Source organism: Coenobita brevimanus, chromosome 46 (assembly GCF_032717465.1).
Source record: "Coenobita brevimanus isolate Jiangsu-jjx chromosome 46, ASM3271746v2, whole genome shotgun sequence".
NCBI lineage: Eukaryota > Metazoa > Arthropoda > Malacostraca > Decapoda > Coenobitidae > Coenobita > Coenobita brevimanus.
In genome coordinates, this window is record NC_136999.1 from 47,814,628 (window position 1) to 47,958,806 (window position 144,179).

At 41.2% G+C, this 144,179-nt stretch overlaps 1 protein-coding gene across 1 annotated transcript; it reads left to right on the top strand.

Annotated features, from left to right (window-relative positions):
- Nucleotides 1–46,682: 46,682 nt before the first annotated feature.
- On the top strand, nt 46,683–93,869 carry LOC145398719 (uncharacterized). Its single transcript, XM_080271519.1, has 6 exons — nt 46,683–46,691; nt 47,689–47,924; nt 53,739–53,867; nt 65,684–65,842; nt 68,863–68,953; nt 93,729–93,869. Exons 1-6 carry the CDS (start codon nt 46,683–46,685, stop codon nt 93,867–93,869), a joined length of 765 nt encoding a protein of 254 aa, XP_080127645.1.
- Nucleotides 93,870–144,179: the final 50,310 nt, after the last annotated feature.

The window sequence follows — 144,179 nt, forward strand, 5'->3', positions numbered from 1 at the left end:
GGCAGTACACTTAGCACCCTCCCAGAGCAGTTCCTTGCCCAGCCGCTCTGGGATCCACTGGGATATTTTCGGTGCTTGTGAAAACAGTGAAGTGTTGTTGACGTTTGTATATCATCAGTACTTGCGAAAATAATAGTGTCGTCAGGTATTAAGTGTAATTGCTGCTAGTAAAGTTTGTATAGCCGCAGTGCTTGTGAGAATAGTGAAGTTGAAAAGCATTCAATGTAGTTATTAGTAAAATAAATACAATAAACTTAAGAAGCCAGTGTTTATTTACAATGCCTCAGCTGATCCTGTGTACTGTACACTGAAAGGAAGAACAATTCACTGGGCAACGTCCTTCCTATAGTGAACTACTGCTGTTGGAGCCTGTAGCAGTGTGGGATGGGGACATCACAATATCTTTGGCAGCACAGTGCGACCCAGATTTGTATCAAATGACTACTATCAGATACCGTCAGTGGCTGATGTGGATTGATAGTCCATTTTGGTGTAGAGTGGGTTGATGCAACGAGTACTTGTAGCATGGACATGTAACCTGGTGTATATACTGCAGCCACAGTTGAAATAATGATAATGGGAAATTGGGGTTCCGTACAAATTTTATGTATTTTCATACTTTTGTGTATATATATATATATATATATATATATATATATATAAGGCATGGGAGGGAAGGAGGGGTGGCTTTGATCCCATTTTCTGTCATACGCTAAGGGGAGACTTGAATAATTTGCGCAAATGTGCGAAAAACGGTCCGTATATATATATATATATATATATATATATATATATATATATATATATATATATATATATATATATATATATATATATATATATACGGACCCGTCAATATAGTGTACTATGAGTTAGTCCTAACTCGGCATTTTTGGACACTATAGGTTTGTCCTATATATACGGTCACGGCACAGAGCTAATTGGTATATGTAACTTGGGTTATGGTATATCATCCCCTGACTCTAAAAGGTAAATAACTTTAGACCATACTGGGTTCTGTCTTTGTGCCTGTGAGAAATCTTCACTTTTGGGGATTGTTTCCTCACTGTTAGCGGAATGATTCCCACAGACTAACCACAGTGCCATTCGTTGATAGATTTCGCGTTAAGGCATCTGCTGCCAAATTTATCATTCCTGTTATGTAGTGAATATTTACATTGTAATTCTGGACTGCACATTTGCATCGTGCTCTTCTCCCAGAGAGGAGTTTTTCTTGGTACATGCCAAAGAAAGCCTTATGATCAGTACAGAGGTGAATTTCGTAACCATATATTAGATAACGAAAAATTTGTAGTGCAAATATTACTGCTGGAGCTAAGTCTGTAAGTTACTACAATCATTTTTCTCTGTTCCTTTTGTCTACTGGCAAATGCAATTGGCTGGTATTTTCGACATCTATCTCCTTGCATCAGTACAGCAACTAAGCCTTCAAGAGGGGAATCTGTACAAATTATGAATGATTCATTTAAGTTGGATATGTCAAGCAAGGTACACATGTATGTTTATCTTTTATATTGTTAAATGCAAATTTTTGCTCCTTTCCCCACTGAAATACAGCTTGTTTTTTCAGTATTGGAATAATGGCTCGGCTATATTGGCAAATCCTTGTACAAAAGAAAAGATCCTGCAGGTGCTAAAAATTGTCATACTTCATCCACATTTGTGGGTTTGGTGAAATCACTTACTGTTTTTATTTTCTCGTCAGAGGTGTGGATACCCTTTCCATCAGGCCTGAAATTTAATTTCTTTAAAGCAAAATTTACATGTAAATAGCTTAACTTTTAAACCAGCATTGGCTATCTTGTTTAGGAGCTGATCTAATTTCTGTAAACGCTCTTCTGTTGTTTTTGTTGAAATTATAATGTCAGTCAGATAAACAAAAATGCCATCACCTACCGTGCCTGATAACACAATATTCCGAAATCATTGGAAGGTGCCTGGAGCTCTACGAAGTTCCATTGGCATCCTTCGGTACTGAAAATGACTCTTGCAGAAAATGCTGCGTAGGCTATTTGTGTGGGTCCTCATCTGTTTGGTAATAGCCAGTGAGTAAGACGACCGTTGAAAAGACTTTTTTTTTTTTTTTCCCGGACCATTGTTTTGTAAGACATCATTTTAACAACGGCATGGGGAAACGTTCTGGAATGATTTCATGATTAAGCTTGTGACAATCAGTGACTCCCTGTACTTCCCCGTTTTTACTTAGGTACTGTACAAAGAAAAGTGGTGCTTTCCACGGGGACACTGAAGGTTCAGTGATATTCAAAGTCAACATTTCAACCACATATTGTCTAACTAATGCACACTGCAAATGTGCAACTCTTCTGTATATGCTGGCATGTAAATAAGTTTGGTGTCTTGCTTTACGTAAATCTGGTGTTGTATTAAATTGGTAAGATACAACCTACGTTTTCACCGGATAGTGCGACTAACTGTCGATGTTTCTCTTGTAAATCTAGTAAGTCATTCTCTGCCTCAAACTATTCTGAGTGAATCAAATGATCTTTTATGCCTTCTCTGTCTGACGATTTTACTTTGCTTGATGCCCCAACTACTGTCACTTCATGAATAGGAGCCTGATAAGTCGTCAAATTGCATATACAAGTTCCCTTTTTGATCTGCACACCTCCGTTCATCAGATTCATTAGGAAGGTATTAATTTCTCATCTGCTATTTATAATTTATCCAGTATAAAGCATTTTCAATTGAGAGCCCTTTTACCTTACAAGATTTTTCTAATAAAATAACATTACAGTTCTTCAACTTTTAATTGTGACTTTCAGTGATTTTGGTGGCAAATTTATGTTGCAGTTAATGCTAGCTGGGTGAGTGAGTCATACTGTAATTGGGTTGTGGGTACGTGGGTGGGTGACGTGACCTTGGCTGAGAGATGTGGGAGACTGGGACTGAGTGCCCGTTTTCTATGGTATATTCTTACGTCCCCACTCCACCATGCCACAGGCTCCATCAGCAGTATACGGTATAGGAAGGGCGTTGCCCAGTGACTCGTTCTTCCTATGGTCAGCCTTTCGATGTGCAACAAGACCAGCTGAGGCATTGTAAATAAACACAGGCTTCTTAAGTTCACTGTCTTTATGTTCCAAATAATTACACTTTATGCCTTCCAACTTCACTTCACTATTTTCACAAGCACCGAAGACACACAAACTGCAATAACACTTCACTGTTTGCCAACTACACTTCACTACTTTCACAAGTACCGAAAATATACAAACTATGCTAACGGCCCTGCACTGACACAGAACTACTATTTAACTGAACTGAAAACCAACTGAACTCGCTCTAGTCTCTCTCTCATCCTTATATAAGCTTCCTATATTCTAGAGTGTTTTACACTTTTCCAATTTCTCGTACATTCCTCAAGGGGGTAACGGTTACAACAGTTACCAATTCGGAGACATCCAAAACATGCCAGAGTTTTCATGTAGTGCATAACACTCTAAATTATTTAACCCCACAACCCTGGGTTCAGAGCTCGGCTGCTTACCCTCCCAACCTGGGATAATCAGCGATTTTTGCCCCGTTTTCAAAAGTTTGCCCCCCCAAAAAAAATAATAATAATAATAATAATAATAACCTAGAGTCCAAAACTAAACTGGAGATAAAAGCAGAAACCTTTGGCTATGCGATGACGTTATTAATAGACCGGTAGGTAGACAATCGGCAGTGGGGGTAGGAAGGGAAAACAAGTGACCAAAATTCACTTTTTTCGTCACTTCTCCACCTGCCTGGACGTACCGCTCTCCTCATAAATTCTTCTTTGTTCCTTGATTACAGTGAATTTAGACAAATGAGCAAAATTATCTCTTTTTATTATGGCCACACGTAATATATGACTTACACGAACCATGATATATATATATATATATATATATATATATATATATATATATATATATATATATATATATTATGTCTGCAGTCTCCACACTACCACAGGCTCCAACAGAAGTAGTACAGTATAGGAAGGACGTTGCCCAGTGAACTGTACTTCGTATGGTCAGCCTTTAGGTGTACAGTACACAAGATCAGCTGAGGCGAAAAAAATATATATAAATAATTGGCTTCTTAAAGTTCACAGTCTTTATATTCCAAATAATTCTACTTAATGCTTTCCCACTTCACCACTATTTTCACAAGCACTCGAGCTATACACACCTTACTAACTGTAAGTACACTTAATGCTTGACAACAGTTCACTATTTTTCACAAGCACCGGTGATGTACAAAACTTCAGTAACACTTCACTGTTTGCCTCTGTTTTCACAAGTACCAAAAATATACACACTTCACTGACACTGCACTACACTCACACTCAACTGAAAACCGACTGAACTTGAAATTGACTCCTCATCCTTATATAAGCTTGCATTGTTTGAGAATGATCTACTTCTCCACACTTTTCGTGTATTCCGGAGAGCACAGTTACCAACTCGGAGACAACCAATGCCAGCTTTCTTACATTACATAACACTAAATCATTTACCAGACAAACTTAATTTCAATTACATAATTTACATGCAATCACTTAAATAAAACATTATAGAGAAAAATAACACAAAATTAATGCACAACTTACAAAATAACTACGGTCACAAACAGCAGGCAAACTGGCAACTCTGGCTCGTACCGGAGCTAGCTACCATAAACACTGAGAAATACTGAGATGTTTATCGAGCACCTAAATGGCAAATCCCGCTTCTTAACACTACCCCCTCCCTAGTTCTTTGTTATCCCAACAAAACTACACAGTATATACAAACATAAACCTTAATCCTAATGAAACATCAAACTGTACACGAAATAATCCTTCAACTCATCAGATCTTCTTCTGTGCCACTTCCAATGACGACCTTGGTCCTCCACACAGTCCACTACTCCTGGAAGGTCTTGGTTCTCTTCCGGATGCACTTCTCCTGGGAAACTGTCACCATCCTCTTGCACTTCAGCTCCTTGGCCCTCTTCAACATCCTCGGCTGTGGGAGAGCACGATTCATCCGAGATGCCCCAGCTGTATTGTCCTTGACCATGGTACTGCCATAGACAGTTCACGTGATCCACCTTTGGGGAAAACTTTCTGCTTCCCCGCATCCAAAATGTTAAGTCTGATAGGCAGTCCGACACAATGTAAGGCCTGTCCCATGAGCTCTGCAGCTTCGGTGACTGCCCCTTCTGTCACTGAGGATTGTTTAACCAAAATTGGTCACCATCCTTGAAGCTCACCTCACCTGCCTTGGCATCATACTTGTACTTCATCACCTCTCCTGAAAACTTTAAGGCTCTTCGCACTTGATGATGTACCTCAACCAGCCTTTCCTGAAGATGCTTCACGTAGCTGGAGGTGTCTGTAGGCAGCTCTACACCAGGTGGTCTTCCCATTAACAAGTCAAGGGGTATACGTAATTCGTGGCCCAACATCAGTTTTGCAGAGGTGTATCTGGTAGACACATGGGATACAGACCGATAAGCCATCAGCAACCCAGGTAAGTTCTGGTCCCATTCTCTTTGTCCATCTGTGCAGTACATGGCCAGTTCTTATCCCAGGGTCCAGTGAATTTATCCACCATCCAATCTCATTGTGGCCTTTTTCGGGTCATCCTGATCTTCTTGATCCCCAGTAACTTGCAGCATTCATGGAACACAGCAGACTCGAAACTTCTACCCTGGTCTGAATGTACTTCTTGTGGGATCCCAAAATGGCAGAACTGGTCAACCAACAACTGAGCAACAGGAACAGCCTGTTGATTGGGGATGACATAGGCTTCTGGTCACTTTGTGAAGTAGCCCATGGTGACACATACATTTTATACCGGTTTCCTCTTTCAGTGAGTGGCAGAGGTCCAGCAATGTCCACCATTACTCCTTTCATCGTTGCACCCACTTGATACAGCTGGAGAGTGGCGCAACCACATTTCTTGGGTCCCTTCTTGGCACAACACATATCACAGGCCCGACACCACTCTTCAATATCCTGACACATGCCAATCCAGTAGAACTTCTGTAGTAGCCAGCTTAGCGTTTTCTTTACTCCCAGGCGCCCACTAATGATCTGGTTATGGGATCATCCAGGATCTCAGACGTCATCTTCTTCGGAACCACCAGTTGCCAATACTTGGTGAGGCCATCAAGTGTCTCCCACTGATGCTCCAGTAGTCCGTTGTTCAAGTGAAGACGGTCTTACTGACTTCAGTAGCTCTTGGTTGTGGAGCTTAAACTGGAAACTTCTTCCCAAGATGGACGCACTGTACTCCACTGCAGCCACTCTGGCACTGGTTGTAAATCTGCATCCTCCATCTGCATCTTCTTCAGGTCTTCTACATCTGATGCTGGCCCTGTCACAACCATACAGCGGCATTTCTTGGCAAGATTCCCATTCCTTCTGCACTCCTTGCCGTCTGCTCTTCTGTCTTCTCGCACACTATTCATCAAAGTTCTCCTGCATTTCTTCAGTGGTGGGGTTTCTTGGGAGAAATTGGCTGGTTGTTGCTTCTCATCACCAGCCTTCACTAATTTACCCTCATCCTTTCCAACTGGACACTAATATCTGAAGTGTCCCACCTCACGACAAGTCCAACACCCATTTGTTGCAGTCGACGGTTTCCTTGCACTGTTCCATGCTTGCTCCTTCCATTTGTAACAATCCATCTTCTTGTGTCCCAGCTTCCTGCAGAACCAGCAACCTCCTCTGATCTTCTCCTGTTCTCTTTTCTACTGTTGCAATCCACTTCCCAATGTCCTGGCTTTTCACAGTACCAGCAACTTCCTTCAAAATGTTCCACTTCCCATACCTGCGCCTTTCTTGCCTTGAATCCTACACCATGACCTGTCTGAAAAGTGGCTGTACTGGACCTGACATAGGATTCAAACTCTAAAGCCCTGGCTAGTGCTTCTTGCATGCTTCTTGATTGTGCCTGCTTCACTTGCACTTTTAAATCTGCACTGTCAAGAGCATCGATGAACTGGTCCCTCAGAAGAATAGCCAACAGGTTAGGTGCAGCCTCAGGGCATGCTTTGTATGCCATACTCTCCAGGTCATGAGGAAGCTGCTCTAGGGATTCTCCTGAAGCCTGTAGACGGCTCTGAAATCTTGCTCTGTAAACCTCAGTCCCGTGCATGGTCCCATATCTGTGCTCCACCACTTCTACAAGGGACTGATAACTGTTCCTTTCCATCATTAACATCTGGCCCAGAATTTCCATTGTGGCACCCTTAAGGCTAGTAGCAAGGTGCACTGCCCTCTGCCCATCATCCCAACAATTCTGATCCGCAAGTAACTCAAACTGTGCACGAGTAAGCTTCCCAAGATTCTCTACCATCATATTCCTGAGGTTTCTTTTTACTTGGACCGTCATTATAGCCATGCACTTCACTGGTTTGGGGCCTAAAAACTGGGGCATCATAATTAAGCCCAGGACTTAAATCTCCTACATTCTGATTATTCAACCCTGTAATGCTACCTTTAGATGCTTGGGATCCATCAAAATTCAACATACACTCTCCAATCTCTTCATATGCTCCCTTTATAGTAAACTGAGGTTCAGCAGTGCAATATTTCTCGACAGCCCCCATTTTCTCATTAATTATCTTCACATGGTCAACTACATGCTTCAAGTGGCTATCGACATGCCGTCTGCACTCCATCACTATTTCTTCACTAATTGTCTTCAACTGGTCGTCTACATGCTGTATACACACAATCATATTATTGCTTACCTCTTGCTTCTGCTGCTATAGCTTGGCATCTACTCCTCCTTAAACTGTTGCTGCTCTTCCTTCATTTCCCCCATGAATGCTTTAGCTGTCCTTGCACCCTCAGTTGTATTCCCTCTGTTGCTCCCGTAATGCTTCTTGAAGTTCTTCATTTTCGTATCATTCTTTTTGTTCTTCACATTGTGCCTCTATTTGCTCAATCTGTGCTTGCAGTTGGACACTTTGTGCTTGTAATTGGACAATTTCTGCTTGTAACTGTTCTTTGAATTCTTTTGTTTGTGCCTGTATTTTTTTTCTTTTTTTTTTTTGTTCTTCACTCCGTGCATTCAGTTTTTTTTTTTTTTTTTTAATGCAAGGAAGAAGGAACCAAAGTCCAAGAGCCCGCAGTAACAGTTCCCTCCAAGAGAAAAACAAAATACAATAGAGAGCCAAATTCAAGATCCGATCATTTTGAGATGCCTGGACACACTGCGTTTGAAAGACTGGAGATCATAGGCAGCAGGAAATACAGACAGAGGGAGACAGTTACAGAGCTGACCTGTTGCATAAATGAAAGACTGGGAGTAACGGTTAACTCTTGCATTAGAGAGTTGGACAGAAAAGGGATGAGAGTTTGCTGCCAGACGGGTGCTACACACCCGTCGTAGAGGTGGAGGAATGCAAGCAGACAGTTCAGAGGAGCAGTGACCATTAAAGTAGCGATAGAAAAGAGATAAAGATGCAACAGTGCGGCGAAAAGACAGAGGTTGAAGGGAGTCAGTAAGAGGAGGAGAGTTAATGAGACGAAAAGCCTTTGACACCACCCTATTGAGAAGAGCTGTATGTGGGGAGCCTCCCCACACATGAGAGTTGTACTCCACACAGGGGCGGATAAAACCCCTGTATAGAGTCAACAATTGTGCAGGGGTAAAGAAAGAGCGGAGTCGGCTTAGCACACCCAATCTCTTGGAAGCAGATTTTACAAGAGATGTAATATGATCTTTCCAAGATAAGTCCCGAGTAAATGAAACCCCAAGCATGTTCAAGGATGATGCAGGATTAAGCTGAATATTATTAAACATTAGTGGGTATACCTGTGGAAGATTTTGTCGGGTTGATAGGTGTAAGAACTGAGTCTTAGATGCATTAAAAATAACCATATTATTTTTACCCCAGTCAGAGATACGAGCCAAGTCAGACATTAGGTGTGCCATAGCCTCATCCCTTGTTTGTTGAAGTAACTGCTGAGATGGGCGTTGCGGGAACCGAATGGAGAGGTGAAGGGTGGAGTCATCAGCGTATGAGTGGATAGGGTTAGATGTATAGCTTAGAAGATCATTGATGAATAAAAGGAAGAGAGTTGGAGATAGGACAGAGCCCTGAGGAACACCACTGTTGATAGATCTAGGAGAAGAACGATGGCCATCCACAACAGCGGCTATAGAACGACCAGAGAGGAAGCTAGCGATGAAGGCACAGATAAAAGGATAGAAACTGTAGGAGGGAAGTTTGGAAATTAAAGAGTTATGCCAGACTCGATCGAAAGCCTTTGAGATGTCAAGTGCAATGGCAAAGCTTTCACCAAAGTCCCGAAAGCAGGATGACCAGGAGTCTGAAAGGTAGGTGAGAAGATCGCCAGTGGAGCGTCCCTGACGGAACCCATACTGATGATCGGAAAGAAGATTATGATAGGAAAGATGCCTTAAAATTTTCTATTGAGAATTGACTCGAAAACTTTTGAAATACAGGACGTTAAAGCAATTGGACGATAGTTGGAGGGTTGGGAGTGGTCACCCTTCTTTGGGACTGGCTGAATGAGAGCAAACTTCCAGCAAGAAAGAAGGGTACAAGTTGACAAAGGCGAAAGAGTTTGCCTAGGCAGGTTGTAAGCACAGAAGCACAGTTCTTGAGAACAACAGGAGGGACCCCATCAGGCCCATATGCCTTGTTAATATTGAGGCCAGTGATGGCAGAAAATACATCAACTGAAGACATTTTAATGTTAGCCATGAGGAAGTCAGAGGGGGGAAGTGATGGAGGAACAGCACCGGAATCGTCTAAGGTGGAATTGGAGGAGAAAGTCTGTGCGAAGAGATCTGCATTATCAGTAGAAGAAATAGCTACAGAACCATCAGAGTAGAAAAGAGGAGGGAAGGATTATGAGGTAAAGTTGTTAGAAAGTTTTTTGGCAAGGTGCCAGAAGGAGTGGGAAGAATTCGAGTTGGAGAGTTGAGAGCAATTAGTATGGATGAAATTATTTTTAATAGTTGTACACTTTGTGCCTGTAATAGCTTCACAATTGTCGCCAGGGACATTTGCTCCATCTGCCCACCTCGAGACCTTGTTTGCACACCTCCTGCTTCCATGTCTAAAGTTAGACTCACTGCAGCACTGAAATTATCCATACTCCTGACACCAGTGTTACGTCCACAGTCCCCACACTGCCACAGGCTCCAACAGCAGTAGTAGCCTACAGTATAGGAAGAACGTTGCCTAGTGAGTTGTTCTTCCTATGGTCAGCCTTTAGGTATACAGTACACAAAATCAGCTGAGGCTAAAATAAACACTGGCTTCTTAAAGTTCACTCTCTTTATTTTCCAAATAACTCCACTTAATGCTTTCTAGCTTCACTATTTTCACAAGCACTGGAGCTATACACATCTTACTAACTGTAATTACACTTAATGCTTCACAACGCTTCACTATTTTTCACAAGCACCGAAGATGTACAAACTTGAAAAGCCCTTCGCTCTTTGCCTCTGTTTTCACAAGTAACGAAAATATACACACTTCAGTGACATTGCACTACACTCACACTTAACTAAAAACTGACTTAACTTGAAATAGTCTCTTCTTCATTCTTATATAAGCTTGCAATGTTCGAAAATGATCTACTTCTCCGCACTTCTGGTGTATTCCAAAGAGAGAGATCACAGTTGCCAACTTGGAGACAACCAAAACTTGCCAGTTTTCTTACATTACATAACACTAAATCAATTACCAGACAAACTTACTTTCAATTACATAATTTAACAAGCAATCAAATAAATAAGACATATAGAGAATAATAATACAAAATTAATGCATAACTTACGAAAAAACTTCGCTCACAAACAGCAGGCAAACTGGAAACTCTGACTTATACTGGAACTAGTTACCGTAAACATCGGTTAACATCGAGATGCTCTCGAGCACCTAACTGACAAATCCCGCTTCTTTACAATATATATATATATATATATATATATATATATATATATATATCTATCTATATCTATATAAACACTCTTGTAAGATATCTTACTTTTCTGTCCTGTGTACCTGCTTTATAAATTTGTGAATATATACAGTAGGTATCAGACACTTTCTGATAACGTTTACCCTTATTATCTAATAAATACCAAGTCTTTATCTGGTTTTTCACATATTATCTATACACACAGTCACTGTCTGGTATTAGTACTTGAGGAGTGTGTGGTACTCCACGAAGCACGGGTAGATACGGAGCGGCACTGTAATATATGACTTACACAAACCATGTTTTAGTAACCATACAGCACCTACAACCTTCCTCACTCCTCCAGTTCTCTCTCTCTCTCTCTCTCTCTCTCCTGCCAGAGGGCCAGATGAGTTACCCTTGGAAAACCATAGGAATTTGCATTTTGTATATATATTTTATGGTCTCATAACCAGTTTAAGTATTAATGGATTAAGATAGGATTCTCTACTATACCAGTGATCCATTATTTTATCACTGTAAACGATAAATCAGCAAAACAAGGGAGTACGTCAGCGTTTGTTGACATTTATGACACCAGGAAAGTTTTGCTACTATTCCCCAACATTTTTTTTTGTCCTTTCTACATGCACTAATTTTAAGTGAAATATCTCATGCACTAATTTTAACAGTGAAATATCTCTCCCATTTCTTTACAGGCAAGATATAATTGTTATCTTCATATGTTGTGAATTTTCAGGAGATAATAAACTTTTTGTGTATTGTATGACCGTATTGTGACTTTATTGTTATATTTCAGATTGTAGTATAATTTTATTTCTCCATTCGAGGTAATGGTTAGCTGTAACAGATTGCTGATAAATACTCTGCATGTACAGTTGCGGACATATCAATCAGAAACACCCCGTCCACAAGCGAGGTGGTGTAATGCTTTCTGCATCTGGTAACACTGATAGGTATGGAACTTCACTAGGTTTCGTTCGGTCACTAGGATGAACCGAACGCTCTGATCATTGCCGCTGTGCGTAGTTATTGCTGGTAATAATATTATAATATATAAACAATGTTCTGCCAGTTACTATACTGATAACAGCATGTCATGATTATGGTAAGTTCTTTATAATTATGACACGGAATTCATTTGTGTTTTGGTTTCGAGTCATGAACCGTGCAACAGTTCACAGTTCATCATAAAATTCAGTTATCAGCTTCCCCACAGCCACCAGTGAATAGAGAATTATCGTGACCTCCATCCTCCCTACCGTGAACCTGGTATTTGTAGACCTCTGAAATCGAAGCAAATTCACTACATACAGGAGGTGGCATCACAGAGGGCGGCAGGGTGGAGGTGGGGGACCTGGGAGACAGGAGGAGAGAGGCGGGCAAGGAAGGGGGCAGTGATGGTCGAACCGGAGGCTAGAGGAGAGGGATGATGGGGTAGGGGACTTTGGTAGACGACAAGAGCTACAGTGGGAGGGATAGATTACAAGGTGGTGAAGGCCAGATCATTGTTTGATGGAGAATATGAAATTTTACAGTCAGACCATGAAATGCTATGTTGACGTTGCCACGTGTTGTAACTGACTGACATAGTTTGTAACAATTCACGACTCAGTTTCCACTGGGTGGCTCAATACACCTGTATTAAAAGTATGGTGACTATTTGTTAATGTGCAATTAAATGACACGTCCCCACAGTTTGTCAGGTGTTACAGCTGTTTTCATATTAATTGGAAATGACTCTTGTAGCCAATTACGTGGTATCATCCTGAATGACGACTGATATCGCAGACAGAGCAGGGATAGGCCTATATAGATTTTTCCTTTATCGCCAATAAATACGAACAGTCTGACAGTAACGATGGTCCCTATGATTTTCATTAATATCTGTATGGCACCAATGTAAAATAAAGGTGGATTTACTTAACCCAGGCTTATGTTACAGTTTTCAGTATGCAGTGTTTGGCTCTTGATATTACACATTGCCAGTGGTTATTAGTCATTTAGGTTCATAGTGAGCAACTGTCGTATGCCCCAAGCCTTCCTTCACAAATCCTCGAGTCAACAATGGTGGAACAAGCTTGTAATGTCTGCAGTTATCCAGTCTGAGCACGTGCATATTACATCAACTATCCCATTAACTACAGAAATCGCTTGTATTAAATGCAGACACATACTTTATCTGTAGTGTGTTTTGATATGGTAAACAACCGAGTAGCGTTCACACTGCATGAAATTGACAGGATAAAGATAAATACGAGGGCCATTGCCCTGTTCACAAGACCAACTACTTAGCCACACATCTCAGCAGTGTTCGAACATGGAGCTGTTGCCTTGGCTGAGTAACGGTGTACAGTATAATACAGTCCATTAATCCGTGTTTCCAAACTACGACCCGTTTCTTCTGTGAAAATTAGTTCACAATCTTTGCAAGGAATTCTATATATGCTTGCTTCTGAATATGTTGTACATTTGCTCTTTACTAACATTGATCTGATGGTGGAGGTAAACCTAAATGCTATATTTTCATCACTATTGCAACCTATTAACTTTAACATATCTGCAACATAAGGCAAAGTGAGGAAGCGTTTCTTCTCTGTGGTGGGGTCTTTAGGTACGTAGTAAGATTGCCTAGCTTTAAGGTATGCTTTTTAAATGAATCATTTGGGATACCTTAAGTTTTGGAAGATTTCCCAAAAGAGATTATTTTCTTCTTGTATATGTTCTGGACTGCAAATTTTAAGGGCTCTAAGGAATATTGATGAGATAACAGACAATTGTGTGGCAGACTGATGATACGAAAAATAATGAATGAACAAGTTACAACTGGTTGATTTTCTAAACGCCTTAAAGCTAAGTGAATGATTTTTCTTCATCACCAGTACATCATTCATTCATTATTTTTCGTATCATCAGTCTGCCACAAAATTGTGAGTGACGAACTGAGTGGTTTTACGCAGTGGTAGAGGATCTGTTAATTCGATATGGGCGATGATGAAAACAGTGGATAAAGCATGTGAGAAGGAATGGAAAATACTTATGGAATTTATGGTTCAGAATGAGGGAGGGCAGGTTAAACGGAGTGGAAGTATGGAATAGATGGTTTAAAATAAGGGACAACATGTCAAAAAGAATGGAAACATGGAAGGAGGTATGTACCGTACTGTATGTATGTATGAATGGCAAGGATGGTTTAGAATAAGAGAAAACAGGTTAGACAGAATATACAGTGTGGAATGAAAACTGCTCGATGTATCACTGAAAGAAATGACAACTTTTAATGGCTTATTCTCGCTACATCGAGACAATTTTATCCAACTTAAGAAAGGCCTCTAATTGAGGAAGTTAATGAGGGCTATATCTAACCCTTCTAACTCGATGAGTTTTTCTGAGACATAACTAAATAGACTGGAGTGGCATCGATAAAATATGGATGACGGCACTGAATTGATGAGGTTAAAAGTTATGCACCGGAAAGCGATGCATATGTAAATATTATTTTTGGTATGTATCTTAAATGAATCCCTGTAAAATATGCTACTGTGAACATGTATTTTTAAACAGACATTTCTTGCTACAGAATCTTGCCGTACTGGTGGTGGTATAGTGTTGATGGCAGCCGCTTTGGGAAAATTTTGGCTTGGCCTGTGGGTGTCCTGCGTCATGATCCATGCCCGCCTGCCCGGATGCTGTGGTATGTTGTTCGCTTGTAATTAATTGTGATCAGTACCATCACACATCGGATGTAATAAAATACGCAAAAATTTTGTTCCAGCGCCTTGGAGTATTAAAGAGGAATAATTATACCCATATCGAGGGAGTCAAGGGCCTGCCATAGCAGTTTTATCCAAATGCAGGTAAAATTCTTCCGCTCCTTTAAAGCTTTGTACAAGGTCACCATAAAGAAGGAAATGGCATTATTGTTACATCTCACTAAAATACCGTATATGAAAAAGGAGACAAAGTATTACACGAATTTAAGTACCTAAATGGGCAGAACATTTACGATCCCTCGAGCATAGAAGTATAAGTTAAAAATTGCAAATGGTAAGAGCAATTTAATATGGTAGGTTTTCTGTAAAGATATGGAATATATTTATCTCGGGCTATGGTGTGTAACAATATGTAGAATGCAACTCATTTTCTAATACATAATAATTGCTCTTAAAGACTGATGTATGTTAAGTTAGTGCTTTCTTTGTACCGTTAGTTTTGGTAAGCATCCATATACACTTTCCCATAAAACGGAGGAGGTTATGAGGATTAAAAAAAAAAAAAAAAAAAAACATTAACAGCATTATAAAAACACCGCGAATCTATAAGACTTCCACTGAAATGAACTAGCGTCTGTTCACCCATCTTTAAAGTTTGAACTTCAAAAATTCATGGCAACACCTTACTGGCTAAACGAATCACACAAATATGAGCTTCGTAATGCGTTGTAGGTTATGAAGAGTGGTACACACTTCTCCCACTCTGCTGGTCGATGTTTCGTGTGTTGCGGGGACGGCTTCTTCGGTGTTATCACTGTCTATACTGCATAATTTATTCATTCCCTACCCCCACCGTTATACCCATGACCACACCGACAAACTGAGCCGTCCATGCAATACATAACATACATCCAGGTGAGTTCTACTGGAACGTTATTTACGGATCGCCCTACGCAGGATACTAAACTATGCAATTTCGTGATATTCTTTTGTTCAGGTACCGGACAGGAACGCCTTCACGTGGTGGCACCGATATAGCTGAGCGACCCTGCCTGCCAGGTTGTAAAAACGTTACTCATCCCTCGCTATCCCCTGAGAGGAAGAGGTGAACTGCAGGAGGAGGACAACTTAAGCCTGCAGTCCACTAGGGTCACGTCTCACATGAATCTGGGGCATGAACTACTATACCGCTACTACTACCATTAGTGCTTCTTCTACAACAACAACAACAATAACAACAACAACAAAAACTACTATTACTACTACTACTACTACTACTACTACTACTATCACTATTACAACAACATCAATTACTGCTACAACCACCACTGTTACAACAACAACCACAACAACGACACAACTTCTACTACTGCTACTACTACAACTACTACTACTACTATTATGCTTGTTCCAGACCTCAGCCAATCTGTGGGCGACCTCCATGCTGCACTGGACGCCATGTTGGCCACACAGTCATGCAGTCGCTCCTCCGTGTTTGTGCTGACAGATGGCTCGTACTGGACCTCCATCGTGTCCAGGGTTAGTATTATATTATCTGCTATTCCCTCTTTTTTATATACTGGAATCTGGGCATAGGCTTAACAGTCAGTTCCCTTAGGACCAGCAGTCCTCCAACGTACCATACACCTCCACATGACGCTACCACCCACCGTCCATACTGATCACATCATGGTTTAAAATAAGTGTGCAGTGATCAAAAATTGTGCAGTGATCAATCTAATTTCTAAATTAATCAATCTGATTTTATGTAGTGAAGAAATTGATTATCTGCAGTCAAAAATACTTGTTTGGGTTCATGGAAAACGCTTTACAATATAGCCTACTCAGAATTTCTATAGTAGTCTTGCAATTTATTTACAAAGAGATAGCGATAAGTTTAATTTTATTATTTAAGCTTTTTTATTTTATAAAAGAAAAAAAAAAAAGGCTTTCCTAAGTTTCCCGCTTTTTAAATTTTTCTTGCCGATTTTTGCAATCTCAGGATAGGAAATGGGGTTTGGGAGTCTCACAGACCAGTGTATCTAGCAGTCTTGCTGCGCCCGATTTTATATCCTAAAAATCAATAAGGACTGTGGAGATATATACTGTATATATTCTAAATCCTACCTCATTCACTTTGCTTCTCTTTCTCACCCAGCACCCTAACTTTAAATTCTCTGTTAATCTTGGGTAAGGGTGAGAGCAGGATTCATGTTTGAAATATGATTTTTTTTTTTTTTTTGTAAAATAACTGTAATTTTTCCATTGGTTAAACCAGAAAATTATAGGAACAGTGTTCTTTTCAGGTGTTTTAGAACACAATTTCTCAAATTATTTACTTGTACAAATTTCTACATTTACTTCACAATCAAGTTTATGGAAATGTGTAAGAATATATATATATATATATATATATATATATATATATATATATATATATATATATATATATATATATATATATATATATATATATATAATTTTACGTGTCCGGAGTTAATCTTTTACTTATTTAAATAAAATCTTATTACTAAATATATTTGGTATGCGAAACTCAACATTGTAATACTGCGAAATATTATCCTTTATATATATATATATATATATATATATATATATATATATATATATATATATATATATATATATATATATATAATCATCATCATCTGGGCTTCCTTTCCCATCCAAGGGCAGGGCGAGGAGTAGCAATGTCCAGACAGCCCAAATTTGCCCAATCCAATGAGCCACGCTTCCATTCACTCATCATTCAAGCCCCCGGCATCCTGGCACTATCGGATACGCCAACAACATTCACCACATTCTGTAGCTTCACACAAACGTATCCAATTGAGTCAATCCGGACTCTGCCACATTAGAAAGGGGTACCAAAAATCTCTGATTATGCACTTCTCCTCACAACATTCATCCAGCCATCTCGATCTCTTGTCAGTTCCCTAGCCTTACCGACTTCCAAACCTCTTTTCCTCACACACTCATCCACCATATCTTTCCACCTTCTCCTTGGCCTACCTCGCCTCCTCCCTCCTTCTAATTCACTCAGATATACCTTTTCCACCACTCTATTGTTATCCATTCTCTCCACATGACCATACCATCTCACTACACTCTCTTTGATTCTGGTGTCCACCAACTTTCTCACTCCACATCTTTCAAGAATCACATTATGTCGTATCCTATCCACCCTCTGTATTCGGCATACATTCCTCAGCAGTCCCATCTCCACTGCTCTTACTCTCGACTTTTCATTTTCATCCCACACCATAGTCTCATCCATATGTTAAAACTGGCATTAACACACCCTCAATGTAAGCCTCGTGCAGTGGTAACCCTCAAGAATCTGTTTCTTATCAAGGCCTTCATTGCACCAACTACTTTTCTTTCTTGTGTCACTCTGCTTTCAACTTCTTTTGCACATTTTCCTCTCTTTTCTATCACTGTACCCAAGTATTTGAACTTTCTCACCGATTCCAATCTCTCTCCATTCACTTTAACATCACACTGGGAATCACCTTCTCTCTCAATAACCATCACTTTACTCTTTTCTATATTTACTCTCAAGGCACAATGCTCACAGACATCAGCGAAACTCTGCACTAGCCTACCAAGTTCATGTCCGGTACTTGCAAGCAGTACTACATCATCAACATACAACAAATTTGAGATATTCCATCCATCACCATTCATTACTAACGCCATCCCTCTCTCCATTACTCCTGTTTTTACTTTTCTCATCACTCCATCCATATATATATACAGTAGGCTCGCCCAGTGCGCGTCATCACAGTGCGCGGATCGCATTGAGCACAAGTGACCAAAAATCATAACGAAATACCTTGAATGCGCGAATTTACCCCACAAAACTCGAGGTACAGGCAAGAAGTGGCTTAGAAACCATTTTCCATCAGTACGCGACCCCCCCCCCACACAACGCGCCAATAGTGACCTAGAGGCTCATGGGGAAGGTGCTCAAGAGGAGTCTACAATAAGATATCGCCAATAACAGCTTCAATAATAACGTTTTCGGCAATAACAGTAAGTTAGAATAGATACCCAGTTTCTATCATAATGATGTTTATTTCGTGAATACCAAGTTATTATACCTGCCAATACGCCCATAACAAGATGAGGAATGAAACAAACAAGCAAGAAGAGATGAAGGAAATTGCCGAAAATGTTAGCAGTAGCGAGGAGGAGAGGGAGGATCCTCCCCTCACCACCTTCCCTGACTCGCCCACTGCCGTCCTCCACTGACTCACCAGCCGCCTCCCTCTCCACCTTCACAGCCCCACCTGACTCACCTGCTTCACCTGGCATACCTGCAACCCCCACCATAATGACTGTTGCTGCATTCTGGAAGAAATGTAACATTCAACAGGCCGTAAATTTCTTCGTCAAAGCCTGGAATAATACAACATTGGCAACCGTTTAACAAGCATGGTGCAGCCGGGGTGGTGGGAGGGGCACTGTAAGTGCGATGGCTCTCCTCAGAACCCCTGTTGTTTAAGTCCATCAGGCCTGTTGTCTACTGTTGTTAAGGTGACTGCCCATATTTTTGTTATTTCAGCTATATCTGTAGTACAATGTCTGAAAAATTTGACCTTTTTTATGTGTCTAAGGGCCAAAAAATGTCCAGGTATTAGGGGGTACCGCCCATATGTAATTTTTCCCATAAGATTATGTATTCCCAGTACACGAATTCCCAGTACGCGAGGTCGTGGACCGCCCAATCTCTCGCGCACTGTGCGAGCCTACTGTATATTGAACAGCCATGAGGACATTACACAACCTTGTCGCACGCCCACACCGATCGCGAACCATTCACTTAGATGCCCATTAACCCTTACACATGCTTCGTTACCATCATAAAAACTGTTGACAGCACCTAGCAGCTTACCATGTACACTATACATGCGCAAAACTTTCCACAATCCCTCTCTGCCTACTTTGTCGTAAGCTTTTTCCAGACCCATGAATGCCATAAACACCTTATGGTCTTTCTCACAAGCCTTCTCTGCCATCTGTCTCACTGCAAATATTTTATCCACACATCCCCTGCCACTCCAAAAGCCACCCTGTTCATCACTCACTAGGACTTCTGATATCTCTCTTACTTTCTCTATAATAATTCTTCCATATACTTTCACTGCCACACTCAATACACTTATGCCACGATAATTCTTGCACTCACTTCACTCACTTCTATTTTTGTACAGGGGTACAATCACAGCCTTTTTCCACTCTGCAAGTACAGTTTCACTCATCCATGCCTTCTTACATATCTCCAACAAGCACTTCATTCCACTCTCTCCACTACACTTAAGCATCTCTGCATACACCTCATCAACCCAAGCTGCTTTCCCATTTTTCAGCAGTTTCACAACGCTCTTTACCTGCGTGAGTGTCAAGTCTCCTGGTACTGCATTCCTTCTCTGCACACCCCCAAAACCAATCATGTTTCCAGTTGCTCTTCTCTCTCCATTCCCATTCATCAGGCTTTCAAAATATTCTTCCCATCTGGTCCTTACTTCATCTCCATGGGTTAATAATCTACCACCTTCATCCTTCACACCATCACATTTCTTTCCGTTTTCACTTCTACATGTCCACACCTTTTACCAGAATATCTTCCTATTTTCAGAGTAATTTGCATTCATATTTCTTCCCAGATTATCATTTACCTCCTTCTTTTTCCTCTTTACTAGTCTCTTTACGTGCTTCTTGCTCTCAATATACTTAGTTCTTATTTCAACTGAACCCCTATCTTGTAACCACTTTAGCCACTTCCTCTTTTACTCCACCGCTCTCTTAACCTCCTCATCCCACCATGCCGTACCATTCTTCTTTGTTGTTGCTCTTGCCACACCACACACTGCTCTAGCATTCCTAACTAAGCAATCCCTATATGCATTCCACAGGCTGTCCAAATCCATTTCATTCCAGTTCACTGATTCTAACTCCTCTACTTTGGTCCTGTTACCATCTGTCATTTCTTTGATCCTCAGGTTCTCAACTTTCTGTCTTTTTCCCTGACTGCTCCTCTCTTTCTCGATCAGCCTCACTCCTTTCATCTTGATCTTGCATACCACAGTCATGTGATCTGACTGACCTCCACATCATTCTCTCACAGTCCTCGTATCAGCAATCATTCCCATCATCGACCTATCTAGGAGCATGTAATCAATCAGGCTTCGCTCAACATGATCCCCGTTTCCTCTATACCATATATAATTATGTGCATCTTTGTGTCTGAAATATGAGTTACAAATGCACAACCTCCTCTCCTGATACATATCCTTTAGTCGCTTCCCATTATCTTTTTCTCTGGGTACTCCATATGAATGTGGTAATTGGAGGGGAATCTCTTTGTCACCGATAGCTTTGAAAGTTTTCAGTAGAGTGTTGTTAAATAGGTTGGAGCCGGTGGTTGAGGGTATTCTGAGGGATGAACAGGCTGGTTTTAGAAAGGGACGTGGTTGCAATGATCAGATCTTTATAGTTAGGCATTTGATGCAGCAAGTTAATGAAATGAGAATACCGTTAAGTCTTTGTTTTGTTGATTTTGAAAAGGCTTTTGATAGTGTTTCGAGAGAGACTATGGGGAAGATCATGAGACATTATGGAATACCAGAGGAGTCTGTGAGGGTCATTATGAACATGCATGAGGACACATTTTGTAAAGTGATGGTTGATGGTTGTCTGAGTGATTCGTTTGAAGTCAAGTCCGGAGTAATTCAAGGTGGTGTTCTATCGCCTTTACTATTTATATTGGTCATTGATTACATTATGAAACGTGTTGGAACAGAAACCGGTGCAGGTATACTTTGGGGAGAGAACAGGAAACTTTTGGATTTAGATTATGCAGATGATATAGTTTTGATTTGTGATGGGCCAGAAGAGATGCAGAGAGTGTTGGACTGTTTGGTGAGTGAAGGTCGCAAGGTGGGTTTGGTTATTAATTGTGGAAAAACTGAAATAATCAATATGAATATGGAAAATGCGCAGGAATGTGTAATTGGAGGTATGGTTGTAAAGCAAGTTGATAGGTTTAAATATTTAGGTACTTATTTAGCCAAGGATGGTTCTTTGAACTTTGAATTCGAGGAAAGGTTAAAGAAGGCTAATCAGGCAATGGGAATGCTTAAAAATATTTGGAATAATAAAAATTTTTCTGTGCATACAAAAATCAAACTTTATAAGGTAATGGTTAGGAGTATCTTAATTTATGGACACGAGTCTTGGTACAGCACAGTGACTATGGAAAATAAATTCTTGGTGTTTGAAAACAAAGCACTTAGAAGAATATTAGGAGTTAAGTGGTGGGAAAGGATACCAAATAGTAGAATTAGAGAAATAACGGGAGTGCAGCCGGTCGATGAATATGTTAGGTTCTCACGATGGAAGTGGCTAGGACATGTGTATAGGAGACAGGGAATAGTACGAGGTACACCAGGGTGGGTGGCACTTGGTAGGAGAGGTAGAGGAAGGCCTAAAGAGACGTGGGTGAGGACAGTGAGACGGGAAGCTGGAGATGAGTGTTGGGGAGATCTTGGGGAGTTAGCACAAGATAGGATGTGGTGGTGTGAGTTCATCGAGGCCCTATGCATCCCCGAGGGTGCTACAGGAAATGATTGATTGATTGATTGACTCCATAACAACCCATTATGTCATGCTCAAGACCAGTGCCTACCCTTCCATTCATATCGCCCATCACAATCACTTTATAGCTCCTGGGCATTTCTCCCACTACTTCACCCAGCTCATCCCATAACCTGTCTTTCTCACTCCTGTCCTAACACGGAGCATACGCTACAATCACTGCCACTTTCACCTTTTCAAACTTGAACTTGACATACATACATCTCGAACTGACACATTTGTAGTCTCTCATTCCACTCTGCCACACCTCATTCATGAAAAAAGCAACTCCTTCCTTACATCATTCTCGCCCATTAATTCCCAATCTTACACATTCACACCCCTCCACTCCTCCACTTCGCACCCTTTCATCTTCGTTTCACACAGTGCCATCACAGCATATCTCGCACTCTTGAACACATTCACCACTTTCACCCTCTTGCTGTCCTCATTCACATCTCTCACATTCAACATGGCCAAGCGAGTCTGTCCATTTGGTTGTGGCCCTGGGCAGGTATTGGACCCTCCGAGGTTCTCTGAAACGACTGCCATGATTAAATGATTTTGGATAGAGGAATCTGGGGGACACTTAACACTGCCAGAAACCCCGGTTATATGGTAAACACCCAGCGTAGTAAATGGTTTTCTGGGTAAAGGAAACCATTTGGCTTGTCACTCAGTGTAGAGCTCATATAGTATCATTCTACTTTGAGTGAGTGGATGATGGGCACCCCCAACCACCACTGTATATATCTATATATATATATATATATATATATATATATATATATATATATATATATATATATCATCATCATCATCATCATCATCATCATCATCAGCCGTTTGAGTATCCACTGCAGGACCGGCCTATCCCGACCGAAGTCAAGACGATACAGCCAATTTATCTCTACCAAGTGGCCTAGGCTGTCTGGTAGAGGTTGTTGTAGGGTGTGAAGTGCTTGTAAGTGTAATTGTTGTGTTGGAATGGCTTTGGATGTGTGTTTAGTCTGTGAACCAAGTGTAATCGGCCCGTGCAAGCCGACTGGGTGCAAGCATACTTTCTAGTAAGTGATACTGGTTCAACCACAGCACCCCTTGTGTCCGCCAGTGCAGTACGTGGCCGGGTGAAGACTCCCAATGTTTATTACCCTGGCAGGGCGCGAACCCTGGTTCACCCGTGTACTAAACGCAAACTTTACCACTGTACCAAAGAGGCTTCATATCTATCTATCTATATTTATATATATTTGTGTGTGTGTGTGTGTGTGTGTGTGTGTGTCCGACTCTGGGCATAGGCTTCACAGCCTGCTCTCAAGGCCCAGTAGTCCTCCATACCACACCTCTCTACATGTCAAAACTTCAGTGCTATTACCAACCGTCCATATTGAATACATGCTAGGGCTGTCTCATACAGGACTAGTGTATTGGTATTAGCAGGAGTATTTTTACGACATGTCGGCGGGTCTTCTGGTAGATCAGCAATGTCTAATTTCATGAAATCCCTAAACTTACCGATTGAGCCACCATATATATATATATATATATATATATATATATATATATATATATATATATATATATATATATATATATATATATATATATATATATATATATATATATATATATATATATATATATATATATATATATATATATATATATATATATAATGCATTGCGAAATTTTGCTTTAGATGTGCAGTGATCACATTTCCCTATCTTATACCCTCGAACACATGCTAGGGCTGTCGCATACAGGACTGATGTATTAATATTATTGGGGGTGTTTTTTATGATATATCGGCTGTCCTTGGGTAAATTAGGAAATCCTACCTTACTGAGATTCAAATTATTGAAACTGTTCCCTGCCCTAAACAGCATTAAAACCTGCGTCCAATGGAACCGTAGACCACATCTCTACTGACTCGTGCTAAAATTATCATGTATCTATCAAGAATGCTGAGTTAAAACTGATTAGCACAGAACGATGTCTGTCACAAAAAAGTGCCGTGGGGAGGTGAAGAGTCATAGTAGCCTGTTCTGCCACTGATATGCGTGACATAAACTGCAAAAGGACGAAAACCTAGGCCAAGTTAGAGTAAAAAGAGCAGAGTATCATTCTTTCTTGTTAGTCCAGTGTACAAGGAGAAATAGCAGGGCAGAAGGAAACGGTAGATCTTTTATTGCAGGATGAAGAACTGATGGAAAGATTTCATATGCAGAGACAGAATAAGGAATTTAGTATGGAATGGTTGACCACTACTAGTCTTGTCTAATTAAAAATGATAAAGCAGAAGGAAACTGTTTAGCTTTTATTGGAGGATGAAGGACTGATGGGGAGATTTTAGAAGCAATAGCAGAGAAGGAAATGCTGTATGGCATGGTTGATTAGCAGAGAAGGAAATGCTGTATGGCATGGTTGATTAGCAGAGAAGGAAATGCTGTATGGCATGGTTGATTAGCAGAGAAGGAAATGCTGTATGGCATGGTTGATTAGCAGAGAAGGAAATGCTGTATGGCATGGTTGATTAGCAGAGAAAGAAATGCTGTATGGCATGGTTGATTAGCAGAGAAGGAAATGCTGTATGGCATGGTTGATTAGCAGAGAAGGAAATGCTGTATGGCATGGTTGATTAGCAGAGAAGGAAATGCTGTATGGCACGGTTGGTTAGCAGAGAAGGAAATGCTGTATGGCATGGTTGATTACTTCGCCCGAACAGAGTTCGATGAGGTATTGTTTTTGATGGAATTTTGTGTGTTTGCTTGTTTGTTTGTTAGCAGTATTACGAAAAACGGCTGAATGAAATTACATGAAACTTTTATATGTGGAAACTGGTACGCCAAGAAAATGATTAAATTTTGGAGGTAATTGAGTCATCATGAAAGGTCAAAATCATGTTCACGGATTTTCATAGAGCAATTACTTGAAAACGGTTAAGGGTAGAGATATTTACTATTTTTAACATACAGAAACTCGTAATATGGGCTTTCATTTGGCACCAAGACTTTGACCTTAAACTAAATGAAAGGTCAGACTCAAGGTCACGGATATTCAGGGGCCTATAATTAGAAACTGATTGGAGATAGATATTTACTATTATCAACATATAGGAAATCCCATGTGGGTGTTTTATTGGTACCTTGACCTTTGACCGTAAGCAACCTTGATAGGTCAAACTAAAGGTCACGGATATTTAGGGGGTTATAACTCGAAACTCTTTGAAGATAGAGATATTTACTAAAAACAAGATATAGGATGTCTCCTGTGGGCTTTAATTTTGCAGCATGACCTTTGACCTTGAATGACCCTGAAAGGTCAAATGCAAGATCATTGATTTTCAAAGGAGTTAACTTGAGAACATCTGTGCCATTACCTTAGATTTTAATTTTCCACTGACACTAAATTGCATAAACGAGTCAGTATTTAACAACAATAAAATACCTGCTGGACAGCTCAGACTGTGGTGGCCGTGCATCACAGTAAACAACTCTGTCTCTACGCAATTTTACGCATGGCACTATGCAGAGATGGAGAGAGAGAGTTTTTTCATTTCACCAGATGATGCTCTGGATGTTTATCTTCAAGTTTATAATAAACAAAAACATTTTATTTTCTTTTTTTTTTCGGTACTCCTCTACGTAAACTTACGCATGGCCCTGTGCAAAGACAGAGAGAGATATATATATTTTTTTTCACCAGATGATGCCCTGTATGTTTATTTTCGTTTATAAAAACAAAAACTATAAAATTTCCTTCATTGTTTGCGCACCTCTGGGTGGGAAAAAAAAAAAAAAAAGTAATTGCACAACCCAAGGGTTAAGGAAAAAGAGGTAAATATTACAGTCACACCCCAAATCAAGTACTTCTTGATAGTACGTTCTTTTTATTTCATTCATAAAGTTATGTACAATATCAACTTGAAAGATTTCACTAAAGTCCTCCTAAAACGTCCTGTGAGCATTCGTTGCATACAGATTGGGATGCAGAGGGAAAAACTCACATGTAACAGTAATTTAGCTGAGGTACTTACCCGTCTAAGCCCCGGAGGGGCTGTAGGCCCAGAAAATGTAAAAACAGGTATGGGTAAAAAAAAAAATCATTTTTTTACCATGACTCTTCAAATTCATCATATCGACGTGAAACCAAAACCTGCATGTGCATCTTTCAAATCTGCATCCTATAACATGCCTCATTACATCATGGGGGTTACCCCTCCAGTCAGTGTCAGGTGGGTTGGGCCTAAAATTCGGATGGGCTAAAAATCGTCAATTTTCACCTGATTTTCTCCATATTTGATATGTGACATCTCTGACTAGATATACTGTTATGTTTATACGTCAGCACTAAAATGACTGCCGGGGACAGGTTTGCAGTGCCGTTTCTTGTTTGGGGCTGAGTTACGTGACAGTGGATTGCTGTCACGTATCTTTGCTCAAACATACTGACTTAAATATTCTTTGTCATGAACGTCTGTAAGTATTTTGTTTTTATAATTTTTCATTCAAGTGTTCGATGATTAGTCGTCTAATTTTTGTTTGCATTATTAATTTTCCTTCACTTATTATACATATATATATATATATATATATATATATATATATATATATATATATATATATATATACATCATCATCATCATCATCATTATCAGCCATAACTAGTCCACTGCTGAACAAAGGCCTCCCCCAGCCTTTTCCACGAATTCCTTGACTGAGCCAATCTTTGCCAAGTTTTCCTTGCAAATTTCTGAATCTCATCTCTCCATCTCCTATCTGGCCTTTTTCTGCTATGCTTACGATCTCTTGGTGTCCAGTCAGTCAGCCTCTTATTCCATCGGTTACCCTTTATTTTATTTATATGGCCTGCCCACCTCCAGTTCTGTTCTTTTATAACTTCCATGATATCTTTGACTTTAGTCTGCTCTCTCACCCAAGTTGATCATTTCCTGTCTCTTTAAGATATTCCCAACATTGACCTTTCCATTGCTCTCTGAGAACGGATTAATTTATTTTCCAATGATTTTGTCAGTTTCCAGGTCTCACAACCATACGTCATAGCTGGAATTATACATTCCTGATATACTTTTCGTTTCATACAAACTGGCAAGCTACTTTTCATAATGTCTCTACGTTTACCAAAAGCTTTCCATCCAATTGTAATGCGTCTTGTTATTTCGCTATCATGATCTTTCGTTAATTTTAGTATTTGTCCCAAGTAGCTGTACTCCTCAACTTCTTCAAGAATTTCATCGCTTATTCTGATGACGCTCTTTGGTGTTTGTGGATTAAACATTACTTTAATTTTACTCCGGTTCATCTTCAGTCCTACTTTCAGACTTTCTCTGTTCAGGTCATTTAACATTTCTTGCAATGGCTTCGCTGTTTCAGAGATTAGGACAATGTCATCTGCAGATCTTAAATGGTTTAGCTTTTATCCATGTTCACTCCATTGTTTTCCCAGTCTAGCTTTCTGAAAATACTTTCTAGGCATGCTGTAAATAATTTTGGTGAAATTGTATCTCCCTTACGCACGCCCTTCTCAATCTTAATTTTTTCCGAGTCCTTATGTAATTTAACTGGAGCAGTTCCCTCTTTATATTATGTTTTCACGCAGTTTTACGATGTTCTCATTCACTCCTTGTTCTCGCAATGAATTTATAATTGCTATGTGCTCCACTGAATCAAAAGCCTTTTCGTAATCATCAAAACCTAAGCACAGTGGTTTATTATATTCCGTAGTCCTCTCAATTAGCTGATTCATTGTGTGTAGATGATCAGTGGTCGAATACCCGCTTCGGAATCCTGCCTATTCACGAGGTTGGTTCTCCTCCAAAATTGTTGTTATTCTGTTCGTAAGGACTTTAGTGAAGAGTTTGTAAATGACTGACAATAAGCTAATGGGTCGATAGTTACTAAGATCTTTTGCGTCACCTTTTTTGTAGAATAAAATAAATATTTCATTGCACCATGTTTTGAGAATTTTCTTCTGTTTTATACAGTGGGTAAATAAGTGAGCAAGCCTATTTTGTAATTCTACACCTGCATCCAACAGTAAATCTGTTACTATTCCATCTTCTCCCGGAGCCTTCCCTCTTTTCATATTTTTAAGACAATTATTTACCTCGTGTGGTGTTACCTCATATATTTCACTTGTGTCAACTGAAAAGTTAGCTATTGGTACTTCTGTCGTTGATGCATACAGTTATCTGTAAAATTCTTCAACTCTCTTCACCATCTTATCTATGCATTTAATGATTTCACCGTTTTTTTCTTTCAGTGATGTCATTTGTTGCTTTCCTATTGCCATTTTACGTCGGACCTGTTTCAGACTTTTTCCATATTTGATGGTTTCTTTGATCTAATCCATGTTTCTCTTTCTTTTTTCTTTTCTTTGTTGTTTGTTGATAAGTTTATTTAATTCCTCTTGTTCTGTTTCGTCTGTCTTTGTTTTTACTTTCATTTCATTTCGTTTTTTCATAAGCTCGAGTGTCTTTTCTGAATATTTCTTGCTTTTGGTTGTATTAGGTTTTCCTACTCCCTCCGCTGATTCTCTTAGCACTTTTGTTAGTCTGTCATTCAGCTCATCAATGTCACATTCAGCATTACTTAGAGTCTGAAATCTGTTCCTTATTTCCAACTGAAAGGCAGCTATGTTTTTGTTTACTGTTAATGGGGCATATCTTTTTATCTTTAATCATTTTCTTTCTCTCACATCTGAAATTGAATCTGGCTGTGCAACCCACCATTCTATGATCACTTCTTATATTTACTGTGTTGATAACTGTGACATTTGTGATCGTGTTATTCTTATCTGCTATAATGAAGTCTATTTCATTCTTTGTTTCTCCATTTGGGCTTCTCCAGGTCCACTTTCCCCCTGTTCTTTTGTGGAAGAATGTGTTCATTATTCTCATGTTAAACATTTCAGCAAAATTTACCAGCATTTCTCCTCTTTCATTCCTTTCTCCCACTCCAAATTTTCCCTTACATGCTTCTCCATTTTTCGATTTCCCAACTTTTGCATTGAAGTCTCCCATGAGTATAGTATATGTTATCTTTTCTTCTTCCATAATCTGGGAGATGTCCCACAATAATTTTCTTAAAAGGTGAAATAATGATCATAGCGTTAAAATAAATGGGGAACGGTTTCAATGACTTGTTTTTCATATATTTAATATACAGTACATATATCACAAAGAGTACATATTACACCTTGCATAGCGTGTTGAACAGATGTTATGATGAGAATGCACTGTACATGTTACAGCTGATTTCATATATACTGGCAAAGATATGTAACCCTCAATAAACTAAACTGATGGCCATATCTAGCAATTTCGACTAAAAATCAAGGAGGCTCGTTCCTACCTCATGACTAATGCTCACCAAAATTAACACAACTACAACTTAACTATTCGAGTTGTTAGAGTGGCAGCGTTCGGTCATATGAGAGCAGACTGGCTATAATGTCTCCACCCCTTCCCTAGAGTCAATATATTCGTTTTATATTAACAGCCTACAAGTGCCATCTCTTCATCATGAATACTGAGCAGGAACAAGAGTTTAACATTCGAATATGGTGCTAGTCATAAAGAGATGCTTTGGAAAGGATATAGAGCCCTAGTATTGGCCTATTCTGCCACTGATCTGCAAGGTATAGGCTCCAAAAGAACGAAAATCAGGGCCAAATAAGAGTGGAAAGGGTAAAACAAACAGCCCCACTAGAATGTATCCAGGGAGTGGCTCTCCGAGTTGCAGGCAGGATAGAAGAGAAGAACATGGCTAATAATGTATTCCACTGGTACAGGATCTGCCTCAGCTGCGAGCACCCTGGGGACTGGCAGTTTTTGAGAGCAAGATTCACGGCCAAGACGAGAACACGACTCGGAAACACCTTATCCAGACAGTTAGTGAAGCTCAGAGGGTAGGTTGTATGATATTGTAGTAAGAGTAGATCTACGCACATAATCTTACATGTAGTGTTGTTATAATGGCAACAGATCTTCGTATTTACTTTATTACTTAACAAATCAATTTGCTCTCTGTAATAGACGGATCACAGTTTTTAGCTTTCTTTTCCTCAGTCTTTTTTTTTTTCGACATCATCTTTAAGCGGGTTATAAATTGATATATGTACACACACACACACACACACACACACATATATATATATATATATATATATATATATATATATATATATATATATATTTATATCGGTACTCAGAAAAATCGAACCTGCAGGAACTTGAAGGGCCAAGTGCTTATTCAGTTCCTCTACTGGTGGGAGCTACACCAAACTTTGCATTTTTTCTTTGGTCTCAAACCCATGCCTCGTTTCAACGCGAGTTGCATTGCAAGTGGTAACTCCTGCCTTGATCGCAGCAGGTCTTGACGTGGGGGGAACTCACGTTGTCTGTCAAATCTCTCCACTCTGTTCGGAAGGAATCAAAGACTGAGATCGTTGAAAAGATCAAAAAAGAATTCCAGCCACAAACATCATTGATTCTCCATTCTGATTGAAAGCTCTTGCCCAACATCGATGGTAGCAGCCGCAGTGATCGCCTGGCGATTGTTGTTACAGAGATTGGTACAGAGAAGATCCTGGTGATCCCTAAGATCCCTCCTGGAACGGGCGAAGCAATGGGAGTGGCAGTGTTAAGGACTCTAGATGAATGGCCGGTAGTCAAGCCCTGTATTGTAGGGCTCAGTTTTGATACTACAGCATATAACACTGGGGTTCACAATGGAGCTTGCTTTGTCCCTGAAAGAGGTCTCTACGTCCCGCTGTTGTTCTTGGCATGCAGGCACCACATGTGTGAACTCATACTTGCAGGTACTTTTGACCTCTTTTTCTCTTCTTCTGGTCCTGAAATTCCTCTCTTCGGTCGGTTCAAAGAGTTCTGGAAATTATTGACACAGATTCCTTCGATCCCTACGATGATGACCTAGATGAAAAATCTCAGTCGTGGACTGCCAACAGAGCCGAGGACATTGAACACTTCATACTCAGCCACATGGATCGTGCGCAATCCTGTGATGACTGCCTTGAGCTCCTCCAGCCGTCATTGGCTTTCCTCGGCAAGAAGCCAGCACGGAAGACCTTTCACCGTCCAGATGTCTATTACAGATCACGTTGGATGGCCAAAGGCCTTTACTGCTTCAAGATCTTCCTTTTTCAGAAATCAACTGAACGATGCAGCCTCCTTCCCTTTCACATGGCATCAAAAGGAAGCCATCAAATGCTATGGTTTGAAGCCCCAAATGTTGTCGACGCTCCAATCAATGACCTCAGTCTCCTGAAGAAGATTGATGAATTAAAAGAGGTGGATCCCACTGTAGCAAAGAAGGCATTGGATAAAGTCAAAAGCCACCTCTGGTAGCTCAGTGATGACCTGGTTACACTAGCCATGTATTCTGACAAAGTCTCTGCTGAGGAAAAGCAGGAAATGCTGAAAAATATGACAACAGGACTCCCAAGGAAGAAGGGTCTGCGCCGTTTGTACATGAAGACGATTGATAAGGCATCAGTTCTGAGAATCTCGAAGTTTGTCACCCAGAAGTCGAAAAACCTCTTCCAGTGTTTGAAGCTGGATACTCCGACAAGCATCAATGACCTCTGCCCCATTCCCGATGTCATGGCCCACCTCAAAGTGGTCAGTGACGCTTCTGAACGGGCAGTCAAACTGGCATGGACTACAATGATGGTCTGACGAAGAATGAAGAAGAATGACAGCTGATCTTCCATGTGGTGCAGCACCATGACTCGACCAAAAAATCCCACATGTAATAAACTGATTATGCTTGTTGTACAGCTCAAAAATATTGTTTCTTTTTTACCACATTGTTTATTTTTACCTTTCTCACCATAGCCTTCACGTACTAAGATCAGTTAGATTTACAGAATACAGGGGCAGTGAGGCATGACTTTGCATAGATAAAAAAACAAAATTTGGATTGAATGCTTTCTTTGTAAAGTGAAATCGACTGCATACTTTGCCCACCTAAATATCCCCCTTTTTTTTTTCTCCCCAGGAAGTGCTGAACACCCTAATATATATATATATATATATATATATATATATATATATATATATATATATATATATATATATATATATATATCTATATATATATTGCAATTGGAAGTAGCTACTTGTGTGTAGGTCACTGTTTTTTCTTTTTTTTTTTTAGTGACAAGGGATTGTGTAATAGTCTTCTTATAATGTGTAGTTGCAGACTCACATAATCACTTGGTGAAATATTTTTGTACAGTACAGTACCATTGGCGTATGCCTATAGACTGATTGATTGATTGATTGAAAATGATTAAAATCTGGTGGCGCAACTGCCAGGGTCATATGCCGCCAGACAAGGTAAAAGGCGCAGCAAAATAAAAAGTGCATATTCAAAATAAAGTTAATAGCTGGTATGCCCCTAGATTTATGAACCTAAAATCCCTTGTATTCATTAGCATAACACTCATACTATTGCCTATCATTATATCTTACGCATTTTAAAATCCCCGGGTATCAGTGTATATACATGACTGCTTAGTCTTATCCACTTATACAGAAGAATAAATATAAAAATTCCTTCCTGAGGACATACGATTTCCTTCATATAGCCTTCAGACCCCATCACTAGGAGATGTTTTACCATCATGTCTATTGTGATACGACAGGTATACTGTATTTCATTAAGGAAAATAATTCGATAGGTATTCTACATTACTTTTCACATTATGTGCAGTCACAGTTAAAGAAAATTTACCGCCACAGAATGAAGAAGCAATCTGAACTGACATTTGCTATCGAGGAGCAGGAAATATAATTTATTATCCGAGAACTGCACAAAGTTTGTGGTAGGATACTAACAGAGATAGGGGAACAACTGATGAATTAGTTGGAAAAGAACGGGAATGCATCAGGAAGTAAAAAGATGTATACATCAGATATTCATCCTAAGGTGATTCGAGGAAAAGTTTCTAGAGAAGGGAAAGATGTTAAATGCTACCTTCATGGATTTAGAGAAAGCATGACAGAGTAGATAGACAATGCATGTAGAAAATATTAAAATTATCTGGAGTAAATTGGAAGCTACTGAATGCCGTGAAGAGTATGTATGAAGGTGCTAGGGCTGCAGTGCGTGTGGATGGTGAACTGAGTTAATTTTTTTGTCTGAATGTTGGATTGAAACTGGGATGTGTCATGTCTCCATGGTTGTGCACCCTGTATATGGCTGGAGCTAAAAATGACAAACAAGGTAATGCAGTTGATGTTGGAGCAGCCCAAATGAGAGAGGGCAGCATTTGGAAACTTCCTGTTCTGTTGTTTGTAGGTGATACTTTCTTAAGTGAAGACGAAGGGGAACTGGAATATTGATTGACTGATTGAGAATAATAAAAATCTGGCAGCGCAACTGCCAGGGTCATATGCCACCGGACAACAAGGTGAAAGACACCGGAAAAAAATTCTGTCTATTTTGTCTGATATATTACCAATATGCCGGGAATCGAACCCGGGACTCTTAGGTGAGAGCCAGGCAGCACACCACTACACCACGACCAAGTAAAAGTTAACTCACATTGTCACAATCTTGTAACCAAATGTCCCTCTGCCCCCACTGTGGGCATGACGAGGATGAGATAACCCCCTGGCACTCGGGCAAGTAGATGCTTTTAATCTATCCCAAGCACTTAGAGGAAGTTAGAATGAAAAGAGAAACCTGTACTGTACACAGGAAAAATCATCTGATATATTACCAATATGCCGGGAATCGAGCCCGGGACTCTCAGGTGAGAGCCAGGCAGCATACCACTACACCACGACCAGGTAATTAACTCATATTTTCACAATCTTGTAACCAAATGTCCCTCCGCCCTCACTTACAAGTTTGTGACAATGTGAGTTAACTTTTACCTGGTCGTGGTGTAGTGGCCACAAACAAATCACCTCCATGTCGCCCTGTCCCCTACCATTTTCATTCCCCTGCTCCCAGCTCACACCCCGTGCTCCCAGCTCACACCCCGCTCTCTAATATACCTCTCCACTCCATCCTCCATCTCATCCATGGCCTCCCCCTCCCTCTCCCCCTCCTCCACCTTACTCACATACACTCTCCTCGTCAGTCTCTCACTCTCCATCCTCTCCACATGGCCAAACCACCTCAGTGTGTTTCTCCTAACGCATCCTATCACATCCACACCACAATGCTTCTTCACTTCCTCATTTGGCAGTCTGTCTCTCCATGTGACTCCACATGCTTCTCTCAAATAACTCATTTCCTCTGCTCTCATTCTTAACTTCTTTCCCTCCAACAAGGTCCAAGCTTCACTTCCATACATTAAAGTTGATATCACAATACTGTCATGTAGTAACTTTATCACTTCCATGCTCATTTCCTTGTTTCTTATCACTGCTTTCATGGAACCAGCAACCTTTCTTCCTTATTGTACCATTTCAAGCACTTCAACCACTAAACTTCCATCCTTACTCATCACACTACCCAATTACTAAATGCACTCACATTTTCCATTTCCTCCTCCAACCTCACTGTACATTCAATGACTTCTCTCGAAGACCATAATTGTACTCTTCCCTACATTCATCTTTCAATTCCGTTTTTTACACTCCCAAACACATCCACCAAGCCTTGCAGCTCCTCTTTGTGTTAACTTAAAATCACAGTATCATCTGCAAACAACAGTACAGGGAGTTTCCAAACACTGCCCTCTCTCATTGGGGCCACTTCAACATCCACTGCTATTCCTTGTATCTCATTTATAACTCCATCCATGTACAGATTGAACAACCATGGAGACATGACACATCCCTGTTTCAATCCAACCTTCAAACAGAAAAATTCACTCAGTTCACTATCCACACGCACCTCAGCCTTAACACCCTCATACATACTCTTTACGGCTTTCAGCAACTTACCATCTACTCCATATATTCTTAATACTTTCCACAATGCTTCTCTATTTACCCTGTCATATGCATGCTTCAAAACCATGAAGGCCTCATACAACTTCTTTCCGTTCTTTAGAAACTTTTCCACTAAAGATCTAAGAATGAATATATGATCTACACAACCTTTTCCCTTCCTGAAACATCCTGTTCTTCTCCAACTATTTCCTCTGTTATTTCCCTAACTTTGTCAATAAGTATCCTACCATATACTTTTCCTGTTACACAAAGAAGACAAATGTCCCTATGATTACCACACACTTCTTTTTCTCTTTTCCTTTGTACAGGGGAATAATTATACCTAACTTCCAATTCTCCGGGACTCTACCTTCCTCCCAAGCCAATCTGCACATCTTCCACATCCATTCTACTACTATCCCTCCCCCATGCTTCAGCATTTCACCACACACTCCCGTCAATTCGTGGGGCTCTCCCCATTTTAACTGTCTTCATTGCTTCCACAACTTCCATCCTACTGATTTCTTCCTCTCCTCTCACATCCCTCCTTCTCCAAGCCATTTCCCAGCCACTTATACTTGCATTACTTTCATTTTCTAAGTTCAATAATTCCTTAAAGTGTTCTCTCCATCTGCTCACTTTTTCTCCGTTCTCCACTGGTAATTTACATTTTTATCTTTCCCCCTACTAACTTCTTTGGCACTCTCTCTAACTCTCTTTACCTCTTTCCAGAACATTTTCTTACATTCCCTCCACTTTACACTCAAATTCCTTCCAAATTCCTCATCCACTTTCTTTTCATTTTCTCATACTAATCTTTTCACCTTTCTCTTCCCCTCTACATAGAGCTCTCTCTTCCGTCTCTGACTTCTTCCACGCCCCTGTTTCTCATCCACTCACTATAGGCTTTCTTTTTTTGTGCCACAGCCTCCCACTCCTCTTCATTCCACCATGCTGTTTCCTGCACCCCCTTCCGTCTTCTCTTCACTCCACACACCACCTTCCATGTTGCACGGATTTCTTTTGTGAATATCTTGCACACATGTTCCATGTCCCTCATTTGCTCCAATCAGTATTTACCCAGTGCCTTCTCCACTTCTGCCTTTTTTCCATCCTCTTGCAAACTTTTCGGTCTCCTTGTATGAACTATTTCCTGCCCTTCCTTTCTTCTATTTCTCAATTTCGTTTTTACTTTGATTCTGACGACTACCAAGTGGTGGTCAGAAAATCCGCTCCCGCAACCTCTATATATGTCATATAAGACTTTGTATGTTACTGTAGAGAAGTTATATATATATTAGACTTGTGGACGAGCGGTTGTTATACTTGAGTAGCTTTGTAAGTAGATAATCTTCTTTCCCATTTGTCGTGCAATGACAGGAGAGGTAAAGAATAGTATGGGACGATTTTTATTTGTCTTGGAAAGATTAACAAGTCTCTCACACAGAGTGAAGTATAAAGTAGAGTCCCGCTAGCTATCTCTCTGTCTCGCTCTCAAGTTGCTAAGCCCTTCTCCCTGCGACCTGTCTGTTCTATGGCTAGCTTCCTTCTGAGCTCTCTTTCCTAAATTCTGGTGAAACAGGAGACGTATCATGTGTGTTCCTTGTGATTGGAAAGTTCTAGAAGCCTGTGTGTGAGTATGTGTGTATGTGTATTCACCTGGTGATCGCTGACCAACTAACTGCATCATCTCCTGACTCCTACTTCGTAGTCTGTCGTCAGCTTTTCCTCAGTGTAACTTGCAAGATCATTTCCCATTCCCAGGCTCGCATAGAGCTGTCTATCTATCTATTTATCTATCTAGCTATTATGATTTGTAATTATAATATGGAGTCCTAATATATGCTCGGTCACGCGAAAATGGCGTACCATCGACAGTTAATAGTCATAACATATTAATACATATATACACATTATAATGAACTTATAAGCTAATTAAGTGAAATACATAATATTGTAAAAGTAACAATTGTATGAATATTGTATACATATAATATTCATAACAAATAGCAATTATCCTGTAATATTACATTTTTAAACAAGTCGTATACATTTTGTGAGATGTGTATGTATAACAGACATACGCATATAATTGTGCAATGGTAATACTGCTAGGTTATACATTACATATTGAGTTATCACTTAAGTAATGTCTAATATTTCACCTAACTTGTATGATGATACTGGTAATACAGAATTGTGCTATAGTTGTATGACTTATAATATTGTACTAACATTGTGGTAATACATAATTGTAACATTTTATGAATTGTTACAAAATATTGTGGTAATGCATAATTGTGTTGGCCTTATAATTGTAGTTACATTTTGTTAATGCAACTGTTACATAAGTGTCTTGGCCTTATAATTGTAGTTAAAGTTACATAAAAGTTACATCTTGTTAATGCAACTGTTACATAAATGGTACATATTGTTTGTAGTTACATAATTGTAGCAAGTGTAACATAATGCAATCGTTTGTCGTTACATAATTGTTACATATCGTTTGTAGTTACATAAATGTAGCAAGTGTAACATAATGCAATCGTTTGTCGTTACATAATTATAATATGGAGTTACATAATTGTTACATATCGTTTGTAGTTACATAATTGTAGCAAGTGTAACATAATGCAATCGTTTGTCGTTACATAATTGTTACATATCGTTTGTAGTTACATAATTGTAATAATTGCAGTCCTGACATATGAATCCAGTCATGCTGCGGTCGATGATAGTGATGATGTGACATGCCACTTGATTGTGGAGACAACAATTTGCTTTTTTGTTTCACTTATAGAAGGAGTTTATGTGATGATGTGCCATGCCACTTGCTTGTGGAGATAACAATTTTTTTGTTTCACTTATAGAAGGAGTTTATATGGTATTTTGACATATGTAGTAACACTTACACTTATATTCATTTGTTTGTTATGTGATCTTACTCTATTTCTCTCGTTTTTCTTTCTTACTTTTTTTTTTTTTTTTTGTATGTATTGATTTTCTGTAGTTTGTTTTTCTTCGCTTGTGTACGCTTTTTCTATGTTGTTCATGGTTGCATAATTACTGGCTAATTTCCTTCGGATACTTTTTTAAAGTTTAGTTTATATTCCACAGGTTTACTGAAAATTATATTATATAGTCCCATATTTTGTTATTTTATATAAAAAAATATTTATATACACTATATACAGTATTAACTATATACACTGACTTGTTCTTCACTTGTACCTATCGTGGGTAATATGTGTGTCAGCACTGTGTGGAAATCTTTGTCTTCACGATTGTGTTGAAGATGTTCACTCTTGCTAACGTCATTTGTGTTGGCCATTTTTTTTTTCTCTAGTTTACCTTGTAACTTAATTTATATGTTTCCACTAGGTAGCTTTAATTAATAAATGTTTAATACAGTTCTTGTAATCGCTCACTGAGTAACTGTGATGGTATATTTTCTTTATTACTTTGTAGATGTAATAATATATAGTTGTATGTATGAAACACGTATTTTATGTAGGTATAAATGGTAACACTCGTTGGTAGTAAATAAATGTTATAATAAATGAATGAATATATACAGTGTAAAATATTTATTGTTGGTGATTATTTAGTGTTTGAGTTATGCAGATAACTGAAGTAAGTATGTGTATTTAAGCTGTAACTATACAGCACGTTTTATATGTCTGTGCAGAAGCTTATTGTCTATCACTGTGTATTGTATAAATGAAGTAACTATGTAACTCACTAATTATTACCGTGGTGGGAATGGTGTGAGTGGTGGTGCAGGTGGTGTGTTGACTGACGTGGCGTCTTTTCAGCAAGCACGCATGATGACGTCGACTTCCCACACTGGTAGCTGTGGTGAGTGAATGAGTAGCGATGAGTAACTTGAGTGAAGATGAGTGAGTAAAATGAGTTGTGAATATGGACTTGGTATATGCTTCGTCGTCTTGACCTCTTCACTCCTGTTCGTGTCTCATTCTTCGTTTGTTTGTTCCGTTTGCTTTGTCGATGTTTTTTCGGTCCTTTTCTCTTGTGATTTACTCGTTGTGGGATGAAGACTGCCGCTACTTGTAGGTGCGTGTAGATTATACAGACGACTCGTAGAGTTGTTACTTGTAGTTGATTGTACTGTAGATGGTTGTAGTTCGTTGGTTCGTCGTAGAAATTTCAAGATTGTTTGTATCAGTACTTTGTTAAACTACTTGCAAGACGTCGTGTGATCACTTCTAAATCAGCGTGATGATCGTGGAGACGGAGGGGGCTTGTTGAAGGGAATACTGTCAGGAGCTGGTTGAGTTGTTGGTTGTGAGAGGTATTCTTGTCTTCAATCTTGATAGTTTGTAGGAATTCACTGTTGATTCGTAGACGAGGTTCGTATAAGTTCGCTGCTACCAAATGTCATATAAAACTTTGTATGTTACTGTAGAGGTTATATATATATTAGACTTGTGGACGAGCAGTTGTTATACTTGAGTAGCTTTGTAAGTAGATAATCTTCTTTCCAATTTGTCGTGCAATGACAGGAGAGGTAAAGAATAGTATGGGACGATTTTTATTTGTCTTGGAAAGATTAACAAGTCTCTCACACAGAGCGAAGTATAAAGTAGAGTCCCAGGAGCTATCTCCCTGTCTCGCTCTCTCTGTCTCTCTCTCAAGTTGCTAAGCCCTTCTCCCTGCGACCTGTCTGTTCTATGGCTAGCTTCCTTCTGAGCTCTCTTTCCTAAATTCTGGTGAAACAGGAGACGTATCACGTGTGTTCCTTGTGATTGGAAAGTTCTAGAAGCCTGTGTGTGAGTATGTGTGTATGTGTGTTCACCTGGTGATCGCTGACCAACTAACTGCATCATCTCCTGACTCCTACTTCGTAGTCTGTCGTCAGCTTTTCCTCAGTGTAACTTGCAAGATCATTTCCCATTCCCAGGCTCGCATAGAGCTGTCTATCTATCTATTTATCTATCTATCTATTATGATTTGTAATTATAATATGGAGTCCTAATATATACTCTTGCATCCATTACAGACTTTCTCACCCTTTCATCCACACACACATAATCAGTCATTGCCTTCCATTGAGTCAGTTCACCATCCACCCTTATCACTCGCCACATAAACCCATGAATCATTTTGTGCCTGAAGAGAGTGTTGGAAATCACCAACCCCCTCCCAACACAAATGTCCACTAAAGCACTGCCATTCTCATCCATTTCTGTAGGCACACCCCACTCACCAACTATTCCATCCACCTTCCCATTCCCTACTTTTTCATCCATATCTCCACTCTAACTTTTCCATGCACGATTCCACATTTCTTCAGAAGTGTTCTCTCACTCTGCATGCACGATCTTGCTTTGGCACATACACGCATACACTCACCCACATTTGTAGTCCAACATTCAATCTTACCCACACAATCCTTTTGCCAACTGATCCATACTCTTTTATATTCTTCTTCCATCTGTTACTCACAACAATACACGCTCATTTTGCCTTCTCATTCTCTCCTACTCCCGCGCATATACCCCACCAATACTCCCATTCTCTCACATTCTCAACCCCATTTAGTTTTAGTTAATCCACATACATCCACTCTGGCACCCTCATGCACCTGAACAATCTCTCTTTCCTTCACCTCATCATTTGCACCTCTTACATTCCACGTAGCTATCCGTACCATGTCCTTTGTTCTGTCCTTAGTCATCACCTTTTGGTTGGTCCTGGTCCGAGGCTTATTGTTTGTAATTTTAGGTAGTTGCATTAAGGAAAGAGGCACTAACCCTTTGCCAACCCACCTGTTGTCACGTAGGGAACACGTGCTGGTTGGTTGGTTATAAGGTTACCACCCAGCACTGTAAATGCTTTCCTGGTTTACAGGAAATCATTTGGGTTGCCACTCAGTGTAGGGCTACTCTCAAAACGGAGTACGAAGACACTAAGTTAATATCCGTTAGTAGAAATAAAACACTGAAAATAACAAAAGTATAGTTTATAAAATATCAATTACCTATAAAAGTGGAAGGAGTCCCGCCTGCTGAAGAAACTAAAAACATCAGTAATATCACCGGAGGCTCCACCAAGCATCGACGACAGAGAGTAGACACCATCTGCTCCCCTTATTTATGTAGGAATCTCTGATGTAGGTCCCCCAGACTTGGACATTCGACCATCAACTCATGGACAGTAAGGGGAACAAGGCAATCATCACATTATTGTTGAGTCCTACCAATTATCAGGAACCCATGTGTAAGCCGAGAGTGCCCAATGCAAAGCCTAGTAAGAGCTATCTCCAACCGCCGAGACATGGAGGGGAGAACCCTTGGCACAAAAAGTCCCTTAGAGATTTCATTTAGCTTATTATGAGCAACACCATCCCAGTGTCTCTGCCAACACGTATCAATCGCATACCGCAAGTAAGGTCGAGTAGTTGGTTGGGGACTGTTGAGACGATGCAGCTTTAGCTAATATATCTGTCCTCTCATTGCCCGCCATACCAACATGTGCGGGAACCCAATAGAATCCACACGACGGCCACGACAGCCAAGGAGAGAAGGCCACTCTAAAATTGATAAAACCAATGGATGGGATGCATTAACTCCTGGATTGTGGCAATTACCTTTTTTTTATCCAACCCCGTGGTATGCAAAAAAATGAAGGAAAAAAAGTTTTGTTTTTTAGTTTTTGTTGATTGATTTGAAGATAAACATCCAGGGCATCATCTGATGAAAAAGAAAATAATCTCTCTCTGTCTTTGCATAGGGCCATGTGTAAGTTTACACAGGGGAGTGGTGGAAAAAACAAAAAAAAAATATATATTTTTTTGTTTATTATAAACTTGACAAACATCCAGGGCATCATCTGCTGAAAAGTAACATATCTCTCTGTCTTTGTATAGTGCCATGCGGAAGTTTGTGTAGGGGTGGAGTAGTTAGCACTGATGCACGGCCAGCACACCATGAGCTGTGGCTCACAAGGGGACGTTTCGCAGCCTGAGCTGTGGCTGGCAATCCACGGGTTAAAAGACTCCAGTGCAGACAGAGCACTACAGGAGTCACTGGAAATCACAAAAACAGATTGGGGGAGAGTAAACATGATTTTGAGAGCATATAAAATCGCAGTAAATTCCGCCGTATATACTGATGTAATACCAAGAAAGCTACCACCGTTATTGAAGAAAGGGAAGACAACACCAAAGCCTACTCCAGTATCAGTCTTAGACTCGTCAGTATAGACTGGTAACAGAACCCTCATGAATGGAGGTAAGTTCTAAAAAGAGAGAAAGGGACACTTGAGAGAGAAGTGAGCCCTTTTTACCAACAACGGGCCTACAAAATGTCACACGAGGAAGTTACCAAAAACCCACCCTTGGGATCGGATGTGGACAAACTGCCAGTCTCGGAACAGAGATGGCTTACATACAGACCGAACCCTGTTACCAAAGGGCGTAACGAAACTAGGGATGGTTACATAAATAGAAGACTGAGAATCCTGGACGACGATGGCACAAGAAATTAAGTCTGGAATGCATTGAAGACGATACCAATACCTCATCATCAACGAACTGGCGATGCAAACCCAAGGGAAGTACATCAGCATCCACCAACAAACTTAAAATCGGGGATGACCTGAATGCCTCGGTTGCCAGACGTACACCAGCATGATGCAGGGATTTAACAACCAGAGACGGGTATCTGTTGCACAGGACTAGACCTCACACCCATATTCAAGTTAAAAAGGAATAAGAGACCTATGCAAGAGGAGGAAGGTCTGATGGTCAGCACCCTAAGAGATATGAGGCAAAACCTTCAAAAGACTCAAAGCTTTTAAAGCTGCCTTGAGAGAACGAATATGAGGAACCCAGGTTAGTAGTCTGTCAAACAGAAGACCCGGAAACCGCATCTCTTCCACACAGGATAATCTTTGACCATAGAGATACAGGTCAGAGTCTGGTTGAACACCCTGAAGATGAAAAAAATGCAGAGTCATTGTGTTCGTTAAAGAAAAAAGGAAGCAACGAGACTCTTCCCAGTCAGAAAATCTATTAAGCACCAGCTGCAACTTCCTCTCTACTAGAGATATTCTAGATATGGTGGAGGAAATTGAGCGGTCATCGGCATATATAGAGACTCGTACACCATCAGGAAGTTCACTCATTACGCTGTTGATGGCCACAACAAGGAGAGCAACACTAAGGATACTTCCCTGTGGGTACTCTATCTTCTAGTGCACGGACATTAGAAAGCTCTCCTCGCACTGGGACCCTTAAATAACGGTTAGATAAAAACTGCTGAAGAAAAATAGCAAGCGCCCATGAAGACCAAATTCATGAAGAGAAAGTAATATGCCATGACACCAGGCAGTGCCATATGCCTTCTCTAGATCGAAGAAGACCGTGACCTGGTGTTGGTTAGTGGAGAAAGCCTCGATGACAGAAGATTTCAATGACAGTGGTGAATCAGAGGTAGATCGCATTTGTCGAGAACTATACTGGACAGGAGATAAGAAATCACCTCTCCAAAAACCACACAAGCCTAACACTGACCATCTTTTCCAAAACCTTATATATACAAGAAGTCAGAGAAATGGGTCGATAATTCTTCACCTGTAGGTGGTCCTTACCTGGTTTGGGGATGGGAGTAACTATTGCAACGTCCCAACAAGACGGAAACTCATCAGAACACCAGATCTTATTAAGTAATGACGGCAAAAACGAAAAGGGACTCATCAGGGAGGTGACATAGAAATGCATAAGGAATATCATCACAGCCAGGAGAAGAATCATGGCACTGCAACAGAGCTGCCTGGAATTCAGAAATGGGAAAGGGGACATTATAAGGTTCTTCCCCAGAAGAGGCAAAACTGAGACCACGAGACACTTGTCGCCGACGTTGACAAGCCGAAGGAGAATCTGCATCCTTCCATGACACACGGAAAAAATGATCATCAAGCATCTCTGCAACAGCAAAAAGATCAACCACAGTTCCACCTGCTGCAGATAAAACGGGAGAGGAGGGAATTGTAAATTTTCCTGAAATTTTCTTTCCACAGGTCCAAACTTGAGTTAGGGAAGTCCTCGAATTGATGAAGGAAACATAACCCTTTCAGGATGAATGCCTTGCCTCCTTTAAAACCCACCTCATATGAGCTCGTGCCCTCCAAAACACCATTAAATACTGAGGATCCCCACAGTGATGACGAAGTCGAGAGCAGGTGATTCGCTTGGCTCTCACTGCTGAACTGCAGAATTCCACCAAGGAGCTGGACATTTAGGATATTGACCCCTCATTCTTGGAATAAAAAACAGGGCTGCGAAGTGCAACATGTCAGTGAAATAAGACACCACCTCAGTAAGACAGCCAAATACACTAAAAGACAGGGCAATGGAACTTAATTCCCTGAAAAGTGGCCAGTCAGCCTTATCTATAAGCCAGCGAGGAAGACGAGGCTGAGGTCCACCTGCACTAGCAATTACGAGTAACGGAAAATGGTCACTGCCATATAGGTCTGGCAACACATCCCATGTAAAATCTAAAACAGCATCAGTTGAAGATAAGGACGAATCAGTGGCAGTAAAAGTCCCAATCTAGCTATGGAAATAAGTCATTTTACTGGAGTAAAATGCCCAACTTCTCATCTTCACTAAAGAGGCCAGCATGACATCCCGACGGTTGGCTTCACTCTTACCCCATAGTGGATGGTGACCATTCATATATCCTAATAACAGAAAGGGAGAAGGAAGGATATGAATGAGGCGTCACCCCCCACTCCCGTTACAGGATGGTTTCGCGAATGAGTTTGGCAGGGTACAAGAAACTAAATTTAAAGGTAAAAGAGAGTAAAATTGTGGTCTTCGAAAAAAATTAAGTCACTGAATGCAAAGTTTTTTATGCAAGGAAGAAGGAACCAACGGCCAGAAGCCTGCAAGATTGTTCCCTCCAAGTAAAAACTAAAACAAGATAACACAAAGCCGTATCCAAGATCAGTTCATTTCGAGATGCTTGGACACACTACGTTTGAATGACGGGCAGTAGGAAATACAGATAAAGGGAGACAGTCCCTGAGTCGACCTCTTGCATACATGAAGGACTGGGAGTAACGGTTAGCTTTTGCATTAGAGAGTTGGATAAAAAATGGATGAGAACTTGCTGCTAGATGGGTGCAACGCACCCTCTGTGATGATGGAGGGATGCAACAAGAAAGTTCAGAAGAGAAATAACCATTGAAGTAACGATAGACAAGAAACAAAGATGCAAGAGAGCAGCAAAGAGGCAGAAGTTGAAAGGAGCCAGTAAGAGGCAGAGAGTTAATGAGACGAAAAGCCTTTGACTCCATCTTATTGAGAAGATCTGTGTGTGGGCAGCCTTCCCACACGTGAGAGTTGTACTCTACACAGGAGTGAAAAAACCTGTGTAGAAAGTTACCAGCTGTGCGGGGGTAAAGAAGACACAGAGTCGGCGTAGCACACCTAATCTCTTGGAAGGAGATTTTACAAGAAAGGTAATATGATTTTTCCAAGATAAATCCCGAGAGAATGAAACCTCAAGTATGTTTAAAGATGATGCAGGATAGAGTTGGATGTTGTTAAAATTTAGAGGATACTTCTGCAAAAGATTTTGTTGGGTTGAAAGATGTAAGAACTGGGTTTTTGAAGCATTAAATAGAGCAAGATTATTTTTTACCCCAATCGGAGATGTGAGCCAAGTCAGACATTAGGTGTGCCATAGTCTCATCTCTTGTTTGCTGAAGTAACTGCTGAGATGGGTACACAGAGAAGCGAATGGAAAGGTGAAGAGTGCAGTCATAAGCATATGAGTGGATAGGGTTAGATGTAGAGCTTAGAAAGTCACTGATGAATAGGAGGAAGAGAGTTGGTGACAGGACAGAGTCCTGTGGAACACCACTACTGATGGCTCTATGAAACAAACAGTGACCATCTACAACAACAACTATAGAAAGACCAGAAGGAAGCTAGAGATGAAGGCGCAGATAGGATAGAAACCGTTAAGAGGGCAAGTTTGGATATTAAACATTTCTGCCAGACTCAATCGACAGCCTTTGAGATGTCAAGTGCAATGGCAAAGCTTTCGCCAGAGTGCCGAAAGAAAAATAACTACGAGTCTGAAGGACTCGTCAGTGGAGCATTTCTGTCGGAACCCATACCAACGATCAGAATGAAGCTTGTGGGAGGAAAAATGCTTTAATTTTTTATGTGTTAAGAATTGATTCAAAAACTTAAAGAGATACAGGATGCTAAAGCACTTGAGCGATGGTAAGTGGGATGGGAATGGTCACCCTTCATTGGGACAGGGTGAATGAGAACAAACATTCAGGCAGAAGAAAATGTACACGTTGGAAGACAAAGGTGAAAGAGTTTACCTAGGCACTGTAGGCAGTGTGGCTGGGTAGTGACGAAATGGACACCGTGAGTGCATTTAAGTACTTGGGAAGTGTGATGAGTGAGGATGGAAGTTTGGAGGATTAAGTGCTTGAAATGGTACAGCAGGGAATAAAGGTTTCTTATTCCCTGAAGGCAGTAAGTGAGCATGGAAGCAAAAAAAGGCGCTGCATGACAATATTGTGATCTGCACTCTAACGAATGGAAGCGAAGCTGGGTCCTGGTTGGAAGGAGACAAGTCAAGAGTGACAGTATTGGAAATGAGTTATCTGAGAGGAGCATTATGAGTTACATGGAAAGACAGACTGGCAAATGAAGTGAAGGGACGTTGTGTTGTCGATGTGGATGTGACAGAAAGCGTCAGGAGAAATACATTAGGGTGTCTTGGCCATATGGAGAAGATGGTGAGAGACTAACTAGGAGAGTGTATGAAAGTGACGTGCAGGGGCGAGGGAGGAGGAGACAGAAGATGAGATGGAGGGATTGAGTAGAGAAGTATATGAGAGAGGGGGTTTAAGGTGGAGGGTGGGCAGTGAAATGGAAGGGGACTGGGCGACTTGGTGGAGATTTGTTTCTGGCCACCTCTTACGGATTAAGGCGTCTGCCTATAAATAAATAGACATTGATAGACCTTTTTCCCCACATTTTTAACTCCCTCCTCGTCTTTCATCATTAGCTTAAGCTCGTCTTTCCTTCTAAAACCAAAATTTCAAACGATACCAGCCCTCTATGACGTGCTGGCAGAAAGGGCACAGTAGAGCAGTGGTAGTTGGGTCAGCTTTACCGACTGTGACTGTATAATGCTTAGTTCTGCAAGTGGTATGAAGACATTTTAAACAAAATGGTTTCCAAGTTCAATTGGTTAAGAAGTCGAAGTGATAACTTAAAATTTTGAAATACACCTGAAAACTTACTCATGTACACTGTGAAACTTGGTAGATATAAAACAGAAAATTGACCAATAAAAACAACGAGATATCAGAAGCTCTGAACAACTTCCTTATTAAACTGGTATAATTTACAGCTGAAAGATGTGGTTTGGTGCATGACTGTTGTGGTGGTGAGTGACGATCCAGACTTCCTGTCCACTTTTGCCGAGTCTTCCTTCAAAACTCACCTACTGATGATTCAGACAGCGAGGCTGCTTGCCTTCACTCGCCTCCCTCTCCACCGCCTCCACACCCTTCATCACCTTCACAAGACATTCTCTCGCACTGACTCACTCATCGCCATTATCAACGATGATCTGACAAAATTCAGGTAATCCTTTTAATCCAATATTAACCCCTCCACTACAGGGATTTTCTCACCTGGATGCCCTATTTGAAGAGATTTTTTTTTTTTCGTCTTTCAGAAACCACCTTTAGCCTTCAGAAATTTTGAGTAAGTCGCATTGATTAAGAAACTGTACCGTCATTCCTCACACAGGAATTTTCCTGCTGTTTTGACATTTTTAGCACTTTTTGATAGATTAACTGAAACTGCTATTTCACGGAAGTTGTATTAATTTCGTTAAATCTACACTCCTAAATTCTCAGTCACTGTATGCTGTATGTTGTGTAAGTTTTACAGCCGGCCATACCGGAGCCCCCAGGAGGCTTAAAAATTGGGGAACAGGGGTAACTTAGCATGGGGAAGAATATAGACATTGTGGCATTGGCCTCCGAGGCCATTTTGAGGCCGCTACTGTTATGGCCTCGAGGCCAGAATGGCCAGAACTGCCTTTAGGAGGCCGAATTTCTGGTTAACCACTGAGGCCAATTTTCAAATTTATCTTTACATCTTTCTGTTTTCCATTTTTTTTTTTTTTTTTTTGACACAATAGCTTGAACAAGTGTGTCCATGTTCACGTGGTGACAACGATTCCCGAGGTCGACCATTTCCGGTGAGAGCAGCGTGGCATCAGAGAGCATGCGCACAGAGAGAGAGAGAGAGAGAGAGAGAGAGAGAGAGAGAGAGAGAGAGAGAGCACAGCTGCTCCCACACAGTCGTTTTGCACCAAATTTTGCACACGCCTATGGATGCGCCAAATACGTCACATGCAAAAATTCATTAAACACTAGTCACTTTGAGTTATTTTTTTTTTATTTTTTTTTTAAGAGCGTTAAAGAGTGCCACCCCATCAGCAAATGTCCGCTGCCCAGCGTCAACAGGCGTGTCGTCACCGTGGCAGCCAACAGCCGTGCCGCTATCTTGATATTCCTCTCTCTAATGATGGCCGCCACAATGTAAATCTCCTGGTCCCCTGCCGGCTCAGGACATCCAACTTTCGAACTTCGTACCTCTTCAAATTTGGCTTTTTTTTGTGTGTGTGACAATTTATGACGACTTACTTATTGTATTGACTAAAGGGTAAAACGATGGAAGTCTAACATTGCCAGTATAAAGTAAATGGAATAGATAAGTGTTTCAGGAATAAATGCGAGCGAAGTGGAGTGTATGGAAAATCAGTGGCGAACGCAGTGGGCGAAATTCTAAGAATATGCACAAAGAAAACACTTAAGGAGTTACGAGAATTGTAGTGGCATCAGAGAGTGCGTGCGTGACACACAGAGAGAGGGGAGCCTGCGGCCAATTAGCTATCATTCGTAACTGAGCCAATGGAGCTGGCTATCTGTGTGTGAAGTGTATTGAGCACCAAAGCAGTGCATGCCAACAACTTATCGATTCATGGTGCATTACAAACACTCAGAACAGCTTGCTACGGCAAGCCCGTGTTTTGAGCACCAAAGTGCTCCGAAAATACAACAAAGTACAGTTTGCTATCACACAGAAATTTCTTGGATCGGTGGCTAATGTCTACGCCAAGAGGATTTCGTTAACCCAACGTTACTCCTGTGAGGTGTTTTGGCACCCCAAAATTTTTTTAAAGCTCATATTTCCTAGGTGGCAACTCGATTAAATTTTCTCTCTGTTCCAGTACTCGCCTGATTCAGTGGGGGGAATGAGCACGTGTAGTTGTGCGGTCCTGCCTGTGCTGTAGTAAGAGGCACACACACTTCTTCCCCCCTGGGGTGTCCAGTCACCCCGCCAGACTAATGTTTTTCATTTCAATGGGGAATGAATTTATGTAGATTTGTTATGGAGAATATACATCAGTCCTCACTCTAATATATGTTTACAATGATTGCTGCTCTGTGTATTTTATTACTCATTCAGTCTTTCAGTTTAGGTAAGACAATAATGCATAATCTCATATTTTTGTTTTATGGAAACTTTCTATTAGATAAAAACTATCCGTCTTTTCACATACAAGATGGATGAAGCCGAGGAGGCGGTTGTAAGCAACTTAGAAGATGATGAAGATGTAGAAGGGGATGAGTATGTTCCAGCCTCCAACACTGAAGGTGAACATGATGTCGTAGAAGAGGATGAGCATGTTCCTGACTCCGACTGTTATGAATCCGAGCAAGATGATCTACCAGAGGAGCCCCAAAAGAAAAAAGCCAAGAAGTGAAGGATGGATGGGAAAAGACAAAATAATCAGGTGGAAGAAGAATGCTCCTAATTTAGTAGGTCGTACCCGTGCTCAAAATGTTATCAAATTTAGAGCAGGGCCAGAAGGACCAGCCCCAAATTCCCATTCACCTACAGACCTCTGGGAACTCTTCATCACTCCAGAAATAATTGATTTATTGGTCGAGTATACTAACTTGACAATCAATGAGAAGAAAAGGACGTATGCTGAGCCCTACAGAACACGAAACACTGACATAGTTGAAATGAAGGCATTTCTTGGCCTACTTATTTTAGCTGGTACTTTTCACGCCAACAGGCTACACCTTGCTAATATATGGAAATCTGATGGTACTGGAATAGAGATATTCAGGCTGACTATGTCACTGAATCGCTTTCGCTTTCTGTTGTGTTGTCTAAGATTTGACGACAAGGCAACACGTGAGGCAAGAAAGAAGGTGGAGGAGCTTGCCCCAATCAGACAAATATATGAGATGTTTGTAGAATTTTGTAAAAAGAACTACACTCCATCAGAAACTGTGACTACAGATGAAATGCTTGTAGCCTTTAGGGGCCATTGTTCCTTCAGGCAATATATCCCCAGCAAACCAGCCAAGTATGGCATCAAACTACATGCATTGTCTGGTGCAAAAACTTTCTCTGTATCTAATATGGAATACAGCCAGATGAGCCATACAAGGCTGACAAGAAATACAGGTCACTTCAGGCCGTGGTCACAAGGCTTGTCTCTGAGGTCTCCGGATCTGGCAGAAATGTAACATTTGATAATTGGTATACTACCTTTCCACTAGTCGTATCACTACTTCACGACCACAAACTGACTGCCGTAGGGACACTCCGAAAAAGCAGACGTGAGATTCCCCAGCAGTTCTTGGTGACAAAGGGTAGACCTTCTTGTGATGGTATGTTTGGATTTGGAGAGAACCTTACATTAGTGTCATACAAACCAAAGAGTAAGAGTGAGAACAAGAAGAAAAATGTTTTACTTGTGAGCAGCATGCACCATGATGACAATATAGACCCAAGAACTGGTGATGATAAGAAGCCTGAAATCATCACTCTCTACAGTTCAACCAAAGGAGGGGTTGATGTGGTCGACATGATGGTAGGGAAGTATGACACCTCCAGAAACAGCCGTCGTTGGGTACTGTGTTCTTCGCTCTCCTCAACATCTCCACAGTAAATTCGCATGTCCTATATGCTCACAACCCACAGAATAAGCTGAGACGCCGCAAAATCATGAGGAAGGTATGTCTGGTGGTTATTGAGGACAGTCTAAAGAGAAGACTGCAGACCATGCATCTCCAAAGAAATCCCAGTGCAGGAATTAGAAGACTGTTGCCTGCAGCTCTTGGACCTTAAACAACCCCTCAGCTACAGTCATCACAGAGGACAAAGCAATGTGCATTTTGTGCCAGGTCTCAGGACCGAAAGGTGAAAACAGTGTGTAGCACTTGTGGTAAACATGTTTGCAATTATCACAGCAAGGGTGATTGTGAGTTGCACTGAATGCCTAGATACACTATCAGGTGGTGAATCAGAGTGATCGGAAATGGTGAGGATGTTGGGCAAAACCAATGTCTCATCCATGGCTTTGTAATGAGCTCACATAGATTTTTCTCTGCATTTCATTTTTGTTGGAATATTCTGTGGCTATTCTTGATGAGTGATACATTTCTCTATTATTGTATTGGTGTGCTTTAGATAAAATATACAACATATGTTTACGTAACAAATTTATGTTAATTTTCATTACACTGACATATATGTTTAGTTATATTTGTGATATAGATCACAATGTGAAACAGATTGGATTGTATTTTATTTTCCCATATTGTTTATTATAATAGTGATGAAAAAAAAAAAACATGAACTGTATTATCCTGTAGGTTTACCTAATAAAAGTCTTTTAAATCCATATGTTGTTTTCTTTTTTACCGTTTTTATAATTTATTGTATTTTATTATTTCAAATTAATGAACACCAGCTAGAAGGCATTCAATCTGTTCATTAGTGATTGCAGAGGTACAGTATGCCGAAGCGACAGTATGAATATATTTAACATGTTGGTAACATCCATCCATCATCCAACCCTACATTGCCCCAAGAGGAGCGTAGGAGCCCGGGGCTAGGCAGTTGGTCTCGACATTTAAGATGAGAGTGACCAGCTTCACTCATCCATGAGTGGCATTACATGAGCAATCAACCCCAACCATCCCTTGGATGTAAACCTTCACCGGCTCAATCCGACTGGAGCGCAATAATTACCCACTAAACCACCAGGTGCCAAAATTTGGTTATATGGTTACCACTCAGCGTAGTAAATGGTTTCCTGGTGTACAGGAAACCATTTGGCTTGTCACTCAGTGTAGAGTCAACCACAGCCAGAAGGAAAAGGAAAGAATGAAGGAAAGAAAGACAGAAGAGGGAGTGCAAAGTCACCCGTAGGCAGAAGGACAAGGAAAGAATGAAGGATAGAAAGACAGAAGAGGATAGAAAGAAAGAAGGATGGAAGAGAGGAAAGGGCAGACACCCGAGAGCAGCAATACATCGAGTGAGTGGATGGTGAGCGCCCCCACCTATCACTAATGTTGGTAACACTGCATGTATTTTTGTTTTGGGGTGTTGTAACACCCCACCTAACCAACCGTGTTTGAAAACCCCACCGGACTACGGAAGGGTTAAAAACGACCCCAGGAAGACGCCTCTTGGGCGGGAATGGAAGTCTTCCTGACTGTCAGGAACTAACTTCTGTAAACGCACAATAATTGCGTAATAATCATAGGAACACTAAAAAAAGCTTCACCTATCATGATTTCATCATATATAGCGGGAGGGGTGTGAAGTGTGTTAGTTACATGCATGCGTTTGTGGAATGAAGGAGTTGCTTTATTAAAGAATTATGAATAATAAAGAGTAATGGAAGACTGCTAAAGCATTAAAAAAAAAAATCAAGGTGTATATCACGTCAAGTTCAATCTTAATTCGATGAAAGTGGTACTGCTCACTGCGGCTACATCTAGTTCTACTGTAGGTGAAGAGAAGGACAGGTTTGGGGATCAACTAGGTGGAATGATCACCCAAAAGTTACAGGGTTTTGTGATAGCTGACTTAAATGAGGAAATGCACAATGGCCCTGTGAAAATAATGTAATAGGCTGTTCTGGAGTGGAAGGCAAGACGGACAACGGACACTGACTGAAGGCTGTTTAATAGGATTAATTGTTATAATATTTTAAGCACAAAGAACTACACAAGTATACGTGATACTGTGAGACTGGTAAGAATGATCAAAGGTGCCTGACTGAATATATAGAGAAAAAGATGTTTGGAAGTACTGTTGACGTTAGAGTGGGGAATGAACTATGCTGAAGTTTGCCTGTTCATGTGATTTTTCTGTGCATGGTAAAACAGAGAGGTGTGTGGTGGATGAAGGGAGAAGGGAGTAGCCTACTCTGAGAGAATAGGAGTGAAGAAGCTGAATAAGAAACCAATGTTATCAGCCTTTGCTGCTATTTTTTGCTGATGTTGCTAGTGTTACTAATACAAGTGGTCTTCTTTTTATTTCTTAAGGCGTTACTTTTGTCGATGTTTTCAGAGTGAAGCTGTACTCGTCGTTGCCGTACAGTGATTCATCTACTCTGCCACAACGAGCGGCCACCTGGACTGCTGACAGAGGCCTGGTTCTTGCCCCCACCACCCATCTCTTCCCTTCAAAGTTTATGAAGTAAGTGATTTATCGTCAGGTTTGTCAAGTAAATCATGTATACCTGTAGAAAGAGAAAATTTACCTATCCAGTACAATATTCAATCCATATGAAGAAATACTTTACTTTCAAAATTCTATTTTACCAGTTAAATTTTACCTGTACAAATAAATACTGTAGTTAACCTATTACTGTTTAGTGATAAATTACTTATACAATCATGTAGTTACACAGAGCAACAATTTACCTTTACAAAGCATTATATTCCCCGTCTATCAATTGTCAGACCCCTTAATCCAGAGACTGTTGGCCACAAACAAATCGCCCTCTACGTCACCCTGTCCATTGCCATTTACCTACCCTCCGTCCAACTTCCTCCTCTCTGATATATATCTTCATTCAACCCCCAAACTCATCTTTGGTCACCCGTTCCATGGTCAGTCTCTCATTCTCCATCCTCTCTCCATGACCAAACAAATATTTTTTTGCGGACAGTAGAAACAGATGAGCATGGCACCAGATCATGAACACAGCTGTGATTTGGCACCAGATCGTGAACACAACTGTGATTCGACCCTTGACCTCTTAAAGCATACTAATACACGATTAGCCTTCAATTGATATACGATTAGATTTCAGTGACATACGATTAAGCCTCAGGTAATATACGATGACGAGTCAACAAATGTGCCATTATACCTCAACTGATTCGATTAGGGCTCAACTGATATACGATTAGGCCTCAACTGATATACGATTAGACTACAACTGATATGCGATTAGGCATTAAATGATATACCACTCAACATCAACTGATGTATAATGGGGCTTCAACTGATATACGATTTGGCATTAAGTAATATGCAGTTCAACTGATACACGATTAGGCATCAACTGCTTTACTATTAGGCATTAACTCGTATATTATTAGGCTTAAACTGTTATACAATCATGCATCAACTGATTTACGAGTAGGCTTCAACTGATGTATGATTAGGTTTCAACTGATATACGATTAAGTTTCAACTTAACTGAAAATTATTTGATCTTAATGATATAAGCTTCAGCTGCAGTACGATTAAGATTAAATGATAAACGATTAGGCTTTAACTGATATACGGTTAGACTTCAGTCATTTATACGACAAGAATTTTCCTCTTGTAAGTCACTGGGTGATATCCACATTGATATAAAGAAAAACTGGAAGAGGTACCCGGCATTGCCTGGGTAAAACCCTGTGATCGTGCATTACGTGGGACCCTGTACGGCCACTCCTTGAGGGGGAAGACCCTCGGGTTCCCATTTTATCCTTGGGCCCATTTCCCCAGGGGTATATTCTCCATGGACCTATTTCTACCATGGACGTATCGAGAGGATTGAGAGAGTGTTTTTGGTTGGAGACATGAATGGCAAAGTCGGGAATGTACGAGTGGATGGAGTCGTTGGTCAGTGGGGTGTGCCAGCTGAAGTAGATGGGAATGGTAGTGCTTTGTTGGACATCTGTGCTGGTAAGAGGTTAGCAATAGCTAATACCTATTATTGGCATAAGATGCTCCACAGGTATACATGGAGAGTTATGAGGAGGATGGATGGTGAACTTGTTGAACGAAAGGCAGTGATAGACTATGTGTGTTTGGATGAGCGAATGAGAAGACAAGTGGTGGATGCAGGTGTGTGGAGAGGGTGGGGGAATGGAATCTCGGACCATCACTTAGTGATGGCCATGGTAAGGCTGCAAAGAAAATGGTTGAAGAGACGAAGGGGAAGACAGGAGGAAACAGCTCCTGTGAGAAGAGTGGAGAAATTGCAAGACAGTGAGAAAATGGCAGAGTATAAGAGCATAGTGGAAGAAAGATTGGGAAGGTATGAGTTAGAGCAGATGGAAGGGGTGGAAGACGTATGTAAGATATTCACGGAAGAGATAGGCGCAGCGTATGAGGTGGTTTGTGGAGTGAGGAGGAGATGCAAGGGTGTGCAAGGGACAGCATGATGGAATGTTGAGGTGAAACGAGCTGTGGAACAAAAGAAGCTATATAGTGAATGGCTAGCGAGTAGAGGTAGGGGAGCATATGAGAGAGAGAAGAGAGAGGTATATGTGAGCAGGAGAAGGGAGGTGAAGAGATTGGTGAAGGAGAGTAAGAAGAAAGTGGATGAAGAGTTTGAGAGGCGTCTGAGTGTGAAATGGAGGGAGAGTAAGAAATTGTTTTGGAAGGAGGTAAAGAAAGTAAGGCAGTGTGAAAGGGGTAATAGGAGGGGAGTGAAAGATAGGAATAAAAGATTGTTGGTGGAGAAGAGAGAGAAATTGAGGAGATGGAAGGAGCACTTTGGGGATTTGTTGAATGTAGAGAGAGAGAGAGCAGTGCGAGTATAAGTGGTTGGGGAATGGCTGGGAGAAGGAGAGATTAGAGGAGGGAGGAAGAGAACAGTAGGGCGGAAAAAGTGGAAGCAATGAAGAAGATCAAGACGGGAAAGGCCCCAGGAATTGATGGAGTGTGTGGTGAAATGCTGAGGTATGGGGGTGAGATTGTTGTGGAGTGAATATGAAAGTTATGTAGATTGGCTTGGGAAGAGGGAAGGGTTCCGGAGGACTGGAAATCAGGTATAATTGTTCCCTTATACAAAGGAAAAGGGGAGAGACAAGTATGTGGTAACTATAGGGGTATTTGCCTTCTTAGTGTGACTGGAAAAATATATGGTAGAATACTCATTGATAGGGTTAGGCATATAACAGAGGAGCTAGTTAAAGAAGAACAAGGGGGATTTAGGAAGGGAAAAGGGTGTGTAGATCAGATATTTGTTCTAAGATGTTTAGTGGAGAAGTATCTAGAGAAGGGAAAGAAAGTGTATGCTGCCTTCATGGACTTGGAGAAAGCATATGACAGAATAGATAGACAAGATATGTGGATGGTACTGAGAATTATGGAGTGGAGGGGAAATTGTTGAGTGCTGCAAAGAGTATGTACGAAGGAGCTAGGGCTACGGTGCGAGTGGATGGTGAGCTGAGTGAGTTCTTTGATCTCAATGTGGGAATGAAACAGGGTTGTGTGATGTCTCCATGGCTGTTTAATATATATATATATATATATATATATATATATATATATATATATATATATATATATATATATATATATATATATATGTTACGGAACAGAGAAAGATAATGTACACTTTAAGTGAGAATGCTAAAAATCACTACTGTCCCGTAAAGTTCCAGGTTCAAAACAAAAGAGTTAGGTAAAATTACAAGTTAAAGTTTAATGCTCAAACTAACAACAAAACATTCAGGACTCAAGGATAATGTAATGGCAAATAAACAGGTTAAATATATGGTTAACTGCAATAGCCTCTATTAACACGAAATTAGCAAGAGTAAATTTATCTAAGTCAGCCCTGATGAAATGAGATACCAGATAATACTCAGTGAATGCCAGATAAATAATTACAGATACAAACTATTATCAAAAATGACTGACATAAAGAACCCCACACGAATTACAAAAACTTCACCAGGCCCACAAATCAAACTCATGCTATACAGTACAAGAAAAAATGCAACAACAGTTATACTCAAATTACACACAGCTGCTAGATGGTTGGAGACTTCTTGAGCACTCACAATAATAATATCTGTACAGGGGAGGACAGAGATGTGAACAAAATGAGGAGCAGATCTAAGTGGCCATGATGCAGAGACTGAGCTCATTATATAGGGGCCAGCAGAGCCTGATACAACTTGTAAGAGGGACGCGCAAATGAAGCCATGGGGACAGAGAGCTGAAAATGCCGCACTGAAACAACAGAAATGACGACTTACTCTACTATAACGGTAGAAGGGGGGGGACTGAGGCAGAACACGCTCGTGATCAAACATGCAGCAACTGTGCGTTAAAATTACACAAAGGATGATGAAATCATAGGCTATGTAACACCTCCCCACAAAGAAAAAGAAATTTACAAAGGAAATTTCTTATTACTCTAAAACAATCTGTACATGGCATTACAGAACATGCAAATGTCTTTCCTAATGTTACAAAACATGAGATCTCCCTAGCACGTTCAGTCATAGGTACTTGCCAGTATCCCTTTAACAAATCAAACTTACTTATGTACCTAGCCTTTCCGATCTTGTCTATGCAATCTTCCACACGAGGGAGAGGGTAAGTGTCTGTTTTGGTTATCTGATTAACACGTCTGTAGTCGATGCAAAGCCTCTGTGACCCACCTGGCTTAGGGACTAGAGTGACAGGAGAACTCCACTCGCTCTGACAGGGCTCAATCATCTTGTGGTCCAACAGGTAGCCAAGCTCCTTCTGGATGAGAGGAACTTTCACTGGGTTCACACGGTAAGGAGGCAATTTAATTGGCTTTGCGTCTCCAACATCGACATCATGCATCAACACAGTGGTTCTTCCTGGAGTGGCACGGAACACTTGCGGGTACTCCTGCAGTAATGCCGAAAACTCCTGCCTTTCCTTGGGTGGTAGATGAGAAAGCTTAGTCTGGAGATCATTCATGATATCAGGATTCTTCCCCAAACTATCACTCAGGCTCATACTGCATGGGAGAGCTTCACTTGCAGACTCGGGTGGAACAGCTACAGTGCAGACTGGATTATTTTCGTCCCGCCTGTGATATAACTTTAGCATGTTGATGTGACATAGTTGCTTGCTCTTTCTACGATCTGGTGTGGCGATGACATAGTTGACATCACTGAGTTTCTTCTCCACGAAATAAGGGCCACTAAACTTGGCTTGAAGAGGTTGCCCATGAACTGGTAGCAGAATCAAAACCTGATCTCCTGGCTGAAAGTGGCGTAACCTGGACTTCTTGTCATACCAAGTCTTCATCTTCTCCTGAGCAGCTCCTAAATTCTCTCTCGCCAGCTGTAAAGCAGTGGACAGCCGTTCTTTGAACTTCATCACATACTCCAGCAGGTTGACGTCATCTTCCTCCGACAGCCAGCATTCCTTGAGTAGCTTAAGGGGTCCTCTTACTTCATGGCCAAACAGTAGTTCAAAAGGTGAGAAGCCCAGTGATTCATTTGGAGATTCTCTTGCAGCAAACACAACGAATGGAAGACCTTTATCCCAGTCTTTCTGATGTTCCAAACAGTATTTCTTGAGCATCGATTTGAGTGTTTGATGATATCTCTCCAACGCTCCTTGGGTCTGGGGATGGTAAGCTGAAGACGTGATCTGGGAGATGCCCAACTCTTTCAGAGACTGCTTGAAAACGTTTGACATGAAATTACTTCCCCGGTCTGACTGTACCTCCTTGGGCAGACCAAACTTTGTGAAGAACCCTAGCATTTCCTTAACCACGTTCTTTGCTGAGATGTTTCTAAGTGGAATGGCTTCAGGATAACGAGTAGCCATATCAATCATGGTCATCACATAAGAAAATCCTGAAGAAGTCTTAGGAAGAGGGCCCACAATATCCACCAACACACGGGTGAAAGGCGCCTCAAAAGGAGGAATGGGAACTAGAGGTGCAACCTTTTCGGTCTGATTACACTTCCCCACAACTTGACAGGTGTGACAAGACTTACAATACCAGGAAACATCCCTGAAGATACCTGGCCAGTAGAAGTGTTTCAAATGCGTGCCACAGTCTTCCTCACTCCAAGGTGTCCTGCCAAACTGGAATCATGAGCCACTCTAATGATATCCTGCCTACAAACACGAGGGATGACAACTTGATGTACAGCCTCCCATTCACAGTCGGCTGATGCTGTTGGGGGTCTCCACTTCCTCATAAGTACTCCTGACTTTACATAATAACAAGTAGAAGCACCGGCTGACTCTTCTTCACTGTAAGCAGAGTTAGCTAGACCTTTCAACTCAGGGTCAGCAACCTGCAACTCAACCAACTCTTGACGAGACAAATTATCAACACTACGGGGTACTGCCTCATCTGGTGAGTGGTCCAAATTAGCAAGAAAAGTGTCAGCTAGGATAACATCATCATCATCATTATCCTCTAAATCACCAGTAACTTTAGACTTAGCCCTAGTGACAGCACATGCAGGGAACACATCAGGGACATCACAATCCCGGGACACAGCCACTGGCTCACTGGACAACTGAGGAGCTGGACACACTTGACTTCCACCAATATCATTTCCAAGTAAGAAAGTTACACCTGACATTGGGAGTGTCTCAACCAACCCAACCATAACAGAACCATTAACAAAACCAGACTCTAAATTCACTCTGCACAGAGGAACAGAGAAGTAATTATTCCCTACACCTTGTAAGATTACAGTTTCATCAGAGAATTAAAATTAGAGCCTAGAACACTGGTCAGCATAAGGGATTGGCAAGCACCTGTATCACGATATATTTGAACTGATTTCCTGTCATTACTGTCCAGAGGACTGACAAAACCATCAGACAGGAAATTAGCACATGAACTCTTGAGAGTGTCACCCACGTTACTGCTCAAAAGGAGCTCCATCATGAGAATTTAAGTTACCCCTCAAAGCAGGTTCAGTTAACTCAGTTAAAGAATTCTGGGAACTCTCAAGAGTGGACACTAGACCAATTGACTGAATATTTAAAGACTCCTTTTTGTTCACATCACGCTGTCTCCTGAAACATCTCACCGTAGTATGACCAAGCTTACTACAATAAGTACATTTACTTTTCTGAAATCTAGAGGTGAAGCTGGTATTTACTTCCTGAGAAACATCATCCTTATTCTCTTTCCTGTTACCTGTACTCTGAGTAGAGGCAACGTACTTACTCTCAGCTTTCCCTTTTTCTCTAGAATATCTCTTGTGAGTGAGAACATACTCATCAGCTAAAACTGCAGCATCAGACAAATTATCTATTCTTTTCTCATCGAGATATAGGCTTACATCTTTATAAATACACCTCTTGAAGTCCTCCAGCAAAATCATCTGCTTAAATTTACCAAAATCAGAATCCACATTCTTAGAATTTAACCACTGCTCTAACAGATCTTCTTTGATTTTTGCATACTCAACATGGGATTGCTTATCTTGCTTGTAAGTTGTCCTAAATTTTACTCTATAGGCTTCAGGAACAAGCTCATAGGCCTTAAGAATCAAGCTCTTAACTACATCATAATTATCAGATTGATCCTGAGGCAAAGATGCATAAGTTACTTGAGCTTTACCGGTGAGAACAGTTTGAAGGAGGACTGGCCAATACTCCTTGGGCCAACTAAAACCTGTAGCTACCCTCTCAAACAACTGAAAATACTTTGTTAAATCAGATTCATTAAAAGGAGGGACAAGTTTAACATTTTTAGCCACATCAAAATCATCAGAGCTAGATGATCCAGTTCCACCTTGTTTCATGCGATACTCATGGTCTGCCTGAATCCTGGCAAGTTCAATTTGTGCCTGAGCCTGTATCTGTGCCTCCTGAATCCGAACCTGAGATTCCGCCTCCTTAGCCTGAGACTCAGCCTCCTTAGCACGTGCTTGAAATTCAGCTTCCTTCACACGAGCCTCCTGCAGGGCTAGCTGTAACTTAGCTAATTCAATCTGCGTTTGCTCATTTGGAGGAGTTACATTAAACAAGCTTTTATTAATCATGCCAACAATTTGATCTTTAGAATGATGAGAGTGAACTGCAATTCCCAATTGTTGAGCAACAAGCTTAAGTTCATTCTTTGTTCTGTTTTCTATATCACACACTGTTTGCACATTTGACAAAAAATCTTTGGCTTCATCAAGTGTAGTAATAGTAGCCATCATGAATAAGTAACAGTCACAAAATATCAAGCAATATCCTTATGATAATATCCTGAATATCCTGATAAGAGGTCGCCAAATTTATGTTACAGAACAGAGAAAGATAATGTACACTTTAAGTGAGAATGCTAAAAATCACTACTGTCCCGTAAAGTTCCAGGTTCAAAACAAAAGAGTTAGGTAAAATTACGAGTTAAAGTTTAATGCTCAAACTAACAACAAAACATTCAGGACTCATAAGGATAATGTAATGGCAAATAAACAGGTTAAATATATGGTTAACTGCAATAGCCTCTATTAACACGAAATTAGCAAGAGTAAATTTATCTAAGTCAGCCCTGATGAAATGAGATACCAGATAATACTCAGTGAATGCCAGATAAATAATTACAGATACAAACTATTATCAAAAATGACTGACATAAAGAACCCCACACGAATTACAAAAACTTCACCAGGCCCACAAATCAAACTCATGCTATACAGTACAAGAAAAAATGCAACAACAGTTATACTCAAATTACACACAGCTGCTAGATGGTTGGAGACTTCTTGAGCACTCACAATAATAATATCTGAAAAGGGAGGACAGAGATGTGAACAAAATGAGGAGCAGATCTAAGTGGCCATGATGCAGAGACTGAGCTCATTATATAGGGGCCAGCAGAGCCTGATACAACTTTAAAGAGGGACGCGCAAATGAAGACATGGGTACAGAGAGCTGAATATCCCGCACTGAAACAAGAGAAATGATGTCTTACTCTACTATAACGGTAGAAGAGGGGGAATGAGGCAGAACACGCTCGTGATCAAACATGCAGCAACTGTGCGTTAAAATTACACAAAGGATGATGAAATCATAGGCTATGTAACAATATATATATATATATATATATATATATATATATATATATATATATATATATATATATATATGGATGGATGGGGTTGTAAAGGAGGTGCAAGGTAGGGCAGTGGATGTGGGGCTGACTCTAATGAATGAGGGTGAGATTTGGAAGATTCCGGTGTTGTTGTTTGCTGATGATACAGTATTGTTGGGTGAAGATGAATGGGAGTTGCAAGATTTGGTGAATAAATTTGGGACAGTGTGTAGGAAGAGGAACCTGAAAGTTAACGTAAACAAGAGTAAAGTTATGATGTTTGAGAGGAATGAAGTCACAGAATGCATGGTGAGGATGGATGGCGAGGATATGGAGTATGTGAGTGCATTCAAGTACTTGGGTAGTGTGATGAGTAAGGATGGAACTTTCGGGGATGAAGTGCGTGAAAGGGTACAGCAGGGAAGGAGGGTTGTTGGTTCACTGGAAGCAGTGATGAGAAATAGGGAGGTTAGTATGGAAGTTAAGAAGTCACTGCATGATAGTACTGTGAGCCCTACCCTGACGTATGGAATCGAGGCATGGACTTTGCAAGAGGAGAACAAGTCAAGAGTGAGAGCAATGGAAATGAGCTACTTGAGAGGAGCATGTGGAGTGATATGGAGGGACAGGTTGACGAATGAAGAAGTGAAAGAACGTTGTGGGGTGGATGTGGAAGAACGTGGTGGGCTGGAAGTGGATGTGATTGAGAAGATTAGGAGAAACACACTGAGGTGGTTTGGACATGTGGATAGAATGGAGATTGAAAGACTGACTAAGAGAGTGTATGTAGGTGAGTTGGAGGGAGGGAGAGGGAGGGGAAGACCGAAGATGAGGTGGAGGGATGGAGTTGAGAGGTATATGAGAGAGGGGGAAGTGAGTTTGGGGGAGGGCAGTCAAATGGTGGGTGACAGAGGGACTTGGAGGTGCTTTGTCTGCGGCCACTCTTTGCGGGATTAGGGCGTCGGGCTATTGATAGATAGATAGATTGACGTATTTTCTCACTACTCACCCAACCCACCAACACTGCCCACTCATTCCACCAATCAGTTTACCTACCCATCAGACCCTCTGTTGCTAATAATATGACTGGAGAAGAATATTAACGGTATTTGGCTGCCATCTTTCCACCACGCTGACTTGAGTATTTCCGATTAACTATAATCTTGGCCATCAGAGGAGCCACTTGAGCTCATGTAATGTACATGTTTAAAAAGTCTAAATTCATTGTAAGAAGTTACATCCGTCAGAGCTGTTAAAAGTGTTCTACATGCATCCCCCTTGGTTTCCATAAAGGACAGACAGACTGGCAGACAAACTCTCTCTCTCTCTCTCTCTCTCTCTGCAGAGACATGAAACTCCACAGATATGCCCTGCGCACTTATCGCATAATATAACATACAGACGTGTATTACTTAACATTTTGGGTAATTGGAGGCACATTGCACCCGCTTTGTTTTTACGCATTCTTTAAGTTAGCGCATTTTAGGTACATTGATTCAAAAAATTTTGCGTTGTAATGAACCATTTTGGTTAATTAGAGGGTACCAACAAACAGATAAAGAGAATGGGAATTTTAGTAGTAAATAGATAAGGCCGTGTACCACCCTCGAATTCTAGAGCACAGGATAAAATACAATTCAGAAACAGAGAGGATAATACTCGAACACTTTCATCTATACTGTTGCTGATTTCCATTCTGTGTACCATTGTTGCACCTTTTTTTTTTTTTTTAAATCCAGGAAAGAATAGGTTAGGCTAGGCTTGTTTTTTTAGAACTAGGTTAGGTTAGCTTATTAGTCAGTTAGGTTAATCTGTTAAGTGGGGCAGGGTAGGTCACGTTAGGTTAAAAAAAAAAAAAAAAAGGTTAGCATGACCTTCTGCAGTATATACAGGGTGTCCTAGGAAATGTCTGTCAAATTTCATTTTCTTCTAGGGATAATTTTGAGTAGAAAATGCTATATCAATGCGGACTGAATTGTCAGCCGATATGAGGGTACAATTATTATTGATGACCATATCGGTGGAATGGTCTCTAAGATTATTAACCCATAAGATTATCAGTCAAAGAATTTTCATATCATTAACTCTCGTTCCCTTACTGACTCCTTTCAACTTCTGTCTCTTTGCTGCACTGTTGCATCTTTATCTCATTTTTATCGTTACTTCAGTGGTCACAGCTCCTCTGAACTGTCTGCGTGCATCCCTCCACCACTACGACGAGTCTGTAGTACTCATCTAGCAGGAAACTCACCCCTTTTTTTTCCTGTTTTTTTATGCACAAGCTAACCAATACTCCCAGTCCTTCATGTAACAGGTCAACTCTGTACATGTCGAATTTAGCTCTTTTTCACTCTTTCTTGAAGGAAACACTTTTGTGGGCTTCTAGCCGTTGACTTCTCCTTCCTCAGAAAAAAAAAAAAATGAAAACTAGCTTCATTGTGGTCGCGAAGTGGACTCATGTTGATATAGCATTTTTAACTCAAACGCACCCCTAAAATTTCTTCCTGAAGTTTGGCAGACATTTCTTGGGGCACCCTGTATAATGATCTCTTTTAAGATGTAGTGCCTGTGAGCTAAACGTTAAGTGCTTATAAAGTGAGGACGGTTTCTAATGTGCAGATTATGTCTTTGGAATTTACCATGTAAGATATGCCCTTTTTTCAGAGGTTTCGTTTGTTCATTGTCTCTGGAAAAGTGTCTTAAATTTCAATCCACATAATTTCGACATGTTCTTTTCGTGTCCTTCGTGGTCATTGAACTTTGTGAAGTGTGAAAAAATAAGTGTAGGGTAGATGGCTTGTGTGTAAATAGTTAGTGTCAGGGATTCACTCAGTCTAAAATTGTTAAAGGAGACCCTACCCAAGCTTATAAACACAGTCTACATTCAAGTAGTATTTCCTATTCTTTCCTCATACAGGTGTGCTGAATATACTCAATTCGCTCTAACTTGGCCAAAAATTGCCATCTCTCCATCTTGGCTGTCGAGTTGTACCAAGATGTTACCATTTACGTATGGCACTAGTCACGAAGAAGTGCTATGGAAAGGATGCGAGCCATAGTGTGGTCTTACATTGCCACTGGACTACGTGGAATAAACTGAAAAGTGTCGAAGATCTGGCCCAAGTTAATGTAAACAATGAATAAGAATATGCTCTCTAAATTTTGATTCCATTATACCATTAAGCACTAAAATCCAACTGGGAAAGCTGAAGGTACCATTCAATCCTAGGTTCCCTCATCGGCCTCATCTGGTGGTATCACAAGAAGAGTTTCCGACACAAGTAGCAGCGATGGTGGACGACCCCACAGCGCCGGGGGGTAAGCGGCTCACCTTTACGGGACCCATACATAATGTTGTGGACTTCCTCGCAAAAAGGATTAATTTCACGTAGGTCGCACTGGTAGTCTAGTTTAATGCACTGAGTCCAGGAATTATGTTATTACCTTCGCCAAGGAGGTTATGTTTTTGCTGCCGTTGATTTATTTGTCTGTTTGTCTGTTAGCAGCATCACCCAAAAATTTACAAACGTATTTTGCTGAAACTTTATTTGGAGATAGGGTATGGCCCAAGGAACAAGCCATTAGATTTTGATGGTGAACCGGATGATCATTAGGATCCAGGAATTTTTTGTTTGTTTGTCCACACAATAACTCCAAAAGTTCTCAATGAATTTCAGTGATAAATCGTGGACGAGTGGGCCATGGACAAAAAAAAAAAAAAAAAAAAAAAAAATGAGTACATTTTGGGACGGATCCGGATCCTGCAATGCCATCGGCGGAGGTATGCGCTCTCTGACTGCTTTCTAGTTCTTTACGTACTTTTGTCCTCTACTGACGATTGGGATAGACGTTTTAAACTAGAAGTGTTAGATATTCCCTTAAGAAGCCTGTTCAGCATCAGCTGACTTTCTTTACTTGTATAAAATTATGAGGTTGCAACAAGGGAAAAAAAAAAAAAAAAAAAAACATATAAAGGCGTCACCCGGATCCAAGGCAATCTAGAGAACATAGGAATGGATTTATCTGTGTTTCCGACCTTTTGTCTCCTGCAAGTAGGAAACATTTACGGATATAGCCACATTTCCATTAACGTATGCAGGATTTACAGTTGTCCCGTAAATTGTGTCATTCATATACTATTTTCTTTTGCAGTCTGAATCATACCCTTTACAAACATCACATTGGCCTATGTGGATATGATCCAAAAATATAATGAATGAACTACACAGAATTTTTAAAATAGTTATCTAAAGTCTGGCCTTTTAGCCTATTCTGATCACATGATGGGGCAATGGCAGGTTCACAATAAATAAATAAATAAAAACATGAGATCGAACACCGGCTGGGAGAGGAAACAGGTTGGGAATTTGAGGTAATGGATCATCCTCATGATAGGCCCGTCATAAAAAAAATATATATATTTCTACTATTATCGTCACTTGGAGCATCTTGAATCTTTTGACAATGTGACTTGTAGACTACCATTTTGTCCAGATATACGAGCCACACCTTCTCTTTGACGACAGAGAAGAAATAATCCACGAAATGCAACACGGCCAGAGGGTTATGTGTTATTCCTAGAGGGAAGACAGTCTACCGATAGGGTTTTTAACTTTCATTTGTAATCCTCCTCACTGAAAGTCAATGACTGGAAACCGGTGCACCTCAGGCACCGTCCCTTAGTAGCCAGATTATAAGGCAGACGTTTAGTGCATCCTTGATAGTGCCAGTCATCCCTGTTGTACACGATCAGTAGATGGATGACCAAGGAAAACATAAGGGTTCCTGATTACTCTCTTCCGCATGCGTCTTGGTGAACTGGTGGTCCTCTGGTGTCGATGTAACATGTTGACCACATGTGACCACAACATTCTCACCGTTACCTGTGTTCAGTACCTCCTAAGGAAAATAAGGGTGAATTTGTTTAGCTTTTAACACTTTGAAGGCACATCTCCTTAGACTAATAACCTTCACTTTACCATACTGAACAACCATGGCGATATCACACTTCGCTATCCAGCTCCACTACGGCTATGGAACCAGTAACTCAAAGGGCACCGCCACACCAAGGCCGGAACCACACTGACTCTGACATGAATTGTCCGATTATGTACAGTTATAAGAAAAACTATCGTTACCCCCAGGAATGTTCGATGCAAAACGAACGTTAGCTGGGCTATGTGGGCGGGTCCTTACTGTTCGCCTCTCCCCTATCTAGTGTTGCCAAATCACAGTCCCATTACAAGAGTTGGAATAATGAGCATGAATGAGCCATATGGCGGGGAAGTACATAGGACGTGTTTACGTTACCCTGAGCGCCCCGCCAGGGATCAATAATGAAACTCGGCACGTTTATTATTTTCCTACTATTCAACACTTATTTTCTATAGAATACGACAAATAAATTATTTTGAAGGGTGTTAAATCTATAGGCATCGACTATTTTTTTTTTTTTTTTTATGATAGTCTAGCAGGGGTTCACGAGTTCATTTGTTTGCCTTAGATGGGTGGTTAAATGCTTCAGATGGATGCTTCAGACGTCTAGGGGCTGTTTTTGGAAGCAGGGGGTGGGTATACAAAATATTAAAGCAATGAGACTGAATATGTATTATTATTTTCCTTTTACTTAACATTTATTATATGTTGAAAGCAATACATACCATTATTACACTGAAATTTACTAACTTGGCTTGTATCGGCTGAAGTACTATCATACGTCTGGCATGGATGCACATACTCATTGCCCGTCTGCATGTGTGTTGCCGACTTTACACCATACTGTTATATTTTTATTTAATGAATTTGGTGCCAGATAATAAAACGCATTGTCTCTATGCACAGAGCCCAAACGATCTAATTAGTTTTTATTATCTCTAGCACAAATTCTAATATCTGTGTCTCACATAACCGACATCGACGAGTTTGCGGTACAAACTTTCCTGTCCCGTCATTCCACAACACATCGTTGTTGTGTCACAGTGCATCGCTCTAAAGGGTAACGATAGTTTTTCTTATGACTGTACGTTAGGAGTAATACTGGAATAAGAACACCTGGTTTCACTGTGTCACATTCTGACCCACCCATTTTCACTGTTAGACATGATGCATGTAACAGCGAGAAGCATTATGGTCAGAATGTGACCCAGTGATACGAGGTGTTCTTATTCCAGCATTACTCCTAACGTACATAATCAGACAAGTAGCATCAGAATAAGCCTGGTTCCGGCCTTGGTGTGGTGGCACCCAAACACCCATCTATTAGTACTCTTAAACAAGACTTGCTACTTTCATAGAAACGTAACGGAATTATTTAATTTTCTCTCCCCCAATACATATGAAACATCTCCTTTAGATTTACTGTATACACTAAATTAAAGAGATCTTCCATTAACAACAAAATAACTTCAGGTACTCGTACGTGAGGCCAGATGACAGAGAGTGGGGCATGCGGTTGAAGGATGGCTCCTGGTCTGGTATGGCAGGCCAAGTATTCAGGGAGGTTAGTGTTTCAACATATTAGTATAAGCCAATACAAATAAGAAAACAATCTTTTGGTGTTATTGCCTTCAAAAGTTCCGCTCCTTCCCCTTCAGATCAGTAACTCATAATTGTTAAGCAGTTTAGGTGAAATTGCATAAAGTCACCACAGTTTGTCTGGTTTGTTCAACAGTTAGGTTTAATCAACAGTTAGTATTAATTATCCTAACTAATAGTGTTATAAGTTACAGAAAGGCAGGAAGGGGATTGGAACTTTTGGAGGTAACAGTATAGTAGTCTAATAGGCAGGATGGGGTGAAAAAGATTTGTTGTTCACATTCAGCTAGAATCCCTATGAGATGAAGTGCAGTATATCTAGTGTCACGAGAGATGGAGATCAGTAACCCACATGTTAAAAATCTTGACTACAGTGACCTGGCCTCAGGACCCTTCACCTCTTACTGTTTCACACCAAATATAGACATTCAAAGTCAGCATAAAATTTCCTCCAAATTTAGTAATGTTCAACAACTCAGTAATAGTTAACACACTGTAGAGTTACTGCCTATTCGCAGTGTCGTGTAATTTTTCCAGATCTATAAACCCTCTTGCGCACGATAAGTTTTGGTAAGTTTTCTGGAGCACGATTTTATTCGCCTAGCCACTTGGCCCGGCTGCCCACTCGCAGCAAATAACACGTATTCTCACCTTATTTTCGCCACCCAAACATCAATATACTGCCATGAAACCTACCTCATCTTATTCGTCGATGTTTGTTCTAGCTGATAAACACACACACACACACACACAAAAAAAAAGGAAAGTACGAATATAACAACATTAGGCGGCCGTGAATAAACATTTCGCTACGTCAATTTCAGTTCCCAACATCACCATTCGAACGCTTTCCATCATACAGGAAAATGTTATTCGAAGTTTTGACAGAGAATTTCATCAGCTTTCTAATGTGACAAATCCGGTTGTGATACGATTTGTAGTTTTCGAGAAAATAGCCAAACACTGAAAGCCATTTTTGAAAAAAAATCAGTGGGCTTTTAAGACGAACTTTTCTCGAACAGCTTATGTTTTTTTTGCATAATATTATGCAGAATTTCACGAGCTTTCTCATGAGCATGGGTGGTTTCGATATGCCTCATAATTTTCGAGTAAATCGCCAAAAACGACTGGGTACTCACGGACGTGCGTCACTTTGATGCGCGCCCAGTAATCTTTATATTCCCGTCTTTTCGTCAGAGATATTATATTGTCATGTTCTGAACATACGTAGAATTCACTGATCTTTATCATGGTTCTTACGGGAAATCTATCTATCTATCTATCTATCTGTTGCCAGATGCCTCAATCCCGTTCGGGGTGGCCACAAACAAATCGCCTCCACATCACCCTGTCCCCCACCATTTCACTGCCCTGCTCTTAACTCACACCCCCCTCTCTCATATACCTCTCCACCCCACCCCTTCATCTCATCCTCGGCCTCCCCCTCCCTCTCCCCCCCTCCACCTCACTCACATACACTCTCTTCGTCAGTCTTTCACCCTCCATTCTCTCCACATAGCCAAACCACCTCAGTGTATTCCTCCTAACGCTTCCTATCACATCCACATCCACACCACAACGCTCCTTTATATCCTCATTTGTCAGCCTGTCTCTCCATGTGACTCCACAGGCTTCTCTTAAATAACTCATTTCCACTGCTCTCACTCTTGACTTGTGCCCTTCCAACAACGTCCAAGCTTCACTTCCATACGTTAGAGTTGGTATCACAATACTGTCATGTAGTAACTTTTTCACTTCCATGCTCACTTCCCTGTTTCTTATCACTGCTTTCAAGGAACGAGCAACCTTTCTTCCCTGCTGTACCCTTTCAAGCACTTCACCCTCCAAACCTCCATCCTTACTCACCACACTACCCAAGTACTTAAACTTACTCACATTTTCCAATTCCTCACCATCCAGCCTCGCTGTACATTCACCTCTCTCAAAGACCATGACTTTACTCTTCCCTACATTCACCTTTAGATTCCGTTTCTTACACACTCTCCTAAACTCATTCACCAAGCCTTGCAGCTCTCCTTCGTCTTCACTCAGCAACACAGTATCATCTGCAAACAACAGTACAGGGAGTTTCCAAACACCACCCTCTCTCACCAGGGCCACACCAACATCCACTACCCTACCTTGTACCTCTTTTATTACCCCATCCATGTACAGATTGAACAACCATGGAGACATGACACATCCCTGTTTCAACCCAAGCTTCAAAGAGAAAAATTCACTCAGTTCACTATCCACAAGCACTGCAGCCTTAGCACCTTCATACATACTCTTCACAACATTCAACAACTTCCCATCTACTCTATATATTCTTAATACTTTCCACAATCCTTGTCTATCCACCCTGTCCTATGCTTTCTCCAAATCCATGAAAGCTGCATACAACTTCTTTCCCTTCTCTAGAAACTTTTCCACTAAAGATCCCTCCCTGTTCTTCTCCAACTATTTCCTCTGTTATTTCCCTAACTCTGTCAATAAGTATCCTACCATACACTTTTCCTATTATACTAAGAAGACAAATGCCCCTATGATTACCACACACTTCTTTTTCCCCTTTTCCTTTGTACAAGGGAATAATTACACCTGACTTCCAATCCTCTGGAACTCTACCTTCCTCCCAGGCTAATCTGCACATCTTCCACATCCATTCTACTACTATCTTCCCCCTCCATGATTCAACATTTCACCACACACTCCATCAGTTCCTGGGGCTTTCCCCAATTTAACTTTCTTCATCGCTTCCACAACTTCTAGCCTATTGATTTCTTACTGTCTTCTCACCTCCCTCCCTCTCCCAGCCATTTCCAAGCCATTTATACTCGCATCACTTCAATCCTCTATGTTCAACAATTCTTTAAAGTGTTCTCTCCATCTGCTTACCTTTTCTCCCTTCTCCACTAGTAATCTACCATTTTTATCTTTCACTCCCCTGCTAACTTCACTTCCACCCTGTCTTACTATCTTCACCTCTTTCCAGAACATTTTCTTACAGTCTTTCCACTTTACACTCAAATTCCTTCAAACTTCCTCATCCATTCTCTTCTTACTCTCTCTTACTAATCTTTTCACCTCTCTCTTCCTTTCTGCATATAACTATCTCTTCCGTGTCTCAACTTCTTCCACGCCCCTATTTATCACCCATTCATTGTATGCTTTCTTCTTTTGTGCGACAGCCTGTCTCACCTCTTCATTCCACCACGCTGCTCCTTGCATCCCCTCCATCTTCTCTTCATCCCACACACCACATCACATGCTGCACATATATCTTCTGTGAATATCCTACACACACCTTCCACGTCCCCCATCTTCTCCAATTCATATTTGCCCAATCGTTCCTCCACTTCTCTCTTATATTCTGCTTTTTTCTCATCCTGTTGTAACCTTTCCACTTTCCTTGCAAATACTCCTTCTTCCCGTCCTTCCCTTCTTCTATTTCTCCATCTTTTTTGGATCTTGAATCTGGCCATCACCAAGTAGTGGTCAGAAAGTCCAATCCACCAACCTCTATAAGCTCTTGCATCCATTGCACATCTTTGCATCCTTTCATCCACACACACGTAATCAATCATTGCCTTCCTTTCATTCAGTTCACCACCCACCCTTCCCATCACTCGTCATGTATACCTGTGGATCATTTTATGCCTGAAGAGGGTTTTGGCTGTCACCAACCCCCTCCCAGCACAAATGTCCACTAACGCACTGCCATTCTCATCTATCTCAGCAGGCACACCCAATCACCAACTATTCCATCCACCTTCACCTTTCCTACTTTACCATTCGTATCACCGATCAAAAACACTCTCTCATTCCTTCCAAACTTTTCCATGCACACTTCCACATTTGTCAAGAACTCTTCTCTCACTGTGCTTGCACGATCTTGCATTGTCGCATGCAAACACACAATTGCCCACATTTGTATTCCAACTTTCAATCTTACCCACACAATCCTTGACCAAACTGATCCATACTCTCTTATGTTCTTCTCCCATCTTTTACTCACAACTATACACACTCCTTCTTTTGCCCTCTCATTCTCACCTACTCCTGCACATATACCCCATCCATACTCCCATTCTCTCACCCTCTCACCCCGTCATTTAGTTTCAGTTACTCCACATACATCAACTTTCGCACCCTCAAGCACCTGGACAATCTCTCTCTCTCTTTCACCTCATCATTCGCACCTCTTACATTCCATGTTCGGATTACCATGTCCTTTGTCCGGTCCTTGGTCGTCATCTTTTGGTCAGTCCTTGTCCGAGGCTTCTTGTTCTCCTTTTTAGTTAGCTGTTTTCTGGGGAGGGGCACTAACCCTCCGCCAACCCTTTTAGTCGCCCTGTATGACAAGCAGGGATACTGGGGGAGTATTCTTCAAAAAAAAAAAAAAAAAAAAAAACTACCCCCAGGGGGTGGGAAATCGGTAGGTACAATAGTTTTGGAGTAACTGGACGACAAACGTAGAGTACTCCTCCTTGCCCACAGGCGAGATAAAAACGTTCTATCCCTGCCTCACCCACACCTACATATTTTCATTAGTTCGGTTTTATTATTTTTTTTTTCTTTTTTTACTCAAAGTATACTGTACACGTAATATAAGGTTTTTGATAGTCCTTTCAGAAACTCGACTTGACCACTAGTCTTTTTGCTAGGTACTGATACCGAAGCTGAACCTTCTTCCATCTCATATGTGTGTATGTATGTAAAAAAACAATATTTATTTCTGTAAAAAATATAGAACTATATAAATAGATAAATATATAAATAAACAAAATACAGATAACTCACTACCTCCAGAGGTGTTGAGATGCTGGCAGGAGCTTGAAGGGTTGTTGGAAGATGAGGAGTTATGTAGTGTTCTTACCTAATTGTTCTTACCTAATTGTATCTTTACAGGAATGAGTCAAGCTCGTACTGTCCCGTGTCTTAAACCATATTTATCGTACATATCCTAAAATTTGTGAATTGTTTTAGCACACACTATTTCATTCGGTAGTGCATTCCACTGATCAATTGCTCTATTTGGGAAACTAAATTTCCTTACGTCTTTATCACCTACTCTTCTTGTGCAGTTTTTTGCAGTGTCCTCTTCCTGATGCTTCCCCATGGGTTAAGTAATCATTTATGTCTATTTTCTCCTTCCCTAATATGCATTTATATGGCATAGTCATGTCACCTCTTTTCCTTCTCTCTTGTAGTGTTGGTAGATTCAGTTTATTTAGTCTTTCTTGGCAGCTTAGATCCTTTAAGCTTGGTACCCATCTTGTAGCGGCCCTTTGAACTTTTTCAATCTTGTCTATGTGTTTTTTGAGATGAGGACTCCAGACTACCGATGCATACTCCAGGGTTGGTCTAATGAATGATGTTATTATCTTTCTTAGCATGTCTTCATTTATGTATGTGAACGCTATTCTCATATTTGTAAGCAGTGTATACATATTCCGTACCTTCTCACTGATGTGGTCAGCTGGAGATAGTCTGTTACTGATAATCACACCTAGGTCCTTCTCTCTTTCTGATGTGTGTAGGGTTTTATTTCCTAACGTATAATCCCAATCAGGTCTTTTTCCACTTTTACCAAACATGATTACATGACACTTGTCCACATTGAATTCCATTTGCCATGTATTACTCCATTCATGAAGTTTATTTAATTCTTGTTGTAGCTCTTTACTAGAGTCTATGTTAGTAATTCTCCTTTGTATTTTTGTATCATATGCAAACATATTTAGATAGCTTTCATTTACAGTGTTACTGTCTATATCATTTATATACACTAAAAACATGAAAGGTGCCAGCACTGAGCCCTGTGGTACTCTGTTAGTCACTTCTCTCCATGATGACTAATTTCCCCTTAGTACTGTTCTCATTTCTCTTTTCATGAGAAAATCTTCCATCCAACAATACAGTTTGCCTCGAATTCCTCCTTGATGGTACAGTTTCCATAAAAGTCTTTGGTGTGGTACTGTGTCAAATGCTTTCTTGAAATCTAAATAGATACTGTCCACCCATCCTTCTCTTTCCTGTAATGTGTCTGTTACTCTGTCAATAGTAGCTCAACAGATTAGTGACACATGATTTTCCTTTTCTGAAACCAAACTGTCTTTCTGTTATCATATTGTGTTCTTCTATGTGATTTACCCAAGATTTTCTTATAATCTTTTTTAATACCTTGCTTACAACACTGATTAGTGATACTGATCGGTAGTTAAGTGGATTTTGCCTATTCCCTTTCTTGAATAAGGGAACAATGATTTCTTCCAAATATCAAGTAGTTTACCTTGACTCAAGGATATCTTGAAAATTAAAAATAATGGTTTACTTAACTCCTTTGCACATTCACGTAGCACCCAACATGAAATTTCATCAGGACCATTTGCTTTTCTTTTGTCTAATTTACTTAGTTCCTCCTGTATTTCTTTTTTCTGATGTTTGTATATCTGGTAGTATGTGTGGGCATGCATGTTCCACATAATCCATCTCAATTTTTTTTTCCTCTGTAAAAACTGATTGGAAATTCTTGTTTAGTGCTTCACAGTTATCCTTCTCTTGTGTATGGGTGATTCCATCGTCCGTAATGGATTATATTTTATCTTTTAATTTGGTTTTGCTTCTGATGTAGCTGTAAAATAGCTTTGGTTGATCACTACTTTTATTTATGATATCCTCCTCAAACTGTTTTCGGGCTTCCCTCCTTATTCTTGTATAATCGTTTCTTGCCTGTTTGTAATTATTATATGCCCTCTCATTATTGTCTTCTGTATCTATTCCACAACAAACCTCTTTTTTCTTTTGATTTTTTACATTCTGTATTGAACCATTTCTTTATTTTCTTTTCTGCTTCTTTTCGCTGTGGGATGTACTTCTGGACTCCTATTTCATAAAGTTCACAGAATTGTTTATATATAGCATTTAAATCTTGTCCTCTAAGCTTCTTTTCCCAATCAATTTCTAAGAAGTACTTCTTTAGGTCATGATACTTTCCCTTTTTGTAGTTTAGGCTCTTTTTGTAACTTTCATTGCTGTTAACTATATCATATGCAATCCTGAAGTTGCAATTTAGTACTGCATGGTCGCTTTTGCCGAATGGAGGGTGATATATTAAATTGTCAGTATCGTTTTCTTGCCTAGTAAATATGAGATCTAGCATTGAGGGTACATCGAGTCCTCTTTTTCTGGTGCTTTCCCTTACATCTTGCGTTAGGAAAAACTCTTGCATGAGATCCAGGAGCTTTTGGTCCCAACAGCTCTCTTCGCTCATTATATCTAGAGTACTCCAATTTATTTTTGTATTAAAATCTCCAGTTAGTATAATTCTTTCCGATTTCCCCTCCATTTTATGTAGTAATGCTCTTAACTCTGAATTGTACTCTCTGCCAGATCCTCATATTCGTCTCTTTCACATGTGTTTGATCTGGGTGACATGTACAAATTGGCTACAATTACTTTCCCTTCAGATGTATTGATCTCTACTGCAATCAGTTCTACTTATGAGGGATTATCTAGTTCTATTTCTTTGACTTTTAGATTTTCCTTAGTTAATATTATAATTCCTCCTTTTTTTAAGTTCCTATCTCTTCTCCATATATTATATTCCTCTAAGTTTAGGATGTCATTTGATATCCTTGGTGTTAATTTTGTTTCAGTTAGGCATATTATATGTGGTAAATTTTCTCTGACATAATCATTTATCTCTAATAATTTAGATACCATTCTATCCACATTTGAGTACATCAACTTAATCATCTTGTTTATATACTTGTCATGATTCGGTTCTACTACCTTCCTCCTTTTTATTCCCTCCTGTTTATGTACCACATTCGTACCTGCAATCCTATTACTTTGTAAAAAAAAAAAAATGTATTCTTCTCCTCTGATCTTCCCTCATTTTTTGTTTTTGTTTCCTGCCTCTTCTCTTTCAGTAATTCCAGTTCCTCTTGTGTTAGGCATCTTTTTATCCATACATTTTTTAACTCCTCTTTTTCCATAAGATTCTTTGCATTTTTTAACTCCTCTTTTTCCATAAGATTCTTTGCATTTTTTAGTATCTCCTCCACGGTGTTTACACTCTGGAAGGTTACCTTTAGTGGTCTTGACTTGCTTCTCTCGTACTTCCCTAACCTTTTGTGTTCCTCTATGTCTCTACTACAGATTTTCTCTGATACTTCTTTCAATATGCTCATTACATTTGCCATCTCCTTTTTGTCTCTTGAGATCTTGTTTTTTACTTCTTCCTCTTCTATACCATTGATTACTGTAGATTTGTTGATATCTACTGAATCTCTGACTAACTTAGGATTGTTTTGGATTATTCTTTTCACTTCCTTTTTAATGCTTTTTTCTTCCACCCTTGTTTCTAAGTCTTTCTTTACTTTCACCATTTCAGCATAAGTGGTATCCACATCATTTTTGTAGCTTTGCACAGCTTCATTCACCTGTGTTATCTTCTCCTCAATATCACTGCTCTGGTCTATCAGACTGCTTACTTGCCTAATTTTCTCTGCATTATTTTTGAACTCTTCCATAAGCGTGTGTGTGTGTGTGTGTGTGTGTGTGTGTGTGGGTGAGTGTGTGTGTGTGGGGGGGTGAGTGTGTGTGCATGTGTTTGTGGGTGAGTGTGTGTGCATGTGTCTGTGGCTGTAGCGTATTTTCTTCTCTCCTTGCAATACGTTTGCCTAAACATGCAATGCACACAATAGATTTCTCCACGAACATTCACTGCACGACATTCGTATATATATGTGGCTGTGGCATATTAATTTTCTCTGATACATGCCCTATGTTTTCGCTAAGTCAGTCAATGTGTAAAGCTATGAAGGTTGCCCCACCGGTATTCACCAGTGTGATGCTGACACCAGTGTAAAACCTGAAACTTTATCCCACCAGTTGACACCAGTGTAAAGTTAAGTATTTTTATTCCCACTGGTTAACACCAGTGTAATGATAATAGGGGTATGTATTTTCTTACCTGTTGTGGGTATTGATCAACTCACCCATGGATATACAAGTGGTACTCGACTTAATATAGTGGATGGTAAATATTTATGAAAAGAATGAATTGTGGTAGCGTTTGTAGTTTTTGGCCGAGATTTAGATTTAGTCGGTACCTCAGGTGGTTGTCGTTCCCTCAGCGAAGGAATCTTGAATTGGAAGGGGAGTGAATTTGGCTTGAGGATATAATTTCCTTGATTAGGTATACTAATAAAGAAAAGAAAATTCTATATACTTTACTCTACTTTAATAATTCTGTTAATTTCCACAACAACATTTCTTTATTACATGACCCTTTTTAGTATGAGAGAAGATTGTAAAGGTTACTAAGGCTTTTGGGTGATCATTCCTCTAACATTGTTACCAGACGAAACAATTTTGATACACGCGAGATATGGAGTCGTTGTACTTTACTTTCTTTTTGGCCGTTACATCTTGGGCTCAACATTGGCCTCAAGACAGGGACACTCTTACGGATAGGATTTGTCTGTTCGGGCTGGCATAGCCTCGAAGCAATAAGAATGATTGTTTGTATTCATCTTTCACCCATATAAGGTATTCTCCTCATATAGTTTTCTCGGTTCTCACATCAAATCAGTATTTTTTTTTACAGTTCACCATCAACAATGTTATATAATCACTAGAAATACATAATCTCTCGGGCCTTTCTAGCCTCGAGGAATAATTAAAAAAAAGAAATACAATCACTAGGAACACCTCAATCACTCGGGCTCGTCTAGCCTCAAGGTACAATTCAAATAACACATTATTGCTCACAATCAGTAAGTTCCCTTCCACGCTCCTGATTATAATTTTTCTAATAAACTAATTTTAAAGAAAGAGAACAGTTGATGAATTTGAATTTTCCTTTCCGTTACAGAACATATCACTTCTATACTTCTATTCCTTATCTACAAAAAAAGAATTCACTTGATAGAATCATTAATAACACATCAAATACCTTCGGTTTGTAATAATAACTCGTGAGTGGTGCAAGTGTAAGTGTAAAAGTCTATGGGCAATACTTGGGAATAATGGCGTGCTCCCACGGTCGTCGCCGCCGGTGTCTGGGGACTAAACGAACGTCTGTTACACACGATGTCTGGGAAGCAAGTCACTACGTTAAACTCTCAACAATATTACTTCTCATAATACATAATAAGTAAGGATTAAACAAAGAAAAAGAGGGGGAGGAAGAAGAAATGTGGACGACTCACCTAAACGAACGTCTGTTACACACGATGTCTGGGCAGCAAGTGAGGTATGTCGGGCACTAAAGGACGCCACTGCTCAAGTCAAATGAGGTGGTGTTTTTGAAATATGGGGGGTTTCAATTCTCTTTACAATTTATTTAGCAGTGTACCCATGACGCCAGGACTTTTGATTGAATTGGGGAAAATTTGGGATTTATCCTTACTTAAATTAGATACTGATTCTATCACTATCTCAATTTGAATCTGAGAGCAGCTCATGCCATCTAGTGACGGCCAAGATAAACGGGACTTTAAATCCTCACAAATGACATTATTTAGGCCTTTTGGACTGCTAATCTTACACACTTGTGTTCTAGCAGCTTCATTAGCAAGCATTTCACAACTAGGTTACGGAAAGAATTGTATATTCATCATTACTCTGTTTAAGGTTTAAACTGGGCGCCCAACAACGACAAGAAAAGTTGGCGCATCTGTCTGTTATTCGTTACTCTACGAGACGGGGAATTCCCATAGCTCAACATCTACAATTACATCACCCACTGCATAGATACAGAGATACATACATATTATAAAAATAGAGTTAACCCTACAGTAGTTATTAATATATGAATTACTACTTAGGGTAGAAACTTATAAACTAATATCCAGGTTACACCCTATCTAACTTAAAATTACAGTACTACTAAACACATACATGAATATCAAATGTGTGGCACTACACGGCTCCCACGTTCGGAAAACAAATTTTACCCAAGTCAATTTTCTATGACATGTGCATGGATGGAATGTTGTTACTCTGATAACTGCTATAAACACTTTGAATTTGGAATACCTTTCCCCACAATCGGTGGCACCTGTCGGTCCACATTAAACACCTGATGCGTACCTCGGGAGGTCGCTTACTCACTACATTAGGAGGTATGATCACTCCTTACTCGAGATGTTATGAGGGAATTTATGCCCCAGTCAGCCTCAGGTTTTGGAGGATAGCTTGTCGCTCACCTGAGCTCGACAGGGTCTCTCGAGATTGAGATCACCACGGGAGGCGCTTCCTTACACTCTTCCACTCGCAATCACATTCACTCTGTCCTTTCGTTTCCAGCTTTCCACCCGCAAGAGGTGAGCGCTCATTCTGTCCTGAAGACTCCACTACCTCACAAACCGTGCTAACTGTAAGGTGAGGGGATTATATACTCCCCTCGAAGTAAGGCACTTCCCGGTTCCAACAGGAACTCTTCACTCTTTTCTTTTTACACCCTCTCCTCGGGGATGAGTCCACCCGGAACATAACTTTAAGCAGTTATGTTTCACAACATTCGTCACATGCACTTATCCACTTTTCTAACACTCCTCTATGAGTCTCCGAGGGGCAATCCTCACTCGCGGTGGTAATCGCTCATCTTCGGGCTCGGGGCGAGCTCCTGTTGCAGCGGTTCTAAGAGCCATTCCTCGGTACCGTAATATGGTTTTATCATTTCAGCAGCCCTTTGTATTTTTCTTCCACTAAATACATTTTCAATGATATAAACACTTCCATCTAGCAGTACTTCAATCACTTTGTACGGGCCGTCCCATTTGGCATTCAGTTTTCTACAGGTACCCGGCTGTATGGTCTCTTTTTTCGCCCACACCAAGCTATTAATTCCAACCTTCTGTGCTTTCCTCCGCCTATTGGCCACCTCTCGGTATCGCCTCGTCATTCGTTGGGTCGTATCCTTTATGAGAGTGTGTGCTATCGCCAGGTCGTCCTCCTCTGCATCCACAGAAGGCAATAAGGTACCAATGAGGCGAGGGGGATGGCGTGAGAAGAAGGCATAATAAGGTTGTTGTCCCGTGCTCGAGTGCACCGCTTGATTTATAACGGTTTGACACGATTGAAGCAGCTGAGGCCAACGTAAGGGATGTCCATTGCAGAGAGACGCTAGGATGCTTTTCATTGTCCGATGCATCCTTTCAGTGGTAGAGTTTCCCTGGGGATAAGGGGTAACGTAGAACAAGTCCACCTGGTTCCTCTGGCAGAACTTCTTGAACTCTCCACTCGTGAACTCTCCGCCGTTGTCCAGCACGATACCTCGTGGCGTCCCAAAGTCGGTGAAGTATTGCCCAAGACAGTGTATGATGTGTTGTGTATGTTTATCCCTGATGGCATAATATTTGACGAACCTACTATAATGATCTATCACAGTAAGGACATAGCGGTAACCCTGAGATCCAGCAACCATATCAGTAAAGTCAATCCCGATACGTTCCAATGGTTTACTTACAGGCGGGAAACCTTTCCAAGGTTGCTGTAACCCAGTTTCACCTTTGAATCTCTGACAAGTGGGACACTGTTTCACATACTCGCATACATCTACCTTTAGATTTGGCCAATAGAATAGTTCTTCGGCTTTCTTAATAGATTTCTTCTGACCTAGATGTCCTGAGGTTTCGTGCGCGTGTTTGATTGCTTCTCTACTGATTGACTTAGGAATCACCAAACAATATTGGATGCTACCATCACTTGTTTCACGGGCAAAATATAATAGTTCATCAATCAATGCGAACTGGCTCAACATAGCTTTCGGTAGTCTTTTAGCAGGGAGCTTCTCACTACGCAAGTACTTAACTAACTCATCCCACATGGGTTCTCGTTGCTTAGCTCTCATCTCGTCTCGACTAAATCCAAGCCAGTTGGTTTCTGATTGGTGGAATATCACTCTGACAGGTCTAGATAGTTGATCAGCGACTACATTATATTTACCCTTGACATACTGCACGTTGTAGTCGTACTCACGCATCTTGAGAATCCATCTGTTCATACGTGGGGATTTGGTTTTTCGCTTAAATATACTAGTAAGCGGTTGATGATCTGTCAAGATAGTAAAGTGGGAACCCCACAAGTAATGGTGAAAGTTGCGGCATGTGAGAACAACTGCCAATGCTTCTTTGTCTGTTGCGGAATATTTCCTCTCGCAAGAATTGAGCTTTTTGGAAAAGTAACCAATTGGCAAGTTGGAGTTGTCTGTTTGGATCTGACTCAATACGCCACCAATATGAGTGTTGCTCGCGTCGGTGGTTACAATGAATGGTCGAGTCACGTTGGCTCTTACCAATACTGGTGCATTCACTAAGCTCGACTTCAATTGATCAAAAGCAGATTGACACTCATCTGACCATTCGAACGCTATTCTGGATCTGGTTAAGTTAGTTAGGGGAGCTGCTATTTTTGCGAACGAAGGTACGTGTTTTCGGTAGAATCCGCACATTCCAAGGAATCTCCGGACTTCTTTTACTTTGGTGGGTCTTTTCATTTTGTTGATAGCCTCTATGTTTTTTGGGTCCGGCGTACTCCCGGCTGCTGAGATTTTATGGCCAAGAAAGGTCACTTCTTTTAACCCAAAGGTACATTTACTTAAATTTAACTTGGCCCCATTCTGTGAGAGTAAAGTGAATAGTTGCTGTAAGCGACTCAACAACATGGGGAAGTCATCAGCCCAGATTATCAAATCATCTAAATAATTCTTTACACATCCTTGCTTCAACAATGGAGTAAGAATGTCCTGCAGTCGTCGGGAAAATATGGCTGGTGAACATTTTAGTCCGAATGGTAAGCGCCTAAATCTGTAAAGTGTGACTCCATCACTGAATGTGGTTAAATCACGACTTTCCTCGTCCAACATGATTTGAAAATATGCCTCACGCATATCAAGAGTCACATAGTATTTATGACCTGCAGCCTGCTCGACTAACTCTTCCAGTCTGGGCAGTGGATAGATATCCGTGGCTAGGTGTTGATTCACGTGGCGATAATCTAAACACATGCGCTTGCTGCCGTGCGGCTTGTTAACTAATACAATAGGAGATAACCAGGCAGCTGTTGATCTTTCAATAATTTCTCTCTCTTCCATGTCTTGCAACATTTCAGCGATCACCTGTTTAGCTTGTTCAGGGTATCGATAGATCGGTCCACGGCTGGGCTGTGGATCTGCTACTTTAATGTGAACGGAGGGACCGCTGATGGTTCCTAGTTCTTCTTTTTCCAAAATGAAGAGAGGATCGTGTTGCAGAATTACGTTAGCTAATTCTTCTTGTTGAGCTGAATCTAAGTGTGGCCATGTCTGTTCGTCAATTAGCTTTCGGAGTCGTTGAACACGAGTTCCACTTTCATCTGTTTGATCACTGGTAGGGATCAGATCATTTTGGATTTTGGTTACTGAGTTGACTGGACTTACAGAAGGGTCGTCAATGATTTCATATGAGCCTAGAATGGTACCTATCCGAAACAGTTTGTCTTGTTTGGCTCTATTATTGAGGGGCAAATAGACTAGGCCCTCTGAATTCACTTGTAATAAGTAAAGGTGACTATTGTGACTGAAACGTGCTTGTGGGTAAAATAGTAAAGTGGTTTTAGGCTCCTCACTCACTGGCACGGCAATGAATTTGGTTTGATATGGGGTGAGTCTCTCTACTGTTACAAGATTAATTTGTTTCAACTGTTGAGGGTTCCTGACGGCTCTGATAGGTGTGGCCTGGACTCGTTCAACTTTTCCTTTTCGCCGCTGAACGTAGTTCACGACGTACGGGGCTCCTCCCCACATTAGCGCTCGTTGTGCACCATTCCAGATCAACGGAGATTGTCCGAGGACATCACATCCCAACAACATTTCAGTAGTCAAGTAGGCGTTCGGAACGACTGGACACCACTGTTGAACTTTCTCATCTCCCACTCTAATATCTACTTTGACCATACCCAGGATACGGAGTGGCGCTCCTGTGACTCCCTGTAATCTCGGTGGATTTCTCCTCGTGTTTATTTCTGTTCCTAACCGCTTCGCGGTGGCCTCTCTAAGTAAGGTATATCCACTCCCTGTGTCAACAACAGTTTCCACTATTTTATCATTCACGTTGACACTTATTGTGGGCGATGTTATACCTGCGGTTAGTCAAATAGCCTGATGGGGGAACTTACTTTGAGTGGCAGTCTGCCTCGCATTTGGACTGGGTGGGTGAAATCTGTTATTGCCCCGCATCGCTGCGCTGCGGTTTATGCGCCCTGGGCAATCATTACTGCCTCTACGACATCCCAACCTACGGCAATCAAAACAGTGGCCTGGTGGTGGTTTGGCCAAACATTCTCGCAACGTGTGTGAACTCTTCAAACAATGACTACAGTATTTTCGCCTCGGTGTTTCAGTAGATTGTTTTTGATTGAGTTGTTCTAAATTTGTTTTCAAATCCCTTAATTGAGCTCTCAATTCAGTCACTTCCTTGTCTGACTCGGATTGGCAGTTATCATGGGATGGTCTTGGTGGATTATCAACTACATTGGTATCTGAGGGATTTTCACTTTTATTGTCTCTATCCGGCATTGCATTAACTCTGGTGGTATACTTCTCTTCGAGAAGCTGCCTTTCATTTTCGATCCTGTCAATGAATTTACGGAGTGGATATCCGTCATCAAGGTAACCTTCCAATTTTTCCCTAGACTCAAGCGGAAGACCATACCACAGTTTCTTCTTGATCCGCTTATCTCGCTTGAGGGAAACTTTTCTTTCGGAACTTTGTTTCGAGAGCCGCATGCTTACACATGAACCTATGTACAAACGCCTGGGGTGATTCCTCCCAGTCATAGGTCATGTTCTCTAACTCTTGCCAAGCTCGATCTACACTCAACTCGATGGCAAACTCCGCATTCAAGAATTTTTTAAGCTCGGGCCATGACAGTGCAAAATGTTTCTTTTGATAGTTATGAATAAAAGTGGCCAATTCCGAACCCATTCGACTCTTGGCAACCTGGATTCTAGTTGCGTTGCTAGTGTGAGTCTGTTCCACCGCCTCACAAAACATTTCGAGGCGAGATGTAGCTTCTATCCCTTGTAGCCGATTCAATTCCAAAATTGGGATATCGCGCGGTTTTGTGAGAGAGTGGTGTGAACTCCTAATGTGTGAACAAGGGGTCGAGTGTGAAAGCAGCGTTCTGTTAGTAGCGCCGAACTGTTCCTCAGCCTCATCCAATTGAATGGTTACATGATCTCGCCCTACTTGTGACGGACGATCAGCTTCCGGCTGCGTCTGAGCAAACAACTGTCCATATAGAGACATGGTGACTAATGTACTATTCTTACTCACAAAAAAGAGGAAATTAAATTTTGAAATAGTCTCTTTTTACTTTAAATAGGTTTATCACTTCCATCATCTCTGTAAGACTCAATAATTCTGACAAATTTGGCATCTACTTGTTCTCTCACTTCACCACTACAGTGTACTCCATCCACCAGGTTATACCTATAGTAAGCCTTGTTGAATTGCAGGTTCTTGTTTGGTAACCCCCGACGAATTTTCTTATTGATCGAGTTCCTTACTGTGTTATAATTCTCAGATGAAATAGGAGGATTTGCTCCCTGGTACACTCTTGGTTCTACCTGACAAACAATCACCGTGGCATGGCATTGTTCCTCCAGCTCCCTGGTAACATTCTTTATTCTATGGAAAATCTCTTGGGGGGTGGTATTTTCATCAATGTCATCACTTCCAATCCACAAAAATATAAGATCACATTCCCACTTCAATACTGAATTTAGTCGAGAGTCCTGAAAGAAATTTTTAACCTTGCCTCCGCTTGCTCGAAAAATTCTGATTTCTACGTCCTGCACATCGAGTTGCGGAGGTATTTGGGAATGACCGACCAATGCTACCCTTAACATCCTCTCTACTTTTTTGCGCTTCGCTACCCTTCACCTTCTCACCAACGCCACTAATTTGGGAACGATGAGTTTCCCACCGCTATTGCCACCAGTGTAAAGCTATGAAGGTTGCCCCACCGGTATTCACCAGTGTGATGCTGACACCAGTGTAAAACCTGAAACTTTATCCCACCAGTTGACACCAGTGTAAAGTTAAGTATTTTTATTCCCACTGGTTAACACCAGTGTAATGATAATAGGGGTATGTATTTTCTTACCTGTTGTGGGTATTGATCAACTCACCCATGGATATACAAGTGGTACTCGACTTAATATAGTGGATGGTAAATATTTATGAAAAGAATGAATTGTGGTAGCGTTTGTAGTTTTTGGCCGAGATTTAGATTTAGTCGGTACCTCAGGTGGTTGTCGTTCCCTCAGCGAAGGAATCTTGAATTGGAAGGGGAGTGAATTTGGCTTGAGGATATAATTTCCTTGATTAGGTATACTAATAAAGAAAAGAAAATTCTATATACTTTACTTTAATAATTCTGTTAATTTCCACAACAACATTTCTTTATTACATGACCCTTTTTAGTATGAGAGAAGATTGTAAAGGTTACTAAGGCTTTTGGGTGATCATTCCTCTAACATTGTTACCAGACGAAACAATTTTGATACACGCGAGATATAGAGTCGTTGTACTTTACATTCTTTTTGGCCGTTACATCTTGGGCTCAACATTGGCCTCAAGACAGGGACACTCTTACGGATAGGATTTGTCTGTTCGGGCTGGCATAGCCTCGAAGCAATAAGAATGATTGTATTCATCTTTCACCCATATAAGGTATTCTCCTCATATAGTTTTCTCGGTTCTCACATCAAATCAGTATTTTTTTTTACAGTTCACCATCAACAATGTTATATAATCACTAGAAATACATAATCTCTCGGGCCTTTCTAGCCTCGAGGAATAATTAAAAAAAAGAAATACAATCACTAGGAACACCTCAATCACTCGGGCTCGTCTAGCCTCAAGGTACAATTCAAATAACACATTATTGCTCACAATCAGTAAGTTCCCTTCCACGCTCCTGATTATAATTTTTCTAATAAACTAATTTTAAAGAAAGAGAACAGTTGATGAATTTGAATTTTCCTTTCCGTTACAGAACATATCACTTCTATACTTCTATTCCTTATCTACAAAAAAAGAATTCACTTGATAGAATCATTAATAACACATCAAATACCTTCGGTTTGTAATAATAACTCGTGAGTGGTGCAAGTGTAAGTGTAAAAGTCTATGGGCAATACTTGGGAATAATGGCGTGCTCCCACGGTCGTCGCCGCCGGTGTCTGGGGACTAAACGAACGTCTGTTACACACGATGTCTGGGCAGCAAGTCACTACGTTAAACTCTCAACAATATTACTTCTCATAATACATAATAAGTAAGGATTAAACAAAGAAAAAGAGGGGGAGGAAGAAGAAATGTGGACGACTCACCTAAACGAACGTCTGTTACACACGATGTCTGGGCAGCAAGTGAGGTATGTCGGGCACTAAAGGACGCCACTGCTCAAGTCAAATGAGGTGGTGTTTTTGAAATATGGGGGGTTTCAATTCTCTTTACAATTTATTTAGCAGTGTACCCATGACGCCAGGACTTTTGATTGAATTGGGGAAAATTTGGGATTTATCCTTACTTAAATTAGATACTGATTCTATCACTATCTCAATTTGAATCTGAGAGCAGCTCATGCCATCTAGTGACGGCCAAGATAAACGGGACTTTAAATCCTCACAAATGACATTATTTAGGCCTTTTGGACTGCTAATCTTACATACTTGTGTTCTAGCAGCTTCATTAGCAAGCATTTCACAACTAGGTTACGGAAAGAATTGTATATTCATCATTACTCTGTTTAAGGTTTAAACTGGGCGCCCAACAACGACAAGAAAAGTTGGCGCATCTGTCTGTTATTCGTTACTCTACGAGACGGGGAATTCCCATAGCTCAACATCTACAATTACATCACCCACTGCATAGATACAGAGATACATACATATAAAAATAGAGTTAACCCTACAGTAGTTATTAATATATGAATTACTACTTAGGGTAGGAACTTATAAACTAATATCCAGGTTACACCCTATCTAACTTAAAATTACAGTACTACTAAACACATACATGAATATCAAATGTGTGGCACTACAAATGCATGCAATATTTCTCGGTGAACACTCGCTGTACTATTTTATAAGTATGTTTCACTCTAAACCGTATGCAATATAGCACTGTACAATACCTTTTCACTGAAGTCTGTGATTGTGTGGCATATTTGTTGTCTCTGATACTTGCGCTAGGTTTGAGCTAAGTCAGTCAATGCATGCAATACTTCTCGATGAACACTCGCTGCAATAATTTATACGTATATTTCACACTGAACCATATACAGTATAAAACACTATCACATGATTCCATCCCAACCTCCTCTATTATTCCCTTCCTGAGTATGGCATACCGGTACATGACCGCTTGTTTCCTTAGTGACTATGGCATATCTCTATGGCATACATAATGCCTGCTATAGTAGGTCAGTTATTTCACTCATGTAGGCACTATATGTTTCACAAAATATAAGTACTGGCTTCATTATAAAGGTAAAATATTCACATCATTTCCGGGCAGGGTGATGCAGAGTGGTAACCCCGTTATAACAAACCACACTCCTGTCTCTAGGCCTAATGGCTGATAACGGGCCCCAATGCGTTACAAACAATATATCTATGTTCCATAGACACAATCACTTCACATTATAGTCTAAAACACTGTACAATCACAATTTTCAATAATGGCTTCTGCCTCGGGTGGGAGGGGGGAAATGGCAGGTTTAAATGGACACCTGACAGCTGTGCATCCTTCCAGCCCGGCTAATCATGAGATACTGAGGTTTTTCTGCTATGCATTGTCTCATCAGAGCAGTCACAGTGTTGCCAATGCCTTACCTCAGGACAAACATATGCCCACTAGGATGCACCAAAATTTGACACAAATCGGCCAAAAACTTAATTTTTGGTGATTTTTTTGTGCTTAGGAACACAATTTAAATAACTGTACGTCTTCCTACAAAACCACATGGAAAGCGATTCACGTGACTGTGCCAGAGAGGGTAAATACCATATATAAGTTATTTAGTAAACATCCAGTTCCTTATTTACCAGTTAAGTGCACTTTGTGAAAGCGTGACGAGCGAGTGAGCGCAATGTTTTCACAATTTCTCTCTGATATATTATTTCTTCATTGATGGTAGCTGAACAAGGAAAAATGTACTGGAATGAAAGACATTTAGATAACTCCACCTCCCACACACACAAGTAGTGGAAGCTAACACCATCTTGATCATGGCCTTCACAAAGTTCTTCACCAAACAATGTTTCAAATGAAGTGGAGGCATGAATGCATTTTTAGGGTCAACAAAAGGTTTGTGAAGACAGATGAACCTTCCAGCCATATCTTTCAGTCACACTGCTCATTCATTTTGTGCGTAATGCTTCGCATCTGCTCGGCTGTTCCATAAACAAAGAAAACACATGTGCTTTGTTTAACCTTGCTAAAGTCCTAGAAGCAAGCAGATCACCTTCAGGCCACCGCAGATGTTCCACTGATGTGTTTTGTGGTCATTGGCAGTATTGATCTAGCAGCTTTTCTCTCCCAAGATGTGTAGATTTCGACTGAGTCGTTGTTTGTGATGTGGCTATGGGAGAGATCACTAGTATGTTGTTGACTTCCTTTACAGGGGCACCATAGGGCATCAAGTCGCCTATATAACATCCATCTCTGAGCTTAACTGCGCCACCACTCATATTTGCAATGAAGAGGGGCGTCTTCTGATCTGGTCCGACACTACTCAGGGTGGATTCTAGCGACAACGCCTTATGTTTACGGTCTCTGTTAAACATACCACATCAGTTCCCTCCGACACATCAGGTACTCGGCCAGGAGTTTTGCAGACAGTTCGACTGGGTAAGTGGTGATTCCCACTCACTATAGCCCTGACCTGCTTCCAATCCATACCGTCTGTTTCGTGTGCATCCGCGGACTCCCTTGATGCTTCACTTGTCGGGGTCACAACTGGTTGAATGGCTCCTGATTGGATGCCAGTTCCAGCTTGTGTTGCTGAGGGACTAAGGCCTACAAACTCCTTTCCATTAAAGGAAATAGAATGTCTCTGAGGGTGTATAATCACGTTATACACCTCCATGGATTCAAAGCCCAATAACCCATCAGCTGGCAGAGGGAAATCCTCAACCACATAAAATGTAGCACGTAACACAGGAGATCGTTTACCTGCCCTCAGTGTCAACGGTACCTAGTTTACGATCTTCATTTTACTCCCTGTCACACCTGTCAAAATTACGTCAGGTGCTAACAATGTCCAATTACCTTGAGACATTTCATACTTTAGCCTCTCTAGTGCTTTACTAGAAATAATATTTGCACATGTGTCCACTGTCAAAGACACCTGGCCTTTCCCTATGATCCAAGATATCGAGTGCAAATCCACCTTCTTAATAGCTGCCAAACAAGCATCAGTGGACCGTATGATTTTATTTACTTCTGCGTGCAGCCCTGAACTTCCCCCGAACTAGCTTGGTTACCTAGTTTTTCCCGATTGGCAAGAACAATTGGGCAATAGTCCATAGAATGAGGACACCGCCCATGGATAACACACCATCGTTGTACCTTTGGCTTTTTAGCCTTGGCCTGGTTAAGATAAGTTGTTGCCATATTAGGTTCATGCCATGCAGAAGGAAGATTCACCTGAGTTAGCATGCCGATACTGTTGATATTCATGTCCCATGGATTAGCATTAAGATCCAGGGTTTGCATGCCAATACTGTTAGTATTCATGCCCCATGGATTAACGTAAGGATCCTGGGTTTGCATGCCAATACTGTTAGTATTCATGCCCCATGGATTAGCATAAGAAACAGCAAATAAATGGTCTTGTCCTTGCTGTCCAAAGGTTAATGGTGTACTGATCATGCCTGAGGTGTAAGTGGGTATGTGAGTGGTTGCATTAATATCAGAGATTATTGGACCTTGAGTATCTGGTTGAGAGGCCAAGGGTGCCGTTGTAGCCTGTTCAACATCCACAGTCTCTTTGCTAGGAGTACCCTTATTAGCATGACTAGTAGCCATTTTGGACCTAACTGAACTTTCAGGAACTGTTGAATAAGAACGACCAGAATGCAAATGTAAAGTGTTCAAGTCCCCACTATCCAGTTCCTCAGAAGTGTCCTGACTATCTTCAGCCCCAAGATGTCCTTCACTCTGTAGGGTTTGAATACTCGTAACCAAAGTCTCAGTCCAAAGTCTCAATCCACTCACAAAATTCTGAGCCTAATTCACTAGACTCTTCTTCCATTGTGGTTGGTTTGTCTGAATATCCCCTTAATTTTCGTCCCCACTTCTTCACTGTATCCATCTAACCTTGTCAGAATTTATTCTCTTCCCAGTCACAGGAAAAATTAAACTGACACAAATAGATTAGTTATGGCTTTCAGCAATAGAGAATGGGACATAGACAAGATGTACAGAAAATGTATCTATGTAGGGGAAACTGAGAAACCTTTATTTTTACACACATTATCTAACTAACATGTGCTGTTTAAAAAGTGTGTCTGAAGGTTCACTGTGCATGTATACTACCTGGATGTCATATGATGCTGAAGTTCCCGGTAGATTCGTACTGCAAGTCCACACGCTCTGCGAGGTTTCTACTCCAACCATACGACGTTCCTCACCCCACAGTAGTCCTCTGGTGACTGTAGGGCCGAGACACACCGCACGCTCACCCTGCCTCACTCCACTCCAGCCTCCACATCCAGAGTTGCCAGATGTGTCTAGACGATCGCAACCTTCAATGCACTGGCCTCGGTCAGCCGATATCTCGCACACCAGAGCATGATAATTGCCAGTTCGTGCTTGAAGGTAGAGATATCTAGCCAGGCAGAGATATAGAGAGAACGAGATTATTCTGATATCTGCTCGACTTATTCGCTCCGCAATTAGTCCCTTTGCAACAGGAGTGTAAGATTTTCTGTTTCACCTGCAGGATCACGAGCATTTGCAAGGGTTTTTCAAAGCACAATCCCTTTAGCACCTTGTCGAATCCTAGCACTGAACACCAATGTTATGTGTGTCATCCCACCGCTGCCACCAAAAATGTTTCGGCTGTGTGGATTCCTCAACTGGTCACTGTTATATCAGCTTGGAACCCCACAGCTGATCATCAATTTATATAACAGTTTAGGCGTGACCTCTCTATTCCAAGCAAGGTTATAACATTGCTCCTGGTCAAAGTCACTTCTGGCTGACACACTCCACCAAAACGTCTTCTCACACACTGGAGATGGTGGGAATCGGTGTAGAATCCTGTTGAAGGAATTTAGAGGTATCGTGTGCAGGTGAACTGAAACTGAGCAGATTAAATCTCTGTTTATTTGCCACAGAAAGGTCCAACTGCAACACAGAGAGCTCAGAGATAATACGTCCCTCTCGTTCTAATGATACGTGCGTTCTGCTCTAGCTGGCCGGAGTCCCCTCTGGGTGTGGCGCTGGGTCAGCATAAAATAGAGATGCCAAACCCCACAGACAACTGGGATTTATACATGAATAGAAGCATCATAACTGCACCATGTACATTATACACCTCAATAAAATTGTATTGTTTACATTAAAGTATACCAACAAGGTAAATATTTCCCCCAAGACTTAAACATATATACAATATATTTCTCTATCGCCTTCCCTTTACCCTAGGTTGTTTTAATTGAAAAAGGCTGTCTGATTGCGCATCCTATCCCAAGCCACACTTTACAGTGAAATGGTTTGGTTGTTTATCATTCACATTATATTACACATTGTTAATTGTAAAACTTTGTATGTAATACATAACAATAGTGTGAAACTACAACTCGTCATGGGAAAATTATGTTGGCACCAGAACACTAACCAGTGTGAAGGGTAGCTAACTACTCAGGCAGATCCACTTGTAATCCATGGGAACGGATCTTTGGTTTTATTGGGTTTCCCCCTTTAATGCCTTTCAGATAATAGCCCCAAACAAACACAGGACAAGACCACAAGAAGTAGAAGACCAACGCCAGGACCAAAATAGGAAGGAGAAAGATATGAAGGAAGATAGGACACACATATGGTTTTAAATCAGTCTTGTTCAGGTAAGTAACAAACTCCATTCTGTTTAACACATGAGACAGCCTGTTCACATTCAACAAAGAAACACTGAATGAAAGTAGACGTGGACGAGAAATCCACTGACAAAGCTGGATGTTGCTTGTTAGGTATAATTACCATCTCTTTACTGTGCAGCTCACAAAAATCGGGTGCAACATAGTATCCAACTACCTTAAGGAACTGGTGTTGTGATGCACACGTCAGGGTTACATCCTCTGTCTCAGGAAAGAAGAAGTACTGTTTCGCATGAACATGAGCATGGAAAACTGACTTCAATTGGAAGGGTTGGAAAGTATATCATCGCAATGTAGAGGAAGTCTTCATGTCCAACAAGGCTATCTTACACTCCTCTACCTCTGAAGGTACAGCATAAAGACAAAATGGAAAGCAGGATATACATGGAGATTGTGAAAGGAAGCCTTACACTTCTCAAACTCATCCACAGTCTTTTCTACTATATACCTTTTGTCATCAAACACAACTTACACTTCTGGTCCTCCTTCAAAATGACAAGTGTGTTGTTAGCAGTAGCGAAAGGGAAAGGAATGAATTGCCATGAATGGTATGTTACTGCATTCCTCATAGGTACCAAAATCAGGATGCCATCCTGGGTCAACTCGGCCTCCAAAGGTGGATAATGATGCTCCAGCTGATTTATACCCAAAAGTGGCAGTGGTCCATGCTTCACTACAGCTACGTCAAGAGCATTGCTTAAAATATGAGTAGGAAGCAATAAAATTAACCCTATTCAAACTTGCATCCACTAAGCCGTCCACCATATTGGCTGCATGCAACTCCTAAGTGGTGACTGACTCATCAAGAGCATGTAGATATTCGCGATTAACACTAAGTTAGGGTTGGTAGGTTTGTTTGGATATTGTTCACAATTCCTACAAGATGGTTGGTAGTCACAATTATCTCGTTAGCCTTGTTAGTGAACTCACCTAGTTGTTCATACGTGTGTACGATTAGCCTGTTATTTGTCTTAGCCGTCATTGCAAAATCATGCATCTGTTTGCCCAATTGCATTACATCCTTGTCTAGTGCCGTACCAGAGAGCATCTGAGACAGGATGTCTAAAAATTCTTCAAGTCCTCTCTTAGTACGTGCATGGACATGCTGGGAAAGATCAGAATCTGCATTAGGTAAAGCGACATGAAATTTAGTAAGCCTGTCTAAAAGTCTATCTATATGTTCAGTCTGAAGCTCAACTAATGCATGTAAGGCTTGTACGGAAGCTTCACTGTTCAAATCAATCAGCTGCTGTTCTGCTGTTTCAGGTCAGGTAAATTTCCTATCTCCATCAGCTGCTGTTTCAAGTCGTGTGACTTACCCATCTCCATCACTTGGTGTTTTAAGGTAAGCAATCCCTCAATAACCGCTCTAACAGTGTCTGGAGCTCGGAGATAGTCATCCATAGGGTAGTGCATGCAGACGGAGTCTTCTACCACGACGACTTCTCCTAGTGGGCTCTTCAGTGCTCCTGGCATCAGTGCAGTCATGTCCATGCCCGTTGTCTTTCCATAGGTCCACCCCAAGCAACACGAGAGGAATACAAATCACAGCCACATTTCTGCAAGAGAAGATACTCCCTTAATTGCCCTTGCCGTGGGATCATAGCTTGCTGCGATACTCTTGGATATGGACAGGTACAGACGACGTCATAGACTGCGACGATGACAGATGGGACAACACATCAGATGATTGGTTAGTTAGGCCTTGCTCTTGGCATACTGGCTTGATCCTGTAAGCATGTACTATCTCCTGAGTTCCATTTGCATCATTACTTCTTCTATAGGTATGTCCACACACTCTTTCCATAAGTTGTACATGGCCCACGGAACTTAGGTTGAGCTTAGTTCTTTCGGGATTCTGGACCATCACCTTCTGGCTACCTCCAGCGTCTTTTCTTAACTACCTTTGCGTTGTTTTGCCATCATCTCCACTCTTGAGGCTTTTAATCTTTTCCATACTTCACTATGTATACGTTGAAATTTTGCAAGTTGGACCTTTTTGTAATCATCGGAATTATACACCAGAGTAGGAGGTCAAGCTATCAAATCGTAGGGCAACACTTTCTCTTCTCCACAAAGGATGTAATGAGGAGATTTCCCAGTTGACAAATTGTCTGAGGAGTTTATGGTAGCTGCTATGTGTGGTAACCAGTTTTGCCAGTCATTCTCCATCTAGTTGATCACTGGTCTCAGGACTTCCAATATCTTCCTGTTTGTCCTCTCTACAAGGCCATTGCTCTTGGGACTGTAAGGCATAACAAAGACTTGCTTTATCCCCATACATACGACAGATTTCCTGTAACACCTGGTTACGAAATTCACTGCCATTATCACCTTGGGTGTAGAGTATGGACAAATCACGGAGGTTACAAAAGTGTGCACCCCCTCCTCTGCAGTTTTCGTCTGTAAAGGTGCTAAAACAGTGAACTGTGAAAAAATGGTCCACTGCCACTAACACACAGTGTGAGCCTTGATGACTTCTTGGCAACGCCAATAGATCAGTGGTGACTGTATCCCAAGGTGTTTCTGGTAGGGGATACTCAAAGATGGGAGTTGGCGGTCCAGTCGTTCCTCATATTTCCGCGCGCTTGACACATTGACTAACGTGGGCTTCTATGTCCTTCCTCATGGTTGGCCAATAGTACTTCTTTCTTGCATCACATATGCATCTGTCGCATCCGGGATGACCCGCTTGAGGCATATCATGAACCAACTGAAACACGGCTTGCTTTAGAGTAGCAGGAATAACCAACTGATACACAGTGCCCTTCCCCAGTGGTTTCTTATACAAGAGACCTTGTTGAAGATGGAAGTGAGTCATTAGTACCGGAAGTTCAGGTAGACAAATCTCGTCGCCTGACTCCAAGGCATAGATGACTTGAGACCACATCGCATCCTTACATTGTTCTGCTTTTACTGTGTCCGGGGAATACCCACTGAGAGGGATATCCTCAGACATGGCAGCAGCAATGTTTCTATGCAGCGCATTGGCAACGACATTTCAACAGCATGGTAAATATCTGACTTCTGGGTCAAACTCCATTACCTTGCTGAACCAACGTGCGACTTTACCATGCAGGTTTTCCTCTTTGAACAAGTTGCGTATAGGTGCATGGTCAGTTAAAACAATTATCCAGTAGCCAAAGATGATATCCCAGAAATGTTCTGACACCCACATGACTGCTAATGTCTCCAAGTGTGTCGCCGAGTAATTTTCTGGGGGTCTTAGTGCCTTACTGGCATACACAATGGTGTGCACTTTGCCTTGCTCATCCTTCTGCTGTAGCACTGCTCCCAGACCTGAACCTGAGACATCCGTGCACAGGTAAAATGGTTGAGTATAGTCAGGAAACATTAACACACATGCTTCAATCATGGCTTTCTTGAGGTCGTTGAAGCTTTTCTGATGATTCCCATTTCCATGCTGCATCCTTCTTGAGTAGCACCATTAATGGTGATGCGATAGCAGCATACCTGTGGACAAAGCTCCTATAGAAGCCAGTGAGCCCAAGAAACAGGCAAACGTCATCCTTGGACTAGGGTGTAGGGAATTTTATCATGGCAGTGTCCTTATCTGGAGGAGCCTTGATGCCATCACCGTCGACTAAGTGCCATAGAAATCTAACACATGACTTCGGGAACTCACACTTTGACAGCTTGATTTTCGGAACCGTGGACCTTAAGGTTTCCATCACTCGTTTTAACTTACTAAAGTGAATGTCCATGTCATTGCTTACAGTTTTCAAGTCATCTAGATACGCCAAGACGTCCTGCCCTAACATGTCACCAAACAACTGATTTATCACCCTCTGAAATGTCAAAGAAGCATTACTTAATCCAAAAGGCATCTGGAGAAATTCAAAGAGCCCACAGTGAGTGCTAAAGGCAGTGATGGAACGAGACTCTTTGATCAGTTCCACCTGCCTATACCTTGACGCTAGATCCAGGCAGGTGAAAACGGTATTTCCCTTACCCAGGGACTTTAGTAAGTCTCTGAGTTGTGGAATCGGAAAACGATCCGGTATGGTTACCTTGTACACTTGCCAGAAATCCATAACAGGTCTCACACCACCATCCTTTTTTTGGCACCAGAAAGAGCGGTGCTTTCTAATGTGTGGAGGAAGGCTGAATGACTTCATGAAGCATTTTTTCAATTTCCTCTTCCACTGCTTTCCTTTGGCTGTGTGGTAGACGGTACGCAGGCACATATATCGGATTTGTCCCAGGGCACAAACTAATATGATGTTTCACCTACCAGTCCTACCCAGTGGTACTCCTGGAAGTGCCACTATGTCAGAGAATTTTTTAAGAAGTGCTAGTAATCGCACTTTATGGTTAACATTGTCTGTTACCTTCATGTGTTGTCATAGCAAACTTCCTCCCCTTAAACATGTAGGTTCCGACTGAGTCGTTGTTTGCGATGTAACTACTGGAGAGATCACAGGTACATTGTTGACTTCCCTTTGGGGGCATCATAGCATATCATGTCGCCTACATAACAACCATCTCTGAGCTTAACTGCGCCACCTCTCATATTTGCGATGAAGAGGTGTGTCGTCCAGTCTTGTCCAACACTGCTCAGGGTGGACTCCAGCAACAATGCCTTATGTTTTATGGTCTCCGTTAAGCACGCCACGTCATTTCCCACCGACACATCAGGTCCGCGGACAGGAATTTTGCAGACAGTTCAACTGGGCAAGTGATGATTCCCATTCATTACAGCCTTTACCTGCTTCCAGCCCATACCCTCCGTTTCGTGTTCGTCTGGCGATTCCCTTGACGCTACACCTGTCGGGGTAACAACTGCTTGAATGGCTCCTTGTTGGACGCCACTATCTCCATCATATGTTGCTGAGGGAACAAGACCCACAAACTCCTTCCCATTAAATGAAATGGAATGTCTCTGACGGTGTATAATCACATTATACTCCTCCATGGACTCAAGGCCTAATAACCCATCAGCTGGCAGAGGGAAGTCCTCAGCCACATAGAATGTAGCATGTAATACAGGAGATCGTTTATCTGACCTCAGTGTCAACGGTACCTGGCTTATCATCTTCATTTTACTACCTGTCACACCTGTCAAAATCACATCAGATGCTGATAACGTCTAATGTGCATGAGGCATCAGATGTCTTAGTCTTTCTAGTGCTTTACTAGAAATAATTGTTGCACATCCCCTGGTGTCAACTATCAAAGACACCTGGCCTTTCCCTATAAACCAAGGAATTGACAATAAATCCACCAGTTTTGTAGCTGCCACACACGCATCGGTGGACTGTACGACCTTTCGGCTTATTTCTGTGTGTGGCTCTGAGCTTCCCCCGAATTCGCCCTGTTACTTAGTTGTTCCCTATTGGCAATGACAATGGGGCAATAGTCTGAGGAATGAGGACACTGCCCGTGTATGACACACCATCTTCGTACCTTTGGCTTTGTGGCTTTGGCTTGGTTATGCTGTGGTGGACTGGTTACTTGGTTGCTTTATGCCTGACTGCTTTTACCAGAAGTACTAAACCCAGATGTGGCAGTTGTGTTGGCCTTGGGTGCCTGGTGTGCCGCCTTTTTAGCCTGCCAACACTTTTTATCTATATGACCAGCCTTATTGTACACAGTACAGAACTTACCAGCATGGTTTTTTTTCTCTGTGTCCATGCCTAAGACAGTTCTTCTGCCCTCTCCTTCTGCCTTCGCTTTTAACTTGAAGTTCAAATCATGAAGGGCTATTTCACGAGGTCTTTTTGCCTGCCTAAGTACTCTATCTTGCCCAGCATGTGCTGGAGGTACTCTAGAAGACGAGCTACACTCTCATGAGACAATCCCCCAGTTATGTCTCCCCAGCCTGAAGTTACTAAGGCTTTGCTAGCTTCCGCATAACACCTACCTGCCTCCGCCTGAGCTTGCTCTTCAGTACAATTTGGATACTGCTGTGCCCTATTTACTAATCTGAGCACCCAAGCGTCTGACACATAACAGTCACTTTCGAATGTGTTGATCAGGGCTTCCTTAAACCTCTCATATTCGTGAGCAGTGGGTCCGGTTTGGAAAATAGAGGCCTCAAGCATTTCAGTTGCCTGGGAATTTGGCTTAATATGGGCTTTCACATGCCAAATTTTCTCCTCATCACTAGCAAGCTTCAGTCTGTGTGTCTGAGCCTCACGGTCTCTTAGGAACCTATGTACGTCATAGTCATCTTCCCCAGTAAACTGCATAGTCAGTTGTGCTGTAAGCAACACCTTTATACAGTCTGAGTTCAAAGGTGACTGGGCAACGAGAGGTCCCTGAGACTGACTAACTGGCACTACAGGTGATAATGTTTGAGGTGTAGCAGTAGTAAGGTTTGTAGTTGCCATATTAGGTACAGTACATGTCATATAGAAGGATTAACATGGGTTTGAATGCCAACACTGTTGGTATTCATTCCCCAAGGATTAGCATAAGGAGCATTAGGAAATAAATGATACTGCCTCTGTTGTCCAAAAGCCTGCGGGGTGCTAAACATGCCTGAGGTGAAAGTGGGTACGTGAGTGGTTGGACTAATTTCAGAGCTTAGTGGAATTTGTGGATTTGTTATAGTGTCCATGGGTTCTGCTGCAGCTTGTTCTCCAATGTTCACAGTCTCCTCTGTACTAGGAGTGCCTTCATCAGAAAGACCAGTGGCCTTTTCGGAACTAGTTTGACACTCAGGCACTGTCTGATATGTACGTGCAGAACGCAAACCCAAAGTGTTCCAGTCTTCACTATCCAGTTGCTCAGAAGTGTCCTGGCTACCTTCCTTATCCCCAAGATTTCCTGCACTCATATCATCTAACACTTGAATAGTTTTATCCACCTTCTCTATTCTCCACTCATGTAAGTCTAAGTCTGAGTTTGATTCTCAGTCTGATTCACCAGACTCTAATTCCCACTTCCTGTTCTAAAGAGACAGCTCCTTCCCTAGTTGTTGGTTGTTTCGTATTTCCTTTAATCTTTCATCCCAACCTTTTCAACTTATCCATCTAATCTTTGCCATCAACTATTCCCTTCCCAGTCACAGGAAGTTTAGACTGACACAAATAGATTAGTTATGACAGCAATAGAGAACGGGACACAGAAAAGATACACAGAAAACAACAATTTTAAGGAGGGACTGAGGAACCTTTATCTTCACACATTTCCTATTCTACCATGTGCTGATCGTACAGTGTGTGTCTTGTTGAATTATATGCATGTACACTAACCTAGGTGTATTCAGGTTATGATGAAATCCAGGTAGATTCGCACTGGACTTCCACAGAGGTCGTACACACTCGTCCGGTCTCCTCCTTCTAGCCACACTGAGACATTGTCTCCACTCTCGCCTTGAGACGACTACAGCGGCCCGCTCTCTCGCGCCTCACCAGGATTCCCAGACGCCTTCAGGATGATGCCACCCCTCTCCACGCTGGCCTCAGTCTGTTTCCCATAAGAGAGAGATATCTTGCCAGATTTGCTAGAGACAGAGATGCTAATCTTGAGAGAACGAGTTCACTACTCCGACTTTGCGGCTGTCATTGTTCTATCCTTCATCACACTCCGCAATTAGTCCCTCTGCAAAAGTGGATTTTGGATTTTCTGTTAATCACCTGAGAGTAAGATGCAATGAGCGGTTCCAAGGGTTGCTCACTTCACTTAACCCTAGAATGCTTACGTTATTATCCTCACAGTACTGCTTTCGCCGGGAGAATTTGTTTTTGTCAACATTTTCTTTCAATTTAGTCTATTTTAGATTTTGTACACTTTAGTCTCTTTGATATAATCATACACTAATTATACACCTGAAAAAAAAAATAAATAAAAAAAATGTAACAAATGCTTTAGTTGGGTAAAAAACACTTAATCCACATTATACCTGTGAAACACCTTTTTTATCAATTTAGACTTTTAGATTGTTTTCACCCTTTAGTCTCTTTGATTTAATCAGAAACTAATTATACACCTGGAAAAAAAAAAAAGGAAAACACAAAATTTAAAAAATGTAACACAAATGCTTTTGTTGGGTAAAAAACACTTTAAACCCAAATATCATGGTGATAAATGCGAGATGAAACCACACCACTACCTATGTAGGTAGGGGGTAGGGTGGATTGAAGGTATAGGGAAGGACAGCTCCAAAGCTCTTATCATAACATAATATCAAATAAATAAATCACCGAACAGGGAAGTTAACTCGACGTAAGCATTCTAGGGTTAAATAGAGTCCCTTTTGGCACCTTTCATATCCCAGCACAAGGCCACCAAATAATGTTCCCGGCTTTAGTCTCTGCTGCCACAGTGCCATCAAGATTGGTGGCGATGAGCCCGTGAAAGAGGAGCAAGGTAGCGTGCAGGTGAATCAGAAAAACTGGAGCAGGTGTGTTTCTCCCTCTTTATTAAGCCACAGAAAAGTACAGCTGCAACAAGAGAGAACAACGGAATAGAGCGTCTCCCTCTGATGAGAGCTAAAAGTGATCTGATCTGCCTCGCTGCCTGTCCTGGCAACCAGTACAGGTCAGCAAAATTTAGAGATGCCACTGTCTCTTAGACATAGGAGATATGTACATGAGTAGGCATAAGTTACAACTTTGCCATGCACATCAATCATATCAATAAGGCAGTATTAATTGCATATGCAGTATGAAGACATACATTTCCCCATGACTTAGATATATGCAGAATTTATATCCTTCTCTCACTCCTCTTTACTCTCCCTGTGTATGTCTAAAAGTGCTAGTCTTAACATGTCTGACCTCTCATCTCTCTCCCACACCACACTCACAGTAAAGTTGTATTTGGTTATTATCTCAACACTACAATACACATTCTTTAACCCCTTAACCGCGGGTGTCATTCCAGAATGACGGCGACAAAACTGGACCAAACCGTGGGTGGCATTCTGGAATGATCGTGAATATTTTGAACACCGCGCGTTTTCCCGGCGCGCAAATATTCTCACGCAAGAGTAGCTGTCGAGTTCTTTCACGCCAGCCATCCCACACCTCCCTCCTCCAACCCCGAGGGGCCCCCCTCCACCCCTGCCCTGACCCGCGTCAGTCAGTATCTGTCCAGCTCTGTGCGTGATAATGGCGCTCCGTCCCGACTCATCGTCGCTCGCTTCCTCCTCTACAATGTTTAGTGCTAGTGTTCCCTCTACCTCTACACCGGTAAAGGAACTGCCGACGGCGAGGCAGAAGGGGTTGAGCACTCCTGAAATTAGAACTGAGCTGGACAAAACAGTAAGTACTACTCTTGATTGTGGCAGTGAAAGTGACACACTCACAGCAAGCAGTGATGATTTGGCAGTGATTGGTGGTGAACCATTTTCCATTGATAGTGACAGTGATGAAAGTGATCGTGTTGATTCCCCCCACCACCCCCAACATACTCTGGGAAAGGAAAGGCTCCAATTGGCAAAAATTGTATTTCAACTGGGAAAGGAGTGAAGCGCAGGCTCACGTCTCCCACACCAGGCCCTAGTACGCATTTCCCATCAATTTCCCGTTCCCCTAGCCCAATTGCCCTCACATCATCATCATCATCATCTGTCGTGCCCTCTCCTCAGTCTACATCATCTGAGGAGTACGAATTACCAAAGCCTGCAAAGCGAGGGAAGGCAGGCCGTGCAGGCCGTGCAGGCAGGCCTAGAACAAAGGGGATGCGTGGCAGTTGGAGGACAAAGCTGGGCAATAAGCGAGGCGATAAGCGAGGTGATAAGCGGGGTAGAAAGGGTCAAGTTTCACCACGCACCAGGTCAGAAACCCCCGCCTGCCCCCGCTCAGTTCCCCTCACCCGCGCCACCCCCCACTCACTGCCCCCGCACTCACCCCCTCCCCGTTGCCTCCCTGCCTCACCCACCTCCCGCTTGCCTCCTGCCTCACCTCCTGCCTCACCCATTGCCTCTACATCAGCTCCTTCTCACGGGGAAACGAGTGAAATGCAACCTGCCCCTGCCACTGAACCACGCACAGGGCAAGTTGATGCATTTGTTTGGACTGACGGTGGAGATTTCCAGCCACACAATCCACCGTTTGATATGACAAATGCTGGAATACAGCCTGCCTTCCCATGCAACGCAGGTGATGAGTTTGTTGATTACTTCCTGGCCTTCCTTGATGATGAAATTGTGCAGCATGTCAGCGATGAGACCAATAGGTATGCAACTCAGTGTGCAGCACAAGGGCTGGGACCTATTGGCTCGCCAAAGCAAGTGTCGTGGTTGCCTGTCGGGATCAGAGAGCTGTATGTTTTTTTTGCACTCATGTTTTTGATGCCCCATATAAAGAGACATGAGTTGGAGGAGTACTGGCTCGTGGATGACATAACTACTATCCCCATATTCGGGAAGTATATGTCACGGGATCGGTTCCGACAGCTGCTTGGGTACCTGCACTTCGCTGATAATGACAACCCATCCCAAACTGACCCTTTGTGGAAAGTGAGGGATTTCCTCAACAAGATTAGGGATCGATTTATGCGATTTTTCAGGCCTATGCAGAAAGTCGTCATAGACGAGTCCCTGGTATTGTTCAGAGGACGTCTCAAATTCAGGCAGTACATCCCCAGCAAACGCCACCGCTTTGGGATAAAGTTCTTTGTGCTGTGTGACTGTGAGACGGGGTATATAATGGATTTTGTCATTTACTCGGCTAGCACAATGGATGTGAACAGGAAAGACCACCTTGGCTTCTCTGGCTCCGTTGTAAAAGTGCTGATGGAGAGGTATTTTGGTGGTAATCATGTGCTGTACACAGACAATTATTACACAGCACCGAAACTCTCCAAATACCTTGCTGAACACGGCATTGGCACTGTTGGCACTGTACGGAGCTATAGGAAAGAGTGGCCTAGTTTCCCGAAGCATCATCATCATCCAGGGGAGATGTTCACCTGAAGAAGTCAGAAAAGCTTCTTGCGATCAGGTGGCATGACAAGAAGGTTGTCAATATGATCAGCACCATCCACAAGGGGGAAATGAAGAGAACTGGGAAGGTCAGCTACAGGACGGGAGAGCCAATCATGAAGCCTGATGCCGTCATTGATTATAATGTAAATATGAGACTCGTTGATAAGTCTGATATGATGATTGGCGAAATAGACTGTCTCAGGAGAAACACCCGATGGTACAGGAAGGCTTGCCTGCACATGCTCGATATGTGCATGCTCAATGCCTTCATTCTTTACAAGACACAAGTCGGGGGCATAAGGCAACCATCACTGAGACAGTTTTCCAAGACTGTCGTTCAGCAGCTACTTGAACGATTTGGTCAGGTGATGGCATTGATCCCGAGGCGACACTCTGACACACAACCTGACCGTCTTGAGTGCCGCAATTACATGAGCCGGCACCAGCTTGTGAAATTGCCTCCTAAAGCAGGCGGCAGGTTGTCACAGGGCCGCTGCAAAGTATGTTCAACCACCACACGAAGGCCTACGACGAGAAAAATGAGCACACACCAGTGCCTTGAATGCCAAGTCGCTCTATGTGTAACTCCGTGCTTTGCCGAGTACCACTCTCTGAGTAAATACTGAAAGTGACAGTGATATATAGTGATGCGACAGTGACGTGCTTTGCCAATAATTGTATAATGGATAATGTAGTAATAAGGGATATTTTGCCTAGAAAATAAAGGAAATATTGGCCAGTATAATAAGTGATATTGTAATAAGAGAATCTGCGGCACTTGTGGAATTTCAAGGCACTTACGTAATTCTGTGATGCGCCAGTGACGCAATATAGTAATAAGTGCATTGTAAATATAATGTACATTGCCCATATTATATGTAAAATAATATTAGAAGTTAGAAAGAATGAAAAGATCGCAGGAAACGTCAGTGAGCGGGTGCCGCCGCAGTGAAGTGAGGCGCGGCCGCAGTGAAGAGCGGGCGCAGCTGCAGGGAAGTGCCTTTTACCTACCTCAGTGAACACAGAGTGGGTGTTTATCGTATGTACAGTGTTCATATATGTTTATATTACTATTATGAGAGAGTGGTTGGCATTTGGTACTGGTGTGTGGGTCGTAAAATAGTTATTTCACACCCCTCACTTCTAACGGCTCTCCCCGTCCTGTGAAAGTCAACGAAGTCATGAAACCTACATCAATGGAAAGCTGAAGGTTTGTACTTTCTAATGGTACCTAATTTTTTTCTCTAGCTTTATTCTGTGCAGAGTTATTAAGGTTTAAAGGTTTGTTTACATTTGGCTGAAACCCCCGCGGGAGAGGACAGTCAGACCAAAACAATACCCGCGGTTAAGGGGTTAATTATGAATAAACATCCCTGTATCTAATATGTAAAAATAGTGTGAGACTTAACTCACTGTGGAAGTGATGCTAGAACCAGAACAAGGTAACATTTTGATAGAAGAGACATCTGGATTTGCAGGTTTAACAAGTGACCTGGAGGGTATAGGGTTGCTGGCCAGAGAGTGACCAGGCGCTGGTGACTTGTTCCACTGGTCACCAACAACATGAGTTGTTTAATGTATCCATATGTACATTTGTGACAGGTTAAATGGCACCAGGAGCCAAGGGAAACCACCTACCAGGGAGTGATGGTACTGAGCGCGGTCTGATGGGAGCGGGGTACCTCGTCCACAAAGGGTGACCCGAAAAGTACACCCCATGATGTGAAAGTTTGCTCCCACCAATGCAAAGAGCCCCTTCCCCAACACCCCCCAGCCCAGACACCTAACCTACCAACCCAGGAAGGTACCAAGGTGACCCCTCTGGAGAGCAGCATTGATGACCCATATGGGTAACCTACGTTTCGGGTTGTGCTTAGTCAGACCCCTCACCCACAACACTACCTGCATGGGAGACCTTGCCAGATGTTACATCTGTGGGCAGGCTTGTGGGGTCACAGCGGCACACAAGCCTCCCCACCACGACAAGGTGTCTGCCCACGGGGAGGATTTGGAACAAAAGGAAGCTCATTTCCATTATCTAGAAGGGCTGCCCTCAGTGAAGTCTTCCAACAATCTATGAACAACCGCCATTATCCTCTTTCATAAGGACGATACTCACAAAGGCGTTAAATTACCGATATGGCATCATAACAGTATCAAAACATATCCATCTTGAAATACATTGAGAGTTCTGCATGTTTATGACGGAAAGTGGTGGTACAAACTCCATCTTGTAGCTGGCTCCATTGCTTGAGTCAAGATCCAAAGAGTTCAATTTCTCCTAGTGCATGGTAAGGTCTCTTATAAGGTCATGCAGCTCCACCTGACTGAGGAAGTGTGGCTCCTTGCTCTTTAATCTTTTTTGAAAGTTGGCACCCATGCAACTCTCCTCCTCACAAGATTCTCATTCACTTGTGGTACTTAATGGAGGGTTTGGAACTCGAAGCTCAGGCCATGGGGTACTGGCCTAAGGACAGAGGGTACGTTAGGATGCATGATCTTGGCCCAGGTTTTCACTGAATCCCCTTTGGTGTTAGTGAGAGAAAAGTAACAGTCAGTACAGTGATCCTTGGTTCGTGCCAAACCATTGGCAAAAGGGACACCTGATGGCATTCATTCATTCATGTGGTTTACACAAGGCTTACATGCTATGTGGAGTGCCCACTTTTTGTCTTGATCACCAACAGGACATTTGAAGTAATTTTTGTAAGCGGATTTAACATTCCTTGTAATTGATTTCTTCAGGCTTTCAGGCGTAAGAAGCCAGCAGATATAGCAGGAAGTGTCTGATGCATTCATACAGTTATGGCACTCCACTGCATGCCAGAACAGATCAAGGCACTTTGTAGCAGTAAAGAAAATCTGAAATGGAATAATGGCAATTATATGCTTACCTATGCATGTATTGGTGTCCCCCCCCCACCCAAGAAAAAATAATGATCTGCTTGATCATGGGAAAATTTTCCCGACTTTGGCTATGACTGATTCATTTTGAGTTACTAAATATTTTGTGATTCAGGTACTTAACTGAAAACGATATAGCTGCCACAAGATCTAGGTGAAGTGCACCTTTATAAGGTATATCTATTTCCATAATAGGAGTTAGGTCGGATTTTCCCACGTAAGGGCAGATTTTCCTATGGTATATTGGTTTTTGAAAACTGGACGTGCTAGAAAAGATTGGATATCATATTCGAAATTTAGAAGTTCATGTTGCTTAGAATCATCTCAGATTATACTAGAACCATAACACTTTTTAAATTTTGTCGACCAGTGTCATTTACAAACTTAACTGAGAGTAAACATTGCTCGCCTGCTCATAACAACTGTTATGGTAAGTGACATCCAGACATACAGTGCTCTTGCAGCCATTATTATCCCAAATACATTGCTAGCAACAGTCATGATACTTACTTTACATTAGGTTATTCACACTTTTTCTACAGTTTTACAGAACAGTATGTAAGGTAATGGTCACAGCCTGTTTTTCCTTCCAGTGGAGCAAGTCTTCATACCTGGGTCACCTGGCATAAATTATCTCTTTTCGGTACTTTTTTTTCTTACTGTTTTCTTTTATTATAAACAGGCCACTGCACCCTAATTACATTATGTTATCATTTGTAAGTACATTTCTTCTACTCCTGAGATATTCTCACTGATCCTTTACAGTACTTTTATTGTTCAACTATGATTAAACTTGGTGGTCACGCATCTTATGGGGGCTTCCCGGCACCAGGACAAAATTGCTGTTAAGACAACACTACTGACTTTGACCCTTACTCCACTATCAAATCTTGGATGAGAACTTTTAACTTTACTTGACTGAATGACTGGCTGCTTGATTGACCAAAATATATGTGGCGAGGTAACTGCCAGGGTCATATGTCGTCGAACACCAAGTCAGAACACGACAATGAGGAGAGAATAAAAGCAGGAAATAAAATATAGATTAATTAAAATAAGTAGAAATAAAAGGGCTAACTGCATTGGAGTTATAAGAGATAGTCCTGAGTAAAAAAAAAAAAAAAAGTCTTCCCTGCTCAAGTGACAGATGAGTTGCCTGGTCTCAGCTACAGCCAGGAATTCAGTATTGTTAAGCTTCATGGGGACCCTTTTAGTAACTGCGTTAACGTTAACCCTTCCCTGGTTCAGATGTAAGTTCGTTTTCCTCGATCAGCCCTCAGTTGTCAAAGTGCAAGGTCACTGGGCAAGGTCAAAGTCCGGCCCATGTGTGAGATTCTTTGTAAAATATCTCAAACACTTCTGATCTGAATTTAACCAGATTTACTGGAAGTGTTGAGAGTTAGACAAGGAGCCAACCCATTGTTTTTTAGAGCAATGAATCAATTGCCGAGGTCATAAAACAAGGCCAAATTAAACAGTTTTCTTCTTAATTCAGTCATATACTGGAAGGGTTGAGGGTTAGTCAAGGAGTTAACCCATTGTTTTTTAGAGCAATGAGTCAAAACCCGAGGTCATAGAACAAGGGCAAATTAAACAGTTTTCTACATATTTCAATCATATACTGGAATGGGATTGACAATAAGGCAAATATAAAAGGATTCGATTTTGAGAAACAAGTTCAAGGTCACTGGAAAAGGTCAAAAGCCAAGGTGACAGGGCAAGGGTAACTCAAACGTTACTGATATGATTTAAATCAAATCTGGTGGAATGAGTAATGGTCAGGCAAGAACGAAGGGTTTCAGTAACGATTATAATAAGTCAAGGGTCAGTCCCACATGGCAGAGTCAAAGTTCGATTCTGTTCTTACCTAATTGTTCATACCTAATTGTATTTTTACAGGAATGAGTCAAGCTCATATTGTCCAGTGTATTAAACCATTTTTATCATATCCTTAAATTTATGAATTGTTTGGCACACACTATTTCATTCGGTAGTGTATTCCAATGATCAATTGCCGTCTTTGGGAAACTAAATTTCCTTATGTCTTTATTGCCTCTCCTTTAATGCAATTTTTTGCAATGTCCTCTTGTTAATGCATCCCCATAGGTTATATACTCATTTATGTCTATTTTCTCCTCCCGTGATATGCATTTATATACAGGTAGCATCAACATGTCTCCTCTTTTCCTTCTCTCCTGTAGTGTTGGCAAATTCAGTGTTTCTAGTCTTTCTTTGTAGCTTAGATCCCTTAAGCTTGGTACCCATCTTGTTGCGGCCCTTTGAACTTTTTCAGTCTTATCTATGTGTTTCTTGAGGATTCCAGACTACTGATGCATACACCAGGGATGGTGTGATGAATGATATTATTATCTTTCTCAGCATGTTGTCATTTATGTATGTGAATGCTATTCTCATATTTGCAAGCAGTGTATACAAGTTCTGTCCTTCTCACTGATGTGGTCAGCCGGAGAGAGTCTGTTATTGATAATCACAACTAGCTCCTTCCCTCTTTCTGATATGTGTAAGGTTTTACATCCTAACTTATAATTCCAATCTGGTCTTTTTCCACTTTTACCAAACTTGATTACATGACACTTCTCCACATTGAATTCCAATTGCCATGTATTACTCCATTCATGAAGTTTACTTAATTCTTCTTGTAGCTCTTTACACGAGTCTGTAAGTAATTCTCCTTTGTATTTTTTCATCATCAGCAAACATATTTAGATACCTTTAATTTCCAATGTTACTATATATATATATATATATATATATTATATATATATATATATATATATATATATATATATATATATATATATATACACTAAAAACATAATTTGTCCCAGCACTGAGCCCTGCGGATCTCCGCTAGTCACTTCCGTCCATGATAAGAAATGTCCCCTTAGTACTATATTCATTTCCCTTTTTCTGAGAAAATCTTTCATCCAAGAATACAGTTTGCCTCGGATTCCTCCTTGATGGTACAGTTTCCTTAAAAGTCTTTGGTGTGGTAGTCTGTCAAATACTTTCTTGAAGTCTAGATACTGTAGATACTGTCCACCCTCCCTTCTCTTTTCCGTAATGTTTCTGCAACTCTGTCATAGTAGCTTAATAGATTAGTAATGCATGATTTTCCCTTTCTGAAACCAAATTGCCATTCCGTTATCATATTAAGTTCTTCTAGATGGTTTACAAAAACTTATCACCATTTCCAGTATCTTACAACACTAGTTAAAGTTACTGGTCGGCAGTTGAGTAGATTTTGTCTGTTCCCTTTCTTGAATAAGGGAACAATGTCCGCTTTCTTCCATATGTAAAGTAGTTTACTTTGACCCAAGAATTCCTTGAATATTAAAGATATTGGTCTACTTAACTCTTTTGCACATTCATGTAGCACCCAATATGAAATTTTGTCAAGATCATTTGCTTTTCGTTTGTCTACTTTACTTAACTCCACCTATATTTCTGTTTCTAATATTCGTATATCAAGTAATATTTGTGGGCATTCATGTCTCATATCATCTCTCTCAAAATTATTTCCTTCTGTAAAAATTGATTACAAATTTTCATTTAGTGTTTCACAAATATCTTTCACTTGTGTACAGATGATCCCCTCTTCTGTAATGGACTGTATTTTATCTTTAAATTTGGTTTTGGTTTGGATGTATCTCTAAAATAGCTTCTGTTGACAACTACTTTTATTTATGTTTTCCTCAAACTGTCTTTGGGCTTCTCTACTTATTCTTGTATATTCATTTCTTGCCTGTTTATAGTTATTATATGCCCTCTCACTATTGTGTCTTCTATATCTATTCCACAACACGTCTCGTTTTTCTTTTGATTTTTTACATTCTCTATTAAACCATTTCTTTATTTTCATTTCTGCTTCTTTGTGCTCGGGGATGTAATTTCAGACTCCTGTTTCGTAAAGTTCACAGAATTTTCTATATATAACATTTAAATCTTGTCCTCTAAACCCTTTTTCCCAATCTGTTTCTAAGTATTTCTTTGGGTCATGATAGTTGCCCTTTTTGTAGTATAGGCTCTTTTTATAACTTTCATTATTGTTAAATATGTCATATGCAATCCTGAAGTTGCAATTTAATACTGCGTGGTCGCTTTTGTTGAATGGAGGGTGATACATTATATTGTCAGTATCATTTTATTGCCTTGTAATTATGAGATCTTCTGTAGTACTGTTGGTACATCCAGTCCTCTTTTTCTGGTGTTTTCCTTTACATGTTGTGTTAGCAAAAACTCTTGCACAAGATCCAGGAGTTTTTGGTCCCAACAGTTTTCCTGACTTTTTATATCTAGAGTAATCCAATATGTATTTGTATTGAAATTTCCGGTTAATATAATTCTTTCGGATTTCTCCTCCATTCAGTGTAGTAATGCTTTTAAACTCTGAATTGTACTCTCTGCCAAGTCTTCATTTTTGCCTCTTTCCCAGGTGTTTGATCTGGGTGGCATGTGAAGTTTGCCACAGTTACTTTCCCTTCAGATGTATTAATCTCTACTGCAATCAGTTCTAGTTCTACTTGTGAGTATATATCTAGTTCTGTTTCTTTGACTTGTAGATTTTATTTTGTTAATATTACAATTCTTTCTTCTTTTTTTAAATTCCGATCTCTTCCCCATATATTCTATTCCTCTAGGTTTAGGGTATCGTTTGATATCCTTCGTGTTAATTTTGTTTCAGTTAGGCAAGTAATATGTGGTCCATTTTCTTTGATATCATCATTCATCTATAATAATTTAGATGCCATTCCATCTACATTTGAGTACATCAACTTAATCATCTTGTTTACATACTTGTCATGACTTGGATCTACTACCTTCCTTCTTTTTATTCTCTTCTGGTTATGTACCACTTTCGTGCCTGCAATCCATTTACTTTGTAAAAAAATGTATTCTTCTCTTCTTCTGATCTTCCCTCATTCTTTGTTTTTGCCTCCCTCTTCTCTTTTAGTAATCCCAATTCCTCTTGAGTTAGGCATCTGTTTATCCATACGTTTTTGAATTCCTTTTTTTCCATAAGTTTCTTTGCATTTTGTAGTATCTCCACAGTGTTTAACCCGTCAGGTCCCAAGGTTTTCCGCACCTCCGACATCCCCCAATCCCTAGGTATTTTCAAAAACAATTTTTTTGGCTAAAACCTTCGCTTTTGGTGAGAAACATCGAAAATTCATGGAGAAATCGCTCACTTGAGGTTTAAAATACTCAATCCAGGTAGGAGTTCCTCCTTACCTGACTGGGTTTTCTAACATGCTGGCACCAAAGAAAACGAGTTCTATGGGAGGGTAACTATTTTATCCACTCATAAACGGTATTTATTTATTTACTTGGTACAAATTTATATGTAGTATGAGAATATATTGGTTTTCAAGCAGTAATAAAGGCATTATATGCATTGTTTCACTCACTAACTAATCCCCATACCTGACCTTTTTTTGCCATATAACCTGATCATTATTTCTGACTGTTTCTTCTTCTAATGCTATGTAAACATTGTCCTCCACATTGTCATCGATTGGGGAATCACTCTGGCCCTGAATATCTTTACTGGCCAGGTCACTGGTAACAGGTGAATTGCCGAGACAATAGCGTGAGGGGGGATAGGGAGGTTATGCGGTGTAAGGCATTGTCCCTGCTTGGCATCTTGTAGAGGAATAGAGGAAGGTGTCCTGTGTATACATACGAAAAATCACTCGCGAAAATTGAAAATTGTGCAAATTAGGGACCTTGCAATTGCACGACGTACCGGTACGTCGCCGGGACTGGCAAATGCAAATCGTTGCAACGTACCCATACGTCGATGGGATGGGGCGGGTTAAACTCTGGAAGGTTACGTTCAGGGGCCTTGAGTTACTTCTCTCATATTACCCTAGCCTTTTGTGTTCATCTATGTCTTTATTACAGATTTCCTTTTATATTTCCTCCACTATGCTCATTATATTTGCCATCTCCTTTTTGTCTCTCGAAATCTTGTTTTTTATTTCTTCCTCATCTAAACCATTGATTACTATAGATTTGTTGATATCTGCTAAATCTTTGACCAATTTTGGGTTGATTTGGATTTTTTTTTCACTCCCTCTTTAATGCTTTTTCTTCGACACTTGTTTCTAAGCCTTTCTTTATTTACTTTCACCATTTCAGCATATGTAGTTTCCACATCATTTTTGTAGCTTTGCATCGCTTCACTCACCTGGGTTATCTTCTCAATATCTCAATATCACTGTATCAGAATGCTTGCTTGCTTGTGTGTGTGTGTGTGTGTGTGTGTGTGTGTGTGTGTGTGTGTGTGAACAAAACAAACAAATAAATTTTGATCTGTTTTGGATCAAAATTGGTGGATGAGTTGACAGTCATCCAAGAGATTGATTTTTTTTTTTTTTTTTAGATTAATAGGTTCAAGGTCAGGATCATATGGCAAAGTCAACTTACAGTTTTCATCTGATTTGCACAGAACCATGTGGAAGGGATGAGGTTAACACACAGATAGAGATCAATTTTAAAAACAGTCAAGGTCAAGGTCAAAGGGAAAGGTCACCGGCCAAAGTCAGCTCAATCTTGCTCTGATTTAAACCAAAGTTATTGAAAGGGTTAAGGCTTAGGCAAGCATGAAGTTAGTTGATTCTGAGAGTAATTTGTCGAAGGTTAAGATCATAGGCCAAATTAATATCATCGACCCATAGACCAGCTGTTGGCTGTGTGTATTGCATTCTCTTAAGTGTTCCTTATTGTTTGGTGTGTCTGGCAGGTTGTTCAAAGACTGACATGTACCTAAGAGAGTCCGTGTAACTCTCCCGGCAACTATGCATGGACAATGGGTATACTGAGGTCACACTGAGCTAATTGTTTCCTTGATGTACTAACAACAGAGTGCCATCAACTAAAGGCTTGTCATCTCTCCTGCTTTTCTGCTTATGATCTTTGAGAATTAGTTTCCTGAATCGGAAGCAAATGACATTGATGACACTGGTCTATGACCAATTAAAGTAATCAGTGTCAGTTGCTGTAGAATCACCAGACTGAATTTTAAAGCCCAAGGGGAAGGGAGTAGGAGAGGCGACGGGACTATTGTTGTCAAGTGTACAGTGCCTAAAAAGAAGTATCGGAATAACTTTGTGGTAAACAAATAGAAAAACTAACAATCTGATGCTAAACACGACTGAGGCCTTGTGACACATGTTTACAGCCCTAAAGATCCCAGTTACCATGTGACATATCTCGGCTATGTGTTATCATAGTCATTTCCTACAGTTGTGATGCTTCAATACTAAATTTAATGTTTATGTATAATTATTATAGAGGTGAACGAATTATTTCAAAACTATTGACCTCCAAGTGTGGATTAAAATTTTATGCATTGCACATAATGAAAGAGAAATACACTGAGGTGGTTTGAACATGTGGAGAGAATGGGGAATGAAAGACTGACTAAAAAGGTGTATGTAGGTGAAGTGGAGGGAGGGAGAGAGAGGAGGAGACCGAAGATGAGGTGGAGGGATGGAGTTGAGAGGTATATGAAGGAGGAGTGAATGAGTTGGAGGGAGGGCAGTCAAATGGTGGGTGACAGAGCGACTTGGAGGCGTTGTGTCTGCGGCCACCCTTTGCAGGATTCGAACGTCGGGCTATAGATAAACAGAGTAGACATAATGAAAGAGACTGTTTTCACTATCACTTTAAGCCAATATTCAGTTTTCTTTCATTCAAAGGTACACTTACTAAATTAACAAGAGTTTCTACATCAGTCAGCAGAACATGCAAAAATGTCAAGGCTTACACAGTACACTATACACAAAATAATACTTTGTGTTTTTTTGTTTTAGTTCCTGATAAACAAAGTAATTACTAATGATCATATTTTGAACTTTGTTTGTTTTCACCCGGCCGTTATATTAAAGAAAATGAATATTTCAATAAAATTAAAGGGGACCCGTAAACTGCACTTCACTAAACTCCCGTGGCATTATTTACACGTTGTGAGAACGACTCCATCGGGTAGTGTGCGCGTGGTTGTGGAAGTAGGAGTAGGAAATTAATAATGATGCAGGGTAGATACTGATAACGCTCACTACACCATCCCCAAAACACACAAGATATCACCCCGCTAAGTGGAAGTGGAGCGTTATATATGGACCAGCCTGTATGTTCAGCTAACTGCACTTTTCTTCAATAACTCTTCTCTGTTCCAGGAGGCTGATATCAGTGGTGGGCCACATGCCACCACAGTCGACAGGAAAAAGTATTTCCACTTCAGTCCTGTTGTGTTTATGACGCATCATAAAATCTTCGCTGCCCGTGGTCGCCCTGAGGTGGACCCGTGGGGCTTCCTGCTGCCTCTGTCACCGGTAGTGTGGATGGCTGTAGGGGCGGCACTGCTGGCTGTGATCACTGCTATGCTACTCCTTCCTTCTTGCCTCCCTCCACACACTAACCACCCACCAAGACAAGAGACCAACATATTCAACTGTATTCGCATCCTCCTCCAAGAAGGTAGCGTGAATGTCCCAATTGAAACTTGCCCCCCCCCCTCTTTTTTTTTTTTTTTTTTTAATATGCCTCCTTTAGACGTCAATGGATTAATTGCTTTTGTTTTAAACAGATGTGTCTAATTCATCTGGGTGGTGGTGGTGGGAACGTGTGGTGCAAGGGGTGTGGATGCTGATGATGGTGGCGTTAACACAAAGCTACGTTGGTAACCTCATGTCGCTCCTGGCTGTCAGACACATCAGTCATCCCTACCAGACCCTCAGAGATGTCATTAACGATCCTAATATCAAAATACTTCTCTTGGCTTACGTCCCAGAAATGGCATTATTTAAAGTAAGGACCACACCATTTTATTCACAGTCAACAGTTAAACTATAGATATTGACAATGCAATACTCCTTTTACCTTATCTTAGTTCAAATAGTCCACCTTTCTTTAGGTTATAACACACAGTTTAGTAGCATAGAGAAGCAGGTCTAGTACATTCTGTCCCTTGCACTTCTTCATGACCAGCATAATAATGCAGCTTTGCTTTATTGTTACAATTAATCACTGGAGAACTGGAGATGGAGAGATGATAGTTTTAGGCCAAAGTAGAGAAAATATATGCAGGCAATATTTACTTTAGGGTTCCATCTCTTCGGTGGGTTTCCTCCTCATCATCACCTTGTTTTTATGCTGTGTGGGATGATTTGATGCCGCAGGTTGTCGGAAACGCTTTTTTAGATATTAAACAGACCTCATCAGTCTTTGCATAAGATAAAAGGGGACGAAGTGATTTTGGTGAGGGATGGGTGATATTTCTTGTGGAAGGCAAAGTAGTGTCGTATGAATACACAGTAATCCCACTGGTTAGGTTAGATGAGGCCAACTTAATATCTGACAAAACGCACACACACACATACACACACACACGTTTTCAGCAACCGTCAGCATTAAGTCAACCATTCACAGGATAAAAACAAGCTGGCGAAAAAGAGAAAACCACAATAATATACTGACCAGGATCTCTATCGGTTTGTCCATCGATGTCAGCACACTGAAATCCCGGAGAGGGATGGTAACAAATTAATCGTTTGTGTCAATCTGTCCTCTGCCACTCATATACCCCTCTCTCATATACCGTACCACTCCTCCCACTACTCTAATAACAAAATGTATGCATGAATGTATGTATGTATGTATGTATATACTTTTTGTATGTGCACGAGTCTAGGAACAGGCATAACAGCCAGTTCCGTGGGGCCCTGCGGTCCTCCCACGTATCATACACTTCCACGTCACCACTTCGGAGCTAAGCACCCACTGTCAATACTGAATACATAGTAGGGCTGTCTCTTACAGGACTGGTGTCGTGGTATTGCCGTTTTTTTTTTTTTACTTGGTGAGTCTTATGGTACATCAGTAAAGTCTGTTTAGCGAAAATTAAATCCTTTAAACTGGAATTCGTACCCGCTTCCACTGGGACATTAGACCACCTCTCAACAGACACGGCAAAAATAAATATATGTACTCACAAAAAAAAAAAAAAAAAAAAAAAATCAGTAGTTAATATTGCAGACCTGTTCACTGGATCTCTTCAATGTATAATTTATGGAATGGTAAAGTAGTATTTCATTGTTACTTTTCATATTTGTTTATTAGGACTTGGTTTTCATGTCCAATGCCCTCCCTGTCTCCTTCCCCCCCTCCCTCCCTCTCAATAGGCAAAATAAGCATCTGCCGACTTAACTGACCAAATGCCGCTTACGATCTTCCAGTTTTTTTCTTCTTGTTCCATAATGTTTGAACCCTGTACGAAGGAAGGCCTTGCGATAAACCAGTTCTTATGTATGGAGTCTGTTGTCCTTTATCTTATCCTGGTCAAGAATTCTTTCCTTTTCAGCTTATTCTACGTAGCTCAGTTGCAGAATAAAACAATATTTCACCTTTAAATCCGTTCGATATCACTTTTTTTTGTGACTAGCATCGTATTCAAGTGTTAATCTGTTGTTAGAAGTCAGTATCCAAGATGGAGAGATTTCAGTTTTAGCCCAAGTTAGAGTAAAAAGGGTAAAGTGGAAGGTTTCTTGTAGTCCACACTTAGTTTCCGTCCAGGGCTTATATACTCGAGCATATTCACGACCGATTTGGTGTCGTAACTTTGATTTCTTTTTCTAGGAAGAATCATAGATATGACAAGACTGTTCCTTTCCGTGTGCGTCCTGAAGAAACAGTAACAACCTACGACAACTGTTCCTCTAGTAACTAAAAATTGCTTTTTTGTAAGATTAATTCGAGATTTCAAAACATTCTGCACACTTTTTTCCTTAACCTTCTTACGAAAACAATTATAAACTACGACAAGGAGGCGATGGCAAGCTCGTTTGAAGATCCCACACCGGATGAGCATGGGACTGCAAGAGCAACACCAATAAAATCTATACTCATTTGACTTTAACTTGGCATAAAATGCCCCTTTTCTTACCGTAATTGTTGAGTTTCAACAATAGGTTAACATTAAGATATGATTATAGTCATGAAGCAATGCCAAGGAAAGGTCGTAGAACCATACTCGTCTTTTAATTTCGCTAAGCAGACTTTACTGACCTACCATAAGACTCGCCAATTAAAAAAAGCCAGTTCCAATACAGTACACCAGTCCTGTAAGAGACGGCCCTACTATGTATTCAGTATCAACAATGGGTGCTTAGCGCCGAAACGGTGACGTGGAAGTGTATGGTAAGTGGGAGGACTGCTGGGCCTCATGGAATGGGCTGTTATGCCTGTGCCTAGACTCATGCACATATAAAAAGTATATACATACATACATACGTATATAATTATTTGTGATGAGATAGAGTAGTAGGAGGAGTGGTACGATATATGAGAGAGGGGTGTGTGAGTGGCAGAGGACAGAGTGACAGGCGATTCATTTGTTACCCTAAAAGCCAACAACAATGCCGCCAAAATTCGATCCAACCGCAGTTAAGACAGTGTGCCTGCGATGCGTGGGATGTGAGATAGCTGCCACATCGTCCCTGGCCCCCCAAATCGGTCCCCTGGGTCTCTCCCCAAAGAAGGTGGGGATGTCCATCGATGTCAGCACACTGAGATGACATCAGTGTGCTGACATCGATGGATAGAGTGATAGAGATCCTGGTAAGTATTTGCTTTACGTTCTGCACTGTTTTTGTGGTTTTTTCACCAGCTTGTTTTTATCCTGTGAATGGTTGATTTACTGTGGAAGGTTGCTGAAAACATGTTTTTTTTTTTTTTTCCGTCAGCTATTAAGTTAGCCTTATTTACCCTAACAAATGGGATCATAGCATATTCACACGGCAGTACATCGTCTTGCACAACAAATGTCACCCATCCCTCACCAAAAAAACTTCGTCCCCTTTATCTTATGCAGGGACTGATGAGGTATGTTTATTATATAAAAACGCGTTTCCGACAATCTGCGGCATCAAATCATCCCACACAGCATAAAAACAATGTAATGAGAAGGAGCTCTAAAAGTAAATATTGCCTGAAATAATTTTTCCCTACTTTGGCCTAAAACTGTCATCTCTCCATCTCCAATGCCTCGTTGTAACAAAAAATTAAAGCTTTATTATGATTCTGGTCACGAAGAAGTGCAAGGGACAGAATGTAGTAGATCTGTTTCTCTCTGCCACTAAACTGTGTGATTGGAAAGAAGCTGCAAAAGGAAGAAAATCTGGACCACGTTAAGATAAAAGATTTATAGTTCAGTAAGTACAGGAAAAATAACGGAATTAAACTAAGAAAATAAACATTTCTTTAGGCGCTCGCTTAAGCATGCTAATACTAACCCAAAATTGCATTTGAGAATTTTATGTTATAAGCATAGTCCAGCATGGCAGCTTTTTTCATAAACTAATCGTGGGATGGGATAAGTAAAATCTTGCAGGCTTGTTGTTCTGCTGAATTTTATGCAGCATATTTCAGAGACAAACACTTGGAGGGAAATACGCACAACGCAATAAACGTATTAACAAATGTGTTTGCCGACTGAGTGACCTGCATGGTACCACAGACGTTTTCAAAGTGGCGATGATAAAATAACTGTGGGAAGTACAGATATAAATAAGATCAAGTGAACATTTGGTGGACAGTGGAGCTGAGACAGGAGAGTACTTGGGCACTGTCAACGTTATTTTCACATGATAATTTTCCATTCCAAACGCGATTTGTGCTAAAACTACCAAATTTATCAGTGTCGACATTTTCAACTACCTTGTAGTCCCCAAACTCGCAAGTGGTTAACTGACTAGATCTGTTGAGTTACTTTAGCTCTGTCAGTGTAAACAGTGCTCTGCTTAGCAAAATAGTGCGTCAGATAATCATTAATTACACAAAGGCTTAAGTGCAATAAAGTGCAACATCATATACGATATACTGGAATTATAGACAGCAATGATACGGTTTCATTACTAAACAATCTAATTTCTATTCTGCTCTGAGGTTTGTTTCTCTTCAGACTGTGGAATCTGGGGTGTACCGTGAGCTTGCAGACCTATTTGACACAGAGCGAGTGACCACCTCCACGTATAGCAACTTAGTGGCAGACATGAACAGGTTGGCGAGGCCTGGTACTCATGTCGTATTTGATGTCGATATCAACTTCTGGAATTTCATGGCTGCAGATTTCTCTCTGGCAGGTTTGGAGTCATTGCACCCATGTTCACGGAGTGAGAGAGGGTGTCTTTACTTTAACCGTGCGCGCGCGTGGATGAGTGCGTGCGTGCGTGTGTGTGTGTGTGTGTGTGTGTGTGTGTGTGTGTGTGTGTGTGTGTGTGTGTGTGTGTGTGTGTGTGTGTGTGTGTGGAAACAATACATATCAAACAGTTTTTATACAGTTTAACCCGTCACGTCCCGAGGTTTTCCGCACCTCCGACATCCCCCAGTCCCGAGGTATTTTCGAAAAAAATTTTTTTGGCTAAAACCTTCGCTTTTGGTGAGAAACATCGAAAATTCATAGAGAAATCGCTCACCTGAGGTTTAAAGTGCCCAATCCAGGTAGGAGTTCCTCCTTACCTGAGTGGGTTTTCTAACATGCTGGCACCAAAGAAAACGAGTTCTATGGGAGGGTAACTATTTTATCCACTCATAAACGGTATTTATTTATTTACTTGGTACGAATGTATATGTAGTATGAGAGTATATTGGTTTTCAAGCAGTAATAAAGGCATTATAAGCATTGTTTCACTCACTAACTAATCACAATACCTGACCTATTTTTGCCACATTACCTGATCATTATTTCTGGCTGTTTCTTCTTCTAATGCTATGTAAACATTGTCCTCCACATTGTCATCGATTGGGGAATCACTCTGGCCCTGAATAACTTTACTAGCCAGGTCACTGGTAACAGGTCCTTTGCCAAGACAATGGCGTGAGGGGGGGAGGGGGGAGATTATGCAGTGTAAGGCATTGTCTCTGCTTGGTATCTTGTACAGGAATAGAGGAAGGTGTCCCGTGTATACATACGAAAAATCACGTGCGAAAATTGAAAATTGTGCAAATTAGGGACCTTGCAATTGCACGACGTACTGGTACGTCGCCGGGACTGGCAAATGCAAATCGTTGCAACGTACCCATACGTCGACGGGATGGGGCGGGTTAAACCAAATTTTGTGAAAGCGTTTAGGGACAGCCCTCGAGGATACCTATATTTTATATATTTTTTTTCCAGTACGTTTGATCAAATGTCAAGGTCGCAGGGCTATGCTAAACGTTGGCAAGATCACTTTAGCCAGTTCTTATTCATTCCAGACCGAACTTGGAGGAGGGGTTGGGGTAATTCAAGAATGAAATGGTTTATTTTTTATAACAATAAGTCAGAGGGCAAGGTCACAGAGCAAAGTCAGCATAATCAGCCTTTTATCGAATGTTTGCGGAATGCTTGCAGATAAGGAGAAAAAATCCATAGAACAATAATCTGTCAAACGTCTCAGTCGCAGGGAAAGGGCGAGTGCCAAGGTTACAAGTAAAGGCCAGCTAAAACATGTCTGATCTGATTTAAACTAAACACAGTTGAAGTATTAAGGGTCAGGTAAGAACGAAACGATTCAGTTTCGAGAACAGTCAGTCAGAAATCGAGGTCGCAGGGCAAGGTCAAAGTTCGATCTGTATGACTGTGCATGAACAAAATAAACTACTACTGTGAACATTTGAATGCATTTTAGTTCTTAACTCTGTCTCTGTCTCTGTCTGTCTGTCTGTCTGTCTGTCTGTCTCTCTCTCTCTCTCTCTCTCTCTCTCTCTCTCTCTCTCTTTATTTTTGGAAACTCCAAAACAATAATTTTCCGTGATCCTTTTGGAGTGAAGGGCTGAAATGCGTTCGTTCGTTCTTTTACAGATTTCCTGTACATGCGATCTCTTTTAAAACCTTCCACTATGAAAAACCACTCTAAACATGTTTTTAAGAAGCAGGACTGCTAGGTAGGTGACACTGGAAAGTTCTTGATGGTTCGTGCGTTTTGAGTTGCCAGGCAGAGTTGCCAGGTAGCCTGCTGTTGAAAGTGGAGCTATTTTATTTGGTTATGCATTATTTTTTTCTCTATAATGTTGCATCTGGATGATTTTTTTTTTTAATTTATGTAATTTAATTTTAGTTTGTATGATGTGTTAAGAGTGCTATGTAATATAAGAAAGCTCTGAAATATTTTGGATGTCTCCGACTTGGAACTGTTGTTCCTTTGAGGACCTAGAACAATCGGGTAGTGAGGAAGGTTATAAAAGGATAAGGGAGAGAATAGAGGAAGTTCAGTCAGTTTTACTTGTGGCCTTATAAAGTTAGTGTAGCTCTGGAGTTGTGAAGCAGTGTAATTCCTTGGAAACTGAAAGAAAAACATTAGGGAGCCGAATGCTAATCGCCCACCAGAATATGATTTTCGTTAAGCCCAAGAGTTTGACCATATCTTGATACCCTGAAGGTTTCATGCTCATAACTCAAGCTGTTCATGAGATATAATGGTGCTAAAGGTGAGTGATAAAAAATACTTGACCTTTGGCAGCCATTTTGGTGACCTTGACCTTGACCCCAAGTACCCATTTTCGAACTCGTCCAAGGTCTTGGCCATATCTCAATACCCTGAGGGTTTCATGTTGATAGCTCAAGCTGTTCATGACATATATTGATTCTAAAGGCAGGCAATACAAACTAGCTGACATTTGACAGCCATTTTAGTGACCTTGACATTGATGGGATGGAGGGATGGGGTGGAGAGGTGTATGAGACAGGGGGGTGTGAGTTGGGAGCAGGGCAGTAAAATGGCGGGGGACAGGGTGACTTGGAGGCGTTTTGTTTGTGGCCACCCCAAACGGGATTGAGGCGTCTGGCAATAGATAGATAGACAGACATTGACCCCGAGTGCCCATTTTCGAAAATGTCCAAGATTTTGGCCATGTCTTGATACCCATAAGGTTTCGTGTTGATAGCTCAAGCCGTTCGTGAGATATAATGGTGCTAACGGCGGCCAATAAAATATAGTGTACCTTTGGCAGCCATTTTGATGACCTTGACTCCGAATGCTCATTTTCGAACTTTGCCAAGAATTTGGCTATATCTTGATACTCTGAAGGTTTCGTGTTGATAATTCAAGCAATAAAGGGAACACGCACACACACACACACACACACACACACACACACACACACACACACACACACACACACACCGCTCGCTGGTGCAGTGGTAACGCTCTCGCTTGCCAACTGGTGGACGGGAGTTCGCGCCTTGCTCAGGTTGCGAAAAGTTTCACTGACGAAGTGGGTGGTTACTGTCCCCCTTGAGCAAGGGGACGGGTGTGTGCGTGTGTGAAGGTCACAGCCTTGCCCTTAGATCGTACTATATGAGCTCTCAGCTCCCTTCCGGGAGGGTAAAAGCTGACGATCACGACCATCAAGTGATCCTGACCGACCCAGTGAATTACCCGGTGAATTATACACACACACACACACACACACACACAGACGCGGACAAAAACATTATCACTCCACCTTGTAAAGGCAGGAGATATAGACAATGAATGTCAGAAGCCTGTGTTATTTGAACGCCTGGGTTTTATCTTGTGTACATTGAAAGGCTAACCCTACAAAGAATGATTCATTGGGCGATGTCCTTCCTATACTGAACTACGGCTGTTGGAGCCTGTGGCAGTGTGGGACGATGACGTAACAAGTGGTGTCAGGAGTTGGGATAGAAAAGTGTTGCAGAGAGTCAAATCTTCGACATGGAGCAAGAAGGTGTGCAGACAACAATCCATGCTAGGTAGGAGGAGGCATCTCTGGCTGCAGTCATGAAGTTACTACAAACACAAATTGAAGGAAGAAAAGAACTTTGTGAACAACTACAAGCACAAAATGAAGAACAGAAAGCACACAAGTAAGAACTCCGAAAATAACTACAGGCCAAACTGAAGAACAAAAATGATATGAAAGGCTTCAAGAGTCATTACAGAAGCACCAGGAGGAGTTACAACTGAGGATGCAGGGACAGTATGACGCCTTCATGGGGGACGTAAAGGAAAAACAGCAACAGTTGAAGGAGGAAGTATACACTAAGTTTCAGCAGTAAAAGCGTGAGGTATGCAATAATGGAGTGCTGACAGCTTTTAGATGACCAGTTGAAGTTGATTTGTGAGAGAAATGAAGCCATAGGGAAATCTTGCACTGCTGAGCCTCAGTATAGTGTACAGGAAGCAAATGAAAAAAAAGAAAGAACAGTGCATGGTGAATCTTGACGAATCCGAAGCATCTAAAGGTAGCATTACAGAGATGAATAACCAGAATGTAGGAGTTTTGAGTCCTGGACTTAATTATTAGGCCCCAGTTTTTAGTCCCCAAACCAGTGAAATGTATGGGTATAATGGGGGTTCAATTAAAAATAAACATCAGTAATGTGATGGTGAAGTATCTTGGGATGCCTACCATGTGCAGTTTGAGTTACTTGCTGATCCGAATGATCGAGATGTTAGGCAGAGGGCAGTGCAGATCCTACATACCTCAAGAGTGCGACAATGGAGATTCTTGGCCAGATATCAGTGGAGGAGAGGAACACTTATCAGTCCCCAATTTGAAGTGCTGGAGCACAGATGCAGGAACATGTACTGTACCAGACTAAGGTATAAAGAACAAGATTTTGGACCCGCGTAAGGGCTCCAGGTGAATCCCTTCAGCAGCTTGCTCATTATCTGGAGAGTATGGTACACAAGGCGTACCCTGGTGCAGCACCTAACCTAGTGGCTATTCTTCTGAGGGACCAGTTCATGGATGGTCTGGATTGCGCAGAGTTGAAAGTGCAAGTGAAGCAAGCCCTACCAAGAAGCATGCAAGAAGCACTAGCCAGGGCTCTGGAATCTGAGTCCTACATCAGGTTCAGTACATCCAGTTTGCAGGTAAGACGAAGTGCAGGATGAAATGCAAGAAAGGGACAGGTATGTGAAGTGATGAAAGTTAATGGAAGTTCCTGGTTGCAAGAAGCCAGAACATAGGAAAGAGGACCGCTACAAGTGGAGGAGGGAACAGAAGATCAGAGGAGGTTGCTAGTTCTGTGAAAGGCCAGGACATAGGAAGGAGGATTATTACAAACTGAAGAAGGACCAACAACAGTTACAGAACAGTGCAAAGAAATCTGCAATTGTAACAAAAAGGTGTTGGGCATGAGGTGAGGTGGGACACTTCAGTTTTGAATGTCCAGAGAAGAAAAAGGAGGATAAGAAGAAGGCTGCAGGAGGACAACTGGCAAGTTGGCCCGAGTAACTGGACCAGCACAACTATAAATTGCAGCACCATCCTGGATGGGTACATGGCAAAGCTAACAGTCTGAGTCATTGGCCTTGAGACCCTGTTTGCAAGCAGTATAATAGGAATGAAGATCTTAGCAAGAAATGCAGCTGTACTGCAGTGAAAGAGCCAGAGTCAGCTGAAGAAGACCTGAAGAGGACGCAGATTGAGGATACAGATTTACAACCAGTGCTAGAGTAGCTGCAATGGAGTACAGTGTGACCATCTTGGGAAGAGGTTTCCGGGTTCAGCCCTGCGACTAAAAGCTACTGGAGTCAGTGGGACCTATTTTGTTTGCACAACAGACTACTGGAGTGACAGTGAGAGACATCTGATGGACCCAGCAGGTATTGGCAACTGGTGGCACCTAAGAAAATGAGGTTTGAGGTCTCAGAAGGGTCTCATAACCAGATCACTAGTGGGCACCTGGGAGTGAAGAAAACTCTAAGTAAGCTGCGACAGAGGTTCTACTGGACTGGCATGTCAGGATGTTGAAGCATGGGCTGGGTCTGTCATGTATGTTGATCCAGGAAGGGACCAAAGAAACGTGGTTTCGCCCATCTTCAGCTGTACCAAGTGGGTGCACCAATGGAAAGAGTCGCATTGGACATTACTGAACCTCTGCCACTCACTGAAAGAGGACACCGGTATATATGTGTTGCCATAGACTACTTTAAAAAGTGGCCAGAAGCCTATGCCATTCCCGATCAGGAGGCCGCACCTGTTGCTCAGGTAATGGTTGACCAATTCTTCTATTGTTTTGGGATGTCACAAGGGCTTCATTCAGACCAAGATAGAAACTTCGAGTCTGCTGTGTTCCGTGAGTGCTGCAAGTTGCTGGGGAACATGAAGACCAGGATTTCTCCATCGAGGCCACAAGCATGTGGAATGGGGGAAATTCAGTTGAACCCTGGGACAAAAACTGGCTAAGTACTGTGTAGAGGGACAGATGGAATGGGACCAGAAATTACCTGCGTTGCTGATGGCATATCGGTCTGCATCCGACGAGGCTACCAGGCTCACCCCTGCAAAACTGATGCTGGGCCACGAGACATGATTACCAGTTGATCTGTTAATGGGAAGACCACCTGGTAAAGAACTGCCTACAGACACCTCCAGCTATGCGAAACATCTTCAGGAAGACTGGTTCAGGTACATCATCAAGTTCGAGGAGTTCTGAAGTTTTCAGGCGAAGTGATGAAGCACAAGTATGATGCCAGGAAAAGTGAGGTGAGCTTCAAGAAAGGTGGCAAAGTTTGGCTATACAATCCTCATTGGCAGAAGGGACAGTCACCAATTCTGCAAAGCGTGCGGGATGGGCCCTACACTATGACGGACTGTCTTTCATGTGTAACATACCAGATTCAGGGAAACAGGAAGTCTCGGCCAAAGGTAGTACACGTGTATCGTCTGTGGCAGTATCATATGCCAGGACAGTATGGCTAGGTCGTCTTCAGGAATTGTGCACATGAACAACAGATGATGTTCAGGAAGACCAAAGGGCTGAACCAGAAGAGGATGGTGACAGTTTCTCAAGGGAAAAGGTGAATCAGGAAAAGGATCAAATCATTCCAGGAAGAGTGGAATGTGCGGAGGAGCAGGGATGTCGTCAGAATTGTCATAGAAGAAAACCTGGTAAGTTGAAGTATTATTTTGTGTATGATTAAATGTTTAGTTTGGATTTCAGATTATGTTTGTAAACTTTGTGTACTTTTGTCGGGATTACAAAAGGACTAGGGACGGGGTAATGTAGATACTGGAAAATTTCCTATGGTTCGCGCATTTCAAGTTGCAAGAGTTGCCGAGTAGCCTGCTATTGTGAGCTGAGTTATGTTGTAAGGTAATGCGTTAATCTTCATGTTTTTCTCCCTGTAATATATCTCGATGATTGTTTATTAAGTTATGTAATTTACTTTTGGATGTCTCAGATTAGGAACTGTTGTCGCTAGGGGCAACTAGAACAATCAAGTAGTGAGGAGAGTTATTAATAGTCCGTGAACCATGTACCCCAACTTAGGGCGATCGGCACCGTTCAAGGTGGCCAATTCTAATAGGCATATTCTGAAAGATAGATATCTGATGATCACAGTTTGCATGATAGCAATTCGGAATCGGTAGTATACCTTCCACAAAGCCCACCAAAGGAGATGCCCCTAATGCACAGAATTACGTCAAATAAATCGGTAAATTTTTACCACAGTTTGAGGAATTGATACATTTGTGATAGAATATAAAACAAAATATACAGTTTTTATTTTCATTATGATACAAACATATTCTGTTGAAAATGAAGACATAAATCCTGTAAAAATTATTGTATTTTGGGAATACACTCATTGTTGGAAAGACTAATGTCTGGAGAATGTTGATGATCAACATTTTTTTCTAGTCGTCCTCATCTTCATAATCATCATCATCATCATCATCATAAGCATTATCACATTCATCTTTTCTGTCAGCACCTTCATCAGTTGGCTGGTTCTCACATGCTAACAGTCTGCAGAGTTCCAAATACTTCAACCCATTGACAGCACAGCTACATTAGGGTGCTGTGCAAGAGGTTACTGTGAGTTTTTCTTATCCTCCGATGATTTTCACCTCCCAACCATATGCACTGGGTGTTGGTACTTGTGGGTATTGTTTCAGACACCTCCAGATAGCTGTCTGAAAATTTGGACGAAAAATGTGTTTTTGCAAAGCATTACTGCGGGATGGTAGATGGTGTTGCTCATTATGTCATTTTTTGGATGCAAACAGCTCATAGCGCAGTTCATTAACTTTTTCCGTAGCAGTTTTTTATATAGCCTACAGATGAATGATTCTAGCCTGTCTCTTAGAGGCTGGGATACAGTCCATTCTTTCCCAAGATCACAGAATATTTTCTGTAGCTGAATGTCATCCTTCAGCATTTTAAAGTCGCTCATTTTCTGACCTCCAGCAAATGTGCTGACTGAATTACATCCGGTAAAACTGTGCATTCCAATAATTGCCTCACCAAGCAGATTCACCTAGAATCCTGGCGATTTTCTGTACTTCTGTTTATCTCACTGTAGCCTGGGTTCCACTTTTCCAATAAAGTGAGGTAGCAATGTCTTTATCGAAGGCTAGCAGCAAAAGGAACACATCTGTATAATCTGAAACGATGATAATTGTCTTGAAACCACAGCTTGCTGCATGAGCTGAGTGTAAAAGGGTACGTGTGTCAGCTTCTTCTTGGGTTATCTTTAGCTCTGCCACAATGTCACAACTTTGGGCGCTTATCCGATGACCGATATCATTGCATGTGACAAATAAAGTTTTGCCATTTAGTCTGTTGACATGTCTCTCCTGCTTCCATTCAATGGCAAGGAACTGAATGAGAGAAGTGTTGTTGCTTGTGGAGGTGGGAAATTTTCTCCACTGAACCACAAGCTGTTTGGATTGAATGTTTTTGTATTCTATGCAATGGATGTAGATTGGCGTAACTGTCTCTCAGCATTATTTTATAGAGTTTTCATTATAAATATCAAAGATAATATCTAATCTGTCATGAAGGGCCTTTGACAAAAACAAAGATGCAATGTCTCCAAAGATTTTCTCTCCTTTTATCTTGTGAACAACAGCCATTCCGTCTACTATGCAAGCAGATGTTGGAGGAATCACTTCTTGTGCAGAAAAATTTTTTGTAACTCCTTGGAAAATACAGACTTGGCCGTTTTCCTCGGCAGGCCATCAGCTGTAGCAAGCGACCATGACAAGGGACGACCTATTGCGAATTTTAAAACCTTCATGTCAAGTTCCTGTATCTGTGCCATCATTAGCATATCCCCAAAGAGTCAAGTGGTTGCTTTCAGAATGACATGTCTGCCATTGGTTTTCACTCTCTTGGTTTTACAGGTTTCACTGAAAGTCTTGAGCTTCATTCTGGGAAGATCATGGAATTTGATCAGTGGAGGACTGGTTTCTAGTCTCATTACTCTGACGTTCATGTAAGCATTTTCACCACGATTATGTGCTTCTTTTAGATCTGCTACAGCATCATCTGGAGCTACAGTGGCACTTACAATGTTGACAAGCTCGCATAATTCTTTGAAAGGATTCACCAAATCACCTACGACACTAGTCACGGAACAAACAGCAGTTTCGTCTTTCAGCATTCGTGGCTTGCGCATGTCTGGTTTGCTTAGCTGAACTATCTCACGCAGCATCCTGGCGTAAGTTCTTCTATAGTCTGCAGTTAGGTAATATTATCTGAAGGACTAGTATTCAAACTAAAGCAACATGTTCCACCTGCAGTTTTGGTGTCTTTGTTGACTGTTTCTTCCAACAGGGATGCGACCAAATGTACTGGAGTCTCCAGCCTTCTTTGAAACTGTCATAGACATCTGTATTTGTGTCAGACAAGTTAGACATTTCAGCAAAATACATATTGAGATAGCATGCATAGTTGACTTTGTCATACGCAAAGCACCATGGAATCAATGAACGGATGCATGACACATGGAGCTCCCAATTTCCCTCCCTTGTAGCCCGTAGCAGACTAAGCAATACAGTGGCAATGTTAATGTAGCTCATCCAGAATTCTGACAAGTACCATTTCATGTTGAAGAAAATCTATGCATAATGCAAAGTAATGAAGCAAACCATCAAGTTCCGCATTTGACATCGTCTGTTCATGCATCTTTGAGCAAAGATTTTCATTTGGGGGAGGCGGTGGCTGAATCGGTAGAGAGGCGGCCTGCGGTCCTAATGGACCCAGGATCGAATCTAGGCTGGAGTAGGGAACAGTTTAAGGATTTGAATTCCCTAAAAGCAGACTTTCCTGATCTACCAGATGACCCACCGACATGTCGCAAAAATACCCCTGCTAATACCAATACACCAGTCCTGTATAAGACAGCCCTATCATGTATTCAGTATGGATGGTAGGTGTTAGCACCGAAGTGGTGACATGTGGAGGTGTAGGAGGACTACTGGGCCTTGGAATAGGTCACTGCCCCCAAGAAATAGGCCCTGAAGCCTTTGCCCGGAGTCGGACACGTAAAAAAAAAAAAATGAAGGTCATGAATAATATATAGTCCTTCTTGAATGTGTGGTGAATGATTTTGTTCCATCCATGGGATGAATTCCTTGAAGACAATGCGGAGTAAAGTTTCGTATATATATTTGTGGGTTCTCGCTGTTCTCTTGTCCTGGCGGCCTTCCTTGACACCAGCGACTGATCCTTCTGCAACAATACCAGCTTCTTTTATAATGTCTTTCAACCCGTTTTCCAGCAATGGAAAGTAGATTGCACATAGTATGCAATGCACCTATCTGCAAGATTACATTCTTGAATTTGTCAGCATGTTTCCACACAATCTCTAAAGACTTAGCATGGATTGCCTGATCAACCACAACTACTATTTTGGAAAGGTTGAGGGTGTCCTTGATCTACAATGAGTGCTTTGATATTTTATGTGTGGTTTCCATATCAGTTGCTGGGGCATTTATAGTTGGGAAATATACTGTGTTATCTTTTGTCACTGTCAGGTCTCTTCTCATGACAATATTGACGCCTGTCTATCCCATCACTTGTTGGATCTCTCCGACCTGTCTTGTAAGGATCCATACAAGATTCTTGTTTTGTGCCTCAGCAGTCACATTAGTTCTATCACAGTCAACACTTTTGAGGTTAGAAGGACCGACTTGCTTCCCTGGTATGTAGATAGTCAAGGGGTCCTCGTGTAATGTCAGGCTTCTTTTCTTGTTTTCCTGAATAGCTTGAAGAGGAGGTTTGTATGGCTTTGGTCTAAATATCTGTGGCTGTACAATTATGCCTTTAACTCTGTGAGACGTTCCCTCTCCTATCAGGGTCTTCTGTAGTTGATCAATGTTTTCTCATGCAAGAGTTGTAAATACATGATCTTGTATATTTTCTCGCAGGATAATGTTATCTGTAGCACCAGCGACCATTAGCAGGCACAGAACAGTTTACTTTTCTTCTTTAGTAGTGTATGACACTCCATGACCAAGCCTGTTCAAAATCCAGATTGGCTCAACATTGCCGGTCAGTTCCTTTACAGCAGATGGCAGAAGTACATATTTAGGTCGAACATGAGATCCCCCACTCACCGCATATATAAGATCCTGAGCAAGTGAGTCTACTAGCAGTGAACTTAGTTTTCAGGATTGTTTGGAAGGCACATCTCCACTGATCAGTGCAAAAATGAACTTTCTTACATTTTCTGGGATTTTCACACTACTAGTTAGGGCTGAGGGTAGAAATGGCCATTGTCTATTAACATCCTGGTCTTTTATAACAGATCTTAGGTGTAACGCTGCTCTCTCCAGTGTCTGCTGAACATTAGTAGAGTTTTCCTGAAGTATTTTCAACTTGCTCTTTAGCTGCTGTTTTTCACATGCCAGGTCATAGACAGTTAAGCTGTATGGAAATGCCAATAGCTTTCCCTTTTCTTTGGCAGATATATGAAGCACGTCTCCAAGATCAGCTTCAAGCTTCCTTCGAAAGTGTTTCTTAGGGGACTCTCGTATTTCCACTCCAAGGGACAGCATGCGGTCCTGTAACACATTTGTAAGCGCTGCTAGTTTCAAAACTCTGGGTGATTTAAACAGTTCACATAGGATATACTGCAACAAGTGGTCATAGGCTTCCATTTCAGCCTCCATGTACTTGTAACCAATGTCCACAGGATCATATAGAGTGTCTGTATCAGAACCGTCTTGTATACCGTTTAAGTTGGTATAAAGTCTGCAGCAGGACTTATGATACTATGCCTCTGCTGCAACAAGCTCTCTTGCGGCGAGAGCTAAAATTCTGGTGTCATTACACTTTTGTTGCCACTTCTGGTATCTTGAGTCTGCTTGTAGTTCAACACACTTTATTAAAGGCTCTCTGGTTCTTGACTCTTTTATGTATTGTGTTGCCTTTTCCTGTGGGCAAAATATACAAGATTTACTTAAAACTCTTGAGGCTGAGGCCTGTTTCGTTGCAGAACGTCGCTTCACCTGTGAAAGGGAGCCGTCATCTTTGCTTACAAGTTGATCCAAATCACGCTTCATAGGGGACATCCGGTGACATTTTCTGTGATATAATACCTCCGGCATATTTCCCTCTCCTATGGTTGCAGCGATGTCCAGCAGCAGTGTGTGCTGTCTTATTCTGGTAGTCTAAGAAGAGTGTTCCAAGAATCAAGTATGGATTATGCATGCCTTCTCTGTATGCTGATCCATCTTCAGGATGCTGAATAACGTTCATTCATGCACCTGATAAGAAACAAGATAATTACAGAAATGAGACAAGAATGAAATTAGCATATGCTGAGGTAAGCACACATAAGCGAAGTAAGTATGTCAAAATTTTGTAGAATTATATCACATTCCTGGGAAGTATATTTATTTAAGGCTTGTGAGAATGCCAAGTGCTACGTAGCAGTATATTGTAGGGGGTCAAATTTGGCGCCGTTTTTCACTACAACTAGCAATTGGATTTTAATGATACTTGACAGTCTTATCTAATATACATCCCTTGATGTTAATCTGTTTGACGTTTTGTGAACGGAATGACTGTGACAAAGAGAAAGCATTAAGAAACCACAAACCTTTGGTGATGTCAGGCTCATTTATTATTCACAAGGTTTTATAAAATCTTGCATAGTGTCTTCCTATAACCAGCACTCCACTCAACAAAATATGAATTACAAACAACACAATGATTATTAAATGTGAGTTAAACCCACATGCACACACCCCACCATCAACCCTATTTTCCGAATCTTCAGAAAACAGATTTTCAACTCAAATTTGCAGCTGTTTAGCCAGTGTACGCTACCTGTTTGGGATTGCTATCATGCAGATTCTTTGAAATGAAACAAATAAACCTTGTTCACCTTTTCTGGTACTGACCACCTCAGGTTCCTCATAGACTCAATAGGATAGGGAAGAGAATAGAGAAGGATCAGTCAGTTTTACCTGTGGCCTTGTGAAGTTAGTGTAGCTCTGGAGTTGTGAAGCAGACAGTGTAATTACGTGGCAAAGAAAGACAACTAAAGTCAGAAGCATGTGTTATTAAGATGCCTGAGTTGATCTTGTGTACATTGAAAGGCTGACCCTACAAAGAATTATTCACTGAACAATGTCCTTCCCACACTGAACTACTGCTGTTGGAGCCTGTGGCAGTGTGGGGCGAGGACGTAATAATCTAAATATGTGAAAAAAAAAAAAAATACTTCCCTAAATATATGAAAAAATCCAAAAATCAAAAAATATGAAAAAAAAAGTCCAAATCTGTGAAAAAATAACTTCAGTTTAAATATATGGAAATTAATAGCTAAGTATGTGAATGATAAAAAATTTTAAATATATGAAAAATCACTTCAGATTTAAATCAATAAAAACTCACTTACATCTAAATATATAAATGGCCATAATGTCTAAATCTGTGAAAAAAAAAAAAAAAAAGCTCCGAATCTAACTCTATAAAGAAACCGGGAACCCTGGCTCGGTTACGGTTTCAATTTGAACCCATGCTAATAAAGTATTTTTTTTTTTTTATTAAAGATTCCCTCACTTATATTTCTCCAAAGTTACGTCCTTTCCTTCTGGCACCCTGATCTCCGCTTCAGGTACCATTTTTGCTCTATGTGCTAAGTTCGATTTTCCCAGGATGATTACACGTCCATTTTTTGTTTTCTCTCAGGCAAAACTTCACCTATACTTACCTAATTAACAAACTAACATAAGTTGGTACCCAGGAAACAAAGCCATCCTAACCTAGACTTTCCTGTGTATGAAATAGTGCAAAAATGGGACAGAGAAGGGAAAACATTCTCCCAGAACACCTAGGCCGGTATTCTCGTCGGTTAAGAAAGCTCCTTAGCCTCTTTTCCTCAACGACGTATTTTGCTTTTTACACCTTACTGTCCTTGTTTGTGTTATATAATTACTTAAAACATCACCATAAACTACATAAATAATTTGCAAAGGATTTTGACTACCCATATTAAAAAATAAATCGCTACGGAGGAGATGTTAGGGAACTTCCAACCCTCCTCAGGTAGACCTCTGTCCACCCTTTCGCCTCAGGTAGACCTGGGTCTACCAGACCCAGGTCAGAAACAAGGTCAGAAAACACACTTTTGTTTTATTTATGACAGATCCAAACATGGTATGACATACTTCAATGTATACACAATACAGCCATGTAAATAAACTTAATTTTTTAATTCATTATATATTTTTACCTATTAAAAATAAAAAACTTTCAAAAAAATAGGTCCATTTTTAAATATTCAGGGAAAAAATGAAAGCAACATCTGATTGTAACTTTGTGTGGTGCAACTGGCAGTAGCATCATGGAGCTTCATGGTGTGATGTTGGGGTGCCTGAAGCTGCGACCTTATTTGCAATAAGGGAACAAAATAAAGCACCCTGCTCAGGTAGAGCCAGGTCTCTGAGACCCCCCCCCCTTACACCGGAAACAGAGAAGAGTTCGAAATTGCCCTTTCACCCCTTACATGGGTACAAAAAGTCAGGCAGCTATTGGGGTACAGGGTTCCCGTGTGTTTAGAAGGTAGTTTACCTAACAAACTGGGGGGGGGGTCTCAGAGACCCGGCTCTACCTGAGGAGGGTTAACCGACGAGAATACGGACCCGTGTGTATTTCTGCATCCCTCTATAAAGTGTCATAATACTCACAGAACTCTTTGTGAGCAGGTCAGTGCGATTTCTACGTTGGCCGGAGCACCTACTTTTCACTACCACTGACGATATTGGCGCAGAAAAACAGTCCTGTTTCGCCTGTTATGGATAGGGGGTAAGTATGCTGGAGAGAATGATCAAAACAAAATGAAAACACTCATTACACCCAGATATGCGTGGCCAAATAGCCTTCACTAACACTAATTCAGGGACTTGCGTTTTTAACGTGAAAAATTTATATCAGTAGAGTGACACTTAATTTATCCAAGGATAGGAAACGTGGAGGACTAAGAAGAGTTATGGTTAATGCAAGTAGCTAGTAGCAGTAGCCTAGTAGAGGTAATAATAGTCACAGTGGTGGTGGTACTAATAGTAGCAGTAGTAACAATGGTGGTGGTAGCAATAGTAGCAATGGTGAAGTTAGGAAATGCAGGGGACTAAGAAGAATAATAATGGTTAATGGAAGTAGTTAGTAGTAGTTGTAGAGGTAATATTAGTAACAGTGATGGTGGTAGTAGTAGTAATAGTAGTAGCACTGTTGGTGGTAGCAATAGTAGTAGTATTGATGGTAGTTGCAGTAGGAGCAGTAGTAGTAGAATAGTGGTGGTGGTTGTAGTAGTAGTAGTAGCAGTAGTAGTAGTAGTAGTGGTAGTAGTTGCTATACTGGTGGTGGTAATAGTAGTAGTAGTAATATTAGTGGTGGTGATAGCAGAAGTAGTAGCAATATTGGTGGTGGTGGTAGTTGTTGTAATAGTAGTTGTTGCAGTAGTAGTAGTGCATTCATCATGATGAAGTACGCTACCTCACTGCGAAAATGCTACAGCAAATATACCATGGTGTCACCATAGAACCAGCTCTGCTGCCTCTAGATGGTGAGCACTTCATACACAGAACAGCAAACACATCAAATAATGCAAGAATGGATGTCAGTGTTGAGGGTTCTGGACACCTGGGCAGAGGGCTTTCTTCGATTTTGGGATATTTGATCCTCTGGCAGCATGTCTCCGCGAACTGTCTCTCGAGGCTGCACACAAGAGGAATGAACAGGAAACAAATTATCAAAAAAAGATCCAGCATGTGGATCACGGTCGATTCACTGCCCTTGTTTTCATAGTATCAGGTGGGATGGGTCCAGAGGCGGTGAGATTCTCCTCGAGACTGGCACAGGTTCTATCCGAGAAGAAGCATCAACCTCAGAGTTCTGTTATGACCTGGATTAGATGTTGATTGTCATTCTCCCTCATGTAGTTTGGACTCCTATGCCTCAGGGACACAAGATCATCAGCCCTGTCTCTCTGGCGGGTATGGATAACGAAGCTATTGTGGTCGGGAGCTGCATAGACCAACGATTCCAATAGATTAATGTCTTTATAAGTACTGTAATGTTAATGAGAAAAATAAAGTAATAACAATAGTAATGTACGGCTGGTAACCACAGTCTTTGGGCGTGTTTTGGGCCAACAGATTGTATGATAAGGGCCAGTGTTAATCTTCACATTACGATTCGAAATGGTGAACTGAAATATGAAAGTTGCTTTTGATCATCGCAATAAAATTCCTAGATGGATGGAGGTGAAATTAGAAAACATTCGTTGTAGTAGTAGTAGTAGTAAGTAGTAGTGGTGGTGGTGGTGGTAGTAGCAGCAGCAGTATATTATTGTTTTTCTTATTTGTTGTTTCTTTGGTAGTGTAGTAGTAGTAGTAGTAGTAGTAGTAGTTGTAGTAGTAGTAGTATAGTAGTAGTAGTTGTAGTAGTAGTAGTACTTGTTGTTGTTGTTGTGTGGTAGGTCTCCATATTATAATTGCAAATCATACTAGATAGATAGATAAATAGATAGATAGAGAGACAGATAGAAGCAGGAAGTCAAATGATGAGAAGGTGTTGTGTCTGCGAGAATCGAGCAGTGCTAAGCATGCTTACACACTCTTAACACTGAGGAAAGCTGACGACAGCGGCCAGTAAGGAGATGATGCAGTTAGCTGTCAGCAGTCCTCTCGTGAGAAAGATCTAGTCCACCCACGAGGAACACATGTGACACACCCCTGCTATACCAGATTTTAGGAAAGAGAGTTTAGAAGGAGACAAGCGACCCTAGCGAGAGGTCGAGACGGAGATTAGCCTTAGAACAGAGAGAGAGAGAGATAGCGAGACAGGGAGGTAGCTACCCAGGACTTATACTATTATACCTGTTTAATATTTCCAAGACAAATAAAAATAGTCCCATACTATTCTTTACCTCTCCCGTCACTACATGACATCTGGTGGGGAAACTACTACAAGATATAAAAGCTGCTCGACCACAAGTCCAAAATATACTTCTCTACAAGTAACTACAAAGTCTTTACGACAGTTGTGGTAGTGGTGGTGGTGGTAGTAGTAGTAAAAGTAGTAGTAGTAGCAGTAACGGTGGTGGTGGTGGTGTTATGGTGGTTGTAGTAGTAGTAGTAGTAGCAGTAGCAGTAGCAGCAGCGGGGGTATATTATTCTTATTATATATATTTTGTGTTCTTTTTGTTGTTGTTGTGACCCCAGGCTCTTCTAGACGTGAATCTGGTGTAATTTTCTTGCCTTAATTTTACCATCATGGAGAAGACAAAGTTATATTGTTGATTAAAACGTAGGCCTACATGGAAACTGAAATTAACAAATACAGATTGTGTGTGTGTGTGTGTGTGTGTGTGTGTGTGTGTGTGTGTGTGTGTGTGTGTGTGTGTGTGTGTGTGTGTGTGTGTGTGCGTGCGTGTTATGCTAGTTGATCTGATACTGCACGAATCCTTAAGTTACAGACAAGAAAATAATTATCTCAGGGTCATGGCTCTTGATACCACCAGAGGAGGTAAAATCTATGTATCTATCTATCTACCTATCCATCTGTCTATAGCCAGACATCTTAATCCCCTGAGGGATGGCCACAAACAAATTGTCTCCCAGTTGCTGTTGAGTTGCGGTTTCTTCTAGTCCATCATCCTACACTCGTGGGACAGGAATGTGACTGAGAGGTTTTTTTCCGGTTGAATCGGTGTAACACTGGGACGCTGGCCCTCTCCAGCACAAATATGTAAATGAATATGTGGCTAAGCACGCCTTGGCAACTGAGGAAGTGAAAAAAAATGAAGGATGGAAAATATTAATATATGGAGGACTATATAATTCTGGATATAACCACGCACACAAAAATTAAACATCGCTTGCGCCGTTGATACAATATTAATGTGTACCAAACATTTGACGCACTATTTAGCCTCCTGCATTGTGTTGGTAAATCTGCCATCACATTATCTTTGAAATGCCAGGGAGTCTTATCAAGGGTATTATGGTATTTATGGACATCACACTGAACCGATCTTTGTTGAATAATGAGATTACGTAAATAACAAACAGCATTACATGAACTGCAGTCAAAGATAGGATGTATACTCTGTACATGATGCTTGACAATTAAGGATTCAACTAGACAACATGAATAAACATTGCCATTTGAATATTAATGCAGTTATTCGTATTATGATCATATAAATGTTTTATGCATAAACTGTGTTATTTCCATATTTGTCATTACTGTTTAAGCAAGTAGCCTAAGTCATCTTTTTTTTTTTTTTTATGCTAGGAAGAAGGACCCAAAGGCCACGAGCCCGTAATAACTACTCCTTCCAAGAGAAAAACAAAACACAAGAGAGAGCCAAATTCAAGATCCGATCATTTCGAGATGCCTGGACACACTGCATTTGAAAGACTGGAGATCATAGCTAGCGGGAAGTACAGACATAGGGAGACAGTTCCAGAGTTGACCTGTTACATAAATGAAGGACTGGGAGTAACGGTTAACTGTTGCATTAGAGAGTTGGACAGAAAAGAGATGAGACTTTGCTGCTAGACGGGTGCTATGCGTCCGTCGTAGAGGTGGAAGAATTCAAGCAGACAGTTCAGAGGAGCAGTGACCATTCAAGTAGCAATAGAAAATTGATAAAGATGCAACAGTGCGGCGAAGAGACAGAGGTTGAAGGAAGCCAGTAAGAGGAGGAGAGTTAATGAGACGAAAAGCCTTTGACTTCACCCTATTGAGAAGAGCTGTATGTGGGGAGCCTCCCCACACATGAGAGTCGTATGCTACACAAGGGTAGATAAAACCCGTGTATAGACTCAACAACTGTGCTGGGGTAAAGAAGGAACGGAGTCAGCTTAGCACACCTAACCGCTTGGAAGCATATTTTACAAGAGATGTAATATGATCTTTCCAAGATAAGTCCTGAGTGAATGAAACCCCAACTATGTTCAAGGATGATGCAGGATTGATATTATCAAACGTTAGTGGGTACAACTGTGGAAGATTTTGTCGGTTGATAGGTGTAAGAACTGAGTTTTTTATGCATTAAAAAACGACAAGATTATTTTTACCCCAGTCAGAGAGAGCCAGGTCAGACATTAGGTGTGCCATAGCCTCATTCCTTGTTTGTTGAAGTAACTGCTGAGATGGACGTTTCGGGAACCAAATAGAAAGTGGAGGGTGGAGTCATCAGCATATGAGTGGATAGGGTTAAATGTACACCTTAGAAGGGCATTGATGAATAAAATGAGAGTTGGTGATAGGACAGAGCCCTGAGGAACACCACTGTTGATAGATCTAGGAGAAGAACGATGGCCGTCTACAACAGCGGCTGTAGAACGACCAGAAAGAAAGCTATAGATGAAGGCACAGATAGAATGATAGAAACCATAAGAGAGCAGTTTGGAAAATAAAGATTTATGCCAGACTCGATCGAAAGCCTTTGAGATGTCAAGTGCAATGGCAAAGCTTTCACCAAAGTACCGAAAGGAGGATGACCAGGAGTCTGAAAAGAGGTGAGAAGATCGCCAGTGGAGCGTCCCTGACGGAACCCACACTGACGATCAGAAAGAAGGTTGTGATTGGAAAGATGCTTTAAAATTTTTCTATTAAGAATTGACTCAAAAACTTTTGAGATACAGGATGTTATAGCAATTGGACGATAGAGGGTTAGGAATGGTCACCCTTCTTTGGGACTGGCTGAATGAGGGCAAACTTCCAGCAAGAAGGAAAGGTACAAGTTGATAGACAAAGGCGAAAGAGTTTACCTATGCAGGGTGTAAGCACACTTCTTGAAGAGAACAGGAGGGACTCCATCAGGCCCATATGCCTTGTTAGTACTGAGGCCTATGATGGCTGAAATTATATCTGCTGAAAAAATTTTAATGTCAGCCATGAGGAAGTCAGAGGGGGGAAGTGATGGAGGAACAGCACCGGAATCGTCTAAGGTGGAACTGGAGGAGAAAGTCTGAGCAAATAGATCTGCTTTATCAGTAGAAAAAATAGCTACAGAACCATCAGAGTAGAAAAGAGGAGGGAAAGAGGGTGAGGTAAAGTTGTTAGAAAGGTTTTTGGCAAGGTGCCAGAAGGAGCGGGAAGAATTCGAGTTTGAGGGTTGAGAGCATTTATTACGGATGAAATTATTTTTAGCAGAGTGAAGAACAGACTTAGCACGATTCTGGGCAGAAATGTAAAAAAATATGTGATTCAGGGGTGGGTTGGCTCTGGTACCCTTTATAGGCCCTCCCCTTGTTGCAGAAAGCATTAGAACAAGAGTGATTAAACCAAGGATTTCTTGCATTTGTCAAAGGACATGAGAACGGCATGCATGTTTCCATGCCCAAGAGAATAAGCTCCGCAATGCGCAAGGCACATTCAGATGGCTTCCTGCCATGGAAGCAATAATCATTCCAGGGTGAATCAAAGAAGTATTGTCCGAGGGCCTCCCAATCTGCACCTCCAAAGTGCCACAGACGACGTTTCTTTGGAGAGTCCACAGTCCACACCAGAGCGATAGGACAGGTTAAGGTAATAAGGTTGTGATCAGAGGAGCCCGATGGAGAGAAAAGATTGACAGCATAAGCAGAAGGATTAGTCGTAAGGAAGAGGTCAAGTATGTTGGAACTCTCTCCAAGGTGGTCAGGGATACGGGTAGGATGCTGTACAAGCTGCTCTAGGTCATTAAGGAGAGAAAAGATATAGGCTTGTTCACAAGGTGGATCAGTGAAAGGAGAGGAGAGCCAAAGGTGGTGGTGAACATTGAAATTTCCTAGAATGGAAATTTCAGAGAAAAGAGATACGGATAGAATGTGTTCCATCGTAGGGGTATGATAGTCGAAGAATTTTTCATAGTCAGTAGAATTAGAGAATAAGTAAACAGTGCAGATATATTTAGTCAGAGAATGACAGGAAAGCCGAAGCCAGAGTGTAGAGAATTCAGAGGAACTGAGTTCAGGAACACGAGAGCAAGATAAGTCGTTGCGTATGTATACACAACAGCCACCTCTGGCTTAAATGAGTATAGAGAAAGTAGGAGCAAACAGAAAAGGGTTTGCTGTCAGTTGCCTCAAACAGGTGAGTCACAGTTAGGAAAAGAAGGTGAGGTTTAGAGGAGAGGTGGTGCTCAACAGAGCGAAAATTAGAGAAAAGGCCGCGAATGTTGCAGAAATTAAGAAAAGAGTCAGACAGTGGTTCTAGGCAGCTCGAGTCGTCACCGGGAGAGGGGCAGAAGGTGGGGGCATTTATGCCCACCCCCCTTCCTGAGGAGTCCGAAGCTGTCTTATGAAGTCATTTTTTTTTTTTTTTTTTTTTTTTTTTTTTGAACAGGAAGTGTAGTGTGTACTGTGCATGTAGTTTGGTGTTAATAAAGAAACTTGTATTAGAGAGCTTGCTGGCCTACTCTCTGTGTTACTGAGACACTGAAAAAGTTCAACAACGGGGGATGGTCAGGAACTAGTCCCGAGGGCTGATGAAACGGGAGCTCCATCTCTCCCTGTCATTAGCTTTCCATCCATCTTGGGAGTACTGCCCTGCTCGACTGGTGCTACAGTCTACTCCTCTGATCTTCAGTATCCGGTTAGACACGATGGCCTTGGTATTACCACAATGTTACTTGGTAAATGTCACACCAAATTCCTTGATTGAGATGCACAAAGAGTCTCTCTCTCTCTCTCTCTCTCTCTCTCTCTCTCTCTCTCTCTCTCTCTCTCTCTCTCTCCTAAGACTTAAAAATATCTTTTGTTTTCACAGTGCCTTTGCGTTGATGGAATCGGGTTTATTTAATAAGTGGATGAAGTACACCCTGGCCAACACCACCGCCTGTGTCAATCCACCCATGGTCATCACCGTCACTACCGTCCTCTCACTTGCCAACCTCTGGGTAATTATAAGACTGTGTGTAGTTTGTCAAGCACTGCATATCTATCTCTGTCTATCTTTCTGTCTGTATCAAATATCAGTTGCCTATTTCCATAAGGGGTGGGTACTAACAAATCGCCTCCACGTCATCCAGTCCTCTGGCTGCCTTCCCTCCAAATCATACTCACTCACCAACCTCTGGGTGACTGTGGATTTTGGCCGGAATTCACGAATATATTTACGACCGACTCTCTCTCTCTCTCTCTCTCTCTCTCTCTCTCTCTCTCTCTCTCTCTCTCTCTCTCAACTTTGATTTCTTATTGGGAACGAGAAATGACATGGGAAGTTTCTGCACTCCTCTGTTGTTTTCCTCTTTGCATATAATAATAATAATAATAATAATAATAATAGAATGGTCATAATAATAATCCATCCATCCATCCATCATCCAATCCTATGTTGCCCCATGTGGAGCGTAGGAGCCCGGGGCTAGGCAAGATTGGTCATGGCATTTAAGATGAAAGTGATCAGCCTCACTCATATGGCATGACGTGAGCAATAAACCCCAACCACCTTTTGGATATAAACCTTCACTCGCTCAATCCGATTGGAGGGCCGTAATTACCCACTAAACCACGAGGCGCCAAAATTTGGTTATATGGTTACCACCCAGAGTAGTAAATGGTTCCCTGGTGTAAAGTACACCATTTGGCTTGTCATCAGTGTAGAGTCACCCACAGGCAGAAGGAAGAGGAAAAAATGACGGAAAGAAAGACAGAAGAGCGAGTGTAAAGTCACCCGTAGGCAGAAGGACGAGGAAAGAATGAAGGAAAGAAAGACAGAAGAGGATGGAAGGAAAGAAGTATGGTGGAGAGGAAAGGGCAGACACCCGGGAGCAGCACTAAATCGAGTGAGTGGATGGTGAGCGCCGCCACCTACCACAATAATAATAAGAAGAATAAATAATAATGATATTACTACTACTACTACTACTACTACGACTACTCATAATAATAATAATAATAATAATAATAAACGATAATAAATGCTGAAGCATGGGGGAGAGATAGTAGTAGAATGGATGTGGAAGATGTGAGATTGGCCTGGGAGGAAGATAGAGTCTCGGAGGATTGGAAGTCAAGTATAATTATTCCCTTGTACAAAGGAAAAGGAGAAAAAGAAGTGTGTGGTAATCATAGGGGCAATTGTCTTCTTAGTATAATAGGAAAAGTGTATGGTAGGATACTTATTGACAGAGTTAGAGAAAGAACAGAGAAATTAGTTGGAGAAGAACAGGGAGGTTTTAGGAAGGGAAGAGGTTGTGTAGATCAGATATTCATTCTGAGATCTTTAGTGGAAAAGTTTTTAGAGAAGGGAAAGAAGTTGTATGCGGCTTTCATGGATTTGGAGAAAGTATATGACAGGGTGGATAGACAAGGATTGTGGAAAGTGTTAAGAATATATGGAGTAGATGGGAAGTTGTTGAATGCTGTGAAGGGTATGTATGATGGTGCGAAGGCTGCAGTTCGTGTGGATGGTGAACTAAGTGAATTTTTCTCTTTGAAAGTTTGGTTGAAACAGCGATGTGTCATGTCTCCATGGTTGTTCAATCTGTACATGGATGGGGTAATAAAAGAGGTACAAGGTAGGGTAGTGGATGTTTGAGTGGCCCTGGTGAGAGAGGATAGTGTTTGGAAACTCCCTGTACTGTTGTTTGCAGATGATACTGTGTTGTTAAGTGAAGACGAAGAGGAGCTGCAAGGCTTGGTGGATGAGTTTGGGAGAGTAAGAAACGGAATCTAAAGGTGAATGTAGGGAAGAGTAAAGTGATGGTCTTTGAGAGAGGTGAAGTCAGTGAATGTACAGCGAGGTTGGATGGTGAGGAATTGGAAAATGTGAGTACGTTTAAGTACTTAGGTAGTGTGATGAGTAAGGATGGAGGTTTGGAGGGTGAAGTGCTTGAAAGGGTACAGCAGGGAAGAAAGGTTGCTGGTTCTTTAAAAGCAGTGATAAGAACCAGGGAAGTGAGCATGGAAGTGAAAAAGTTACTACATGACAGTATTGTG

Coding starts and splice junctions, on each gene's coding strand:
- LOC145398719 (XM_080271519.1), top strand. Junction 47,925..53,738: donor GATGATCTGACAAAATTCAG/GTAATCCTTTTA, acceptor CGATGTTTTCAG/AGTGAAGCTGTACTCGTCGT. Junction 53,868..65,683: donor TTCCCTTCAAAGTTTATGAA/GTAAGTGATTTA, acceptor ATTCAATCCTAG/GTTCCCTCATCGGCCTCATC.